At 35.1% G+C, this 144,179-nt stretch overlaps 1 pseudogene; it reads left to right on the forward strand.

Moving 5' to 3' along the window:
• Positions 1-50,673: 50,673 nt before the first annotated feature.
• LOC149543182 (uncharacterized) lies at positions 50,674-109,457 on the forward strand (annotated as a pseudogene).
• The last annotated feature ends 34,722 nt before the right edge of the window (positions 109,458-144,179 follow it).

Genomic DNA, 144,179 nt, shown 5'->3' on the forward strand with positions numbered 1-144,179 from the left:
CAAAAATTGCAAAAGTTGGTCAGGCAACTTTTTGAGCAACTTTGCAACTTTTGAGCAATTTTTTCTCTTGAAATCTTTTGGTCAAATGGGTTCATCTAGGATTATTTTAATACCCTAGTTAAGATTCCTAGGATTTATTAAGTAACCTAATACCTTATTTTCCCATCCTTAATAAATTTTAACCTATTCAATAACTTTTGGTTCATTGAGCAACTTTTGACCAACTTAGAACCTAATCGGCAATTTTGGCTTTTCCTAGAAATCCAAGACTGCTCTATTAGCTTGAGTTTGTCGAGTTTAGGCTAGGACCAACCTCATTTCATCCATAGTTTCTCTCTAATGGTATTGACTACACTAAACAAAAGCATCCCTAAGGGTCTCTAAGAACCATTGGTTTGTGATCTTTGATTGTGAATTTCTTTGAGCTCGTATAAGATATTGATGAATTATTAGGTGCTATAGGATCACGTTGTCCAGGACTACAATAACCTATCTTAGTTTTTAGAGATTTTACTTTATTTGGATTTGGAATCCATATCTCATCTATTGTCAAAAGTTGTAATATTGCTTAGTTAAAATGAGAAATGTTCTGTATATTTCAAACTGTCGGTCCTAGGATCAAATCGTCTACTCTGGTTGGTTGAGTTTAAGCTAGGACCAACCTCATTTTAGCTATAACATCTCTCTAACAGTATCAACAACACTAAATGGAAGTGTCCCTAAGGGTATCTAAGTATCATCGGGTTGCGATCTTTGAACGGGCATTTCTTTGAGCTTGTGCAAAGTATTGACAACCTATCAGGTGCTACAAGATCACATTATCTAGGCCTACAACAAACCATCTTAGTTTTTAGATATTTGACTTTATTGGGATTTTCTATCCATATCTCGCCTATTGCCAAAAGTTGCAATGTTGCTTAGTTAAAATAAGAAAGGTTATGTATATTTCAAATCATTGGTCCTAGGATTGAATCGTCTACTCTGTTAGCTCTAGTTGGTCAGGTTTAGCTTAGGACCAACCTCATTTCAGCAACAATGTCCTTCCAATGGTAGAAACAACACTGAATAGAAGCATCTCTAAGGGTATCTAAGAAACCATTGGGCTATGATCTTTGATCAGGCATTTCTCTAAGCTCGTGCAAGGTACTGACAAACTGTTAGGTGCTACAAGATCACGTTATCATGTGTTTGATTAATTATAAGAGAGTAAGTTGAAATACAAGTTTGTATGCACACATTGAGCATGTTTGATGGAAATCCAAGTTTAATGTATATCAAAATGAACAATATAGTATGTCATATCAATCATATAGTTACAAAAAGATGTTATGTCTCATTGGTACAATACAAAAGTCAAATACTGAAAAATGTCAAATGTGTACAATAGAAATGTCGAATGTGCACAATAAAAATATCAAATATATACAATACAAAAGTTGAATACTCGATAAATCTCAAATATGTACAATATAAATATCGAATGTGCACAATAAAAATATTGAATGTATACAATACAAAAGTTGAATATATTTCAATTTCATGTGATGACCATAACTAAATATGTATATCACTATCAATAACTATGACTATGCAGAACCATCAAAATTTAGCGTGTTTGATGCAGTTTGTGGCTTGCCAAGTGTCTGCAGAAGAAAAAGTAAAATACAATATCAAATATCTTGTCTATAAGTAATATGAAAATGACTAGAAATTGGGTTGTAAATTGTGGATAGTTGAGTTTCTCATTACCTCATTCCTTTGTCCCATAGTTGGACTAAATGATAGTGATAATGCGATCCTTTATCGATGGGTGGGACTCCTAACAAAATGATGAGGTAGAGTAATGATGGGAGACACAACTACTGATGGATCAATGCTCATAGGAGGCAAAAACACTGATGAATCTATGCTAGTACGAGGAACAACCTATATGATAAGCGAAAAAATGTTAGAATTATAGAGTGGCATTAGGGATTCCAAATAGAGTTAAAAAAATAAAAAGTAAACTGCATCCTGAGTAAGATCTCAAGTGCTAGTAGGAGGTACAACCATTGATGAATCAATGATGGTATGAGGAAAAACATATATGGTAATCAATAATTAAATGTTAGAATTGTAGAGTAGGCATTAAGGATTTCTTTCACATACACAAGCAGTCCAAATTGAGATCACAAAAGGGCTTCAACTAAGAGTCTAAATACATACCTCTAGCCTTTCTTGTGTTTGATTCCATCTTTGACATGTGAGATTCCTAACAAAATGAAATGGGAAAGGATTTTCATGAAGTCTCAAAGAGTCTTTTAATCATGTCCTTGTTTTGTGGATCTAGACGGGGGCTTGTATCATCCGAAGTTGTAACCCTATAATTTTAAAGGTAAAAGATAAATAACACATGTTAATAAGAAAAATTATTGATAATTATCATAAAACTAAAAAAAATATGTACTCATTTCTAAATGAAAATGTTTAATATGTATATAGAAAAAATGCATAATGTAACCTAAAATTTATGAGAAGGAAAATATGAAATTTTACCTCTTCCATTGTCTCAACATCAATAGTCTCAAGTGCATTCATCAACTCTACAAAAATAAATTGTTTTCTACATATATTCAACAAACAAGTCAACACATATTCATCAATATTGAGTACACACACACACACACACACATTCATTCATAATAAATTTCAAAACATAAACTTGACTTCTATTTAATACCTTTTTTTGTTTCGGTATTCTTGTTGATTTCTTTCCCTTTCCTCTAGACCTTAAGTTATGTGGAGTACCCTAAAGAAGAACCAAATATAACATAAGAGGAATCAATCTGACACATCATGAGTTCAAGTAAAATATTAAACTTGATAGGTGTGCAAGCTCTAATATAACATAGCTTTCAAGGCCAAAGTTAATGATAGAAAGCGTGGCATCATAAAATTGAGTAATTTTAGCCCCGAAAAGCCCTATAAAATAGTAAAGAGTATTATTATAAATATGAGATAATGTTGTAAATTGAAAGAAGACACAATAACAACAAGAAGATAATAGGAGGGCAAGAATCCAAAAGGACTTGAAGGATGATACAAGGCCTAGAAATCGAAAACAACGAGACTAAGAAAGAAAAGAGAGATGTGAATGAACTTTTGGCATCTTGTCAAGAGAGAATAGTGGAGATTCATGATCTCCACACTCCTACAAGATAGCCTATCTGATATGGAGGTTCTTTGATGTAGATGGGTATATGGAGGAAGAACTCATGAGGTTCATTAGGAGTTTGCATATGCTAGGAGCAAGATATGTGGATGGAAATTGGATGGATTTAATGAATTTGGGAGGGTTTCAATGATGGTAGGAAATGGAAAGGTATTATTGTACTTTTAAGAATACCAATTAAGAAAAAATATTTCAAATCCAATGTATTATTGTATTTTTAATAATATTTAAAAAACTTTACCTTAGGTGTTCTTTCTCCTAGCCTTGCACCTCTAGTGGAATGAGTACTATGTGGTGTTTGCATACCACTTGCTGCACCCTGCATTGCATATTGTTTGAACATATCAATCTAAAGTTATCTATAAAATTAAAAAATTATTTACTTTTAAAATATTTAGGTGATTAAATAATATCATGTCAAAACTCATGAGGTTCATTAGATGGGTTTTGGGTAATGCTAGGAGCAAGAGATGTGGATGGGAATTGGACGGATTTGATGAATGGGAGGGTTTCAATGATGGTAGGAGATGGGAGAAGGTCTATAAGTAGGTTTTTAGTGTCATACCAATTAAGAAACAATATTTTAAAGCCAATGTATTATTGTACTTTTAAGAATATTTATAAACTTTACCTTGGGTGTTCTTTCTCCTAGCCTCACACCTCTAGCAGAATGAGTACTCTGTGGTGATCTCATAATGCTTGCTGCACCTTGCATTGCATATTGTTCACATATCAATCTAGAGTGAGATATAAAAAAAATTAATTTTAATTTTTTACTTTTACAATATTTAGGTGATTAAATAATATCATGTCAAAAATCAAACAAACAAACTTGTGTCTCCTGTCCACCGAAGACCATCACCATCAAATCATATATGAGTGTGAAATCCCCACCTTTTTATGAATAAAAAGTATGCCCATAATGTACACATGGATGAGATGACACTCCATCTTGAGATGCCTCTATATCTATCCCATCACACATGTGCTGATAGCTAAAACAAAAATGTTGATTGGGTCCTAAAGATTATTAATGATGCATGTGATGATGATATAGGTGGCACAAGTGAGATGACACTGGTGGTGCAGGTGACATGTGTAGAGATAACACTGGTGGTGCAAATGATGGTAATGGATCTGTCATAGGTTGCAATGACCAAGGTGCCATAGGTGATGATGATGGAGTTGTCTAATGCTATGATGACTCTGGTGCCATGGGTGGTAATGATGGAGTTGTCTAATGCTATGATGACTCTGGTGCCATGGGTGATAATGATGGAGTTGTCTCATGTTGTGATGACCCTAAAGGTGCATCCAATGATGGTTGGGTGCCATAGGTGAAGGAAAAACACCTAGTTATGATCCATGCTAAATGATAACATCTGTCAATGATGCAACCACATGAAGAGTCTATAAATCAATAGACTCCTTCACAATTGATGGGAGCACAACATGTGGCATAGTTTTTCATGATGTAAATCTCCTATCATGTTGTGGTACCACCCTATGAGCCCTAGGTCTATCCTACATAGAGCCTCTCCCTCTACCCTAGGACTGACAGATGTCAAAGTAATTTGGTTTCTCACCAAGGATGAACTCACAATATAGTTTTTTCAAAAGTTATTGAGGCATCATTATTACATGGTGGTAGGTCAAATACTGTATACCATGTATCCCAAAAACATGATCTCATCCTAGCATGATTGAACCAAGGGTAAGTGCACCAAGTTGTGGTGTCCAAAGGGGGTATAAGTGGACACCTTTTTTCTAAAATCAGTAATTTTTGAACTTCAACAAGAATTTGAAGATAGTTATGCTCAAAATTTTAAGATACGACAAAAAAAAAGTAGTAGTCCTTTGAATCTAGTTTCTAAACTACTATTTTTTTCAAAATGGTTTAGTTTTAGGTATCAAAAAATGGGGCCACAAAAAGTGATACTATTTATTCAGAAAAAACATAACACAGTACAAATTGTGGCCCCCCTAAATTTTGAACTTTTTTTTTTAATTCTTTAAACGCTTTGGTCAAAATTTACCTAACACTGTGTAGTTTATCCCAAATTTTTTGAGTAATTTTATAATGTGTATTTTTTTAATGAATTTTTTAATTGGACACATCCCAAAAATGTGAAATATTTGTGTGCTCCCCATAGAAATAATTGAAAACTAATCTAAAATCAAAGTTTTTATTTTAAAAGTGTGTAGAATGGAGTCTAGTTTCTAAAAAACTTAATTGTTGTGAAATTTGATGAACGAGATAAAATTTACAACCCAATTAGTACATGTTGGTTTTTGAAAAAATATGAACATACATTTAAAAGAAATTATAGTTGAAAGGCTTGAAATAGTTCAAATAAAAAATAAATTATATGGTTATATAGCTAACACAAAGACCTACAATGTCATGTAACCTAATTTTATTGATGCTCAACCGCGAGGAAACTTGAAGGAGAGCACACAAGAAAAATCAATCATTTTTTAATGTTTGTAGGAAAATAGATCTCAAACTAGTTTAGAGACTCCAAACTTTTGGGTTGGATCCCCAAGGAAAAACCAAGCCTTAGGCTTAGTAGAATACAAATATTTGAATAGTGCATGCATGCTATAGCGGGCACGCACAATAGAAAGCTTTTAAAAATTTGGGTCTTAATAGCATGAATGCTCTTTAGTGCGCACACACTATTAAGATCTAAATTTCAATAGAAAGGGAAGGAGAGAGGCAGAGAGGGTAGAGAATGAGAGAAATTAGAAGATGGGAAGAGAGTAGGAGGTAGGATAGGGAGAGAGGGAGGGAGGAAGAGAGAGATATATATATATATATATATATATATATATATATATATATATAGAGAGAGAGAGAGAGAGAGAGAGAGAGAGAGAGAGTAGGGGATCAGAGAAGGTCGGATAAGGAGAGAGGAACAAAGAGAGAAAGAGAAAGAGAGAGTAGGGGATGGGAGAGAAAGAGAGAGAAAAAGTAGGGGATGGGAGAGAGAGAGAGAGTAGGAGATGGGAGAGGGAGGGAGGGACGGAGGGAGAGAGGGAGAGAGAGAGAGAGAGAGAGTAGTAGGGAATGGGAGAGAAAGAGAGAGAGAGAGTAGGGAGATAGAGAGAGAGGGAGGGATAGGAGTGTGTGTGTGTGTGTGTGTGTGTGTGTGTGAGAGAGAGAGAGAGAGAGAGAGAGAGAGTAGGGGATGAGAGAGAGAGTAGAGGGTGGCAGAGAGAGTAGGGGATGGGGGAGAGAGAGAGAGAGAGAGAGTCAAGAGGGAGAGGGAGAGAGAGAGAGTAGGGGGTGGGAGAGAGAGAGAGAGTAGGGGATGGGGGAGAGAGAGAGAGAGTGTGTGAGAGAGAGTGGGTAGTGGGAGAGGGAGTGGGAGAGGAAGAGCAAGAGAGAGTGAAAGAGAGAGGAGATGGGAGAGAGAGAGATAGAGAGAGTAGGGGATGGGAGAGAGAGTGAGAGAGAGAGAGAAAGTAGGGGCTATGAGAGAGAGAGAGTGGGTAGTGAGAGAGGGAGTGGAAGAGGGAGAGGGAGAGAGAGAGGGGATGGGAGAGAGAGTGAGGGTGGGAGAGAGAGAGAGAGTAGGGGATGGGAGAGAGAGTAGGGGTGGGAGAATGAGAGAGAGAGAGTAGGAGATGGGTGAGAGAGAGTGAGAGAGAGTAGAGGTGGTAGGAGAGCGAGTGGGAGAGTGAAAGTGAGAGAGGAGAAGGGGATGGGTGTGTGTGTGTGTGTGTGTGTATGTGAGAGAGAAAGAGAGAAAGTAGGGGATGGGAGAGGGGAGAGAAAGAGCAAGAGAGTAGGGTATGAGAGAGAGAGAGAGAGAGAGAGAGAGAGAGAGAGAGAGAGAGAGAGAGGAAGTGTGAGAGAGAGAGTATGGGGTGGCAGATAGAGTAGGGGATGGGAGAGAGTAGAGAGGGAGAGAGAGCGGGGGAGAGAGGATGGGTGTGTGTGTGAGAGAGAGAGTAGGGTATAGGAGGGAGGGAGAGAGAGGGGGAGGATGGGAGTGTGTGTGTGTGTGTGTGTGTGTGTGTGTGTGTGTGTGTGTGAAAGAGAGAGTAGGGGATGAGAGAGTGTGTGTAAGAGAGAGTAGGTAGTAGGAGAGGGAGTGGGAGAGTGAGAGAGAGAGGGATGAGAGTGTGTGTAAGAGAGAGTAGGGGATGGGAGAGAGTGTGAGAGTGTGACAAAGAGAGAGTAGGGGGTGGTAGAGAGACTAGGGGATGGGAGAGAGAGAGAGGGAGTGAGAGTGAGAGAGAGTGTGTGTAAGAGAGAGTAGGAAGTGGGAGGAGTAGGAGAGTGAGAGAGAGGGGGATGAGAGTGTGTGTACAAGAAAGTAGGGGATGGGAAAGAGTCTAAGAGTGTGAAAAAGAGAGAGTAGGGGGTGCCAGAGAGAGAGTAGGGGGTGGTAGAGAGAGAGTAGGGGATGGGAGAGAGAGGGAGAGAGTGAGAGTGAGAGAGAGAGTGAGAGAGAGAGAGCATAGGCAGTGGGAGAGGGAGTGGGAGAGGGAGGGAAAGTGAGAGAGAAAGAGTAGGTAGTGAGAGAGGGGGTGGGAGAGAAAGAGTGAGAGAGATTAGGGGATGGGAGAGAGAGTGAGAGAAAGATTAGGTGGTGGGAGAGGAAGTGGGAGAGGGAGAGCGAGAGAGAGTAGGGGAGAGAGTAGGTAGTGGGAGGGGGAGTGGGAGAGGGAGATAGATAGAGGGAGAGATAGCTCGAGAGAGAGAGAGAGAGAGAGAGAGTAGGGGATAGAGTGTGAGAGAGAGTAGGTGGTGGGAGATGGAGTGAGAGAGGGAGAGGGAGAGAGAGGGGATGGGAGTGTGTGTAAGATAGAGAGAGTGAGAGAGAGAGAGAGAGTGAGTAGGAGGTAGGAGAGGGAGTGGGAGAGGGAGAGCAAGAGAGAGGGGGGATGGGAGTGTTTGTAAGAGAGAGAGAGAGTAGGGAATGGGAGAGAGAGAGAGAGTGAGAGAGAGTAGGTGGTGGGAGAGGGAGTGGGAGAGGGAGTGGGAGAGGGATAGAGAGAGGGAGAGAGAGAGAGAGGAGATGGGAGTGTGTGTTTGTGAGAGAGAGAGAGAGTAGGGGATGGGAGAGGAGGGAGAGAGTGAGAGAGGGAGTAGCTTGAGAGAGAGAGTAGAGGATGGGAGAGAGAGAGAGATTGAGAGAGAAAGGAGATGGGAGAATGAGAGAGAGTGGGGGATGGGAGAGAGAGTGAGAGAGAGAGAGTAGGCAGTGGGAGAGGAAGAGTGAGAGAGAGTAGGGGATGGGAGAGAGTGAGAGAGAGAGAGTAGGTAGTGGGAGAGGGAGAGCAAGAGGTAGATTGAGAGAGAGAGTAGGGGATGGGGAGAGAGAGTGAGAGAGAGTAGGTGGTGGGAGATGGAGTGGGAGAGGGAGATAGATAGAGAGAGAGTAGGGGATGGAAGAGAGAGAAATTGAGAGAGAGAGAGTAGGGGATGGAAGAGATAAATTGAGAGAGAGAGAGTAGGGGGTGGGAGAATGAGAGGGAGTGAGAGAGAGAGTAGGTAGTGGGAGAAGGAGAGTGAGAGAGAGAGTAGGGGATGGGAGAGAGAGAGTGAGAGAGAGAGTAGGCAGTGGGATAGGAAGAGTGAGAGAGAGAGAGAGAGTAGGGCAGGGAAGAGAGAGTGAGAGAGAGTAGGTGGTGGGAGAGAGAGTAGGGGATGGGAGAGGAGAGAGAGAGAGAGAAAGAGTATGGGATGGGAGAGGAGAGAGTGAGTGAGAGAGAGAGAGAGAGAGAGAGAGAGAGAGAGAGAGAGAGTAGGGAGAGAGAGAGAGAGAGTAAGGGATGGGGGATTGGAAGAATATAAAGGTGATGAGAAACCCTAAACCAAGAGTTAGTGAAAGTAATTGTATGGCTAAAGTTCAAAACATAAGATTGTATGCAGCAATCTTTAAGGAAAAATCACTTTCATGATTGGTTTCTTGTGAATAGAGTGGAGTTTTGTGTAAATTTTCAATGCATCATTGTTTAAATTCTTATAGTTTTGGTAGTGTTTTATAAAATTATTTTCAAATAGTACAGTGTATTCCACTATGGTAAAACCATGAAACCTTTGAATATTGAAGTGTAGACCCCATTTTGTTTGTACAGAAGTGTAGGGCCCTTGGATGCATGTGCAACAATTTTTTTGAGCTTGTCCTAGGTGAATACAACAATATCTAGCTAGGAGTGGACAACATCAAATTGGCTCTAGAATGTAGAGGATTTGGTTTTAAACTAAGCCCTTTGGAGGGATTGAAGAGGAGTATTAGAAGGTCTTATTTTGTGAAGGATAAGTTTTGACAAGCTAGGTAAGGTGTTTAAAATGTGAGGACATCAGGGAACCCTCAAAACCCTCAAAAAGCCTCAATTTTAGCATAATTGATATACAACTTTTTGGTGGCTCAAGACCCCAAAAATCCTTTAGGTTTGATCATTGGAAACAATTTTTATTATTACCATATTTTATGAAACCTTAAGGAAAATTTGGTAAAAGCCCTAGAAATCTACAAGGAGACCTAATTGGGGCTCCTCTGGTAGCCATGTTTATGAAGGAGCTATTCAATCAGGTATCAATCCAACTTGACTATCACTTTGATCATGTGGAATAGGTTGTAAAACCTCTATAAAACTCCTCACAATCCCTATTAGAGTTTTTGTTGGTGAAAAACCATAAATGACCCTTATAAGCTTGTAGATAGTTGGTTGTTAGAGAGAAAACTTGCAACACTAAGGAGCTTGAATTCTTGACTTGGTGGGTAGGTCTGGGTAGGTTGGGGGATCATTTATTGTGAAGGAATCCTAAAGACCATTAGAGGTGTCAGACGAACACTTAGATCAAGTTGAGGATTAGGAGCATAGACTAGCTAGTCTATCCCAAGCTTCCCCATCACATGCCCAGCTTGAGTATCGTAGCTTCCCAAGTCCTATAAATGCAAGGCCATTGATGAATATGCATTTCTAATTGAAACATATATGGTGCTAGAATGAAGTGTGTGACCAAATTCTTTTCTTACTAATGAGCCAATTTGAGGATTCACTTCACATTGGTCTGTGGATAATTCTATAGCACTTGTTACTTCTCTATCTTAAAAAAAAAAATCTATGTAATTGTGCACTCTTTCCCAATAGTTGTAGGTTTTGTCTCTTCATCCTAAGCAATTGGAATACCCTAGATGGAACCAAGATAACCACTTTCTTCTAAAATGTCCTTTTCTCTCAAATTAATCTCTCTATTAAGAAGGTTTTCTATATCTTCCTCTATATATTTACTAGATGTAGCTGCAATTTCTCTGTATATATTCCTCTATCTATTAAGCTTTCCTCCATAGGAATGAGAAGGCATGGGGATTCAAGCCACCTATTGGTCACTACATTAAAAAGCTAGTCACTAGATTTTACTTGTGGGACTTGGAAAAGGTTCCAAACTATTAAAAAACAACTAAAAGCACCTAATCCTAGGCTATCTTAAACAAAAACTCAAAAAGACCCAATTTTTCCTAATTAGCAACTTTTTCTCATATCTTACACAAAGAGGCCTAGGCATACATATATTACTCATATCTCTCTCACCATGTGTCATGGGATCAAACTATCTATTCTATTAGCTTCGAGTGGCTAGGTAAACCCTAGCCCCAAGCTTCTCCCATCTAGTTGAGTGCTCAAACATTCTTGGGCACTCTGAACCAAATCGTCCCTAAGAGTCACTAAATGCCATAAGATAGAAATCTTTGATAGGGCATATCTCAAAGCTTGTGCAAGATACGTATGTGATTCTAAGTGCTATAGGACTATGTTGCAAAGACCTACAATAACCTCTCTCACTTTTTAGAGATCTTATTATGTTTTAATTTTGCGACCCCATTTCAAGTGATTTTGAAACTTGTAGTGTTGCCTAGTACAAAGTAGCCAACTATCAAATCTCCCACAACTTTCCTCATGGGATTGAACTATCTATTTTGTTAGCTCTAGGTGGCTAGTTAAACCCTAGCCCCAAGCTCCTCCCATCCCATTGAGTTCTTGAACATTCTCAAGCATGCTAAACCAAATTGTCCTTAAGAGTCACTAAATGCCATAGGGCAACAATCTTTGATGAGGCATATTTAGGAGCTTGTGTGAGGTATGAATGCAATTCTAGGTGCTATAGGACTATGTTGTAGATACCTAAAATAACCTCTCTCTCTCTTTTTGGATATCTTATTTCATTTTAATTTTGTGACCCCATCTTGGGTGATGTTGAAACTTTGAGTGTTGGTTAGTACAAAGTTGTCAACTGTTGAATCTCTCTCACCTTTCATTGTGGGATCAAACTATCTATTTCATTAGCTTTGGGTGGTTAGGTAAACCCTAGCCTCAAGCTCCTCCTATCTCATTGAGTACTCGAACGTTCTTGGGTATGCCGAATCGACTCATCCCTAAGAGTCACTAAATGCCATAGGGAAGTGATCTTTGATGGGATATATCTCAAAGCTTGTGTGAGATATGGATATCATTCTAGGTGCTATAGAACTATATTTTAGAGACCTACAATAACCTCTCTCATTTTTTGGAGATCTTATTCCATTTTGATTTTGTGACCCCATTTCAGGTGATACTGAAACTTGTAGTGTTGGCCAGTACAAAGTTGTCAATTGTCAAATCTTCCTCACCATTCCTCATGGGATAAAATAGTATATTATGTTAGCTTGAGGTGGCTGGGTAAACCCTAGCCCCAAGCTCCTCCCATCCTATTAAGCACTTAATCATTCTTGGGCATGCCGACCTGAATCGTCCCTAAGAGTTACTAAATGTCATAGGGCAGTGATCTTTGATGGGGCATGTCTCAAAGCTCGTGTGATGTATGGATGCGATTCTAGGTGCTATAGGACCATGTTGTGGAGACCTATAATAATTTCCCTCACTTTTTGGAGATCTTATTTTTTTTTGATTTTGTGACCACATCTCTAGTGATGTTGAAACTTTAGTGTTGGCTGATACAAAGTTGCCAACTATCGAATCTCTCTCACCTTTTGTCATGGGATCAAAATGTCTATTCTATTAGCTCTGAGTGGCCAAGTAAACCCTAGCCATAAGCTCCTCCCATCCCGTTGAGTGCTCAAACATTCTTGGGCATGCTGAACTAAATTGTCCCTAAGAGTCACTAAATGCCATAGGGTACAATATTTGACAAGCTATATCTCGAAGCTTGTGCAAGGTATGGATGTAATTTTAGATGCTATAAGACCATATCGCAGAGACCTACAATAACCTATCTCAGGTGATTCTAAAAATTGTAGTGTTGGCTAGTACTATTGGTGTAAATAAGTACTTACTATTTACACTTGCTTGAGTTTACTTAGGTTAATGCATATTTTTTATTATTTATTTATTAGCCATCTAAGAGTATGCGTAATCTTGTGAGTTGTCATGTTGACAACATAGGAGTTCACACCTCTTTTATGCACATGGTGTCTACAACACAGGAGTTAGCACACTAATTAAGCACATGGTGTCTACAAACTTCCCATTCTTATCCACTCATCTAGAATGATGGATAAGGCATGTCATGATGTTTATCTTATCTCTTGGTTCTTTCTAGAGACATTCTAGGTGCTTCCTAAGAGGCCTTTATATATAGGCACTCCTAGTGTGTTTGCATATCAGACACTAAACAGAGTAATATATTAGGACATACTATGATTAATTGATCATATCCATTTTTGGCCTATAGTTGTGCTTATGTTTGACTTCTTAGTTCTGGTAAATTTTTCCCTTAGGCAAATTCTTACATGGTATCAGAGCTATACCAAATTCTTACATAGTATCAGAGCTTAGAGATTTTCTCATCACATAGCCATTCGAGATCATTGTTGCTTCAACACCTCAGCCCAACTCTAGAGTCCTGCAAAAATTGGGAGTGTCTAGAGCTAGATCTAACCTTGCCATTGCATCTGGAATGTTGATTAACTGAAAATTGACTATAAGGCTACCTACCCTAGGCCAAAGTTGATTGTGAGGCAATTTTTTTTGCAAACCGATTCCCGAAGGACCAATTTGCAACATTTGTATGATCATTTCAAGTTTTGTACATTTAATTTTTAGGTCTACATTTTTTTCATATGCATCTCTGCTTTTTTTTGGATCTACATTATTTTTCAAAAAATTTCTAGCCATAGGGCCATAGGAGAGATTTTTTCCAAGTGAAGATTGGAGCTTGCTGGTGCAAATCAGATATTTGCATCACATTTAGAAGGTCCAAAAACCCCCAAATCAGATTTTGTTTCATTCAAATTGGACATCCGAGGCAAAATCTATAGCCGTTTGATTTTTAGAGGTGCGACAACGATTCAGAAAAAAAAACAGTAGCAATGATTTTCAAACAATGATATCTCCCTCATACAGACTCCTTTTTTCATGAATTTTTTTTTTGTTTTGGGGTAGGATTTCATGATTTACACATTGGTGTAGGAAGTTTGACATCTCTATTCCTAAATTTTTTGCAATTCACAAATCCCAAATTTTTCCATTTAAAATGCTCCATATGGGCTCATCTGGACACATTATTAGGTTCCATTTTTTTTTGAAAGTGCATTTTTTTGTCTACTTTCTAGATATACAATTAGATTATAGATTCTATGGATAAAAATATTGCTTTCATAAATAGGCCCTAAATTGGCAAGTGGTTATAGGGTGCCCAAATCATTCATTAGGGGGGGGTTCTTTGATTCTTTGGAGGTTACATTGATTAGTCCATCATGGAAGAGGTAGATTTGATTTATTTAACCCCAGACAACTATCAAGAATAGAGTCAACTTGTTGTTTGATATCTCAATCAGCACAATGCACTGCCCTATGCATTAGATCTTGAGTATAATCCTGACCAGAGTCAAATCATTTAGTGTACTCTCTTTCTCTTTATGGTTGATGAAATTTTGGATACAATGTCCAACATTAAGTCATCTAATCCATATGTTACATGGATGTATCTTTGGGAGCACTATGGAGATCCAACCATTCCTTCATTCCTAGAAAATCTTCTACCTCCAATTGCAACTAACTCCTCTTCAGATGAGATCACACCTCCAACTCCTGTTGCTCCTACTAATTCTATGATAGCCATTGATGCTTCAGATTTAGTGTAGCAAGACCCTTTATGTCTTCCTACTCTACCTTCATGTGACAACCTCCTTCTCACCTTTGTAGGCCTATTCGTGGAGTCTCACATTGAAGATATGGGAGACATTATTGATGACATTCTTCTTCTTTGTGAGGTGAATTCTATTGCCACAATGATAGATTCATGTACTTCAGCACTACAGGGTACACATGGTCTTCCAGGTGATGACTTCTTACCAAAAATTGTAGCTCTATTCTTGGAGTCACACACAACATATATGGAAGACTTCTTTGATAATCTATCACATCTCTTTGCTGAGGTTAATTCTTCTACAGTTGTTGTGAAGGCCCACTCTAACCCTCAAGTCCATTCTCTACATGATCAATCCTTCTAGGTTGGAATTTTTGTGAATTCTTATGTACATCATCTATAGGAGGTCTCTTTCACATTTGAGAAGATAGTTGGTTTCTTGAAGTAAGTTCTACATCATTCCTTATTCGATCTACACTTCTCTTCAGTAGTTTTGGAGGAAGCCATCATCAGTATTGATACCCTGACCTTTGAATAGGTTTTAGTGACATCGATCATCATTGAGATTCCTTCTCCATCTAGGGGATGCATCTCATAGGTACCCTTGCATTCATTTCTTCCAAAGGGGAGAAACATCATTCAAAGGCCATGGATCAACTTCTACATTGAAGCATTTTTCACTAATTGGCACACTACTTTTAGGGTGGGGGACACTACCTTGTCTCCTTCTTCTCCTTTTTAGGGGGACATTTTCCTCTTAGGAGGTTTTGTCTTTCTCCTTTTTCTCATTTTTATATACTTGATGTATGTTGTAATGGGGGGGGGGTCTGTATTACTCCATCCATCCATGCATCCCTATTTATCTCTCTTTTTGGGGGAGATTTTTTCCCATGAGGTTTTCCCTCTTTCCCTTCTTTATGAGAGATTTTCATCTTTATTATGTAAATGGGTACCTAACATGGCCTAGTAGCCAGGACCCATTATGCACTTCATCCTAGTTTTCGTAAGCTTAAGAGCATTCCCTTAAGTTGGACTTGAGGGGGGTGTTGGTGTAAATAAGTACTTACTATTTACACTTACTTAAGTTTACTTAGGTTAATGCATATTTATTATTATTTATTTATTAGTCATCTAGGAGTATGCATACTCTTGTGAGTTGTCATGTTGACAACATAGGAGTCCACACCTCTTTTATGCACATGGTGTCTACAACATAGGAGTTAGCACACTAATTAAACACATGGTGTCTACAATCTTCTCATTCTTATCCCCTCATCTAGAATGATGGATAAGGAATGTGTTTAGTTTTCATGATTCTTATCTTATCTCTTGGTTCCTTCTAGAGACATTCTACGTGCTTCCTGAGAGGCTTTTATAAACAAGCACTTCTAGTGTGTTTGCACATTAGATATTGAGTAGAGAAATGTATTAGGACATACTCTGATTAATTGATCATATCCATTTTTTGCCTACAGTTGTGCTTGTGTTTGAGTTCTTAGTTTTTGGGTGAATTTTTTCCTTAGGAAAATTCTTACATGGTATCATAGCTATAACAAATTCTTACAAGTACAAAGTTGCCAACTATCAAATCTCTCTCACCATTCCTTATGGGATTAAATTGTCAATTTTGTTAGCTCCAAGTGGTAGAGTAAATCCTAGCCCCAAGCTCCTCCCATCTTGTTGAGCACTCAAACATTCTTGTGCATGTCAAACTAAATTGTCCCTAAGAGTCACTAAATGCCATAGGGAAACAATCCTTGACGGGGCATATCTTGAAGCTCATGTGAGTTATGGATGTGATTCTAGGTGGTATAGGACCATGTTGTGGAGACCTACAATAACCTCTCTTACTTTTTGGAGATCTTATTCTATTTTGATTTTGTGACCCCATCTCAAGTAATGCTAAAACTTATAGTGTTGGCTAGTACAAAGTTGCCAACTATCAAATCTCTCTCACCTTTCATCATCGGATCAAACTGTTTATTCTATTAGCTCTAGGTGTATAAGTAAACCCTAGCCCCAAGCTCCTCTTTTCTTTTTGAGCACTCAAACTTTCTTGGACATGCCAAACCAAATCATTCCTAAGAGTCACTAAATGCCATAGGGCAGCGATCTTTGACGGGGCATATCTCAGAGCTCATGTGAGATACGGATGCAATTCTAGGTGCTACAGGACCATGTTGAGGAGACCTCCAATAACCTCTCTCAATTTTTTGAGATCTTATTGGGTAAGTGCACCAAGTTGTGGTGCCAAAAAGATGACACCCATTTTTTTTCTAACTTTCAATAGTGCGTATGCGCTATAGCGTGTAGGTGCTATAGTGCGTATGCACTTTTAAAAAATCCAAATTATTATAAATGGGCTACAAACCCCCAGACCATTTATTTTTTCCTTATTTTCCAACTTCCTCTCCTCACAGCATGTACACAAATTTAGGAAATTGAAGATTTTCGCCACCCGCCTCGTCAATATGCCTCCTTGTCATCAAAGTTCCAGATCATGATCACATTGTATGTTGTCTAACATTCTTTATGCATTATTTTATATATTTTTTGTATTGTTTTGTAAGTTTTTTTCAGTTTTTCTTTAAATTTATTTATTTATTTATATTGAAATTGATTTCTTATTAGGGAATGTGAATAATGAACTAGTAAATCCCCAACAAGATCAAAACCAAAACCCTCAACAAGATCCAAACCAAAACCCTCAAAAAGATGGGAATCAAAACCCTCCACAACAAAAATTCTGCAACCTACACCAATTGGAAGACCTCCTCCTGGCACACAAAAAAAACATAATAAATGAAATAGAAAGAGGCAAAAACAAATTAGAAGCACTCATTGGTAGCTTGAAAGCCTATGGACAAACCAATCCAATGAGAGCTCAATTGACATCCTCCCTCAAGTCCATTATAACCCATGTAGCTTCTATTAGTGGTCAATTAGATATTTGGTGGGTTAAGACGAATGAACAAAAAAATATTATGCAAAAAAATTATCATATCAAGATATAAAAAATAAAAGATATACCAAAAGGTAGAATTTATGAATTATTCAGAAAGCCTGGTTAACATATGCTATTAGAGAGACAACTAAATGGTTCCCCATCCATTGATGCATACACGATGATATTAGAAATAATTTTTTGGATAGATGGTGGATTTTTTTGATGCCCCTCCTTGCAATAATCATGATGTCCCAATTTATTTCTTAAAGAAATTGTATTGTGAGTTTTTCCTTGGGGACATCTCCAATTATTTTGGTATGTTAGAATCTAAGGGTAGAGGTGGGGGGTCATCATTTGACAGGTGGGGGCACATCGTGACCCTAATGTAGTTAGGGCACCTATGGTGAAGCCATAGGGTGAGCCTATGATTATTCCTTTAGTTGCGAAGGAACATGTAGAGGTCAGCACTCTAGGGACTATTAATGCTTTGACAAAGACCCTCATTCATTGCACAAGTTCATTAGTTGAGGAGGAGCCTTATGTGCGTCACAGTCACATGTGCACATGATGCGGATCCTTATGCACATTTGGTAGTCATCCTGCAAATGGTGTGGATGATGAACTAATCACTGATCAATTCTTGAATGAGACATTTGGTATTGACACATAGGTAAATTACAATTATAATAAACTAGTTTGATCACATTTCATATGTATAGTGTATGACTAATTAATTAGCATGTATTCAGGATTAGAGTGTTTGTGGCCCTGGTAGCAATCCCCCAACCCCATTTTTCGTCCTATTGACAAGTCCAGAAGTATGTATCGATTTAATAATTTTAATTAATACATATATTAAGTAATCATATTAAGGATTGACAAAAAAATTTATGCATGTGCATTAGTTCTCTATAGGACTGTCGATATTCACTATAGACTCTGAGCCTAGACGTGATATGAGCTTCATAGAGGTACATTTGTTTCATGTTAACTTAATTCATTTGATTATATTTTTTTCATGTTTCATGTTACATTTAGCATGTATTGTACAACATGCAACTCTTGACATCTGAGACTCCTCCTCATCTTCTACAGTCTGTTGATCATGGAGTGGCTACAACTATGGCTAGTGCATAGCCATTGACTGAGGTATGAAAGAATTTTCTTAGTTTTAGTTGTTGTTTATAAAAGTTGGTTTAAAAAATTCTAATGTTATTTATAAGTTACTATATTGATTGAATTATTGTAGGGTCTTGTTACACCTAATCATCTATGAGCCTTTGAGGTGGACTTGCAAAATGACTATATGATGGTAGTAAGAAAATAATTAATTTTGTGTGTACATATATTTGATTCTAATGTGTAATAATTATTGATTTATATCTACTTTGTTTGTATTAGCTCAAATTAGAGAAGAGCCTCAACAAGAGGATGAGTGAGTGTGTGAGGAAGACCCCATCATTTCCATCATCTCCCTCCACACAACGATCAAAGACCTCTAGAGATTTATTTCCTTCCCCTCGTGGGAAGGAGAAGATATAGTTGATAGACATACATGTATAGGCATCAACAGACATCTATGTTGGATTTTATGTCAGTGGACATATTTGATATAAATTTGATGTATATATGACATTTTATATTTGATGTATGACATTTATTTGATGCATGACATTATTAGGCTTATGACATTATTGGTTAATATATGATATGTTCATGTATGACATTATTGGTTATCATAATATATTATGTGTTTCTTAATGTATGACATTATTGGTTATCATTTTATATTATATGTTTGTTCATGTATGACATTATTGGTTATCATAATATATTATATGTTCCTTCATGTATGACATTATTGCTTAACATAATATATTATATGTTCATTCATGTATGACATTATTGGTTATCATAATATATTATATGTTTGTTCATGTATGACATTATTGATTATCATAATATATTATGAGGTTGCATGGGTACTTGTACCCACACCCTTGGTACTCATACCCACGTACCCCAAGTGTCGGGTACACATATCCCAAGTACTAGGTACTCGGTGGAGAAAATCACATCTAAGGACCTTGATTGAGATTTTAGATTTTTTTTTTTGGTTTTTTGTTTCTATATCAGCTCGTTGTTTATCAAGCTTAATTCAATACCTAATTAGTTCAAAACTTTGATAGAATATTGATTAACAATAAACTTTATCACTGTTTAGGCATAATTTTATCATTTCCAATATGTCATTGTGATATGATTTATGATCTTGTTCATGTTTAAAGTTTTCCTTCTCTGTTATTTGTTTATCAAGCTTAATTCAATACCTAATTAGTTTGAAACTTTAATACAATATTGATCAACAATAAACTTTATCAGTGTTAAAGATAGAAATTTATCATTTGAAATATGTCATTGTCATATGATTTATGATCTTCTTGTTCATGTTTAAACCTGCCTTCTATGTTATGCATCTAAACATTTATCATAAATTATTATTACAAACATATAACAGATCTAAAAGTGAAAACAATACATTACATTTGTAAACTTTATCACTGTTCTTGATTTGAAAAATCATTATCATGACACATAAATTCAAGTTTGCTATAAATATAAAAGTATAATTAAAAATAAAGTTTGACATATCCAAGTACCCCCGTCCCCTATTATAAAAAATAGTTGTACCCGTACATGTACCCATACTTGTACCCTAAGTACCCTAAGTACCATCATCCCTTTGCAACCTTATATGTTATATGTGGATCTTGGTGTTTTCTGTACACCTATGTGGTCTATAGGATCTCTTTCTACTTAGAACATCCCCTAACCCTGCCCAACCTTCTCACTAGGTTAACTAATCCAAACTTGCAACATCACTCCCTTACTCTTCTAGGAATAGTATCCCTCCAAAGGTTTTATAGGTATACTAGGGTACCATAGTACTCCCAAGTCCAACCAAGGTTTTCATGATGTCCTAAGGTTTTATTGGAACACTTGTATTATGCTTGAATGGATAAAAACAATGGGTTTGTACCCAATTCCAAGATTTCTTCACAAAAGGGCTACAAGGAGAGCCTCCACCTAGATTTCTAGGGCCAATAGCTCTTTTGTCTTAGAGTTTCAAAACCTCTAGCCTTAAGAACAATTAATACATAGGACCCATGCTCAAGGATTTTTAGGGTCTCAGGGTGCGTACAGGTCATACAACAAAAATAGCAAAATTGAAGGTTTAGTAGGGTTTTCTTGGCTGTCTACTATCCCACTTTTAAGACACCTTCCACACTTCATCAAGACTCCTCCTCCACAAGTTAGAAACTCCCCATACCCCTCTTCAATACCTTGGAAGGGAAAGTCTTCATTCTTCAAGCTTTTCTCTCGAGAGCTCTTTCTTTGTTGACAATCCCTTGTTAGGCATTTCCTAGCTCGCCTAGGGCTTGGTCAAAGAATTATTTGCACTCACTTTCAAGGACCTTTCTTGCATAATATAATATATTAGGGTCTATAGCCTTGAAATCCAGAAGACCATGGAATTTTCATGGTGGAGACAAGACTTACAACCCTTTCATGATAAACAACTCCAAAACTGGTAGTAGAAAGGTATCTTTGAAGAATTTTCAAAACCTTTCAAAACTTGATCACAAACTATAACTAATGCATAGAAAATGGAAAAAAAACAATAAGACTGTGTGCTGAAAAAATGTACAAATTGCTGGAAGCCTAAGGAATCAAGCTAAATTAAAAATAAATTCTCAAAAGCAACCAGCAAACCGAAATTCCAACCACCTCTAATACTCAACAAGGGTAGCTATCTATAGCCATTGTTGGTGTATCCTTGATGGAGGATATGTTTGGTATGCTCTCACAAACACAACAATAAGTAAATCCTTTGTGTGGAAGTGCAAATGTGAGTGTGAGTGCAAAGATGAATGTGCAATATGATCCTAGATTATATGAAAAGGAGAATACTTTCAAGATATGAATATAGAGGAAGTCACACTCAAAGGTATTCGATGAAATTATGAAAACTATCTAGAGATGCAAGCTATAACTAAATGGAACTAAAACTAGAATGTAAACTAAATATGCAAGATGTAAGCTATAACTAGAATGAAAGCTAAACTAGAATGTAAAATTAAATATGCATGCACCACAAAAACTAAAATGCAATACAAAATGTAAATCTTATCAACTATCAAATCACTAAAATGTAGCCTATGAACTCCATATGAAACGTACCTATAATGCAAGCTCTCAATGTGGTGACTCTAGACTCAACGCGACGGCGTATCGATGCAATCCAATAATCCTCTATATGCCATGCCTGAGACAAGGCTTCTATTTAAAGACTCTCAAGAAACATCTAGAGGGTGTCTAGAAGATAAGGATAAGGATAAGGATAAGGATTAAGCACCTTATCTCCTTATCTCATACCCTTGGTTGGGAGGATAAAATGATGAGGTGGCACATGTGCGTAGAAAGTTCTCAAGTTGTAGACACCATGTGCTTAAAAAGAAATGCAAAACCCTTATGATGACAACTCATAAGAGTACACATACTCTTAGGCTCATAGATTAGGATTTAAATTAAATTAAATAAAATTTAATTTAATTTAGGTCTAGAAGAAATTAATAGGATATGGAGGATAAAATAAATAAATTTTATTTAAAAAAAAGGAATAAATGGAGAATCATGTGTTAAATTAAATTTAGCACATTAAGGCTAAGAAGTATTTAAATTAAATTTAAATACTTGGGCCAAAAGTGAACCTATTTAATTAAAATAATTTTAATTAAATAAGTAGAAGAATGTGACTATTATTAATTAAATTAATAAAGTCATTCGGGACAATTTTTAGTATATACAAAGACAACTACAACATGCAACAAAATGATAATAGCCACCTGATTTGCCTCCAAACAAGATTAAAAACTAGTAAAATCTATGCTAAAATAGTCACAATCTATTGCATACATTCCAATAATACAAATTCGCACAAGAAATGAGTTGCCAATCCTTGATTAGGGTTCCTCCAAGAATAAATAGGTTGATTCTTGGGTTAGAGATAGGTTTTAGGGCTTTTTCAAAGCTTCTTTACAAAGTACATGAAAATATTATAATTATGTTGAAACCCAATATTGGTTTTCATGAAAAGAAAGAATATATTCTTAGTCAGTTAAATATTCTTGCTTGGTAGTCTAGGAGATCTCAAGAAGATTAGCATAGAGCTACTAGAGTTATCAAGGAGGAAGAAGATATAGATGATGTTCTTAGACAACTACAACAACAAAGATAAAGACAAAAATGAATAATCTTTGGAAACCAAGAATCCCAAATATCGTAGTCTGTAAGCCATTGTTGGGAGAATTGGAGTTTGTATTCTCTAAACAATACAGTAGATCTCAAAAAAGGGAATAGACAATTTGATCCCATGACGAAAGGTGAGAGAGATTTGGTAGTTGGCAACTTTGTACTGGCCAACACTACAAGTTTCAACATCACTCGAGATGGCATTGAAAATCAAAACATAGTAAGATCTTCAAAAAGTGAGAGAGGTTATTGTAGGTCTCTGCATCATAGTCTTATAGGACCTAGAAAAGCATCCATACCTTGCACGAGCTCTGAGATATTCCCCATCAAAGATTGCTGCCCTATGGCATTTAATGACCATTAGGGATGTTTTGATTTGGCATTCTTGAGAATGTTTGAGCACTTAACGAGATGAGACAAGCTTGGGGATAAGGTTTTCCCAGCCACCTGGAGCTAATGGAACACACAGTTCGATCTCATGATGAAAGGTGAGAGAGATTTAGCAGTCGAAAACTTTGTACTAGCCAACACTACAAGTTTCAGAATCACCCAAGATGGTGTCACAAAATCAAAATGGAGTAAGATCTCCAAAAAGTGAGAGAGGTTATTGTAGGTCTCTACAACATAGTCCTATGGGACATTTAATTACACCCATATCTTGCACGAGCTCCAAGATATGCCTCATCAAAGATCTCTGCCTTGTGGCATTTAGTGACCCTTAGAGACATTTCGATTCGGCATGCTCGAGAATGTTCGAGCACTCAACAGGATGTGACAAGCTTGGGGCTAGGGTTTACTTGGTCACTTAGAGCTAGCGAAATAGACAGTTTGATCCCACAATGAATGGTGAGGGAGATTTGGTAATTGACAACTTTGTATTGGCCAAAACTACAAATTTTAGCATCACCCAAGATGGTGTTGCAAAATCAAAATGGAGTAAGATCTGTAAAAAGTGAAAGAGGTTATTTTAGGTCTCCACAACATAGTCCTATAGAACCTAGAATCATATCCATACCTTGCACAAGCTCTGAGATATGCCCTATCAAAGATTATTTCCTATGACATTTAGTGACCCTTTGGGATGTTTCAATTTGGCATGCCCAAGAATGTTTGAGCGCTCAATAGGATGGAATGAGCTTGAGGCTAGGGTTTACCATGCCACCCAGAGCTAACAAAATAGATAGTTTGATCCCATGATGAACAATGAGGGAGATTTGGTAGTTGGAAACTTTGTACTGACCAACACTACAAGTTTCAACATCACCCAAGATGGCATCACAAAATCAAAATGGAGTAAGATCTCTAAAAAGCGATAGACGCTATTGTAGGTCTTCACAACACAGTCCTATAGGACCTAAAATTGCATCCATACATTGCACAAGCTCTGAGATATGCCCCGTCAAAGATCACTTTCCTATGGCATTTAGTGACCCTTAGGGATGTTTTGGTTCGACATGCCTGAGAACATTTGAGCGCTCAACAGGATAGGATGAGCTTGGGGTTAGAGTTTACCTAGCCACTCAGAGCTAACGAAAAAGACAATTCGATCCCATGATGAACGGTGAGGGAGATTTGGTAGTTGAAAACTTTGTACTAGCCAATGCTACAAGTTTTAGCATCACCTGAGGTGGCATCACAAAATCAAAATAGAGTAAGATCTCCAAAAATTGAGAGAATGTATTGTAGGTCTCTACAACACATTCCTATAGGAACTAGAATCACATCCATACCTCACACAAGCTCTGAGATATGCACCATCAAAGATCACTGCCCTATGGCATTTAGTGACCCTTAGGGACATTTTAGTTCAGTGTGCTTGAGAATGTTCGAGCGCCCAACAGGATGGGACGAGCTTGGGGCTAGGGTTTACCTGACCACTTAGAGTTAATAGAAGAGATAGTTTGATCCCACAATGAATAATGAGGGAGATTTAGCAATTGGCAACCTTGTACTAGCCAACACTACAAGTTTCAGCATCACCTGAGATGGTCTTGCAAAATCAAAATGGAGTAAGTTCTCTAAAAAGTGAGAGAATTTATTATAGGTATCTGCAACACAGTTCTATAGGACCTAGAATTGCATCCATACCTCATACAAGCTCTGAGATATGCCTCGTAAAAGATTGCTGCCCTATGGCATTTAATGACCCTTAGGGACATTTCATTTTGGCATGCCCAAGAACATTCGAGCACTCAATGGGATAAGAAAAGCTTGGGGCTAGGGTTTACCTAGCCACCCAAAGCTAACAAAATAGACAGTTTGATCCCACAATAAATGGTGAGGAAAATTTGAGAGTTGGCAACTTTGTACTAGCCAACACTATAAGTTTCAACATCACCCGAGATGGTTTCGCAAAATTAAAATAGAGTTAGATCTCCAAAAAAGAGAGAGGTTATTGTAGGTCTCCATGACACGGTCCTATAGGACCTAGAAGCACGTCCATATCTCGCACAAGCTCTGAGATATGTGTCGTCAAAGATCACTGCCCTATGGCATTTAGTGACCCTTAGGGATGTTTCAATTTGGCATGCCCAAGAACATTTGAGTGCTCAATAGGATGGGATGAGCTTGGAGCTAAGGTTTACCCAACCACCTAGAGCTAACGGATCAGACAGTTCAATCCCATGACCCTTTTTCCACTAAGTTGCAAATTTGAGCAACTTTTACAACTTTAAACAATGCAATTTTACACAAAAAAATGCAATTTTTATATTTTTCACTTGATTTCACTTATACAACTTGGAAAAGTTTTGGCAACACTAAAATAACTTATTTTGAAATGCTCAGCCCTTCACCAATTCTCAAACTCTTGCCGTTCACAAATCAACACACTACAAGAGGTCAAATCCTTCATGGTACTTGACCTAGGGCTTTATTGAAAAAATCACAAAACACATCCTATAATATTGAAACCATAGAATCTTTAAAAATACCCTACTAACTACCATTTCCCAAGTGGGCATGAAATTTCAACCAAGGAAATTGCAGTTAGAGGCCCATTTTTGCTGTGTGCACCAAAATAATATCCTAAAAACCTAGTTTCACTAAAAATGCAATAACGTGAGTTAGAAATCACATAGAATGATGAGACTAGAAGAAAAAGAAATCTGATTCAAAGCTCTATCTCAAAAATCTATCACTTATGGTCTAAAATTTTGTACATTTTGTTCAACGTGCAAACTACAGTCAAAATGACTGGAAAACTAAATTTCTTTCTTTGCAACTTCTTCCAATCCATATATTAATGCCCTCTAGAATCAAAACAACCACTTGGGACTCTTGATTAAAATTCCAAAAATCCATTCCACCCTTCACCTGGGTCATTACAACAAGTTTGAGAGTTTTACACCAATTTCTCTTCAAAATCGGACTGAACAAATCATGATGTTCAGCCTAAGGTCTAGAAGAAATAATAGTAAACCAACTTTTCTACCCCTAAAACTCTGCCATATGTAAGAATATACCCCTAAATTTCTTCCCACCAAATGGCATCAAGATCCCACTATTGGATTGCAAGTTAGAGGGCCATAAGTGCAATCTAGTAAATTTACAGGCTTACCAAGGCAACCCTTAGTAAAATGGCAATATCTAACACAAATGAATAGGTCAAAACCTCAAACCAAATAAAAATAAAAGATACTTCAAATATATATCCAACCATATCAAATTTTCACATGTTCCAATCCATACACGTCTGTACAACAACAAAACACAAGAAAAATGATAGAAAATCAAATTTTTGCTTTAAAAGACATCAAATCCATACAACCACCACACACTGAGTCTTGTAGGATCATCTCATACATATATGCTTCCATTTCAATGGTTATAACTAAATTTAAAATGGTGGTTGTAACGTACACTTGATTTTTCAACAAAATTGCAAAGTTGTCAGCATTTTTGCAATTTTGTTTTGACAACTTTTACAATTTTTTGCAATTTTTGACATCTTAACTCCTAAACACCTAAAACTTAATCCAATGACCCTAAGGACCTTTATAACCTTCTAAGAAACATGAAAACCCTTTTTTCCTTGAAAAATCACCTATATTGCTGACTTTTGACCCCTTGGTTCAATTTGGCACTCTGGCTTATAATTTCACCTAGATTCTAATTCACCTTACATTTTGGGTCTTATTAAATCATTTTGAAACCTTGTTCCTAATTCACAACTAGGATGACACCTATCTATTTTTCTTGGTGCCCTGCACCAATGATCATCCAACTGGACAAGTTTGGAGTGCTTGGGTGCATGAAAATGCATTAAATTTGATGTCATAGGTATAGTAGCAGGAGATGTACTAAAAGGAGGCCATGGTTTTATGTAAAATAGTCAAATTAATCATCATAAACATGGTGTAAGATCAACTAACAAGTCTTGGAAGTTATTTTTTGGTCAGATTTGAAGAGGCCCTAGTTTTTTACCTTGTTCAATGAGGGTTTCATAAATTGCACATATAGAGAGTTGATGGGTTCAATCCAATTGAATAATCCTCACTTTAGAATCATATTAAGATACTTTACCAAATTGTATTATTGAGAAATAATTATTTCATATAGTTTCTTTGTGAATGGAAGGATTTTTATGCCTAAAAAGTGGTCCATAGTGTAACAATAGAGACTTGGTCCAAAATAACCATACCTCATCTTTAGATATATAAAGAAGTCAAATAGGTATCCTAATCTTCAATTTATTGTCTTGATGTTATGAAAAAATGTGGAGAAAAATGCAAGAGGACAACATTTTATGCTTAACAAGTGGCCCATAGTGTAACAACAGAAACTTGTTCCAAAATAACCATAACTCATCTTTTAATATGTTATAGAGAAGCCAAATGGGTATCCTAATCTTCAATTTATTTTCTTAATGTTATAGAAAAATGTGAAGAAAAATGCAAGAGGACAATATTTTATGCCTAAAAAGTGGCCCATAGTGTAATTGTCATCGAATGATAGTTGTTCCAAGCCTCTAAAACTTCAAATTTATTCTTGGTTAGTTAGAACAACCTATACTTGGTGTTTCTAAGTTTTGGTCTATACTAGTAAGTTAGTAGGGTGTTGACTTGTCCATCTTTCTTAGCATAACTTTTATTGCTCTTTTTATATTATTTTTGCTTGCTTCACAAGTTTTGTACATAGGACATTTACCCATGACTTAAACAACTTTAGACAAGTTATTTTTTCTCTTTTTACATCATCACTTTATAAAAGTAGAAATATTACTAACCTAGTTTGAAAATAAAGTTTATTCTAGTTATCCTCTTGAATTATTGTATCTTCTTTCATGCCAGTAGTTACAACTACATATAAGATTTGCCAAGGAAAGTGGCCTAAGGCTATCTTTGACATATCACCTAGAAGAGAGTTAGAATTTTTGGGTTTTAATCCATTTTCTATTACCTTTAGTGTGTATACACCCTCTTTATCTAGATTTGAAAATATTGTCTCATTGACATTATCTAGGGAGGAGTATGAAAAGAGGATCAACAAACTCTTATCTAAGATGGTAGACAAATGGTTACAGCGTACAGAATGAGGAAAAATAGTCTATATGGAAGAAGCATGACAATTTTCTCAAGGAATTACCAATTAAATTTCTAGATATTTTTCACTTTCACCCCAAAGGTTGAATTTTTTAAGTATGAAAAATATGATGGTAGTGGAGATCCTCATGATCACATTAGAGATTTTTGTGCACTAAGTATGAAATTCTTACATGAACTCACTTATCTCATAAGTCTTTTTTCTAGAAGTCTTAGTGGGCAAGGTAAGGAATGGTTCACAAAATTTTGTCCTCCACTTATGTCATTTGATAAAATGGAAAAAGGTATTTCCAACATTATTCCTACAGTATTCAATATGCGATCACTATGCTAGACTTATGAAACATTGAACAACACCAAAGAAAATATTCTATTTCCTTTCTTCAGTGATGGAGGAAAGCTTTATTAATGATATCCTTGAGGCAAATCCCTGAAGCTGAAAAGATTGATATATTTATCAACAACCTTGTGCCTTGATTGTAGCATGAACTTAGGAAACAACTATTTTCCAATTCCTTACAAATTGAGGATGTCTAAGTTAAAAAGGATGAACTCAATTGGTAAAGGACAAGACTAGAAAAACAACGAGTAAAACAACAATAATGTAAAGGGTAAATTGTACTCATGGAACAAGAAAAAGAATGTGGTAAATGATGGTATAGTGGACACACCCAAACCTAAGGAGCCTAATGTGATCAACTTGACCAATGACATTCAAACTACAAAACAATATGCTTCTCCAAGAATATTGACTCAAACAAATCTAATGACTCTTGTAGAGGTAAAGCATCATGGGTTTCCAAATCTAAGCACACCTGTGCACCTCTAAGAGACTCACTTGAACTGGTGTTGAATACTTTGATATCAAATAAGATCATTACACTACCATATAACTATAAACCTTATGAACCTGAAGTTAAGCCTAATTTTGGAATGACAAACACTATTGCATCTATGATAGGAATAAGGGTCAAAAGACTAAAAATTATGGTGTAGAGTACCTATCTTTCATTGATCAATATGTTTGTAACAAGGTCAGGGGATATATCTCATGATCGCCCTATGACCCATCCATTTTGTTAAGGACACAAGACCCATTGGTGTGTTTATAAACCTTGGGCATCATTTGGTCCTAATGAATGATATGTTAATAATTTCATATTTTTCTAAGTGTTTTTTAGGGGTTTGGAAGCCTAACAAGGTTTCTAAGTGTTAATCAAGATTAAATGCATCATTTCTTGCTATAGAGGCAAAAGTTGTCAGCAACTTTTACAATTTGCTAAGCAACTTTTTGGTTTAGGAGTCCCAACTACTAACACCATTTTATGGTTGAGTGAAATGGTTAGAAACAACCTATTTAGGCTTGAAACAATAAAAAATGCATAAAGAGGGAAGATCCAATTATAAACTTACTTTTAAATCAATAAAATATACATGTTTCAATGCAGTTTTTTGACATTTTTCAAGTATAGTACGAAAGAATAAGGGGTGGATGATGACCTTTCAGATCTAAAAGTTGATGCTAAGTGTCTCAAGTCTTTTGGTAGTGGTTTGAAGTTTTTATACTTTTTCTTTCAAAAGTAATCGAATTTATAACCTTATTGGTCTGAGAAACCCTCAATTGCAGGGTTTTGGCATTCAAATGGCCCTAACTTGCTGATCCACTAGTGAAATTTCTTCTCCACTTGTATGAGTAAAGTTAGGGATGTGTACTATAAGATTTTTATAGTTTTGAAATAGGAATTGAAGACACTAAATTTTGGGAGCAAGCCTTAGGTCAAATATCACCATGTATTTGACTAGTTTTAAGGAGACCAGATTAGATAAAGAGATGGAGAGACTTTGAAGACTCGGTGATCAAACAAATTGTCCTTTTTTGAGTTAGTAGAACACCCTAGAAGTGGATTTTTTGTTCTATGCATCCATTCCTAACCTCTTGCTTTGAAACCCATAGCTAACCTAGTTAATTAGGCTTGTGGACTTAGTCAGGGTTATGATATGCTGAAGTGAAGTCAATCTTTTCAACTTTTGGATTTGAGAGAACTTGAAAAAGGGTATATGAAAGTATGATTTGTTCCTTAATTCTTTTAAGAAGTTTTGAAGTTAGTGGAAAAAATTAGGGATTGGAGACCTAATAGGATTCTAGGTCCTTCCTTGCAATTTGTGTTGTGGGTTGTTGGGAGTGCAACTAGTGGTGGATTTTTCTTAGTTGGGTTCTAAATATATAGTTTCTAGCCTTTGTTGGAATTTGTGAGGCCTAGAACTATAAAATTCCTATTTTACCCAAATTAAGGGAACTTTTCCTTAAAGGCTTGATTTGGGTCAAATTTTTTTGTGTCATACGTGTGTATGGCGAGTCTTAAAACCCTCATAGCGACTCCTTGTAGAGGTATACACTTGTTGAAGTGAAACAAATCAATTGTTCAATCCTTTGAACATCTTGAGTGCTAGTTTTGGGGTTGGGTCTTAAGGTTGTGCTTCCATTTTTGCACTCTGCATCAAATTATATGAAACTTAAATACCTCATTAAAGATCTCATTAATGATAAGAAATTTGGGGTGGATGAAATCATTAATAATACTAATCATAAGGTTTTCAATGAACCTAGGTACCCAAGCACGAACAAGAAGAAATTTTTAGGAAGAAAAATAGGATGCAAAGATCAACTACATATGATTGAGCCAACTTGTGAGAACATAAACATGATTAGGTCTAAAGGGAAAAAGGAATGCTACAAATCAAACATTGATGAACCACCTATGATTATCCTTAAGGGTGTGGATTTTTCCACATAATCACAACCTTACAATCTTGAGACTAAGAGCGAACAAACATAACAACATATGGTCATCCTTAAAGGATTTGACCCTCGAACCCATACATATGCTAAAAACTTGAATCTTGTGACTAGGAGTGAACCAAAGATCATACACTTTGGTCTTACTACTTCCAAATAGACAACATCTAAAAAATTTATAAGATGGGTTTTATAAGTTTATGATTCAAAAATAAATTTGTTTTGGAGTTTATCTAAAATAATTACAGATGACAAAACAAATAAAAGATAAAAGCATGTTAGTCATAATATCATTATTAGTAACAATATTCCAAATGCAAAGAATTATTTGTTTGAGCTTCTAGCAATGATCAAGTGGCTTAATGAATGGCTTGATAAGTCTTGGAAACTTTTCCCATTATATCCTTGCTTTCACTAGTTTCAAGTTTTTGGTTACATGCACACAATCATGACTTTACATCACAAGCATTCACATTCTAAGAATTTTCATGTTCTTTCATTACATTTTGATCTAAACAACAAATTCTAAATTTTCACTTATTCAAATGACTAATCTGAAAATGTGTCCTATTAAAGAATCTAATATAAATTCAAATAATGTATCTAGATTCAAAACAAATTGAAACATAAAATCTATGATTTAAACTTATCTCATTACTTACACATAATAACAATACCCACCTTGTCATATGGACATTCTTGGGGGAGAGGTTGCAACATTATATTTGGATCCAATTGATCACTCTTTCTCTCTCCCTCTCTCCCTATTCCATCTAATGAACCAATTGGATCTGCTCTACATTTTAATGTCTCAAGTATTGCCTCATGGTCTGACTTGCAAACTTTTCAAAGAATCTTATTATGTGGTTTTCTACCATATTTTATCAAGTGGACATTTGTTGCAACAACAAGGTGTGAATAATGAAGAATTTTTTTCTCTATTTGTCAATCCTCAAATAACCACAAGTTAGGGTCCTTTATAGATAATTGTCCACTGTACCAATATGGTACTCTAAACCTTCACCATCTAAAACTAAGTGATCTAGTTTTTGTTTGGCTTGGACACAATGACAAATAATAATCTGTCCCTTCTTCATTGTCTTCAAGTGCAATAAAATAAAAAACATGGCCTGTAGTGACAAATGTATAAAATGTGGTAATTAATTTAGAAAATACTTAAGTAAAAGTTATAAAGTTACATATTGAAATTACAAAGATATATTAATATATATATTACTAGGTTGCACTAGATCAAATAAGCAGTCAAAGTCAATAGACGAATCCATCTCTACCATTTTCAATGCTTGTGGAGGACAATAGGTGTCAATTGGGTCCAAAAATTGTATATCCCATTGGTCCACCCATTTAGTTGACTCAGATTCATCCTAATTTTTCTCAACACATGATGGATAATAGCATGCCATTTTTTGTGTGTGGATACTTCATGAACCTGCATCAGAGCTTCTAAAAGAGTGCAAGTTATTGGATCATGTTAGTGTGCAACAATTCTCATATGGTGCAATGTTAGTATTATCTATCAACCAAAAGAATCTACGAACCATAGACTCACCTTCCTTACTTGGACCCATTGTAGTGTTATACCACTAGATGATGGATTTTACATTTGTCAATTTTGCTTCATCTTTGTACTTTAGTTCTTCATGAGCTAAGGCTCTTTTGACGCATGCACCTATACCATCATGCTCTCCCTTTCCATGACCAACCTCTGTGAAATTTCACATATGTTGAATTCTACACAACCTGTGCATCTTGCTCAACCAATATAACTCTCGTGCATTCTTGAATTGAGATGTGCAATTATCTAACAAAATAATGTGCTAATGAAATGTTATGCCCCTATTAGCCAAATCTCTATAAAATAGTTGAAAACAACCATGTACAAACTCTGTAGAATGTGATCGATCATCACTGATGTAAAAATGGTACTCCTTCAAAATCTTCCAATCATCATCTATACTTGTAGGTGAATGCATGAATGTTATGTAAATAAATATGGAAACCTATTGAGAAGTATAATACTTTTCTTGCACCTCATTTTGTGGTTGTAGTGTGTAGTTCTCTGCGAAGTCTACAATTGAAATAATGATATCCAATGAAAATGTATCCTTACACAACTTGAATTGTAAATCCAACTATCGAGTTCTATGTGTATGCCTTACATACTCGTAAATAATCTTTTCATGAAAAATCTTCATGAACTCCTACACTAGAATCTTTTCAATGACTAAATCACATATTTTACCATGTTTCCCATCTTTTAAAGCATATGTTACTATCTTAAATTTTTCGTAATCTACTATTTCATTTCCAATTGCATGTGTATTATCCATATGTTCACAAGTTGATAAAAGTTGCAAAAAATTACAAAATAAGCATGTACCATCCAAGCATGATGTCTTGTAAAATTTTTGGTTGTCCCCTATTTCACATAAAATGTTAGATATGAATTCCCTTAAAGATCTTTGTGTTCATTCATGTCACAATCCTGCAAAACAAACTTAGAATGCAAACACACACATATATGCCTAAAAATATCAAAATGGTTAGAAAATTCAATATGTATCCTACAATAACAAGTTGTGCATGTGTGATTTATCTTCACATAAGAAGGTTTACCCATCTCAAAAAATCTTTGACTTATTCAAATTTTAAGATACATACCAATAAATTTTGCAAAAAATTGTGCCTAAGTTGAGTCCAAAAAATGTTTCCCATGTGGGTCATGATTTGGTTGCCAATCCTCCTTCTTACAACATCTCTTTGATTAGGGGAAACATGTGTGTTATTTTTCCAAAATTCTTTAATCAATAATTTCAAAGCTTCACTAATTTCTTTATCTTTTCATGGTAGTCTACTGTTAAATGTCCATAACTCATTTTTTGTTGGATCTTCCAATCTCTCACACTTTAGCATGGCTCTCCTTAGAGTACCTCTACCAATTTTCAATGTTTTGCTTGTGATGTAGGAGCATCCAGAGTTATAAGGGCAATCTTGTGTCACCCAAAAAAATATATACCTAGACATAGTTTCTATTTCATGTGTTTTCATTTCTGGATACCCATTTGGGTCAAATAAAGGTTCCAACTCTCACAATTCCACTATTAATGTTTTGGGTTAAAGTTTTTAAGCACCTTGGGATACATGTAAATGTTAGAAAAATAGGACTATGTAATTGAACCATAATTATGGTGAGTTAGAAGGTGTAAATTGGAGTGATGATTAAAATTGTAATTTAGAATATTCCAAAAAAAGAATTAGGTCAAAAAGCTACACGGTTTGAAAGTTATCACAATTTTTCAATTTTTGGAGACTTCCTAAGAATGCTTCAATGTCAAGTTTGGGGCACTAAATGACCTTGTACAGGCTTGAAAAATGGGGGATGAGTAAAGCTGGTCCATAGGGCTATAGAGCACTCTGAGAGCTTTTCAAAAATGTAAACGGTTCATCAACCAGAGCTATGGTTCAAAAGTTAAGCCCCTCAAAAGTTCGGCTACCATTTTTGGATTCTACTAATTTTGCACAAACTTCTAAAGTGACTTTTGGAGCCTTCCATTTTGGCGGTGGATGCCAACCAGACCTTTCTAGAATGTATTCCTAATCCTTAACCCTTTGGGATCTATTTAAGAACATTTCTAGCATTGTAAAAGGCAGTTTGAAGTGGAGTTTGAGAGGAGGTACTGGGGGAATAAATTATCTTCATATTTATACCATTGTAAGCCCATAGGGCATGTTTTGGAGTCTATTTTCTCTGCACTAAGTGTATTGACATATTTTTATAGCTAATAAAGTTTTTCCTTTCCTGTTGTGTCCATTCTGTACTTGGGTTGTGTCTCCATCAACTTGTCTTTCTTATGAGTCGAGCTTTCTTCATTTGGGTACTTACTATTGTCGATATAAGTACTCTTCTTGTGATATTACTATCTTTGGTGTGTGATTTAGCACCCACTTTTTCATAAGCACTCATTAGATTCTTTACAATATTTTTTTCATTTGAATCATCCATCTGTCTTAGCCCAAGAATCTTCATGATAGGCCTAAATTTCAAATTCCACATCATTTCAACAAATAATTGGCATTGACTTGTAATATTTAATTCTTTAAAGAATAATCTTCATTTAACTTTTCTTTGACAAGTATGCTTTCTAATCTTGTCAGGTATTGATTTCAAAATGTTATTATCAATATAAATCAAATATTTTGGTCTTCTAAAATGAATTCTAGAAGGTGTTATAATATCTTCCATTCCCTCAACATTTTGAACATCAACATAAGGTTGAATGTTTTGCATACCTTGAACCAAAGATGATGTGCCTTGGCCATAAGATGCAAAAGATGGAATAATCTCCTACTTGATATGTTGATGTTGTGCCTTCAACATGACATGATAGAGTGTGTACATCATCAAATCTACAAATTAGTCTCTTCAACATGAGAGGATGATATGACTCCAACATTGGAAGATGGTCTAGCTTCACAATTCAATTGTCTTCTTGAGTGTAACAGTCTCATTCGTTCTCTTTGTCTATCCAATTCTTCCTCTTTATTTCTTTGTATCGATGGTTCTTGATCCTCTTTGAAAGTCAATTTTTCATTATTACTTTGCAATTTTCTTTGTTCACATAGTAGTTTCATTTTATCTCTTTTAATTGCCAAATCTCTCTCCCTAACTTTATTTGTTTGAGTTTTTGGTTTCTTCCTTGGCATGATGATGATTTCTACATGTCAAATTATTCAAACATCTAAATTACTTACAATTTGTAAATTACAAATCATTCAAATACATATAAAAATTACAATTATTTCAATGAATACATAATATATATCAAACAACTTACCAAATTTCTAACCATTTCCAAATAACAATTCATTCGAACATACAAATTTCAATGAATCCACTATATATTAAACAACATGTCAAATTATAATCAAATTTGTCTCTATATATCAACAAACAATATTTAAAAATGACTGCACTAATATTTTCTATAGAAAGAATATTCAAAAAGTCAATCCAATGATTGAATTTGGTGTTTTCTGGCTTCAAAAAGTCTTCAAATAGTGTTTGCTAACTTCCAACAACTTGAAATCCATGTTTTCTGTTGAAACAATAGAATGCAGAAAAGACAAAAAGCAAAATATGGATGAAAAGGGACCCAAAATTTCTTTGTGACCATTTTTTGGTGATTTCACATAGTGCTTACACACTATAGCATGTATGCACTATAATGTGCATACACACTATAGGGTGTATGCGCTATGTCAAAAAAAATCTCTCCCTATCCCACCATCCCCTATCCCCTACTCTCTCTCTCCCTACTCTCTCTCCTCTCCCCATCCCCTACTCTCTCTCTCTCCCTCTCCCATCACCTACTCTCTCTCACTCTCTCTCCCATCCCCTACTCTCTCACTCTATCCTCTCCCATCCCCTACTCTCTCTCAGTCTCTCTCTCTTCTCTCCCATCCCCTACCCTCTCTCACTCTCTCCCCTCTTCCATCCCCTACTCTTTCTCACTCTCCCTCTCCCACTGCCTAATCTATTTCACCCTCTCTCCTCTCCCATCCCCTACTCTCTTTGTCTCACACACTCCCATCCCCCCTCTTTCTCTCTCTGGATACTCTCTCTCCCCTCTCCCATCCCCTACTCTCTCTCTCTCTCACTCTCCCTCTCCCACTGCCTACTCTCTCTCTCCCATCCCCTACTCTCTCTCACCCTCTCTCCTTTTCCATCCCATACTCTCTCTATCTCTCTCTCACACACACTCCCATCCCCCTCTCTCTCTCCCTCTCCCACCACCTACTCTCTCTATCTCTCTCTCACTCTCCCTCTCCTACTCCCTCTCTCATTGCCTACTCTCTCTCACTCTCTCTCTCTCTCTCTCAAGTCTCCCATTCCCTACTCTCTAGATCTCTCACACACACTTCCATCCCCCCTCTCTCTCTCCCTCTTTACTCTCTCTCCCACCCTACTCTCACTCTCTCTCTCCCACTTCCTACACTCTCTCCCATCCCCTACTCACACTCTCTCTCCCATCTCATTCTCTCTGTGTCACCCCCTACTCTCTCACACTCTCTCCCATCCCCTACTCTCTCTTACACACACTCCCATCCCCCCCCTTTCTCTCTCCCTCTCCTACTCCCTCTCCCACCAAATACTCTCTCTTCCTCTCCCACTCCCTCTCCCACCACCTACTCTCTATCTCCCATCCTCTACTCTCTCTATCTCCCATCTCCCATCCCCTACTCTCTCTCTTTCATAGACACACACTCCCATCCCCCCTCTCTCTCCTCTCCCATCCCCTACTCTCTATATATCTCACACACACTCTCATCCCCCCTCACTCTCTCTCCCTCTCCCACTCCCTCTCCCACTACCTACTATATCTCTCTCACTCTCTCCCATCCCCTACTCTCACTCTCTCTCTCATCACCTACTCTCTCTCGCACTCTCTCCCATCCCCTAATTTCACTCTCTCTCTCCCATCTTGTACTCTCTCTATCACCCCCTACTCTCTCTCACACTCTCTCCCATCCCCTACTCCCTCTCTCTCTCTTACACACATTCTCATTCCCCCTCTCTCTCTCCCCCCTCTTCCATCTCCTACTCTCTCTCTTTCACAAACACACACTCCCATCCCCCCTCTCTCTCTCCTCTCCCATCCCCTGCTCTTTAGATCTCTCACACACACTCCCATCCCCCCTCTCTCTCTCCCTCTCCCACTCCCTCTCCCACCGCCTAATCTCTCTCTCTCTCTCTCTCTCTCTCTCTCTCTCTCTCTCTCTCTCTCTCTCTCTCCCTCCCTACTCTAGTCTCTCTCCCATCCCCTACTCTAACTCTCTCTCTCCCATCCCCTACTCTCTCACACTCTCTCCCATCCCTTGCTCTCACTCTCTCCCTCCCATCCCGTACTCTCTTTGCCACCCCCTACTCTCTCTCACACTTTCACTCTCTCTCTTTTACACACATTCCCATTCCCCCTTTCTCTCCCTCTCCCACTCCCTCTCCCACCACCTACTCTCTCCCCCATCCCCTACTCTCTCTCTCTCTCTATCTCCCATCCCTTACTCTCTCTCTTTCACACACTCACACACTCCCATCTCCCCCACTCTCTCCTCTCCCATCCCCTACTCTCTAGATCTCTCACACACACTCCCATCCCCCCTTCTCTCTCTCCCTCTCCCACTCCCTCTCCCACTGTCTACCGTCTCTCTCTCTCACTCTCTCCCATCCCCTACTCTCTCTCTCTCTCTCTCTCCCCCATCCCCTACTCTCTCTGCCACCCCTACTCTCTCACACTCTCTCTCATCCCCTACTCTCTCTCTTACACACACTCCCATCCCCCTCTCTCTCCCTCTCCCATCGCCTGCTCTCTCTCTCTCCCATCCCCTACTATCTCTATCTTTTTCTCCCCTTTCCCATCCCCTACTCTCTCTCTCACTCTCCTTCTTTACTCTCTCTTTGCCACTCCCTACTCTCACATTTTTACACTCTCTCCCATCCCCTACTCTCTCTTTCTTACGCACATTTCCATCCCCCCTCTCTCTCCCTCTCCCATTCCCTCTCCCATCGCCTACTCTCTCTCTCCCCCCTCTCCCATTCCCTACTTTGTCTCTTTCACACACATTCACTCCTATCCTCCTCTCTCTCTCACTCTCCCTCTCCCACTCTATCTCCCACTGCCTACTCTCTCTCCCTCATCCCCTACTCTCAATCGCTCTCTCACATCTTGTACTCTCTCTCTCTCCCCCCACCCCCTACTCTCAATCTCTCTCTCCCATCTTGTACTCTCTCTCTACCATCCCTACTCTCTCTCACACTTCCTCTCTCTCCCATCCCCTACTCTCTGTCTCTCTCTATCTCTCTCTCTCTCTTTGTCTCTCTCTCTCTCTCTCCCCCCATCCCCTACTCTCTCTCTTTCAAACACCCACACAATCCCATCCCCCCCTCTCCCTCTCCCACTCCCTCCCCCACTACCTACTGTGTCTCTCTCACTCTCTCCCTCTCTACTCTCTCCCCCATCCCCTACTCTCTCTCACACTCTCACACTCTCTCCCATTCCCTACTCTCTCTCACGCACACTCCCATCCTCCTCTCTCTCTCTCTCTCCCTCTCTCTCTCTCTCTCTCCCTCTCTTGGTCCCTCTCCCATTGCCTACTCTCTCTCAGCCATCCCCTACTCTCAATCTCTCTCTCCCATTCTGTACTCTCTCTATGACCCCTACTCACTCTCTCCCATCCCCTATTCTCAATCTCTCTCTCCCATCCTGTACTCTCTCTTTGTCACCCCTACTCTCTCTCTCAATTTCTCTCTCTCCCATCCTATACTCTCTCTACCACCCCTACTCTCTCTCACTTCCTCTCTCTCCCATCCCCTACTCTCACTCTCCCCTCTCCCATCCCCCCCCCCCCCCTCTCTCTCTCTCACACACACACACACACACACACACATCCCCCCCTGTCTCTCTCACTCTTGCTTTGCATCTCTTCTTCCCTTTCTATGCACTATTTAGGTCTCAATAGTGTGTGTATGTTATAGTGCGCACACACTATTGAGACCAAATTTAAAAAGTTTTAAATAGCACATGGGCACTATAGTGCGCACGTGCTATAGGGTGTATGTGCTATTCAAAACTTTGCATTCTACCAAGCCTAAGGCTAGGTTTTGCCTTGGGGATCCAACCCAAAGGTTTGGAGTCTATAAACTGGTTTGGGACGTGTTTTGTTACAAACATACAAAAAATGATTGATTTTTCTTGTGTGCTCTCCTTCAAGATTTTTCATGGTTGAGCATCGATAAGATCAGGTTACATGACATTGTAGGTCTCTATGTTATCTATATAACCATATAATTTATTTTTTATTTGAATAATTTCAAGCCTTTCATCTATAATTTCTTTTGAATGTATGTCCATTTTTTTTGTCAAAAATCAACATGTACTAATTGGACTGTAGATTTTAGCTCCTTCATCGAATTTTGCAACAACTTAGTTTTTTAGAAATTAGACTCCATTCTACACACTTTGAAAAAAGAAGTTTTGATTTTAGATTAGTTTTCAATCATTTCTAGGGGGAGCACATATATATTTCACATTTTTGGGATGTGTCTAGTTTAAAAAAATCATTTAAAAAAATACACATTATAAAATTACCTAAAAATTTTGGGATAAACTACATAGTGTTAAGTAACTTTTGACCAAGCAATTAAATAATTTCAAAAAAAAGTTAAAATTTTTGGGGGGCCACACTTTGTACTTGTTATATTTTTTTGGAATAAATAGTACCACTTTCTGTAGCCCCCTTTTTTAAAGACCTAAAATTAAACCATTTTGAAAAAAAATTAGTAGTTTAGAAACCAGATTCAAAGAACTACTACTTTTGTTTTTGTCATATCTCAAAATTTTGAGTGTAACTATCTTCAAATTCTTGCTGAAGTTCAAAAATTGTTGATTTCGGAAAAAAGGTGTACACTTATACCCCCCTTTTGGCACCAGAACTTGGTGCACTTACCCATTAACCTTGTAACAAATCAAACCAACTGGTAATTGGTTGGAATGGATGTCAAATGATGAAAATACCTTCTATGAATTTAGAGGAGGCATAAGGTGTTGGTGATTATTAAGTTTTTTTTATATGGCAATGAATCACTACTAATGTTAAACTTGTATATAGGATCGTTGAGTTATTGTCAAATATCATTACTTCCTATTTGGAACAACAAACTCATACTTTTTTAGAATGAAACACCACTTTAGTTGCATATTATCACTAAATGGAGTTAGTGGAAGATATTAAGGATCTTCTTGGTTGTCTTAATATCCATTTCATGGGTTTGAAAAAAATCACTTCTCTTTGTGAAGAGTTGTCTAGAAATCAGCAAATTACATCTTGTTGCAAAGAAAATACAATCATAAGATGTTGGAAGATTGTTTTCACTCATAGGATGTTGAAGAATCTCTTGGAAGGATGGAATAGATGAAAGAATGAAGTTTGTGAGATAGTTATTAGGTGTTCTTTGAAGTGTCTAAGGTGTTAGTTTGAAGTAAGAAGTTGATTATGATCCATTTCTCAAATTTTCTCATTTTTTCCTTATTGCTTCCCAAGTCTTGAATAGAGAAAGTGATCAAGTAGTTTTGTGAAGTTGGGTAGAAGTTTTCTCAATGTTGTAACCAAGTTGGAAAGAGTCTTTGAAGACACTTAGGAAGGTGGGAAAGGTAGTTTTCCTTAAAAGTGTTCTTACTAGGAATCCACTAGCTTTTGGTGTGAGCACTCTGCATCATTTTGGATGCAAATTATATTAAAATGAAATACATGTTCAATGTACTTAAAATGTAAACAAGAATAACAAAATATATATTATGATAACCAATAATGTCATACATGAACGAACATATAATATATTATGATAACCAATAATTTCATACATAAACAAACATATAATATATTATGATTACCAATAATGTCATACATGAACAAACATATCATATATTAACCAATAATATCATAAGTCTAATAATATCATGCATCAAATATATGCCATACATCAAATATAAAATGTCATATATACATCAAATGTATATTGAATACGTCCACTAATATAAAATCCAACATATATGTCCACTAATTCCTAAACATGTCTGTCTATCAACTATATCTTTTCCTTCCCATGAGGGGAATGAAATAAATCCCTAGAGGTATTCAGTTGTCACGTGGAGGGAGATAATAGGGATGATGGGTTCTCACATGCTCACTCGTCCTCTTGTTTAGGCTCTTCTCTAACTTGAGCCAATACAAACAAAGTAGATATGAATCAATAATTATTATACATTGAAATCAAATAAATGTATATAAAATTAATTATTTTCTTACCGCCATCAAATAGTCACTTTGTATGTCCACCTCAAAAGCTCACAGACGATCAGGTGTAATAAGGCCCTACAACAATCCAATCAATATAATCACTTATAAATAACATTTTAAATTTCAATACTAACTATTATAAACAACAACTAAAACCAAGAAAATTCTTTCATACCTCAGTCAACGGCTCTGAACTAGCCATTGCTATAGCAACTCCATGATCGATGGATTGACAAAGATGAGGAGGAGTCTCAGATGTCAAAAACTACATCTCATATAATATAATTTACATGTAACATGAAACATGGAACAAATATAATCAATTGAATTAAATTAAGATGAAACAAATGTACCTCTACAAAGCTCATATCATGCCTAGGCTCAGAGTCCCTTGTGAATGTCGACGGTCCAATAGAGAATTGATGCACATGCATAATTCTTTTTTGTCAATCTTTCATATGATTACTTAATAAATATGTATTAATTTAAATGATTAAATTGATACATACCTCTCGACTTGTCGATGGGACAAAAAATGGGGCCGGAGAATCTGTACTAGGGCTAGCAACACTCTTACCCTAAATTTTGAACAATTGCAATACATGCTAATTAATTAATCATTCACTATACATGGGTATGTGCAGGATCATGGTGTGCCAAACTATGGCGTTAAGTGGCAGTGAAAAACCAGCAAATCAGGGTTATGTCAACTTGACACATAATTTTAAAGTGGTTATGGACTTTATATCAAAAATTTGTAAGAAAATAATCTGTAGGAAATTGAATGTAGTTTCTAAACTACTAGGCTTTATCTAGAGAGAAAAAAATTGATTGGTCAAAAGTTTAGATTTTAATGCAGTACTACAAAAATTTCAAGGCAAAAATAAAAAGTAGGTGTATGTTTGACCGCCTTAATCAAAATCAAATGATAATATTTTTTAATATAATTATAGATATAAAAAGTAGACTCATGCCCAGATGTGACACATATTTTTGAGTATTTTTATTCCAATTAAATAATTAAATATGAATTTTCTACTAAAACTTTTTCGAAAAAGAAAACTCCCATGTCTAACCAACTTAACTAATAGAAAATTTTACCAAATTTATTTTATTTTTTATTTTTCTTATACTAGACAAAGCATAGAATGTGACACAACTTTTGGATTTAATAAATGTTATACCATTTGAAAGTTATAGCTCTTTTTCAATCAGTATGTCAATCAACACTTTACAATAATCTTCATTGAAAATTAACTAATAAATACTTATCAAACTTAGAATTTGACAACAATTATATCAATGGAAGCTCGAGAGTGATCTAAAAAAAATATTTTCGTTTCATTGAATTTCAATGAAAATAACATTGTCAGATAGCTACCCAAAGTCTGAGTGTCAATGAAACCCTTCTCAAACACATTTCTTGGGTTGATTGATTAGGCTTGGTAAATACTAAGCCTAATCGGATATCCAATCACGTTCAAAAATTTTCCACACCAATTTGGAGGGAAATTTGAGAGGGGTGATTTTTTTCAATTTTAAATTTGGAGGGAGGGAAATTTGAGAGGAAATAAATTTAAGAGGGAAACTTTAGATTATTTTAGAGGGAAATTTATTTCAGGAAAGTGTGGACATTGATATTATTATTATATATTATTATAATTATTATTATATTATAGTAATATGTATGATTATTATTACTAAATATAATATAGTTATAAATATAATTATTTTTATTATAACTAAATATAATATAATAATATATATGATATATTATTATTATTAAATATATATAGTAATATTATATGACTAAATTATTATATATAATAATATATATGGTTATTATTATTATTAAATCTATAATCTGGTAACATATATGATTATTATTGTTATATAATCTAATAATATATTATTATTATATTAAAATATACAATATTATATAATTATTAAATATAATATTGTCATAAAATGCATCATTTTGACACATTTCATGACAACATATGTGCCTAGGTGTCCTAGGGGTCCTAGGGATATACATTATCATAGAATGTGTCGAAAGGGGTCATAGGTCATCCTATGACCCCCTTCAACCCATCTAAACTACTCTAATATGTCCCTAGGGGTCCTAGGTCCCTAGGGACATATGTCATCATTGAATATGTCGAAAGGACCCATATAAATGACTCTAATATGTCCCTAGGGGTCTTAGGACCCCTAGGGACATATGTCATCATGGAATGTGTCGAAAGGGGTCATAGGTCATCCTATGACCCCCTTCGACTCATATAAATGACTCTAATATGTCCCTAGGGGTCTTAGGACCCCTAGGGACATATGTCGTCATGGAATGTCTCAAAAGGGATCATAGGTCATCCTGTGACCCCCTTCGACCCATATAAATGATTCTAATATGTCCTTAGGGGTCCTAGGACCCCTAGGGACATATGTCATCATGTAATGTGTCGAAAGGGGTCATAGGTCATCCTGTGACCCCCTTGACCCATATAAACAATTCTAATATCTCCCTAGGGGTCCTAGGACCCCTATGGACATATGTCGTCATGGAATGTGTTGAAAGGGGTCATAGGTCATCTTGTGACCCCCTTGACCCATATAAATGATTCTAATATGTCCCTAGGGGTCCTAAGACCCCTATGGACATATGTCGTCATGGAATGTGTCGAAAGGGGTCATATGACTTGTGACACCCTTCAACCCATATAAACGATTCTAATATGTCCCTAGGGGTCCAAGGACCCCTAGGGACATATGTCATCATGGAATGTTTTGAAAGGGGTCATAGGTCATATTGTGGCCTCCTTGACCCATATAAACGATTCTAATATGTCCCTAGGGGTCCTAGGACCCCTATGGACATATGTCATCATGGAATGTGTCAAAAGGGGTCATAGGTCATCATGTGACCCCCTTGACCCATATAAATGATTCTAATATGTCCCTAGGGGTCCTAGGACCCCTATGGACATATGTCGTCATGGAATGTGTCGAAAGGGGTTATATGACCTGTGACCCCCTTCAACCCATATAAATGATTCTAATATGTCCCTAGGGATCCTAGGACCCCTATGAAAATATGTCATCATGGAATATGTCGAAAGGGGTCATAGGCCATCCTGTGACCCCCTTGGACCCATATAAATGATTCTAATAGAACTCCTATGGACATATGTCGTCATGGAATGTGTCAAAAGGGGTCATAGGTCATCCTGTGACCCCCTTTGATGCATATAAATGATTCTAATGTGTCTCTAGGGGTCCTAGGACCCCTAAAGAAATATGTCATCATGGAATGTGTCGAAAGGTGTCATAGGTCATCTTGTGACCCCCTTCGACCCATATAAATGATTCTAATATGTCCCTAGGGGTCTTAGGACCCCTATGGACATATGTTGTCATGGAATGTGTCAAAAGGGGTCATAGGTCATCCTATGGCCCCTTTCGACCCATATAAACAATAGACATATGTCATCATGAAATGTGTCGAAAGAGGGTCATAGGTCATCCTATGGCCCCTTTCGACCCATATAAATGATTATAATATGTCCTTAGGGGTTCTAGGACCACTAGGGACATATGTCATCATGGAATGTGTTGAAAGGGGTCATAGGTCATCTTGTGACCCCCTTCAACCCATATAAATGATTCTAATATGTGTCTAGGGGTCGTAGGACCCCTAGGGACATATGTCATCATGGAATGTGTTGAAAGGGGTCATAGGTCATTCTATGACCCCCTTCAACCCATATAAATGATTTTAATATGTCTCTAGGTGTAGTAGGACCCCTAGAGACATATGTCGTCATGGAATGTGTCGAAAGATATCGTAGGCAATCCTATGGCCCCTTTCGACCCATATAAACAATTGTAATATGTCCCTAAGGGTCCTAGGACCCCTAGAGACATATGTCATCATGGAATGTGTCGAAAGGGGTCATAGGTCATTCTATGGCCCCTTTTGACCCATATACACTATTGTAATATGTCCCTGGGGGTCCTAGGGCCTGTAGAGACTTATGTTGTAATAAAATGTGTCGAAAGGGGTCATAGGTCATCCTATGACCCCTTTCGACCCATATAAACTATTATAATATGTCCCTAGGGGTCCTAGGACCCCTAAAGACATATGTTGTAATAAAATGTGCCGAAAGGGGTCATAGGTCATCATATGGCCCATTTTGACCCATATAAATGATTCTAATAATAATAACAATATTATATGTTGTTATAGTAACAAATAAAAATAATATAGTAAAAATATAATAATATAGTAAAAATAATAATAATATAATATAAAAATCATATATATATATATATTTATTAATATATATATTATATTTATATAGATAATAATAATAATAATAACATAATATATTATTATATATTAATAACATATATAATATATTACGTTATTATATTTAATAATAATATAAGTAAAAATAATAATATAATAATATAATAATACATTATAAGGTAATACATAACTCATAACTCATATATTTTTGTAAGTCATAACTCATTACTCACTAATAATGAATAGCAATTTGTTTTTCCCTCCAATATTTGGGTGGCAATATCGGATATTCGATTTCAAATCGAATAATAAATCTGAAATCGGATATCCGATATCAAATTGGATATGTGATAAGGCTTGGGCATTACTTTCTAGGTTTGGTACCTAGATAGGTGAAAAAAAGTCAGAGCGGATTTTGAAATGCTTTTAGACATTTTCAAACTCTGTTTTTTTCACATCGCCACTTTTTGGCACACCATGATCCTGCATATACCCACATACAAAATGTGATCAAATTAGTTTATTATAATTGTAATTTACCTGTGTGTCAATGCCAAATGTGTCACTTAGGAACTCATCAGTGACTAGCCTATCATCCATACTACCTCCAACATGACTTCCAAATGTGCATAAGGATCCACATGATGTGCACATGTGACCCAATGCATAGAAGACTCCTCCTCGACTAATGAACTGGTGCAATGAATGAGGGTCTGCATCAAAGCATTGATAGTCCCTATAGTGTTGGTCTCTACGTGTTCCTTCACAACTGAAAGAATAATCACATGCTTACCCTGTGGCTTAACAACAGGTGCCCTAACTACATTAGGGTCACGACGTACCCCTGGCCTCTTAAATGATGAACCCCCACCTCTACCTTGAGATTCTAATATATCAAAATAATTGGGGATCTCCCCAACAATAAATTCATAATACAATTTCTTTAAAAAATACATTGGATCCTCATGATTATTGTAGGGAGGGGCATCAAAGACCATCCACCATCTATCTCAAAAGTTATTTCTAATACCATCATGTATGCACCAATGGATGGGGAACCTTGTAGTTGCATGTTTGACAATATCTTATTCTCCAAGCTTTTTAAACAATGCACAAATGCTACCTTTTGCTATTCAATTTTTTTACATCTTGATATGATAATTTGTTTGCATAATATTTTCTTTGTTCATCCCTCTTAACATGCCAAATATCCAACTGGCCACTAACATAAGCTACATGGGTCATAATGGACTCAAAGGAGGATGTCAATTGTGCACTCATCAGATTGGTTTGTTCACAAGCTTTCAACCTACCAATGAGTGCTTCTAATTCATTTTTCCCTCTTTCTATTTCATTCATTATGTTGTCTTGAGTGCCAGGAGGAGGTCTTCCAATTGGTGGAGGTTGCAGAATTTTTTGCTCTTTTTGTGGAGGGTCTTGATTTTCATCTTGTGGAGGGTTTTGATTTGGATCTTTTGGAAGATTTTCATTTTGATTTTATTGATCCAGCTGGGAATTTGGTAGTTTATTATTCACATTTCCTGATAAGAAACCAATTGCAATCTAAATAAATAAACAAATTTAAAGAAAAATTGAAAAAAACCTACAAAACAATGTAAAAACTTACAAAACAATGCAAACACAAGAGTTGAAAACATACTACATGATCCCAATCCTGATATTTGGCAACGAGGAGGCGGGTGACAAAAAATTTCAATTTTTATAATTTGCATGCGTGCTATTCAGGAGAAATAATGCAAAACCCAAAAATAATAAAATGGGTCGTGGGTTTGCAGCACATATATAAAAAAAAAATAGTTTTCCAAAGCACATACATGTGGTAGCGTGCAGACACTTTGAAAATTTTTTTAAAAAAAAACTATGTGTCATGTTTTTGGCACCACAACTTGGTACACATACCCCCAATGAATAGGAAAAAAATTTGTTGTGTGTAATAGGGAGTTGTCGGATGTAAGATCGATGAAAAGAGAACATATAGTACCTTTTTTTATGTCTTTATCTTTACTTATTGATATGATAACCCATCAACATAAAATGCATGACAGTTATCCCTCCATGTACCCCATTTCATAACCTCCCTAAACACATCATTTGTATTTTGGGCCATTTGTTCAAGTGCATTCGCTAGGGTTGAGTGGTGAGAAAGTGTAGATGAATCCAACCTATTGACCATTTGGGTAATGTTAGCACTATTTTGTGAGAGGTGGTTTATGAGGTCATCTTGTGTAGTAGTTAAATGATGTAATTGTATGCACAAAGGGTTTATAGGAGGCAGTGGTTGTTGAATGGGAACATTGAGTGGAGGGCTTTGTGGTTCTATCACTATGGGTGGAGGGTTTTGTGGTTGTGTCACAACGGGTGGAGTGTTTTGTGGTTGTGTCGTGATAGGTGGAGGGTTTGGTTGTGTAGGAGGTGATCTTTCTTCTCTCCCTTGTTTTGTTGGATTCCTTGATGCATCATATTAAAAAAAATTTAAAACAATTAAAAAACTTATAAATTACAAAATCAAATTACAAAATTTGATTAAAAATACATAAACAATGAATAGAATGAAGAATTACCTTGTTTGTGAGGCACCATGGGTGGAGATGCAATCAAAAATTATTTTTTATGCTAAACTCGATCAGGTTTTAGCACTCTCCTCTGCAATTCACACTACCGCTATCATTTGAGGGTATAAAAATGCTCTCAAACATGGACAACTGTCACAATATATACTTTACAAAACCCGATCGAGTTATTAACTTAGATAATTCAAAAAATCTGACTAGATTTTACAAAACTTGTTCGGATTTTTAAAAGTAGAATGGCCAGGCTTGGATACCAAGTCTGGTCGACATTTCACTTTTAAATAACCCGATGGTGTTTTAAAAAAACTCGATTGGATTATTGAAAATTTTACTCTTTTTTTTGGGAGTGTCCACTTTTTTGTACACTATCTTGGTGCACTTACCCACTTACCCATGTATGTATGTGTATATATATATGTATGTATGTATGTATGTATGTATGTACACACATGCACACACACACACACACTCCTTAATACTTTTTTAGCTTCTTTATACATACATACAGATATATAAGTATGAATTTAGTGATCCTTCAAAATATGGCCCAAGCAATGCATTTTTATCATTGTGGCCTAAATTAATTGGGGTGTTAATGACTTATGTATATTTTTAAAAGATAAAGGAGCCATATGCCCCTATGTTTGCTAATCCATTCACCTCTTTGCTACCTTCCTGATATATGTGATTATATTTTATGGTTTTGAAATAAGAGAGGAGATTAAGAGGCCTTTCTAATCTAGAAAAATTAAGAGCCAATTAAGAGTTGAATGAGTTCTTACAACATTAATCTTATTTGTTATACTCTAGTCTTATTTGTCTACCTTGGCTATCAAAGTTAAGTGTAAGTTTGCTTCTAAATAATTTTGAAATGGATGGTAAATCTATTTGGGCTTGTTTTTTGAATTTTAGATTTTTTATTTAAAAAAAATATTATTTCTATTTAGGTAGATTTGTTAGCTAAAAATAAGGGAAAGGAGCATACATTAGTTTTGGAAATATAGAATTATGAATTCCACGCTTTTTGAAACAATGTAATATTTTGCTATGGGCGAAATTTTTGCTATGAGCAAATTCATTATGATGGGACTATCCTACTTTTCCCAAAAATTAAAAAGTTATAATCATTGCACTATTTTTGCTATAGTTTAAATCATTACACCTACTTTAAATTGCTTTTGCTATGGGCGAAATCATTGCACTAAAAGTGCAAGTGCTGATAAAAGACTTACATGTAAATGGTAACAAAGAAATGCAATCGTAAAAGTGAAAACACGATTGTTTTTTCGCTTGTTTTTGAAGTCAATTAAATTTATTCGGGCACAGTAAACCGTCGTTTTACTCCCTTGTAAAAAGTTGCGACTTCACATAAATTCTGCAATTTTTTCGCGAAGTTGTGACATTTTCTGCGTTCGTATGAAAGTCTTATAAGACTTGTTATGGTCTGAAATATTCCTTAGTGTGTGAGAAATTAGATTTGAAGAGTGTAAAAAATTCAAGAAGGTAGTGACACAGATTAGATTGTTGGTAGGAAAGTTTCGCTTCACCAAGTCTTACAAGACTTATTATATTTCTAGAATTTTCCTTTACTCATGAGAAATTATATTTGAATCATATAAAATGGAAGAAGACGTTGACAGAAATTAGATTGCTCTATACTGGTGGACAGTTTGGCTTTCGCAAGTCTTGCAAGTCTTGTTATGGTCCGAACTTTTCTTTTACGAGTCAGAAATTAGATTCGAATAGTATAGAAGTTTAAAAAGACATTGACACAGATTAGATTTGAATTGGTATGCAGGACGCTGATTGAGGCAAATTGACGGACTTTAGCAGTCTGATCTTAATGTGCAGCACAAAAATTTGGTTTGCTATAAACGCGCTCTGCTTTCCCACGTCTATTTATTCCTCCACCATTTCAATCTTATTCTCATCGATTGACCTCTGTGTTGCCCCTGCCTAACTGTTGCTTGCTCTACCATGGCCGCTCTTTTCTCATTACTTTATCCAAATCTTTCCATTTTCTTAATCTCTGCTCTTCCTCATTCTCGAAGCAATCTCTCTCTTCAACAAGATATTCTGCTGCGATTCAAAGCTGCTGTTTCCAGCAACGGCACTTCTTCTCTGCCCGACTGGACTCCCCTTCACCCCGTCTGCAATTGGACTGGCATCTCCTGCCACTCCTCTTCTTCTCACTCCGTCCGTGCCATCCACTTGACCCAAATGAATTTACACGGCACCATCTCTCCTGCCCTCGGTAATCTCTCCTCTCTTCGCTCCCTCAACCTCTCACAAAATCACCTCACTGGTTCCATTCCTCCCCAACTCGGCCAATTACGGATACTCTGGCTTGAGCATAATCAATTACGAGGAACCATTCCCCACTCTCTCTCCGCTTGCCGCTGTCTCTATTTTCTGGCACTCTCCTACAACCAACTCCATGGCAGCATTCCGCCTGATCTGAGTCTTCTCACAAGTTTGAAGTACCTCTACCTGGGCGTTAACAATCTCATGGGTACCATTCCGCCCTCTTTCAAAAATCTCTCCGCCCTAGTTGAATTGGAATTGGGCCATAATGAGTTGTCGGGCAGCATTCATCCTGAATTGAGCATGCTCACCGCACTAGATTATCTTAATATAGCGCAAAATCAGCTTAGCGGAAACATACGAAACTGCTTGGGAAATTGTTCCCGTCTCCAAGGACCTTACTTGGAATACAACCATCTCGGTGGAACGGTTCCAGTCGTTGGCCTTCTAACCCGGCTCTACCTACACACCAATCAACTTGTTAGCGACAGCAGTAACACATTGGCTTTTCTCATTGCTCTCACCCAGGCCTGTGTGGCCCCAAAAATTATTCATTGCCTCCATGCCCAACTCACACCCCCAAAAAACATTCCCCACTTAAGAAAATAGTGACATCAGTTGTTGGATCCATTGGATTTATATTATGCTTCTTCATTCTAGCAATGCTATGGAAACATAAATTTGCTGGGCAGCTAGTCCTTCCCTCGAGCTTCAGCTTTGAGCGTATCGGCTACCCAAAATTTTCTTATCAAGATCTTGTCATTTCAACATCTGGATTTGATGAGTCCACCTTGCTTGGAGTGGGTAATTTTGGATCTGTCTTCAAAGGTATATTGACCGATGGTAAGATCATTGCCATCAAGACACTTAATTTTCAAAATGAAGAAGCTCTAAAGAGTTTTAAGAGAGAGTGCAAATTGTTGGGGAGGATTCGGCATCGTAATCTCATCACAATCATAAGTGCATTTTTCTACCCTTGCTTAAAAGGTTTGGTTCTTCAGTTCGCACCTAATGGGAGTCTGGAAAAACATTTGCACCCTGATAGGGATGATCAAGGCTCTTGTAAATTGGGATTGAGAGAATGCTTGAACATTGCTATAGATTTAGCCCATGCAATGGAATATTTACATCATGACTGTCCTCTACAAATTGTGCACTGTGATTTAAAATCCAACAATGTGCTCTTGGATGCCACCATGACAGCTATTGTCACTGATTTTGGTGTAGCCCATTTAGCTACTACCAATTCTGTAGATTCATTGAGTACAACAACATTTGGACTCAAAGGATCCATCGGCTATATTGCTCCAAGTAACATTTTTTGAGTTATCTTTATATTAGCATCATTATCTACTTAATTATCTTTTTATGAATTTAATGAATAAAATGGAATGCAGAGTATGGATTGGGTGGGAATGTTTCTACAAAGGGAGATGCTTATAGCTATGGAATTGATGGGGTACACTCTAATACATCTAACAAAGGTATGTTCTGATACCACTTGATGGGGTCAAGCCAAGTAACAGAATGGACACAACAAGAAAGGAAAAAATTTTATTAACTATGTAAATATGCTAATACATATAATACAAAGACCAAAACATGCCCTAAGGGCTTACAACAGTATAAATCTGGAGATAATTTATTCTTTTAGTACCTCCTCTCAAACTCCACTCCGAACTGCCTTTTACAATGCCAGAAATGTTCTTAAATAGACCGCGAAGGGTTAAGGATTAGGAATACATTTTAGAAAGTTCTAATTGGCATCCACCGACCAAATAGAAGGCTCCAGAAGTCACATTAGAAGTCGGCACAAAATTAAAAAAATTCAGAACCAGTAATCGAACTTTCAGGAGGCATAACTTTTGAACCGTAGCTCCAATTGACGAACCGTTTACATTTTTGCAAAGCGCTCGAAGCACTCTATAGCCCTATGGACCAACTTCGCTCGTTTTCCATTTTTCGGCCCTGTACAAAGTCATTTAATGCCCCTAACCTAACTTTGAAGCATTCTTAGGAGGTCTCCAGAAATCGAAAAACTACAATAACTTTCAAACCGTGGGGCCTTTTGACCTGATTCTTTTTCTGGAATGCTCTAAATTACAATTATATTCATCCAGCCAATTTACACCCTCTAATTTAACAAAATTATGGCTCAATTATATACTCCTATTTTTTCGACATTTACACATATTCCAAGGTGTTCAAATACTCTAACCTAGAACACTAATAGTGGAACTGTGAGAGTTGGAACTTTTATTTGACTCAAATGGGTATCAAAAAATAAAAACACATGAAACATAAACTAAGTCTAAATACATTTTTTGGGTGACACAGGATTGCCCTTATACCTCTGGATGCTCCTGCATCAGAAATTCTAATTTTAGAGATGTTTACAAGGAGGAGACCTAGTGATGACATGTTTGTGGGAGACTTGAACCCACAAAAGTGGGTGAGGTTGGCTTGTTCAGAGAGATTGGTAGATATTGTAGACAGTGAACTACTGAAAGATGCGAATGAAAATGTGGGAGACAATAGATGTCTTCTTTCTTTCATTCAAGTTGGTTTGCTTTGCAGTGCTGAAACACCAAGAGAGCGACCTTCCATGAGAGGTGTAGCAAATGCCTTGTAAAGGCTGAGGACATCTTCGATGGGAGGGGAAACTGCTTCCAATTTAACGGCTCCCATATCAGAACTCTTGGAGAGTACCAACTGTGTCGGAACAACAGCATCTGACAGTCAAAGTAGTTCATTTTCGATGTTCATAGCTTCCAAACTAGTTTTGCTATTTCGTGTTTGATAGTTTCGTCTTCCACCACAAGCTATAGTATTGTTTTCTGTCAAATCCATTTCTTAAGCTGTAATCCTACAAGCTTGTAAGTAGATCCAATTCATGTGTTTTCTTTGAAGTAGTTTGGGAAATTATGATGTTGTCAACCAGCACTCTCTCACGACTTACATTCATGTTTTTTTAATGGATGTAGCTACTATTTCTTATGGAACTGTTTCATATTACTGTTGTGATGCTTTTCTAATTGTTCATGAACTGTTACCTATTTCAGCTTCTTGTCTCAACTACTCATTTCATGTGTCTCCGTCTCAACTACTCATTTTCATATATCTTTGTTTCAACTACTTAATGAATTGTCTCTTTTAGCTATTTGCATTGTCTGCACACTTGTCCCAGATTCAAATTGGGGCGCAGGGATTCAAATTGTCTATATATCAGAGCCCAAGTTTCAACATTGGGAGCTCTGGGTATATTGGAATGCCACTAGTTGTTAACTAGTTGAACAAAATGAAAACTTTAAACTATCATGTGTATCTCTTTCAAACTGAAAACTTGAAAACTAGGTGAACTGAAACAGAACTTGAAACAGTTACTTGCATATTTTTCATACTTCAACACTTAGCTTTCAAAACTGAAAGTTCTACTTAAACCTAAACGAGGGCAAAACTGAAAATTGAAACTTATTCTAGTTGCAAAACATGTATCATTCTATCTATGTTGTAAGTTAGTATACCTTTGTTTATTTTTGTGTGCATTAAGTTGCTCTTGTTTAGAATGTATTAGTGGATATATTTCAGTAGTTGTTAAAGGAATGATGTTGGATCGATATGGTTTTCGGTTTACCATTAAACCAGAATCATATTGCTCTAAGGGTGTTGTAATATCTTCAGTGGAATCATGTCTCCCTACAGAGGAAAGAGTTCTATGGGACTCGCATAGTGAGTATCTTGAGTTGTCATCTTGTAGGCTTCCAGGAGTAAGCCTAATCCTAGGGGGGGTGGATGTAGTGCCTGCCCCTAGTTCGCATTTTGTTATCGTTGCTGAACTCTTTTAGAGCTAGTTTTATGTTGTTGGTTAGCAGCATTCTTTCGAGATTACTAGATATTGTGCTATGGATTCAGTTTATTATGTGATGAGATCACTTAGACTTTATATTTCATGTATGCATGATGATTACTACATTGCTTTCAGTTAATAATGATGATTAGTTAGACGATTTATTATCATATGTGTTTTATTATGGATACTTACCCCATACTTGCATGTGTATGGTGTGCGTGTTTTCTTTGCGTATGGCATGTCTGATGTGGTCAAGGAAGGGAGTCGTAGTCACCTGCTAGTCGGGATCTACACGATGCACCACTTTCTGCCATTGCCTGTTTAGTTTAGTATATATTGTGCTTGTACGTGCATGGTTTTTATGCAGGTTGCAGGTACCGGGTATCGACTTCCCTAAATTGTTAGGATGAGCGTACCCTATCACACTATCTCAATGATAAGAGAGGGGAGAAAAATTCTCAAGTCCAAATCCCAACCCTTTTAAGCCATTTGTTCTAATTGGAAAATTAGGACAAGTATCTGAGTTGAGTACCCTCCGAATACGTTGGATAACGTAATTCGTGATATTAACCCTTGGTTTGATTTTGTATTTATTTTGGCTATGATGGGTTTTCATATTTCTACCTTATGAGTCTTTGATTTATTTTCTATTAATTAAGCCTAATTAAAAGATTTAATTAATGGTTTAATTTAAATGGAAAATTAATATGATATTTTAATATTTATTTTATTTAATTAATTGAGAAATTAATTAAATAAAATAATTAAATTTGAAGATAAAATAATTAAATGTGAAAATAAAAAGTTAAAAGTTTAAATTCGGAATGTGACAATATTTATTTTAATAATAATATATTTGGAGTTCATTTTTAAATAAATGACTAAATAATATTATTATTAAAGCTAATAAATATTTTAGCAATTAAGTTTTGGAAAATGAAATTTAAAAGTGGAAAATATATTTAAATTATTAAAAGATTCTAAATTTCATGTGCTTAAAATATAAATATATTAAGATTGCAAAGTGGAATTATTAAAGTTTGTGCATGAGATTTAATAAATAAATAAATTAAATTGGGAAGAGTAAATTAAATATTATATTTAATTAATGTGCATTATTTTTAATGTTTGCTCACATAGGAGTTTGCACTCTAAGAATGCACTAGTTGTCTACACTTAGAAGTTAGCATTTTTATTTGAGCACATGGTGTCTACAACCTTAAGACTTATCTAGAAGGTTGGAGAAGGCTCATGCTTGGTTGTCATGCTTATCTTCTAGTTGTTTCTAGAGACACTCTAGATGCATCTTAGAGGCCTTTAAATTGAGGCTCTCCTAGTGTGTTTGGACAAGCAAAAAATAAAATGAAAGCTGAAGTAGAAGCTTAATGAAAGCTACAAGCTACAAGCTCATATTCTTCTTCATGCTCATATGCTTCTATATGCTTCTATGCACCTTCTAGCATTTTTAGTCACTTGGAAATTTTCGGTTACCTTGGATCTTGGAGGGATTGCGAATGATGGAGAAGGAAAGGATTTTCTATGAACTTCTGAGGCATGGTGGATTAGCATCAGTGTCTAGGTGCACTCGTGATAATCTCACACTCTATTTGCACTATTTCCCTACTTGTCTACATCATGTCTATTTTACGTGTCTGAATACTCTTGAGTTAGAATCTACAATTAAATTGGAATCTAGATATTTTATTTGGTTAAGAAGAAAGTACTAGAAAACTCTAGATCCAATCAAAGAGACAATAGATCTAAACGGGTTTGGGTTCGAATTAGAATTAAATTGAGAAAGATGATTTCAAATCTGTAGTTAAACCTATTGGATGGATTGATGGATACATTTCGAAAATAATTATTTAAAAAGGAAAAATTCTTGTGTATAAAGGCCCTTTAGATCTAAGTATATAATTTCTTTTGTAAATCTACATATATATAAAAATATTTATATATATTTTTAAATATAGTGATAATTGATAACAAATTTTGTATATATATATATATATATATATATGTTATATATATATATATATATATATATATATATATATATATATATATATATATATATATATATATATATATATATATATGTTATATATATATACATATATAAATATACATACATATATGTATATACATATATATATACATATATACATATATATATATACATATATACATATATTTATATATTCGTGAAAGTCGAAATAAGAAACTTTAATTACAAATCTGTATTTGCAAATCGCATAATTTAAAATGCGATGGAAAAACTTTAGTTAGAATCCGAACGCATTTATTAAGAAAATGTTATAATACTAATGGTTTTGGGAGGGGCGGATATATCTACCCCTGCCCGCACCTACCTTAATTTAATGGCACCGGCGATCGCCTGTACCCACTGACGCAGGTACTGTGATTGCCATCGCAGGCCCTACGTCAGGGGGGCAGGGCCGCACGGCCTGCATGATGCGGTAGCGATTTAAAAATTGCCTCTCCTTTTATATATCGCAGGTATGGATTGTGGTCATCACAATCATCGGTACATGCAGGGGGTGGCCGGTTGGTATAAATTTGTAATAAGGGGTATGCATCATTTGATTGAAGTTGATATATGATATTGACATTATGTTTATTTAAAACATATATGTTATTATTATATATAGATTTTGATAATAGTTTTAATAATCAGTAATGTATTAATATTTGTGTAATATTAACAATAAGATTTATTAGTGTGTGTGCATTAGTTATAAATAATTAATTTGTTTAAAATGATTGGCCTTGATGAATCATTCTTTAAAAAAAAAATTAATGATAATAATAAATGATCTAAAAGTAATAACAATAGCTTGTCAATTAAAAAGATATTAACTTAATTAAACTTAGTTTAATTAAGGTTAATCGTTAGAGAGTGTGATAAATCGAAGGTTTAGAATTATGCAATTACTGTTTTGACAACATTGGATTCATTAGAATTGCTAGTTGATTGTTGAAGAGCAATGGATAATTTATTTGTTGGAAATCGAATTAAATGGGAACTAATTCAATGATTTAAATAAGTAAATAATTATCTTTTGACTACTTTAGAAAATTGTTTTAAATGGAGATATAAATTCTAAGTTGACTTGAAAATTAAACGTAGAATTTTATACACTTGGAATACACTTGAAACAAAATCAAAACCTCAATTGATTCAACTGTACTGTAACGCCCCGCCAAGGGATCCAAAAGAATTAACCTAAAGTTTCACTAAGCTTGTTAAACATTTTTTTTTTTTTAAAGTAAGAAAGTATGACAAACACATCAAACACATAGTAGCAGAAGCAACACCATGAAATCATCGACAAACATACATTGTAAGTTACATTTCTTAAAGATCCCAAGACGTTGAGTCACGTTTAAATTTAATTAATTCTAAGTCTAACAACTATCACATACATATGAAAGAATAATAAAAAACTCCAATGTCCATAATATACATTTGTTCCGAATGCTCCTTGGCAAATTAATTCGGAATGCTCAATCATCCACTGTACATGTCATAGGGTATGAAAGGCTTAAAAGAATATACATATGTAAAGATCAAGATACAACATCCTCAAATCCATGATACAAAGTAGAGTAAAAATATATGAAACTATTCACCATACATGATACATCCATACATCCATAATGATAAAACATCTATCATAAAATCTAACCATCCATCATAATAATCCAAGAACATAGTGAAGGTAAATGCCAATCACGAAATCTCCAGCCACGGTGCCCACGGAACAGATCTCAATGGTAAGAGTAAAAGCACTACCACCCGACCACGTGGAACCTAAATGGTCCACTCCCACTGCGCTGAGGAGATAGTCTCAAGTCCCAAATAGGATAACAAAACCTATAATCATAAATACTCTCTAAGTCCAGGAAATTCTATAAGTATGCTAACTCAAGGGTTCCTAAAAAGATCGACATCTAAATCCAGAGGTACTACAAGACACGTAGGAAACCTAATATGCAAGCGGGAAAGTGTCATCGCAAAAGTCATGTAGAAGTTACCCGAGCAATCCCTTAGGAATCCCGGGTCCCTACTGATCCTGCGGCCACTAGTATCCTCTCGTACTGACGAGGCATACTATGGAATGCAAAGTCGTAACCAAGCATTCTCTCTACCCCATCCTAGTCTGTATTAGCACTCATGGCATGGGAGAGAACATACAATTATCTTGTTAGGTTCATTTTCTCTCATTTAGTGTAAATGTTTTCACTTATTAAAAATGACTTACAATGGGTTTCTCAAGGCAGCCTCTTAGGGCTCCAACCCCCATTGCAAGCCACTTCCCGACTCTACACATAGATAACCTACCCTAGCTCATGAACTCGTAAATCAAAGAATCATAATAAAACCACCTCAGTCCTATACGAGCAACTAAAAAACATCATAAAAAGATAATCCACAAAATTACATCAGTTCTTCATGAGCAACAGATAACATCAAATAGTAATCATGTAATCACGACAGTTCTCTATCAGCAACTGAAGGCATCAATGATAAGTCACAAAATCCAATGGTTCTCTAATGAGCAACCAGAAAGTAATACAAGTATAACTGATCGAGACTCAGAAATGGTTAAGTTAGGTATTCTCAAATACATACACCTCAGCTTCACACAAGGAAACTGGAAAGCAACAACAAACAGTAACACAATCATGTCATAGAGCACTTCATCACATTACCATGGTCAGGTTAAGAAAGATCGAGACCAAATCATCATGACATCACATTCACAACCCCCGAGCCTCTGGTAACAACCTAAACTGGTCAACGCTAAACCAAGCCCAAAACATTCAAAGTACAAAGACAACATCAAAGTCTCAGGGATTGGATCTGAAAGTATATTGTTTGAGTTAAGGTAAGGTTTATGTTTCAGTTTAATGTCAAATTCAAGTAACTAGGTTTTCTCAACTACCCTTTACGATTATCCCTTTCTATAATAACTTTCATTAAATCAATATCCAAATTTATAATTTAGTCAAATAAAATTCATTATTAATTAACTTTATTAAACTAATTTTTAATTAAATTAATCAATAATCATTTGATCTAATTACTTATTTTAATCTAACCATTAATTGTTAATTTATTAATATTTAAGCAAAATTATTAATAAATTAAAATTTACAAACTATGTCTATGTATTTAATATTTATTTATTAAATATTAATAAAGTTTAAACCATTATAAAATTAAATATATTATAATTTTATTATTTAAAAATTCTAAATAAATAAAATTTGTTTTAATAAATTAAAAATTATATAAAAAAAAAAAAAATGAAATCGAAATCGAAATTTTATATATATTTTTTTATATTCAAAAACGTTTATAGCCCGTCGGCTTGGCCGCAGACCTGCGGTCGCAGGGCCTGCGGCGGCAGGTACCTACGACGCAGGTACTGTCGACCTGCAACAGTGGGGGGCGGGTACGAGGTGATTCCCTCCCCCCCCACTATATATTATTATATATTTTTTTTTATATATATATATTTTATTTTATTTTAATATAAATAAAATAAGTTTTATTTTAAAAATTAATTTTGTTTAATTTTTAATAAAAATAATTTCTTCCAAAGGATAAATATGTAATATATAAATATATATATTTATATATATATTTATTTTTTTATTTTTTTATCTAGAACTTTTCAATTTAAAAAAAATCAAAACCCCTACTAAATTAAATGTTAATTTCTAAATCAAGAAAACAAGAGTTCTAATAATTCATCCCGTCTCCATGGATACAGAAATTATTGAAGAGCAATTAATAAATTCACAATATTGAACTGTTAAAACTTTCATCACAGAGAATTTAGATCTACAAACCCCAGACACGAAGAAGACAAGAAGGGATAATTGCATATTTAATGGATAGTCAAAACACAAGACCCTACCTGATCTTGATGCTATTGTGCAATCTCTAGGAACTGTATGCGAATTCGCTCCTCTCAATAACCTTCCCCTCGAAGACTTTCTTCATATCAGCCTTCTGAAATTTGCTTCCAAAAATTGTCTCCCAAAAATTCCTGTCCAAATTCGTCTCCCTAAAAAATGAACCCCCAAAGTTGTGATAAGCAATTTCTCCTCAATTCGGGGCACTAATTGTGCATTTACCCGAGAAGACTCTTTGCACAACTCAATTAACTCCAATTTAACTTTTATTATCTTTTCTTATTCTTTTGCATTCAACTTTCATGCACATTAAGTTGAATTATTAAATAACTTTATTTAAAATTTCACTTGACTTCTATTCTTAATTGATTTATTACTTTAAATCTTATGTGTACTTTTCAGAAATTAAAATAACATTATTAATTTTTATAATTTAATCTTTTAATTTAATTCTTAAATTTTAACTCATGTTTAGATCATGCGATCTAGAATTCTTAATAAATTAATATCTTTCACCTTTTAATTTATTTTAGAACTTAATTGATAACATATTTAATTAATTTAAATAACAATAATATTTAGCATTTATTTAAAAATGAACTCCAAATATATTATTATTAAATTAAATAAATATTATCCTGTTCTAAATATATCTTGAACTTTAACCTCCAACTTTAATTCTTTTATTTAATTAATTAATTAATTAAATATAAAGATATCATAATAATTCTTTATTAAATTAAATCATTAATTAGTCTTTTTAATTAGACTTAATTAATAGAAAATACACCAAGGACTCATAAAGCAACATACGAAAATCCATCATAGAAAAATACATACCAAATCAAACAAAAGGGTTATAATCACAAAATTACATCATTTGATGCATTCGGAGGGTACTTAACTCAGATACTTGTCCTAATTATCAATTAGGACAATTGGCTAAAGGGTTTAGGATTTGGACTTAAGAGTTTATCTCCCCTCTCTTACCATTGAGACAGTGCGATAGGGTACGCTCATCCTGACAATTCAGGGAAGTCGATACCCGGTACCTGCAACCTGCATAAAATCCACGCATGTACAAACACAATATTCTAAGCTAAACAGACAATGGCAGGAAGTGGTGCATCGTGTAGATCCCGACTAGCAGGTGACTACGACTCCCTTCCTTAACCATATCAGAAACACCATACATAAATAAAACAACACGCACACCATACACATGCAGTATGGGGTAAGTATCCATAAGAAGCACATGAAATATTAAGCCATCTAACTAATCATCATCGATAACTGAAACCATTGAATAATCATCATACATGCATGAAATATAGAGTACCAAGTAATCTCATCATATAATAAACTGAGTGTAAACATCATCTGATAATCTCTAAAATAATAATACTACTCATCAAATATAAATTGGCCTAAAAGAGTTTGGCAATCATATTATAATGTAGCTCGAAAATGTAAACTAGGGGCAGGCACTACATCCACCCCCCCTAGACTTAGGCTTACTCCTGGAAGCCTATAAACAAATAGGGATATAAATCCTGTAATCTAGATGCATCCTCCCATGTAGCTGAAGAGTCATCAGTAAGGTCCCATTGGACCCTTACCTGCGCTATGGTTCGACCCCTGAGGGTCAACTCCCGTTGCTCCAGAATACGTATTGGCTCCAAAGCCAGCTACCCGTCCTCTACCTGCAATGCATTCCAATCAAGAATATGTACAACATCAGGAATATACTGTCTAAGTACTGAAACATGGAAAACATCATGAATGCGAGCAAGGTTGGGCGGTAAAGCAAGACGATAGGCAACTGGACCAATCCTCTCAAGAATATCGAATGGTCCCACAAAGCGAGGTGCTAGCTTCGAGCCCTTTCCATAACGGATCGGACTCTTCCGCGGACGCACTCTCAAGAAAACCTTCTCTCCCACAGCAAACTGCTTATCTGACCTATGTGCATCAGCATACTTCTTCTGCCTATCCTGTGCCGTTGTCAAGTGCTCTCGGATACGCACCACCTGTTGCTCCATGTCACGAAGCATCTCTGGGCCCAACAGGATGCGATCCTCAAGGCTATCCCAACTCAAAGGTGTACGACAAGGGCGTCCATATAAGGCTTGGAAAGGTGCCATGCCAATAGAACTATGATACCCGTTGTTGTAAGCAAACTCCACTAGGTAGAGATAGTCCTCCCAATGAGTCTGCCTATCCATCACGTACATCCTCAACATATCTTCGAGAACCTGATTCACTCTCTCTGTCTGCCCATCTGTCTCTGGGTGATATGCTAAACTGAAGTTCAACTGCGCTCCAAGATCATGCTGTAGTGATGTCCAAAATGCAGAAGTGAAAACATGATCCCTATCCGAAATGATCTTTCAGGGAATACCATGTAGTCTCACAATGTCACGCATGAAGAAATTAGCTACTGAAGCTGCAGTGTAGGAAGACCTGATTGGTGCAAAATGTGCCACCTTGGTCAACCGGTCAATGGTGACCATGATAGCATCATGACGACGAAGAGTCATAGGTAATCCTACTATGAAATCCATAGAGATGATGTCCCACTTCCATGAAGGAACGAGATTCGGTTGCAAAAGTCCTGCCGGATGTTGGTGTTCTGCCTTGACTCTCTGACACTCAAGACATCTAGCCACAAAATCAGCAATGTCGCGCTTCATCCCAGACCAATAGAATAAACGTCACAAATCTGCATGCATCTTCTTGACACCTAGATGTGCCGAGTAAGGTGCACGATGGGCTTCTGATAGGATCAATATGCGAAGCTCATCCAGTAGCAGCACATAGATCCTTCCTAAATGTCTCAAAAGGCCATCTGACTCTAGGACATAGCTTGAAAACTTACCCTCCAAGGGTCTCCCTGAATTGATCTCACTGCACACCTCCAGATACCATGAATCAGTGGGGAGTGCCTAAAGTATCTGACACCTCAAATCGACACTAAGAGTCATAGATGATATCACATGTTTCCTGCGACTCAAAGCATCAGCTACAACATTCTCCTTCCCCTGGATATACTTTACCTCAAAGTCATACTCGCACAAAAACTCCATCCAACGCCTTTGCCTAGCATTCAGATTAGGCTGCGTGAATATATACTGAAGACTATGATAATCGCTATGTAGTTCAAATTTGTGTCCCAACAAGAAATGTCTCCATCTCACTAAGGCATGAACTATTGCTGCTAACTCAAGGTCATGTGTAGGATAATTCAACTCATGATCCTTGAGTTTGTGTGACTCATATGCAATCACTCGACCATTCTGCATTAGAATTGCTCCAATACCCTTAAGGGAAGCATCTGTACACACCATGAAATCACCTTCTGGATCAGGTATTGCTAAGATCGGTGCACTGGTCAGAAGCTCTTTGAGTTTCTGAAATGCTTCTACACACTTTTCTGTCCAAAGAAACTTCTTTCCTTTCCTCTGAAGGGAGGTAATAGGGTGTGCTATTCTGGAGAAGTTTTGAACAAATCTGCGATAATACCCAGCTAGACCCATGAAACTACGAATCTCTAACACAGTAGTGGGTGCAGGCCAATCTACTATTGCCTGGATCTTCACAGAGTCTACAGAGATACCTTCGCCTGAAATAACGTGTCCCAAATACTATATCTTTGATTGAAAGAAATCACACTTTGCCGCATTGGCATACAGTTGATTATCTCTCAAGCACTGCAAAACTAAACTCAAATGTTCCTCATGTTCCTTTTGGGACCTAGAATATATCAGAATATCATCGAGGAACACAAGAACAAATCTATCAAGATAGGAACGGAACACCCCATTCATTAAGCACATGAAAACTGATGGAGCGTTCGTCAGCCCAAAGGGTACCACTGTGAACTCATAATGCCCGTAGCGAGTTCGGAAGGTGGTCTTATGAATATCAGCCTCCTTGATGCGAAGTTGATGGTATCCTGACTTAAGATCAATCTTAGAGAACACTGTAGCCCCCTTGATCTGATCAAATAAATCGTCAATCCTTGGTAAAGGATACCTGTTCTTTATTGTCACCTTATTTAGCTGTCTATAATCAATGCAAAGGTGAAAAGAACCATCCTTCTTCTTCATGAAGAGCACTGGAGCTCCCCATGGTGATACACTAGGTCGAATACTACCCTTGGCCAAAAGTTCCTCTAACTGCAAACGCAACTCGCTTAGCTCTTGAGTGGTCATACGGTAAGGAGCTCTAGAGATAGGTTCCGCTCTTGGAGTGAGCTCGATGCTAAAATCAATGTCTCTCTTCAGAGGCATGCCTAGAATCTCACTCGGAAAGACATCAGCATACTCCTGTAAAATAGGGTGATCTAGGGTCTTCCTTGTAGAGTCTTCCTCATCAAGCTCATTTACCGTAACGGCAAATACCTGACATCCCTTACGAAAGCTTCGCTTTAGTTGCATAGCAGAGATCATCCATAGGGATATAGGCCTCGGTATCTCCAAAATCTCAACATCCTTCCCTTGGTCATCCTGACACATAATGGTCTTCTTTCTGCAGTCTATACTAGCCCTATGAGAGCCAAGCCAATCCATACCTAAGACCACATCGTAGGAGCCAAGAGGAATAACTCAAAAATTGACTGAAGTCTCAAACCCTCCTATGCTAAGTCCACACTTATGAACTACAGAATCTGTGGAAACTTTAGCACCTGAGGCTAGTTCCACTTGCCAACCATGATCTTGCTTAACCGAATCCAGCTTACACTTGTCAACTAGAGATGGAGAAATGAAAGAATCTGTAGCACCTGAATCAAATAATACAGAGAGAGGTGTACCTCGGATAGCTCCTGTAGTCTCAACTACTGTCCCCTGATGATCTGCCTGACGGTGATCCACCGCTACAAATACTCTATGAGAACCACTTGCATTTCCGACTGTAGGCTCAGATGCTGCTGGCCTGGGTCCTGAATATTGAGATGCTCGCTGTGGGCAGTATGCTGCAATATGACCAATCTGTCCACACGAATAACATCCCGTGCCTCTGCCAGATCCTCTCCCTATAGGTGGTGCATTCGACCGCTGGTGGCTACCCCTGCTAGCAAAAGACTGGTTGCTCTGTGCAGGCCGAGATTGCTGATTCTGTCTATTACGTTGAGCATTGCGATTGATCCTAGAGTTGGATCCACCGCCACCACTCTGTGCCTGAGGGTAAAATCCCTTATGCTGCTGAGGCTGCTGCTGAGAATGCTGCTGAGAATACTGATTCCTCCTAGGGAAGGGAGGCTTCCTGATTCCACCGGAATTGTGGTTGCCCTTAGATCCTGCTATAGTAGGCACTCCCACAAATCCTCCTTGCCCAAAGTTGACACTCTGCTCTACCAGGATAGCTCGATGTACCGCATCCTTGAGGGTCTTAGGCTCAAATACCTTAACACCCTCAATAAAACGGTTGTTCAAGACTCGGATGAAATGTTGTGCCAACTGTGCTGGGTTGTCACTGAATCCCGAAAAAGGCATGAGCTCATAGAACTTGCGCTCATACTCTACAACGGTCATAGTGAACTGTCTCAGGTTATGGAACTCATCTGCTCTATGCTGCTTCCATTCCTCTAGTAGGAATCGCTCATGAAAACTCTCCAAGAAAATCTCCCAAGTGACACTACCCATGTCAATGCCCAACTTCTTCTCCTCAATAGTCCACCAGGTGGCCCCAAATAACTCTAGATTGGTAATGGCAAACCTCGCTTTGACATTACTGTCAAAGTCCTGCATAGCAAAAATCCTGTCAAGGGCAATAAGCCACTGCTCAGCTACATACCCAGAACCTTGCCCATTAAAGGGCTTAATCTTGGACCTCTGAAGATCCTTCATCTGAGAAGATACTATGAATCTATGTCGATCCCTCTGAGGACTCCTAGATCTGCGTCTATGCTCATGTCCAACCTGGTGTGCTCTATCCTACTCAAGAACAGGAGGTAAGCGATCAATAAGGGTTCGCATCATTTGCCTTAGATCAACCTCCTCAGAGTCGGCATGTCCCTCTTCGTGGTTCTCTTCCTGATGCTCACTGACATGCTCTTCCCTATTCTCTTCCTGAATGGGGCTCTCATGGATAGACTCATGAACACTAACATCTCTGCCTCGTCCACAGCCTCTGCCACAGCCAAGGCTACGGCCCCTAACGGAAGATCTCGTCCCAGATACCATCCTACAATAATATCCAAGACACAAGATGCTAAAATAACCATGAAACATACTACTGAAATACATAGATAAAAGACACATGTTTTGCAACCAAGATATTTTCAGTTTTCAGTTTACCTATAATTTCAGTTTAAGTTTAATTTCAGTTTTGAAGTTTTGAGTGTTGAAGTATGAATAAAATAGGTAACTAATAGTTTATATATTGTTTCAGTTCAACTAGTTTCAAGTTTCAGTTTAAGGTTTGCATTTTTATTCAACTAGTTAACACTAGTGGCATTCCAATATACCCAGAGCTCCCAATGTAGAAACTCGGGCTCTGATACTAGATGTAACACCCCGCCAAGGGATCCAAAAGAATTAACCTAAAGTTTCACTAAGCTTGTTAAACATTTTTTTTTTTTTAAAAGTAAGAAAGTATGACAAACACATCAAACACATAGTAGCGGAAGCAACACCATGAAATCATCGACAAACATACATTGTAAGTTACATTTCTTAAAGATCCCAAGACGTTGAGTCACATTTAAATTTAATTAATTCTAAGTCTAACAACTATCACATACATATGAAAGAATAATAAAAAACTCCAATGTCCATAATATACATTTGTTCCGAATGCTCCTTGGCAAATTAATTCGGAATGCTCAATCATCCACTGTACATGTCACAGGGTATGAAAGGCTTAAAAGAATATACATATGTAAAGATCAAGATACAACATCCTCAAATCCATGATACAAAGTATAGTAAAAATATATGAAACTATTCACCATACATGATACATCCATACATCCATAATGATAAAACATCTATCATAAAATCTAACCATCCATCATAATAATCCAAGAACATGGTGAAGGTAAATGCCAATCATGAAATCTCCAGCCACGGTGCCCACGGAACGGATCTCAATGGTAAGAGTAAAAGCACTACCATCCGACCGCGTGGAACCTAAATGGTCCACTCCCACCGCGCTGAGGAGATAGTCTCAAGTCCCAAATAGGATAACAAAACCTATAATCATAAATACTCTCTAAGTCCAGGAAATTCTATAAGTATGCTAACTCAAGGGTTCCTAAAAAGATCGACATCTAAATCCAGAGGTACTACAAGACACGTAGGAAACCTAATATGCAAGCGGGAAAGTGTCATCGCAAAATTCATGTAGAAGTTACTCGAGCAATCCCTTAGGAATCCCGGGTCCCTACTAATCCTTCGGCCACTAGTATCCTCTCGTACTGACGAGGCATACTATGGAATGCAAGGTCGTAACCAAGCATTCTCTCTACCCCATCCTAGTCTGTATTAGCACTCATGGCATGGGAGAGAACATACAATTATCTTGTTAGGTTCATTTTCTCTCATTTAGTGTAAATGTTTTCACTTATTAAAAACGACTTACAATGGGTTTCTCAAGGCAGCCTCTTAGGGCTCCGACCCCCATTGCAAGCCACTTCCCGACTCTACACATAGATAACCTACCCTAGCTCATGAACTCGTAAATCAAAGAATCATAATAAAACCACCTCAGTCCTATACGAGCAACTAATAAACATCATAAAAAGATAATCCACAAAATTACATCAGTTCTTCATGAGCAACAGATAACATCAAATAGTAATCATGTAATCACGACAGTTCTCTATCAGCAACTGAAGGCATCAATGATAAGTCACAAAATCCAATGGTTCTCTAATGAGCAACCAGAAAGTAATACAAGTATAACTGATTGAGACTCAGAAATGGTTAAGTTAGGTATTCTCAAATACATACACCTCAGCTTCACACAAGGAAACTAGAAAGCAACAACAAACAGTAACACAATCATGTCATAGAGCACTTCATCACATTACCATGGTCAGGTTAAGAAAGATCGAGACCAAATCATCATGACATCACATTCACAACCCCCGAGCCTCTGGTAACAACCTAAACTGGTCAACGCTAAACCAAGCCCAAAACATTCAAAGTACAAAGACAACATCAAAGTCTCAGGGATTGGATCTGAAAGTATATTGTTTGAGTTAAGGTAAGGTTTATGTTTCAGTTTAATGTCAAATTCAAGTAACTAGGTTTTCTCAACTACCCTTTACGATTATCCCTTTCTATAATAACTTTCATTAAATCAATATCCAAATTTATAATTTAGTCAAATAAAATTCATTATTAATTAACTTTATTAAACTAATTTTTAATTAAATTAATCAATAATCATTTGATCTAATTACTTATTTTAATCTAACCATTAATTGTTAATTTATTAATATTTAAGCAAAATTATTAATAAATTAAAATTTACAAACTATGTCTATGTATTTAATATTTATTTATTAAATATTAATAAAGTTTAAACCATTATAAAATTAAATATATTATAATTTTATTATTTAAAAATTCTAAATACATAAAAATTTTTTTAATAAATTAAAAATTATATAAATAAAAAAAAACGAAATCGAAATCAAAATTTTATATTTTTTTTTTATATTCAAAAACGTTTATAGCCCGTCGGCTTGGCCGCAGTCCTGCGGTCGCAGGGCCTGCGACGGCAGGTACTCTGTACCTGTCGTCGCAGTACCTGCGACGCAGGTACTGTCGACCTGCGACAGTGGGGGGCGGGTACGGGGTGATTCCCTCCCCCCCCCACTATATATTATTATATTTTTTTTTTATATATATATTTTTTATTTTATTTTAATATAAATAAAATAAGTTTTATTTTAAAAATTAATTTTGTTTAATTTTTAATAAAAACAATTTCTTCCAAAGGATAAATATGTAATATATAAATATATATATTTATATATATATTTATTTTTTTATTTTTTTATCTAGAACTTTTCAATTTAAAAAAAATCAAAACCCCTACTAAATTAAATGTTAATTTCTAAATCAAGAAAACAAGGGTTCTAATAATTCATCCCATCTCCATGGATACAAAAATTATTGAAGAGCAATTAATAAATTCACAATATTGAACTGTTAAAACTTTCATCACAGAGAATTTAGATCTACAAACCCCAGACACGAAGAAGACAGGAAGGGATAATTACATATTTAATGGATAGTCAAAACACAAGACCCTACCTGATCCTGATGCTATTGTGCAATCTCCAGGAACTGTATGCGAATTCGGTCCTCTCAATAACCTTCCCCTCGAAGACTTTCTTCGTATCAGCCTTCTGAAATTTGCTTCCAAAAATTGTCTCCCAAAAATTCCCGTCCAAATTCGTCTCCCTCAAAAATGAACCCCCAAAGTTGTGATAAGCAATTTCTCCTCAATTCGGGGCACTAATTGTGCATTTACCCGAGAAGACTCTTTGCACAACTCAGTTAACTCCAATTTAAATTTTATTATCTTTTCTTATTCTTTTGCATTCAACTTTCATGCACATTAAGTTGAATTATTAAATAACTTTATTTAAAATTTCACTTGACTTCTATTCTTAATTGATTTATTACTTTAAATCTTATGTGTACTTTTAAAAAATTAAAATAACATTATTAATTTTTATAATTTAATCTTTTAATTTAATTCTTAAATTTTAACTCACGTTTAGATCATGCGATCTAGAATTCTTAATAAATTAATATCTTTCAACTTTTAATTTATTTTAGAACTTAATTGATAACATATTTAATTAATTTAAATAACAATAATATTTAGCATTTATTTAAAAATGAACTCCAAATATATTATTATTAAATTAAATAAATATTATCCTATTCTAAATATATCTTGAACTTTAACCTCCAACTTTAATTCTTTTATTTAATTAATTAATTAATTAAATATAAAGATATCATAATAATTCTTTATTAAATTAAATCATTAATTAGTCTTTTTAATTAGACTTAATTAATAGAAAATACACCAAGGACTCATAAAGCAACATACGAAAATCCATCATAGAAAAATACATACCAAATCAAACAAAAGGGTTATAATCACAAAATTACATCATTTGATGCATTCAGAGGGTACTTAACTCAGATACTTGTCCTAATTATCAATTAGGACAATTGGCTAAAGGGTTTAGGATTCGGACTTAAGAGTTTATCTCCCCTCTCTTACCATTGAGACAGTGCGATAGGGTACGCTCATCCTGACAATTCAGGGAAGTCGATACCCGGTACCTGCAACCTGCATAAAATTCACGCATGTACAAACACAATATTCTAAGCTAAACAGACAATGGCAGGAAGTAGTGCATCGTGTAGATCCCGACTAGCAGGTGACTACGACTCCCTTCCTTAACCATATCAGAAACACCATACATAAATAAAACAACACGCACACCATACACATGCAGTATGAGGTAAGTATCCATAAGAAGCACATGAAATATTAAGCCATCTAACTAATCATCATCGATAACTGAAACCATTGAATAATCATCATACATGCATGAAATATAGAGTACCAAGTAATCTCATCATATAATAAACTGAGTGTAAACATTATCTGATAATCTCTAAAATAATAATACTACTCATCAAACATAAATTGGCCTAAAAGAGTTTGGCAATCATATTATAATGTAGCTCGAAAATATAAACTAGGGGCAGGCACTACATGTACATACGAAATAATTATAGGTGGAAGAGATATTGGGTTCACTTAATTTATTAATTTGAATATTAAGGGATTAGAAGATGGTTAATTTTAATATTAACGTGTATTAAAAATATATGTAGAGATGGTAATTTATATTGAGACTTAAATGATATTTGGTTAAGATTTAATTGGCAAAGAGTCATTACAAGTATTAATAGATTGGAGTATAGTTGAATTTAATCAACTGATATTTATTGAGTTGCTAATATAGTTACATTACTAGTTAAGTCATGTGATAGTATCTTAATCGAAATGACTTTCGATAATATGAATTTGTTAAGGAAATAATTCGTATTTAGAGTGACGAATGTGATCATTATAGATTTATTGATAAGAATCTCAATATAGCTTGTTATTAACTATTAACAAGTTATTATTATTGAACTATTAATATGATTATTTGTGTACTGAATTATAGTTGTCTTTTGACTTACAAATTATAGTTAGTTATTAGTCAACTTATATTAATTGGAACGTTGCTATGGATATGTAATTATTGATTAAATTAATTAATTAGAGTTAATTGGATTTAATTAATAATTAAGTTACGTTATAAGAGAGTTATTTGATATAATTATTTTAATGAGATTGTGGATTATCTATATTGAAGTTGATAAGTTTTATGACTTGAATTATGACCTTAGATATTTTACTAGTGAGACTTAGTAATATTTAATTGAGAACTATTATAATGTTAATAGGTCAAGGACGGTGCACCTATGTTATTTGATTGGTTAAACTGATCATTCTAATAAAGTTATAATCTTCCTATTTAAAGATTGAAAACTGGCTCTTTTATAATATAACGAATAATGATCCTTGATTTATGTTGAAAGTTGAAGTAACATTATAGGAGAGTTAATCAATTAATAATATGGATCTTGGTCAAATTAAGAGAAAAATTTAATCAAAGGTCAATAATGATCAGTTTAATGAGTAAATAATTATCCTTAAGTTATTCTTAGGATAATGCTATCGGGGAACAATTGGGTTGACTTGTAGGTCAAATAATGAAACTTAGACATTTGAAGTATACTTGAAAATGGAAACTGAAACCCCTACACTTGAAAATGGAAAAAGAAACTCTACACATTATTCAACTATGTGATTTTAGTAAACCAGAACATGTGTTTGCATCGTGTATTCTATATGCTTCTTGTTTTGGGTTTTGGGTTGACTAGTGTTGACCAGTCCTAGGTTGTTACCAGAGGCTCGGGGGTTATGAGATGTGATGGCATGTTGATTTTATTTGGTCTCGATCTTTATAAGCCCAACCATGGTTATGTGATCGTATGCTCTATGAAATGTTTGTATTTGTTCATCAGTCTTCATGTGTGAAGCTGAGATGTATGTGTATGAGACACTTGAGCTAATCATTTTTGAGTCATCGATCAGTTATCCTTGGATTGTTTTCTAGTCGCCATGATGGGACTATGATGTGGATTTATTTCTTGATGATGTCATGTTGTGACATGTTTGACTCAACCATTTTGGAGTCTTCGATCAGTATGATTTTGAGATATTCTTGGTTTCTTGTTGAGAACCAATGGATGTGATGATTTATTTTGGTTATTGAGAACCAATGGATACTTATGATTATCAGTGATGCCTTCAGTTGCCAATAGAGAACTGTTGTGGTCATGATTTTCTATGGATATTGCTCATGGAGATTTGATGCTTTTATGCTTATTTGATGATTTTATCATGGATATTTGATGATTCTGATTGTGGATATTTGATGAATCTTTTTATGGATTATCTTTTGGTTTTCTTCACAGTCGCTTGTATAGGACTGTGGTGATTTATGATTCCATGAGCATTAGGGTAGGTAATCTACTTGTAGTGTCGGGAAGTGGCTTGCAATGGGGGCCGGGGCCCTAAGTGGCTGCCAGGATAACTCATTGTAAGTTTGGTTAATAAGTGATAACATTTACACACTAAATGGAGATTAAATGAACCTAAAAAGATAATTGTTTTGGTTCTCGCCCATGCCTTGAGCGCTTGTACAGGCTAGGATGGGAGTAGTGAGACGCATGGTTGCGACCTTGCATTCCATAGTATGCCTTGTTAGTATGAAAGGATACTAGTGGCCGCATGAGATCTGTATGGACCCATGGAGTTTAGCTAACTGCCAGGGTAATTTGTACGAGATAAATGCGATGAAACTTTTCCGCTTGCAGAGTAGGTTTCCTACGTGTCATTGTGTGCCTCTAGGAATTAGATGTCGTTTTTGTGTGTGATGGAACCTTTGAATTAGTATACTTTTAGGATTCCTGGACTTAAAGAGATTTATGCTTTATGGTTTTGATATCCTGTTTGGGACTTGAGATTATCTCCTCGGCATGGTGGGAGTGGACCACTTAGGTTCCACGCGGTCGGGTGGTAGTGTTTTATCACTCTTATCATTTGAGATCCGTCTGGAACACCATGACTGATGCTTTCTTGGTTGGTATTTATCTTCATTCTGTTTTTGGATCATTATGATAGATGATATACCTTATGATGGATGTATTTATTGGTATGTTTCTTATATTGATGGTTTGCATATGTTAGATGATGGTATCCTATGCTTTGCTTTGCATGTTAGTAGGATGTTTTTAGGAGTGATATTCCTACTATGTTATAGCCGATGATCTCTTCGGTGTTTTGGAATGTTACGCACAGAGGGATGGCTAGGATCCATGATGGTCTAATGATGCTATTAACGGTTGGGAGGAACCGTGCACTTAGTTATTTATGTTGGTGATATATGGGTATCTCTTATGATGGATGTTTATATCTTTTGCGATGATGTATCATGTATTGTTTATGGTTTTATTTACTTTTAATTGCATCATGGATTAGTATTGGATGATGATGTTCTTTATTTACATGGATGTTTATTCTTTTAAGCTTTTTCATACCTTGTAACATGTACAGTGGATGATTGAGCAATCTAAAATGTAGTTACTAAAAGGACACTGGTATATGGATTAAGAACATTGGATGTATCCTTGTTATTTCATTGTTAAGGATGTTATGTTAGATGAATAAGTATGATTAGAAGTAATTCAACGTTAAGGGATCTTTAAAGAATGTAATCTGTTATGTTATGTTATATTTACTTTCATTTGATTTGCTACTATTGCTTCCGCAAATGTTGTGTATGGTTTTACTTTCATGTTTTAAAAAAAAAAAATTGTTTGACAAACTTAGTGAAATTCTTTGGATCCCTTGGCGGGGCATTACACTCACTGTACACTTGTCTATTATTAGAAATGCATACTTTGACAGCGAAATTTCCCATTTTATGATTGCAAAATGCCTTCGCAAGTGGTACTTACCCTGGCCTGACATGATTCCATAACATTCTGCAATGATGATTTCCTTTTCATTGGGATGAATAGTGTTGAAGAAATCTAAATGTGTATTTTTTTGGAAACCATAAATGCAAGTTTGTAATGAAAGGAGCTCTGATGTTGCAATGTAATTCAACAGGTTTTCTCGTTCTGTTGATAATCAGCTTGACTGATGAAAGCTTATGGCTGGGATTATGAGTATTTTTTGTCTTTTGATTTATTAACTAGGGCTATGAACTCAATCCTTTTGGAAGATCTGCCAAAGATTTAACTGGATGTTTCCATGAAATTGCCCAAATCATTAGTGATGAAGCTGGCTTCTTTTCCCGTGCATGTTTCAAAATCTAATTTGTGAAAGCATTAGTTACCATGTTTGGAAAAGCCTCTGCATTTATTAGGGTTTCAAGTTAATGGGTTGCAGACAAATGAACAGAGCAAAGCCAAAATCCTTGTCAATAAAGCTTATTAGACCATTTTTGGTAAGCAAGATCTTGATAAACCCTGCATCTATTATATTCTTTTGTTTCAAAATCATGCAACACTTTTGATTTTGTTTTTCTGAAATCCCTCAGTATTTTTATGGCTCACCTAAATACCGCTACTTACTTCGCTTCCTAGTTATATCCATGTCTCTACTCTTTTTGTTGATTTTGGCTGTCCCTTGCATCAGCTTTCAAAATGCCATATAGTCCCTTTTGGTATTTGGATAATTTCTAAATACCAATTTCATTTCTTCCATTCTCCAACACAAACAACTATATACCGATAATGCCCGGTTTAACTTGCTAAATCCAATTTAACGAAATTTGTTCTGGTATTGGTTTGATGGTTCACTTAACTGATTCTGTTCCAACCATTATCCAAAAGTATTCTGTTTCCTTTTCATCATTCTGAATGATGGAACAAAATACTTTGTGGGAGCTGCTTTACTGTCAAAATATTTGGGGGTTTTTGTTTTTGTCACTCTTGTTCTGTTTTATAATGTTCAACTGAATCCTTTGCGACACCTAAGGTTGTGTTTCTCGCAGATATTGTTCTGTTAACTATGGTTGAGTAGAGGCTCGCTTTATTAATTCTCAGATACAAGAACTCTTATTTCCATCTCTGCTCACGCCCCTTGGCTTTGGCTTTTTCAGTAACAGTATTTATTCTAACATCTTGTGACGGACATTTTGATGATAAAATAAGTATGATGCATGTTTGAGGCTTTGGCTATGGAGGGGTCAAATGCATCTCTATGACTAACTCTTAAATAAATTTATGTAAAGAAATGCTGATACATATCCACTACAAAATAATTATAATTTAATTTATTAAATTTAAAATTATTTATATTTCTTTATCTCTATTTATTTATTTTTTTACTAACTTAATCTTTTTATTTTAATTTTTTTTTAAATGGATGATTTTAAATATTATAATTCAAATGAATATTTTATATGATATTTATTAAATTATTTTTAAACGTATATTCTATTTATAATAAGATTTAAACTTTTGACATGTAGATGTTTGTCAAGTTTAATCTAGAAGAACAAAAGTTAACATCACACCATCCCACTCTCACATTTTGCCATTGTAGAATGCCTATTGACATTAACTAATTTGTTTGTATTTTTTAATAAATTAAAATTCATAAAATTAGTATATGTATTTTTAAATGTTTAAATTAATTAATAAAAGTGCATTTTGACAGTGGAAGTCCTAAACAACAATGTAGTAACATAAAAAAATTTACAATCTTCATTATCAAAAAATATTTACAGGAGTAAAATGTGCTTTGCCATCGCTAGATCGTCTTAAAGATACTTTGAAGCTACGTATTTGTGAGTTCTAATTTTAACGGATGGTTAGGGAAGTAACCCCTGTGCCAGATTTATAAAATTAAATTTAGAATCTCATTAAGATGTTGAATCGATGTAATTATAGAATCTTCAATAAACGAAACTAAAATTGAAATCCTAGACAGAAAAATTAAATTGAAGGGAAGTTCAACCCACGAACAAAAATTAGAATCCAAATTGTTATGACCTACACACAAAACAAAACTATATTGGTTGTTCAACCTAGTAAATCCAGGCTACTAATTGAAGAATTTGTATTTACATCAATTAAGAATAAAAGAAAGATTAATTTTGTTAAGTGAATGTTGTAACTGAGCTACTAGACATGTAGGCAAAATTGGGAAACACAAAAGCAGCCAGTGAACTATTTGAAATAAAAATAGAAATAGAAATAGAAATACACAGAAAGAATCAGAGGAGATATGATGACAGAGTTGGAAGAAATAGAAAAAATATGTAGTATGTAAATAACATTGATTTTGTAAATAAGTCATAATATCAAAGTACTATAGATACATACAAACATTACATATACATACCACATTTTGAATTTTAATCATAATAACAATTCTCAAATAAGTTTCTTGAGTTTTGTTGCCCATAAATCAAAATTGCCTCAATTCCTACCTTTTTGAGCTATGATTATTCTCGGAATAAGCCTCATTATAAGCATTAAAATGGTCGCTTTCTCTCAAAGCTTTTGAGAAATTTTGCCTTTCGAATCCTCTAGCTAATCACCAGCTCCATCCAGCACTTCAAATTTTTAAAATCTGGTCCTTGAGTCAAAAGTTCTCACAGGTTAATGGAAGGAACCAAAATACGTATTTTCAAGTTGATCATTAACCATTAACCTCTAAAAAGGTTAAGATTAATTGTCAAAACACGTATTTCACTTTGAAAGCTTAACCATTAACCTCTCCATCAAAAGGTTAAGCTAAGTTTGCAAAATTAACCTTTTAAAAAAAGGTTAACATTTGGGAGTCAAAACACGTATTCCGAAGCAAATCATTAACCATTAACCTTTTTAAAAAAAAGGTTAATGTTCAAGTCCAAAATACGTGTTTCTAAGACGGTTATTAACCTTTCAAATGATAAAGTGAAGGAAATGAAAGGTAGAGACAATGAGTAAAATACGAAGACAAAAAAAAGAGCATCCAAGTTCACCAAGTTCTTGATTCTCTTACTACTAATATATTGAGAAATTTTCCCTCTGTGAAATTGTTGATTAGAAGATACTCAAAGAATTTTCAAATAGTTACTACCTATCATCTAATAGATGTGTAAAATCAAAATCCAAAACCATTAGATCATATACAGATCAACTCGTGGATACCATTCTTTTCATTTTGTATGCACATGGAAGGACCATCTTCTGATGAGCAGTGAACAGGTTGGTGAAGAGGAACTTCATGCCCAACATTTCTCACTGTGGTGAATGTGAGCCCTTCAGATACTTCACTTTGCCCACCAATGGTCTGATTATTTGTGTACCATGGATACCAAGGAGTTTTAACATGGAGTTTGAGATGAGATAAAGAGAATCTGGTTGCTATCACTGGAACTACAACATCGGTATCACCATTGAAAACCCAAATTTTGAGGCCTCTTTTGATGAGCTCTTTGTAAATGGGAAGCATTGAGAATTGTGAATCATTCCAATTGTTGAAAAGAACATTACTGCAATTAGTCTAACTGTAAGGAATGCCAGTGGTATTAGCATAAAGAGCTTCTTGCACATCTCTACGATTGTAATATATTAATGCATAATTTTTAGTGCAAGGATCTTACCCAGCTTTCCTTTCTTAGCATGCAAATTGTTTGATATCGTTCCCTTGGATATGCACAAATTGGGTTTGTTGATGAAGGCATCAAAATGTTTCAGCAAATGCAGTTGGCAGGTGTGAAGATGAATGCATCAATTTTTGCTAGCATTCTCCTAGCATATGCCAAAACTGAAGTATTGAATCAAGGTATGAAGTTGCACAAGGCAATAATCGAAGGTGGATTTTTATCATATGTGGTGGTTGTGACTGTGCTTATAGATATGTATGGAAAGTGTGGAAGGGTTCAAAAGGTGCACAAATTGTTTAACAAAATGTGTGAACAAAATGTGGTCACATGGAATTCAATGATAGCAAGATATACACAAAATAAGCTTGCCAAAAAATTATTGAAGCTATTTAATCAAATGCAACTGGAAGGTGTAAAGCCAAATTCTTTAACCTTTGTCAGCATTCTTTCATCTTGTGCTAAAATTGGAACTCCAGAACAAAGTAGATAGATCCACACAAAGATAGTCCAATATGGAATTCTATAAGATGTTGTAATCATGATTGTGATAATAAATGCTTATGCAAAATGTGGAAATATACAGAAGGCATATGAATTGTTTGACAAAATGCCTCAAAAAAATGTGGTTTCATGGATAACCAAAGGCATAACACATGATCTATTTTGACTAAGTAATTCAATGCTCTTGCATGCGGCTTCCAACAAAGAACATTGGTATTCGCCATAGTTAAGGCATATTAACCATTTGATAAAATGTTTGTGCATCATCCCAATCATAGACAAAGAATGTGAAGTGTTTGACCATCCTCCCTTCATCTTCTAGCTCGAACGCATGGAGATCAATGACAGTTGCAAACAAAAATAAGGCACGTGAACTGTTTGGCGTATTGCTCTCATAGCTCCAACCGATAGCATTAAGTGATTTTCAATTTTGCAACCTTCTTAAAATGGGAGTGTGAAATATAAGTGGATGTTCCATGAAGAACATGGGAGGTGATGTGTGTGGCATGAATAGGACAGTGCCTTGAAACCAAGATGAAGTTGTAACAACCTCAAAGACATTTGGCTTGTTTGATCAAATGCATTGAAGGCCATATTATCACTGTCTGAAAGAATGACTCAGAGATTCATAAATTTTATGAAGAATTCCTCTCAAGAATTTCTGATGATGGAAGAGTTGAATTAATGCTTGTGCAAAGAAGATAGTGCCAACTCTCTTGGGTTCGAAGTGCTGAGAAAATGCCAACTATTTCTTCTAACAATGTTCTGTATTTTGCAAATTTGAAGGCATAATCCCAATTGAACTAGAAAGTTCATGGTCTTACATAGTGGGAACTCATCTCACTAAAGAAGAGGGATCCTCTTGTACATGCCATTTTTGATAACGCCAATACCTTATCCTTTATGCAATGTAATGACTTTAATTCTTCATCTTTGTAATCAGTGACTTGTGTCATTCTAGGGTTAATTTTAGTGAGGTTAATTAACCTTACCAAAATTACATATTTTGGAGGTACTTATTAACCACAAAGAGGTAGTTCTTAACCTCTATGACTATATAAGGAGTCATTTTTGGCTTTGTAAGGGACTTTTTGGACTTTAGAAAAAGGGAACACTATGCTAACATTTTGATTGTAAGATAATATTTGGAAAGTGTGAACAAATTTTATCTTTGTAATTGAAAATTCCTCTTAGGTTCTTGGTGCAAGAAAATAAAGGAATGTACAATTTGAGTTCTCTTCTTCCAAATCTAAATTATTAGAAATGTTGATTCTCTTTGTAGTGAGCATTCTCAAGGTATTGTGTAGATGTTTATGAATCTTTGGATTAGCATTGTGCTAGTAATAGTTCTCAAGCGCAGATCTTGATTTTTGTTATTAGCGTTTTAAAGCTAGTCCAAGAAAGATTTGATGTCGTGTGGTGCATTTGTCATCAATGGATTTCTTTTGATATTTTAAATTTTTATTTCATCTTTATTTGAAAAGATTCAAAAAAATTATATCATACGAGGGAGCTACCCCTCTAAATGCAGAGGAAGGCCACATATAAAGGGCCTATCCAACTATTGTGAACAAATTGTCACGTACACTCTTTTGGCCCATTTTTACAATGACAAATCTCTTTACCAACAAGTATCAAGAACATATTGATTGTCAAAAAACCATAAACAATATATTGATCCTCATATGACCAATTATTATCACAAAATACTCTCAAGGAATGAACATACAAGCATATGCACTCAATTCTGAGAACAAATTCGACAAAAGTGATCATGATGATAACATTTCACATCACTATGTAAACAAAAATATATATGGAACATCAAATAATTCAAGCCCATGGCTAGCCCTAAGCCAAACCTAGGTTACCTATGCTTACAAAAAACATGTACCAAACATCTGACATAAATATCACTTTGTTTAGTAATCATTCAAGATTTAAACATAACTAATAATTTAAATTTATTCCAATTGTTTAGATACAAATTCTAGATCAACATCAAGAATATATATACTAATACACACTAGCATAAAATATCATCTACATAGAATAAATTAAAAAGACCAAGAATAAATTTAAAGAATTTTTATATTAAGTAAATTGAAAAATAATTTATATAAAATAGGATTAAAAACTAGATAAATCCATATATAAGATAATTTAAAAATCTATTTACATAATATAATTTAAAAAATCATTCAAATTAACTTGAAAAAATATTTGTATAAAATTAATTAAAAACACACACACACATATCTATATATTGAATTTAATAAAAAATTAAATTAATTGAAAAATATATTTATTTTATATTGAATATAAAATTGAAAAATATTCCTCCACCAAATGAGTCAAGAAGGGGAATTGAATTATAAAAATAATTATATAAAATAACAAATCACAAATTTGATACCATTTACTTTTTTCATAAATTTAATATTTATGCACTAGAAAAATTTAAAAGTCACAACTTTGTACCTTTAAGAATACATTTATGAGCATGCCGAAAATTTATTAATTAAAGTATTAGAAAATGAATTTTCTCCTTACTAAAAATAGTGGGAACCAATAAGAAGGTAAATAAATGTTATTATTTCAAAAATTTAAATATATGAAATTAACAAACTATAATACACACTAATAAACTTTTTAAATTGGTGAATTGATAAGAAAAACTACATCTAATGGATGCAATAGTATCCTATTAAACTTTTCATTCACAACAATTTGTTTCTTATTGAAGCATTAGACATTTTTACTATAAAAAATTTTTTATTAGAGGACTTGGATGGGATTATAGTCTTAAAATGCTCTTTTATATAGATGTGGACTTATATTATCAGGTCAATAGTCTTTTATGACTTGGAAAAAATATATTGATAACATCAAGAATTTGTGACTTTTTATTATATGTAAACTAAGAAAGATTAAAAAGAATTAATATAAACTTCAATCATAAATTATAAATTGAATATATGTGAAAAAGGTAGAGTAGAAAGTAGAATGAAATTATTAATGTGAATATGTGAAATTGAAGTCCTGTTGACATAATTTTGAAGACTTGAAAAGTTTGTTTACCTCATTCTAGACATCAATCCCCCAATGAAACCTGAACTGTAGATACATAATCATCAAACGATTGATATATAACCGTAGATACATAATCATCAAATGATTGATATATAACGAATCTCGTGGAAAAAGAGGGAAACTTCAAAAAATAGTTTCAAAGCCCCAGTGAAACTTCATGAAATCAAAGGGAAAGAAATAATTAGGGCATGGAAAGTAGAAGACAGCCCTCAGAATATTATCCATGTAACTAGCATCGATGATGGCTCATAGCAGAATGCTAGCAAACATGACCCCCTCCAAATCCCATGAAAGTAAGTAGGGAAGGAAGATCAAGGAGAGGGATGACAGATCATCCATGGCAAGAAAGTAACAAAGTCACCAAATTCGAAGAAAGTAAAGAAGAAAGACTCAAGTAGGTCTTTGCGTTATGATCAACATCAATATTATAAAATTAAATATGACAACTTGCAAGAAGTTAGTTGTTCCAATATTACAATGAACATTTGAGGCATTTGGATGAAGTACTCAGAATTATGGAGTCACAATCACTATTTTCCAAGAGATCTAAATGTGAGTTTGGAATGACACAGATATTGTATCTGGGACATAATCAGTGCTCAAGGGGTTCATGTGCACCAAGAAAAGATTCAAGCCATCTTCGATTGGCCGCCTCCCAAGACTCTCTCTAATCTTTGTGGATTCCTTGGATTGTACTGTTATTATAGAAGTTTCATGAAGGGGTTCTCACAACTTAGTGCACCACTAATAGACCTGACAAAAAAAGGATCTTTTCATTGGGATATGAAGGCACAACACACTTTTGACAAGTTGAAATAAGTCATGAGTTCATGACCGGCATTGGCACTGCCCGATTTTAATTCGCCCTTTATCTTGGAGTGTAATGCTTTAAGAGAAGGTATTGAGGTGTTGTTGATGCAAAATTGTCACCCCATTGCATTCGACAGTCAAAAAATCTCAAAAGCAGAATGACTGTACTTCATCTATGATAAAGAGATGCTTGCAATCATGCATGCACTAACAAATTTTTGGCAATATCTTGTTGGAGCAAAATTTGTGGTGTGAACAGATCACAATAGCCTGAGATATTTTTTAGAGCAAAAAGATTGAAATGAATGACAATAGAAGTGGGTGAGAAAAATCCAATCTTTTCACTTTGATATTGAGTATGTGAAGGAAAAAATAATGTAGTGGATGATGCTCTATCAAGAAGGCCTGCAATATGCCTGTTGTTTGAAATTTCAGCAGATTAGAAGGAACACCTATTGGTTGAATACTCCAAGAACATATTTTCTTGCCAGTTGATGGATGGTTAAGTATAAGATGATAGGTATTAGGTGGTAGATGATATCATCTACTACAAGGGCAAGATTTGTCTGGTGCCTGAATCCAAAATGAAGGAAAGAATTTTGAAGGAGATGCATGATTCATTGTTGGATGGACATCCAGGATACTTGAAAACCTATAGGCAAATCTGAGAATGTTTTTGCATGGAAGGGCCTCAAGAATGATGTCTTACAATATGTACGGGAATGCTCTAGCTATCAACAAAAAAAATCTAAGCACATCCTACTTGTGGGACTTCTCCAACCATTGCCAAACCCTAATCAAAAGTGGAAATGCATTTCAATGGATTTAATCACTAGGCTGCCCAAAGTTCAAGGGAAGGATTGCATTTTTGTTGTGGTTAACAGTTTGACCAAGTATGCCCATTTCTTTTCTATTTCCACTAGGTACCAAGCATCACAAGTGGTCGAGTTGTTCTTCCATAAGGTTTTTCGTTTACATGGTCTCCCATGAAATATAGTAAGTGATAGAGATAGTCATTTTCTTAGCATTTTTTGGATGGAGTTATTTAGGCTGGTAGGAAAAAAGTTATCACCAAGTATGAGCTATCATCCACAGTCAGATGAATAGACAAAGATTGTGAACAAATGGTTGGAGGGCTACCTGAGGAATTGTGTTTCAGTGCAACAAAAGGCATGGGTGCATTACTTGCATCTGGGTGAGCATTGTTAGAACACTACCTATCAAATGTCAATAGGCATGCCACCCTTCAAAGCATTGTATGGTTATGAACTTTCATCATTCATGGATTTGGTATTGAGAGACACTCGTGCACCGAGGGCTAAAGATTGGCTACAAGAGAGTTTAGATATCATGAGATCTCTCAAGGAAAATCAACAAAGGGCTCAAAGTCAACAAAAGATATTTGCAGATCGACATTGAATTAAGAGAAGTTTTGAGGTGGGTGATTTGGTATACCTTCAACTTCAACCATATAAACAATCGTCCCTAAATTTGTTTGGTAAGGAGAAACTAAAACCACGCTTCTATTGACCATACAAAGTGGTTCGAAAGGTAAGAGAAGTTTCCTACAAATTGGAGCTTCTTAAAAGGAGTCGAATTCACAATGTTTTTCACATGTCATGCCTGAAGAAGGCTATTTTTCAATATGTGATAATGTTGAAGGAATTGCCTCCCATTCATAAAGAAGGGAGATTAATTTTAGAGCTAGTAGAGATCATAGATGTTAGGTAGAAGAAGCTCAAATCCCATACCATTAAGGAGTTTCTTGTACGATGGAAGGATCTTCCTATCAAGGATGCCACCTAGGAAGGTGAGAAAATTCTAGAGCATCCAAGTTTGCAATTGCTTGACGACAAGCAATTTTTGGGCACGAAGGACTGTAATGTTCCCAATATTATTAAATAATAATATTTTGTTACATGGCCGAGAATCAATGTTTTTAATCTCTCGAGCCCACTCTTTATTTTTGTTCAATAGTTATCAGCTTATTGCCATTTTCTAATCCTTCAAGAAGTTTCCCTAAAGCCCTTTATAAATCCTTCTTGTAGGTTTTTTTAGGTATGCATTTTCGATTATTTTCTTTGTACTACGAATTCCTGTTGGGGTTCTTGTTGTCACCATTTTAGAAGTGAAAGACATTCCCTATTTTTTTTTTTTTGGTTTCGGTGGGATTTAGCCTCACCTTATTCCATTGTTGTAACACTTCGCTTAGATCTGGCAAGTTAGAGCACCATCATATTGTGAATATTCATTGTGTTTAATTTGATCTACTCTCTTGTCTTGTGTAATTCCATTTACTAGTTATCTACATTTAATATCATTATTTTTTCACACTATCTTTTGGTTTGCAATCACTCTCCATATATCGTCATATGCATTATTGTCATCCATTCCCTATCCACAACAATACACCATACAAATGCAGTCCTAAGCTCATTATATGGCCCTCACATCTGCAACCATACAGCTAATACTACTCCACTATACGGCTTCCATTCTCTTGTACGAAAATCTTGAACACCTTCCCACCATACAACCACACACCTCCCCTTGTACAACCTTCTTGCTCCCCACCATATGGCCACACATGCATCCCTTTTGTATGACCTTGTTTCTCCCCACCATACGGATCCACAACCACCGTACAGACTCTCTTGCTACTGTACAGACTCTCATGGGAAAATTACATTTTACTTGAGCTGAAATGTATCATGATCATTTTTATAATTTTATTTTCATTTTATAAAATGTAATTTCATAAATGGCATCTAGATCCATCCAAAGTGCAAAAGACATAAAAATTAGTGAGGCAAGTGCATCTGATTATGAGCCTAAGGCCGAAGCAAGTGATCATGGGGCTAATGTAGATGGTCAATCTGAAGAAGAGCCTCCTTATGTTGCACCAAGGGTGCCTTCTATTGATTTCCCTTTACATATTTTGACAAAGTATGCTAGGGGTCCTTATGATCCAAAGTCCCCTCTAAAACCGTTTGCTACAAAAATTACATGTCCTACACCTTCAGGTGGTGGCACACATAAATGGAAGTGTAATATATGTGGCGTAAAATGGTTTGGCAGAATTACAAGAGTTAATTCACACCTTCTCTTTTGGAGTAGCTATGGCATGAACTCATGCATATTCTTGTCAAATTCTGAGAATGTGAAATATAGAATTGAAGTGCACAAACTCTAGGGCATTGCTGATGATAGTGATGTTCCAATGCCTAGATCTTTGTCTGCTAGACAATATGTAGAGCAGTTACAGTGGCAAGATACATCTATTTATATCTTGCATTAGAGATTAGGGACTATATCACCTACACCAACAATTTTGAGACATCCCGAAAAGATGATTCCGAAGAAGAAAAAAATTTGGGATTAGGGCTTTCAAGCATTGAAGGGTTTCTAAGGAAACAAAACCAAAGACACGTGGATATTAAATTCAAAGTTGTTTAAAATCAATTTTTGTATTTCCAATGTGTATAATTATGCCTTGATCCATTTCTATCTTGAGCATGAATCCTAACATTCAATGATGTACATGTTGCCAAAATCAATAGATGAGATTGGTCAAATTGCCTAGTTGAATTGTCTCCACACCTACCCTCTTCTTGGTGTAAATGCAACTTGAAATTTTTTCTGATGTTGGTTTGATGATTCAATCAACTAATTCTTATGAAAACACAATCCAAAAATATCTCGTTGCCTTCTATTGATTATGAACAATGGAACAGAGGACTTTGGAGCTACTTTACCATTACTGTCAAAGTATTTGGGTTTTTTTTTTCATTCTTATCAATTTTGTTTTGGTTTTTTAATGTTGAAATGAGTCATTTGTGACACCTAAGTTTGTGTTTACTATGGTTGAGTAGAGACTCGTTTTATTAATTCTCAGATAGAAGAACTCTTATTTCAATCTCTACTTAGAGCCCTAGGGTTTGGCTTTTTCAGTTATTGTATTTATTCTAACATTTTTTAACAAAAATTTTTGATGACAAAAGTAGGAAGATGCATGTTCTATGGATATATTTTCTATTTTAATTGGCCAAAGATCCAGCATAACAATTGATTTTCTTTGATTATGTTCCTACCCCGAGAATATCATTCTTAATCTCAAGAATTTTTCTATTCGAAGTATGAATTTTCAATAGTCTTCAAGCTCAAATTCTATTTTCTCTAGGTTCAAAATACAAGACCAACATAAGCTAAATTATAACACTAATTAGACTATTTTGTATTCGTAGTTCAACTAGAAAATCTTGATGTGTCATAAGGATTTCTTTTCTAACTTCGCATACACAATTCACATAGCAAACTTTCAGGGATTTCCATGGCGGCATGGAATGCCCAAATCCTGAGCAAAATATTTTCTCTCCACCCATTCCAGAATGTAATGTTCTTGAATCATCACCAAGAAACTATGGCAGAAAGCTTTGGACAATCTTCATCATCAACCAATTTTAATAGGAGTGGATTCTGCTTTGCCATCACCAGACCATCTTGAAGATACTCTGTAGCTATTTTAGATGTTTATAATTTCCAAACTAGTTTTACTACTTCATGTTTGATAGCTTTTTCTTCCACCACAAGCTATATAGTATTGTTTCTTGTCAATTCCATTTCTTAAACTGTAATTCTCCACGCTTGTAAGTAGATCCAATTCATGTGTTTTCTTTAAAGTAGTTTGGGAAACTATTATGTTGCCAATTACTATTCTCTCATAGTTGGTGAGTGTCGAGCTTATCTTCATGTTTTTTTTTAGGGATGTACTATTTCTTATGGAGTTGTTTCATATTACTCTTGTCTAAACTACTTCTTTCATGTATCTTTGTCTCAATTACTATATTGACACTATAGCTATTATATACCATCTATTCATGTTTCAGTTGTTGTAATTTTTTCTACTATTTCTTAAAGTTATATGTGAATTCCATTTTGCTATTTTCAATATTAAATAATATGATATTGTCAACACATGCTTATTGACAATGTGTGCAAATCAAGAGGACTCTACACTGAACGGTTGGACAATGTTTTGGTAAGGCAATTACTTTGGAGTTAGTTTCATACCATAAGGTGCTTGTAAACATGATAAAACTACTCTATGGCTTGTGTAACACCATGTTCTTTTTGATGTCCTATGGGACTGATTCGAATATAGTGCACTTAAGATATGATATAGGTTCCCCTTTTAACAATCCACCCCACCATGGTTGCCAAAAGTAATGACTAACTAGAAAGTTATAAGCATTAAGACATTGTAATCCTTTTGCCCACTTTATATCACAAAGCCTTATTTATTTCATATATTCTCTTCCACCCCATCTTCCTAACCTCCACAACACTTCATATTTAATAACTAGTTCATACTACTACCCCTACATTTGAAAGACTATTTCACTGCATGTGAAAAAATTTCTGACATTACACATTGACTACTCTTTTAAGTGCATGTTATACTACATCTTGATGAGGAGATAACAAGAATAAAGCCTATAATAGCTTCACAATGGGATGGAAAGAAGAAATTGAAGAAGACTACAGGAAAAACATCAAATACCAACAACACCTTGCAGGTTACATCTATTCATTCATGACAAGAACATAGGGATGTTGCCTTACCAAACACATGTTTCTTTAAATTGTAGCTCGTTCCTACAAATGACCATGGAGAAAGTATTGTACATTCCTCCTACCCACTCTCCACCACACTTAGGCCACTTCACATGGTGTTCATGTGAGCAAGAGATATTTTTGCCCAAATTAACTCCCAGAGATTCTTGTGTGAGTTTGGCTTCCTACAACAATAACTTCTACACAAAAAAAAATGTCACTACTATTTTATTCAGAAACCAATAACTATGATATGCATCTCTAATCAATTTGTAGTGTCAAAAAAATATAAAATAAGTAATAGGAAACCACCATAATGTTATTTATTTCATCTATTCAAGGTAGAGCACAAATAATTTTACAATATCTCGGCCTTCTTTCCATACAAAAGAAAATCAAATCCCTCTCCCTAGCGATTGATTTTAGAGAGAATATATAAACAATTACAAACAGTTAAAAATTATTTTTGGCAACCACTAGACCCATAAAGGTTTTGTTTAATCCTTTACTAAGTGATAACAAACATCAAAATATGCCCTAAAAAATCAATCATTTACTAAGTGATAAGAAATTATTAAAATATGCCCTAAAATATTAAAATATAGGTGAAATGGCTACATTTGGAGGCAATGCCACTTTGTAAGTATTTTCTCCATACTTTTCTAGAATTTTACACGGTCCAATCTTCTTCTTCATCAACTTCATATGGCTACCTTGAGGTAACTGATCTCTATTCAGGTGTACCATAACCAGATTCCTGACTTGGAACTGCACATTCCTTCTCTTCAAGTCTACCTTAGCCTTTACCTTCAGGTTATTTTGTTGCAGAGTTTTCCTCACATGCTCTAGCACTTCCACCATTGCTTAAGAAAACTCTTCTACGTGTCCACTCCTTTTCTCCAAATCATCCACATTCCTGAGTTCCAAAACTCCCCTTGGATGTCTCCCATAAATAACTTCAAAAGGAATCATGTCTATGCTATGATTCACTGAGTCATTGTATGCAAACTCTACCTAAGGTATGATGGCATCTCAAATACCTCCATGTTCTTGTGTCAAACATCTCAAAAGGTTTCCCAAGAATCTATTAACCACCTTAGTTTGACCATCTATTTGAGGATAATAAGATAAACTAAAAGATAAATTTGTGCCCAAATTCTTCCATAGGGTCCTCCAAAAGTGACCCACAAACTTGATGTCCCTATCAAATACAATGCTCAATGGAAAACCATGAATACAAACTATTTCTTTAAAGAGCAATCTTGCAATATAACTAGCATCATTAGTGGTTTTACATGGAATAAAGTGAGCCATTTTACTGAATCTATCAACAACCACAAATATGTTGTCATAACATGTCTTTGTCCTTATTAATCCCATCACAAAATCCATACTAAAACACTCCCAAAGTCTATTCGGTATGGGTAAAGGCTGATAAAGTCCAACATTTTTTTACACTCCCTTTGCCCTTTGACATACAAGACAACCTTCCACAAACTTCCTAATGTCTGTTTGCATCTTAGGCCAATAATAAAATCTTTTTGCCAATTCCAATGTCTTGTTGAGTCCAAAATGACCACTAAGACCTCCACAATGTTTTTCTTTAATGACATTCTCCCGCATAGAACATTTGGGAATACATAGTTGGCTACCTTTAAATAACAATCCATCTTGCACAATTAATTCAGAAAAAATAGAATGAAAACTATCTTCCAACTTAATGCAAACCTCATATGCTTCATTGAAATCTCCATCTTCCACATACATTCCCTTTAATGCATCTACACCCATGCTTTGGAGTTGTACTTCTTGCACTGTTAGCACTCTCCTACTAAGTGGATCAGCCACTTTATTGGCTTGTCCCTTCTTATGCTTGATTGTGAAGGTATAAGCCTACAAACTCTCAACCCATTTCATGTGCCTATGGTTGAGTTTTTCCTGTCCATTCAAGAAACTAAGAGCATGGTTGTTAGTATACATAACAAACTCCTTAGGAAACAAATAGTGCCTCCATTTTTTTAATGCCTAGACCATGGCATACAATTCCAAATCATAAGAAGAATATTTCTTCTTTGACTCATTTAGCTTCTCATTGAAAAATGCAACAGGTTTGCCTTTTTGACTAAGAAAAACCCCTATTGCAAAGCCACTAGCATCACATTCTATTGTAAAAACTTTATTAAAATTTGGTAAAACAAGAATAGGATGCTTGGCTACCTTTTGTTTGAGTTTCTCAAAACCCTTATTTTCTGCATTATTCCATTCAAACTTCATTTTACCTCCTCCTTTGATGGTGTCTAAAATTGGTACACAAATTTTGTTGAAGTTCCTTTTGAACTTCCTGTAGAATGTGGCCAAACCATGGAAAATTCAAACCTCTCCAACAACCCTTGGTGTTGGCCAATTAATGATGGCCTCCACTTTAGATGGATCCATTTTCAGATCTCCCTTGGATATCACAAATCCAAGATAAACCAACTCTTGTTTCAAAAACTCACACTTCTCCAAGTTTATCATCAACTTTTGTTCCTATAGCCTTTGAAAAACCAACTTCAAATGCTACAAATGCTCTTCCTTATTCCTTCTATACACCAAAATTTCATCAAGGTAGACAACAACAAACTTCCTGATGAAGTCCTGCAAAACTTCATTCATTAGTTGCATAAATGTACTAGGAGCATTAGATAAACCAAATGGCATAACCAACCATTTATACAACCCTTCATTAGTTCTAAAGTCTATCTTCCATTCATACCCCTCTCGTATCCTTATTTGATGATACCCACTTTTGAGATCTATTTTAGAAAAATATGAAGCTCCCCCCAAACAATCCAAAAAATCTTCTATTCTATTCTAGGAATAGGAAATTTATAACTTATAGTTATCCTATTAATGGCCCTAGAATCGGTACACAACCACCACTTACCATCCTTCTTTGGAGCAAGAACCAAGGGTACGACACATGGGCTAAGACTTTTCCTTATCAACCCCTTGTCAAGAAACTCTTGTATTTTCCTAGCAATCTCTTCATTTTGGTGCGGTGTCATCTTATATGTTGTCTTGTTGGGTAGCACTACTCCAGGAATAAGATAAATCTAGTGACTTATGTCTCTTATTGATGATAGAGACTCAAGCATTACCTTAGCAATGTTGTCTTAATACTGGTTCAACAACTCTTCAACTTCTTTTGGGCCTATTGTTCTAAGAAGTTGAAGTTATAAATATGAAGAATACATTTTGGTGATGACATGGCTAAGTTTGATCATCATAATGACATGTGTATGAAAATTTATTTAAGTTGCAAGGCGGAAGATTAATGTTATCGCTAAGTGTAACATGTTCCTATAATAATTAATTGAGAAGGTTTAACAACTGACTCAAGGAATTATTTTATGGATTCCATATAAAGGAAGGACATTTTCCTTTATCATGAGTATGTATGAAAAGTGATTGTAAGTAGCACGAAGAGTGGAATGCAAAGTTGAGCAGAGCAAAGTGAAGGTGAAGAAATCTTCATTGTCAAGGTTTTATTGTTTGATCCAAAGTTGGAAGCTTGGATCTGAGGTTCATGAATTGGTCTATAAGGTCTGACAACAATTGGTCTAGTTGACAGGATAGGGGAAAGGAATTAAATTATAGTACATACAATTATTCTAAAAGGAATAGTTGAGAGATCAATTAGATAGTGAGTTCGGTGATCTTGCCCCAGAAGTTGTTTGGACAATGGGTCCTTTTGTCTCCTTACAACTCCTAACAAGGTTGGCACAACTCCTAACAGGGTTGGAATCTTCTAGAAAGGATTCAAAGTCTCCTATCAGGGACTATATGTACTAAATATTGTAATAGATTCCTAACAGGGTCAATCCTCTAACAAAGAATATTTGTATTAGTACATCATCTTGTGGGCATCATTCCCATTGAGGTTATCCCTCTTATCAAGGGTTTCCCTAGTTAACATATCTGGTGTAATTGTGTATGTGCATCTTTGTATGGCTTTTGTTTACTTTGGTTGAATGGTTAAGTTTATTTAAGGTGAATAAATGTTTTAGTTATTGGATAATTGATTCAGCAACCCCCCCCCCCCCCCCCACTTATCTTGGTGGACTATTATTTCTAACAATTGGTATCAAAGCATCAAGTTCTTGAAGACAAAGTTTAACAACTTTGGGAGATCCATGGTGAACATGTTTAGGAAATTTATTCCTACATCTGACAGAGGAAATTTTGACCCTCGGATGATGAAAATTCTTGGCTAGTTATCATATTTTTTATAAAGAGTAGAGCATTGAGTTTTCTAATCCAAAATCTTTCTATTGTATGCAAAAAAATAGAAGGACAAGCAAAGATAGATCTAGATCTGAAGAAGACATAAAGATGAAGGAAGGTATTGATCTAAGTTTATAAAAAGAGAGCTAGAAGGTATAAAAAAATTGTCTGTTGGACATGTAAATAATTTGGTCATTTTTCATCTAGATGTCCCAAGAGATTAAGAAAAACTAGAAAGAGTTTACTTTTTGATAAAGTTAAAGAATTTAGAGCAAGTATGAAAAGATCCTTGAGATACTTTGATAATAAGTCTAGATTGGTTAAGGAAGAGAAAGCAATAGAAGAAACAGTTTTGGAGACCATTATGGAGAATGCAAATGTGAGATTTGATGAGAAATTTAGGATACAAGAAAGAATACTTGATTACAATTTAGATTATGAGAATGTTGTTACTAAAAAAAGGAATGATGAAGTATTCTTTGAGACTAATAATGATTTGTAGAATGAAGGAGAGCCAAGGAAAGAACAAAGCTTGAAACTTTCAATAGAGCTAAGAGTTAAGATAGCAACTCTTACTTTAGGTAAGAATATGACAAAGAATTATCAACCTGAGCAGATCATTAGAAGCAGAGATAAAGGTGTGATGACAAGAAGTAAAATTAATGAAGAACTATGTTTGATATCTCAAGTTGAACCTAAGAATAAAAATGAAGCATGTAAAGATGACTATTGGAAAGAAGCTATGAAATAGGAATTGGATCAGATAGTAAAGAATGAGACATGGGAATTAGTTCCCAAACTAGCATACAAGGATGTGATAGGAACTAAATGGGTATTCAGAAACAAGTTGAATGAGCAAAGTGAAGTTGTAAGGAAAAAAGAAAGATTAGTATGTAAAGGTTACTCATAGCAAGAAGGAATAGACTATGATGATACCTATGCTCATGTGGCAAGAATAGAAGCAGTAAGGTTATTTTTAGCATATGCAGCATATAAAAAATTCAAAATATATTAGATGGATGTCAAGTCAACATTTCTGAATGGAGAATTTGAAGAAAAAGTGTACATAGAACAGCCTAAAGGTTTTCCTTTGATAGATGACAAGGACATAATATGCAAACTGAAGAAAGCATTTTATGGCTTGAAGCAAGCACCCAGGACCTGGTATGCAAGGTTGGACAAGCATTTGACAAAGCTTGGATATAGCAAAGGTATGGCAGATAGTAATCTCTATTGGAAAGAAATTCATGATGGATTGATGATTTTGGTAATATTTGTTGATGATATCATATTTTGAGGAAATGATGATGAAAGTGACAAGTTTGTAGAAGAAATGAAGAAGGAATTTGAAATGAGCATGATAGGAGAGATGAAATATTTTCTAGGAATACAAATTATGCAAGATAAAGAAGGAATCTTTATTTCTTAGACTAAGTATTTGAAAGATTTACTGAAAAGGTTTGGTTTGGAAACATGTAAACCTATTGGAAGACTTATGGTAACTAGACATAAGTTATCTATAAAGGATGAGACACCTATTGTTGAGCAAAAGAAGTACAGATCTATGATCAAAGGATTGCAATATCTGACTCACACAAGGCCATATATTTCAAATGCAGTTGGAATTGTTGCAAGATTTCAAGATGATCCTAGAGAAGCACACTATGTAGTAGTCAAATGGATATTTAGACACTTGAAAGGAACATCTTAGTTCAGATTGTGGTATGAAAGATCTAATGATTTCACTTTTTGTGCTTATATTGATGCTAATTGGATAGGTAGTATGGATGACAGAAAGAGCACCAGTGATGAAGCCTTCTTTCTTGGAGGAAGATTGGTTTCTTGGCTAAGCAAGAAGTGGGAATGTACCTCACAAAGTATAGTAGAAGTAGAATATGTTGCAATAGCAAACAATTGTAATCAATTTATTTGGATGAAAAAAATGTTGAAGGATATAAGGATAGAATTTAGTGAACAAGTGTTGTCATACATTGTGACAACACAAGCACTGTAAATATGTTTAAGAATCTAGTATTGCATTCTAAGACTAAGCACATTTCTATCAATTATCACATGTTCGAAGAAAAAGTTCCACAAAAAGAAATTAGATTGGAGTATGTGAGCACTAAAGAGCAGATTGTAGATATGTTCACTAAACCTCTTCCCAAAGAGACTTTTGAGTATTTGTGAGGTATGCTAGGGGTTATGCTCCTTCCTACATTAGAGTATATGGTGAAAGAGTGCATCAATCCAGTGTAATAGAGCACTATTGTTTGTATGGATTAAATGTTGATGCTTCCTATATGGGGGAGTATCTGTGATGGATAGAGTTATCTAGAACTCTTGTTGGATGTTGTTTTTGAATAGTGTCTTTGGACACTTGAGCTAGTCAGAAATAGTTGTTGTAGGGATTGTTGGTTGCTAAAAGTTTTGACATTGATCTCAATAGGGGATAAGTTTAGCATGAAAAATATGTTGGTGAAGTTTAGCAAAATAGGTTGGAAAAGTACAACATGGGAGAATGATTGATAAAGAGGATTTGAAAAGAAAAGATTAACAATCTTTTGCAGTTAGTATTCTTAGAACTATATGTTTTTATCTATGTTGTCATCAATGCCAAAGGAAAATATTGTTGAAAGAATTAACGTTGATGATATTCCTATTGGGGAGTATTGTGGAAATATGATTTATTCATTATCATTATGATATGTTACATTCATGACTATGTTTGTCGTTGATGTCAACATAACAGTTTTATGTGGTATATGATAGAAGAACAATAGACAAGTTGGTATGGATAGAAAGTTGAGCATTTTCACTAAGTAAGGTTAAAGGGAGATCATACTATGTGTCTAGTATATGTAGCTAACCTCAAAAGCATAAGATATTAAGTCTAGAAGAAGTTATGCAAGTTTTGGTGATGGTTGTTTTGAGATATAGTTTACAGAAGATGTTCTAGTAAACTTGTTATATCTCTTAGTAGATTTGTTATTCTCAGAAGCTGAAGTTATAGATATGAAGAAGACATGTTGGTGATAACTTAGCTAATTTAGCTTGTCATAATGAGATGTGTACAAAAATTTATTTAAGTTGCAAGGAAAAAAATTAATATTATCACTAAGTGTAACGTGTTCTTAATGTGGTCTCATAATAATTAATTGAGAAGGTTTAACAGTTGACTCAGGGAATTATTTTATGGATTTGATATAAAGGAAGGACATTTTTCTTTATCATAAGTATGCATGAAAAGGGATTGTAAGCAGCATGAAGAGCGAAATGTGAAGTTGAGCAAAGCAGAGAAAAAATGAAGAAATCTTCGTTGCCGAAGTTTTATTATGTGATCCAAAGTTGGATATTTGGATCCAATGTTTGTGACCTGGTCTACAAGGTCTAATAGTGATTGGTCTAGTTGACAGGACAGAGGAAAGGAGTAAAAATACAGTACATACAATTATTCTGAAAGGAATAGTTGGGAGATCAGTTAGACAGTGAGTTCGATGATCTTGCCCCAGAAGTTTTTTGGATAGTGGATCCTTCTATCTTCTTACAACTCCTAAAAGGGTTGGAATCTTCTAACAAGGATTCAAAGTCTCCTAATAGGGACTCATATGTACTAAATGTTGTAATAGACTCCTAATGGGGTCCATCCTCTAACAAGGAATATTTATATTAGTATATCATCTTGTGGGCACCATTCCCACTAGGTTTTTCCCTTTGATCAAGGGTTTCCCTAGTTAACATATTTGGTGTAATTGTGTATGTGCATCTTTGTATGGTTCTTGTATACTTTGGTTGAATGGTTAAGTTTATTTAAGGTGAATAAATGTTTTAATTATTGGATAACTAATTCAACCACACACACCCTACCCCCACCCTCCCTAATTATGTTGGTGGACTATTGCTTCTAATATGAGCATGTGTGAAAAGAGCCCTTATTAGAGAGGAATTAAAGTACAAAGGTTGAGCAATATTAGAAAATGTTGAAACAATTGTCAAATGGTGCAATTCTATGATGGAACCAGGTAATACAAGTAAGTCTATGGTTTCTAGATATTTTTGGTTGATTCATGAACCTAACATTGAAAATTTGCAAGACTATTGTACACTTACAGGATCAAGTGAGATGCATTCATTTTGAAGTTCAAATGCAATGTCACTAGCTATTCATACTAGAAAGCTTGCATGATTCTGCTCTTCATGTGTGCATCATTTATGAGATGAATGTGAATAGAAAGAGTGGTTTGACCAATGGTCTTGTAGACCTTTGCATCCAATTGATTCATATCAACTTCCTACAACACTACAACGCAACCAAGTTGAAGCATCAATAGATTTTGAGCATGTATCTAACCTAGTTGAACCAGGTACTAAGTTATCAATTTAATAATTGGTTAAAATAGATTACTTTCAATTTTCCCATTAACTTATCCTTCTATATAATGCAACTCATGTGTATGTAGTTATTGCATATCACAATAATGATGAAGGAACAAATTACTTTCTATGTCAGTGTATTGAGCCCAAAAAGAAACTGATAGCTACAGTCATTGATGGTGAGGATATTGAGTACCCAATAGGATTTGTCGTTGTGATAGGCACATGGCTTAGAAGGTAGTATATATTTTTCCCTTCCCATGAAGATCTCTTTAAGTCAATTTTTCGTGTATAATGTATCAATTCTGACTTTAAATTGTCTTTACAATTAAATGTAGGCACACTATCAAGAAATCTACCATGTGGTTATTTGAGGATTTTGAGACACACAAACATATTCTTCATTACTCTAAACTTATTGTTGCAAAAAATATTCAATTGATATCATATCATAGTAGGCCTCTTAACAAGAAGTTGTGGAAGGTACATGAATCTGATCATGAGGCAATACATGATACAATAAGGGTTAGATCTTATCCAAAAGGTTCCCTTAATTGATTGTGTGCTATATAGCTAAATCATTCTATATATGGTAGAATAATTTTGAAAATTTTGTATATATGTTATGTGAAATGTTGCAACTTCATAGTGATGTACATATGTAGATGCCAAATTTTGTATAAAGAAAAGAAAAGACATGTAACATGTGCATATTTGTATGCCATATTTTGTATAAAAATCTGATAAGAGATGTCACATGTGCATATTTACATGCCAAATTTTGTATATAAAAAAGGGAAGACATGTAACATATATATTTTGTGGGTTTGATGATATCTTTAAAAAAAAAAATTATCTTCAACTTATATGGATTTAGATGGTTGTCCTCTTGTATTTTTCTTCCACATTTCCAAAATATAGGAAAAATAAATTATAGATTTGGATACCCATTTGGCTTCTCTACAACATATGAAAAGCTTAGATAGGGTTTTTTTGGACCATGTTCTTGTTTTCACACTATGCCACCCCTTTTTAGGCTTAAAATATTCCTCTGATTGGCACAAGGCATAGTGATGATTCATCATGAGATCAATAGGGTCCATGAAGAGTTAGAGTTAGGTTTTTACCATAGGTAAGGTTTGTATTAAGTTTGAGATGATAGGAAGGTCATTTGACCAAATTGGTGAAACATTCCAAAAAAATGTAAAAGTTGCATTGTGCAACTTTGCAACTTTCAAAAGTTGCTTGAGCAACTTTTGGCAAGGAAGTTGCAAAGCATTGAAAAGGAGTCCTAAGGGTGACTAACCACCCAACCACCCTATATAAAGCATGAGGAGATAATTTTTTTTATAATAGTACAAAAATTTGTTAAAAAGTTGCAAAGTGCAAATTTATCAAAAGTGCAATTTTTGCAAATTCTTGCAAAAGTTGTTAAGAATGCACAACCAAGTGCAAAAGTTGGTTGGGCAATGATCAAATGACCTGGAGGAGTGTATATGTGTTGGATATCATGATGCAGATGCTATTTATGACCAAACCTCCATTTGCAACTTTTTGCAAAAATTGCAAAAATTGGTCAAGAACCTTTTTGAGCAACTTTGCAACTTTTGAGCAATTTTTGCTCTTGAAATCTTTTGGTCAAATGGGTCCATCTAGGATTATTCTAAGACCCTAGTTAAGATTCCTAGGATGTATTAAGTAACCTAATACCTTAGTCAACCTCATCCCTATTAAATTTTAACCTACTTAGCAACTTTTGGCTCATTGAGCAACTTTTGACCAACTTATGACCTAATCAACAAATTTGGCTTTTCCTAGAAATCCACAACTACCCTGTTAGCTTGGGTTTGTTGGATTTATGCTAGGACCAACCTCATTTCAGCACGACGTCCCTCTGATGGCATCAAACACACTAAACGGAAGTGTCCCTAACGATCTCTAAGCACCATCAAGTTGCAATCTTTGATCGTGAATTTCTCTGAGCTCGTATGGGGTATTGATGAACTATTAGGTGCAACAAGATCACATTTTCTAGGCCTACAACAATGTATCTTATTTTTTAGATGTTTGAATTATTTTTTATTTGGCATTTGTATCTCGCCTATTGCCAAAAGTTGCACTATTGCTTAGTTAAAATGAGAAGGGTTGTGTATATTTCAAACTGTTGGTCCTAGGATCAAATTGTCTACTCTGGTTGGTTGGGTTTAGGCTAGGACCAACCTCATTTCAGCCACAACGTCCCCTTGACGGTATTAACCACACTGAATGGAAGCATCTCTAAGGGTATCTAAGCACTATCAGATTGTGATCTTTGATAAGGCATTTCTCTGAGCTCATACAAGGTATTGACAAACTATCAAGTGCTACGAGATTACATTATCTAGGCCTACAACAACCTATCTCAATTTTTAGAGATTTGACTTTGTTGGAATTTGGTATTCATATCTTGTCTATTGCCAAAAGTTGCAATGTTGCTCAGTTAAAATGAGCAAGTTTATGTATATTTCAAATTGTTGGTCCTAGGATCGAATTGTTTACTCTCTTAGCTCTAGTTGGTCAGGTTTAGCCTAGGACCAACCTCTTTTTAGCCACAACATCCCTCCAATGGTAGCAACCACACTTAAAAAAAATGTCCCTAAGGGTATCTAAGAAACGATCAAGCTATAATATTTGATCAGGCATTTCTCTGAGCTTGTGCAAGGTATTGACAAACTATCAAGTGGTATAGGATCACGTTATCATGTGTTTGATTGTTACAAGAAAGTAAGTTGAAATACAAGTTTGTATGCACACATTGAACACGTTGAATGGAAATCCAAGTTTAATGAATATCAAAATGAACAATATATTATGTCATATCAATCATATAATTACAAAAAGATGTTATGTCTCATTGGTACAATACAAAAGTTGAATACCCACAAATGTCAAATGTGTACAATAGAAATGTTGAATGTGCACAATACAAATATCGAATATATACAATACAAAAGTTGAATACCTAACAAATCTCAAATTTGTACAATATAAATGTCGAATGTGCACAATACAAATATCAAATGTATACAATACAAAAGTTGAATATATGCCAATGTCATGTGGTGACCAAAACTACATATTTATATCACTATCAATATCTATGACTATGCAAAATCATCAAAGTTGAGCCTCTTTGATCTAGTTTGTGGCTTGCCACGTGTTTGCAGAAGAAAAATTAAAATACACTATCAAATATCTTATCTATAAGTATGAAAATGACTAGAAATTGGGTTCTAAATTGTGGATAGTTGAGTTGTTCATTACCTCATCCCTTTGTCCCACAATTGGACTAAATGATACCAGTAATGGGCTCCATCGTCAATGGGTGGGACTCCTAACAAAATGATGTGAGGTAGGGTAACAGTGGGAGACACAACTACTGATGAATCAATGCTCACAGCAGGCACAACCACTGATGAATCAGTGCTAGTATGAGGAACAATCTGTATGATAAGCAATAAAATTTTAGCATTATAGAGTGCCATTAGGGATTCCAAATAGAGTAAAAAAATTTAAAAATGTATTGTGTCCTGAGCTAGAACTCACTTGCTAGCAAGAGGTACAACCATTGATGAATCAATGATGGTATGAGGAAAAACCTAATGGTAAGTGATAAAATGTTAGAATTGTAGAGTAGGCATTAAGGATTTCTTTCACATATACAAGCAATCCAAATTGAGATCACAAAAGGGCTTCAACTAACACTCTAAATACATAGCTCTAGTCTTTGTTGTGTTTGACCCTATCTTTGATACTTGGGATTCCTAGCAAAATGAAATGGTAAAGGATTCGCATGAAGTCTCAAAGAGTGTTGTAATAGGTAAAAGATAAATAACACATATTAATAGGACAAATTGTTGATAATTATTATAAAACTGAAAAAAAATGTACTCATTTATAAATGCAACTGTTTAATATGTATATAGAACAAAGGCATAATATTACCTAAAATTTATGAGAAAGCAAATATGAAATTTTACCTCTTCCATTGCCTCAACATCGGCACTCTCAAGTGCATTCATCAACTCTACAAAAATAAATTGTTACTAGATATATTCAACAAACAAGTCAACACGTATTCATCAATATTGAGTACATTTATATACATTCATTCATAATAAATTTCAAAATATTAACTTGACTTCTATTTAATACCTTTTTTTGTTTAGTGTTCTTGTTGATTCCTTTCCCTTTCCTTTAGACCTTGAGCTATGTGGAGTACAATGAAGAATAAACAAATATAACATAAGAGGAATGAATATGACACATCATGAGTTTGACTCAAATCGTAAACTTGATAGGTGTGCAAGCTATGATATCACATAGCTCTCAAGGCCAAAGTTAATGGCATAAATCATGACATCATCAATTTAAAAATTTTAGCTCCCGACAAGCCCTATAAAATAGTAAAGAGTATTGTTATAAATATGAGATAATATTATAAATGGAAAGAAGACACAATAACAACAAGGAGATCATAGGAGGGCAAGAAGCCAAAAGGACTTGAAGGATGATATTGGAAGGATAGTACAAGGCTTAGAAATTGAAAACAAAGAGACCAAAAAGGAAAAGAGAGATGTGAATCAATTTTTGGCACCTTGTCAAGAAAGAGAAGTGGAGATTCATGATCTCCACACTCCTACAAGACACCCTATGTGATATGGAGGTTCTTCGATGCGGAATGAGTATATGGAGGATGAACTCATGAGGTTCATTAGATGGAGTTCAAGTATGCCAGGAGCAAGATATGTGGATGGGAATTGGATGGATTTGATGAATTTTGAAGGGTTTCAATGATGGTAGGAAATGGAAAGGTATTATTGTACTTTTAAGAATACCAAAATTAAGAAACAACATTTCAAATCCAATGTATTATTGTACTTTTATTCTTACTCCTAGCCTTGCACCTCTAGCAAAACAAGTACTATGTGATGTTCTCGTACCACTTGTTGCACCCTCCATTGCATATTACTTGAACATATCAATCTAAAGTGCTCTATAAAATTTAAAAAGTATTTACTTTTACGATATTTGGGTGATTAAATAATATCATTTCAAAACTCATGAGGTTCATTAGATGGGGTTTGGGTAATGCTAGGAGCAAGAGATGTGGATGGTAATTGGATGGATTTGATGAATGAGAGGGTTTCAATGATGGTAGGAGATGGGAGAGGATCTATAAGCAGTTTGTTAGTGTCATACCAATTAAGAAACAATATTTTAAAACCAATGTATTATTGTACTTTTAAGAATATTTAATTTTTTTTACCTCAGGTGTTCTTTCTCCTAGCCTCACACCTCTAGCAGAATGATTACTTTGTGGTGTTCTCATAATGCTTGTTGCACCCTATATTGCATATTTTTCACATATCAATCTAGAGTAGTCTATAAATTTTTTATTTATTTTTTACTTTTACGATATTTAGGTGATTAAATAATATCATGTCAAAACTCAAACAAACAAACTTGTGCCCCTTGTCCACCAAAGACCATCACCATCAAATCATATGTGAGTGTGAAATCCCCACCTATGTATGAATAATAAAAATGCCCACAATGTACACATGGATGAGATGACACTCCATCTTGAGACACCTCCATATCTATCCCATCACACATGTGCTGACAGCTAAAACCCAAATGTTGATTGGGCCTCGAAGATTATAATGATGCATGTGATGATGATGTAGGTGGCAAAAGTGAGGATGAAACTGGTAGTGCAGCTGACACAAAAAAAGATGACACTAGTGGTGCAGGTGACATAGGTGGAGATGACACTAGTGATACAGGTGATGTTGATGGAGCTATCATAGGCTGTGATGACCATAGTGCCATAGGTGATGATGATGGAGTTGTCGCATGCTATGATGACCCTAGAACCATAGGTGATGATGATGGAGTTATCTCATGTTGTGATGTCCCTAAAGATGTATCTAATGATGGTAGGGGTGCCATAGGTGAAGGAAAACCACCTAACTGTGAGCCACGTTGAATGATAACATCTGTCAATGATGCAGCCACATGAAGAGTCTATAAATCAATAGACTCCTTTATAATTGATGGGATCACAACATGAGGCATAGTTTTTCATGATGTATGCCTCCTCTCATGTTGTGGTACCACCCTATGAACCCCAAGTCTATCCTGTACAAAGCCTCTCCCTCTACCCTGGAACTGACGGATGTTAAAGTAATTTGGCTTCTCGCCAAGGATGAACTCACAATATAGATTTCTCAAAAAATATTGAGGCACCTCATAATTATTACATGGTGGTACATCAAATACCATATACCACCTATCCCAAAAATATGATCTCATCCTAGCATGAGTGCACCAATGAATAGAAAAAGTTTTGGTTGTGTGTAATAGGGAGTTGCCAAATATACAATCGGTGAAAAGAGAACATATAATACCTTTCCTTATGTCTTTATCTTTACTTGTTGATATGATAACCCATCGGCATAAAATGCATGACACAGGTCTATCCCTCTATGTACCCCATTTCGTAACCACCCTAGACACCTCATTTGCATTTTGAGCCATTTGTTCAAGTGTATTCGCTAGGTTTCAGTGGTGAGAAAGTGTAGATGACCGCAACCTATTGAGTATTTGGGTAATGTTAGCACTATTTTGTGAGAGGTGGTTTATGAGGTCCTCTTATGTAGTAGTTAAATGATGTAATTGTGTGCGCAGAGGGTTTAGGAAGTGATGGTTGTTGAACAGGAACAACGAGTGGAGGGTTTTGTGGTTGTGTCACTATGGGTGGAGGGTTTTGTGGTTGTGTCACAATGGATGGAATGTTTTGTGGTTGTGTCATAACCAGTGGAGGGTTTGGTTATGTAGGAGGTGGTCTTTCTTCTCTCCCTTGTTTTCTTGGATTCCTTGATGCATCTATATTAAAAATAAAAATAAACAATTACAAAACTTATAAATTAAAAATTTGGTAAAAAATACATAAATGATGAATAGAATGAAGAATTACCTTGTTTTTAAGGCACCATGGTTGGAGATGAAATCAAAAATCATTTTTTATGCTAAACCTGATTGGGTTTTGGTGCTTTCCTCTACAATTCATGCTACTGTTGTCGTTTGAGGGTATAAAAATGCCCTCAAACACAAACAACAGTCACAATATATTCTTTACAAAACTCGATCGAGTTATTAACTTGGATAATTCAAAAAACTCGACCGGATTTTACAAAACCTATTAGATTTTTTTTAAGTATAATTAGGTTATTGAAAATTTCACTTTTTTTGGAGGGTGTCCACTTTTTTGTACATTATCTTGGTGCACTTACCCACTTACCCATATATATGTACATATGTTTGTGTGTGTGTGTGTGTGTGTGTGTGTGTGTGTGTGTGTGTGTGTGTGTGTGTGTGTGTGTACACACACACACACACACATGTACATATATATGTATACATATACATATATGTACATATATGTATATGTATACATATATATGTACATATATGTGTGTGTGTGTGTGTATATATATATATATATATGTACACACACACATATATGTACATATATATATATACATATATGTATACATATATACATATATATATACATATATGTACATATATATATATATATATATATATATATATATGTATATATATATATGTATATATATATATGTACATATATATATATGTACATATATATATATATATGTATATATATATATGTACATATATATATATACATATATATATATACATATATATATATATATATGTACATATATATATATATATATATATATATATATATATATATATATATATATACATATATGTACATTTATGTATATGTATACATATATATGTATATATACATACATATGTATTTATATATATATAGATATGTATGTATGTATACATATACATACATACATACATATATATATATATATATATATATGTATGTATGTATATATGTATATGTATATATATATACATATATGTATGTATGTATATATGTATGTACATATATGTATATATATGTACACACACACACTCCTTAATACTTTTTAATCTATTTTGTTCATACATACATAGAGATATATATGAGTATGAATTTAGTGATCCTTTAAAATATGGCCCAAGCAATGCATTTTTATCATAGTGACCTAAATTAATTGGGGTGTTAATGACTTATGTACATTTTTTAAAGATGAAGGAGCCATGTGCCCCTAGGTTTGCTAATCCATATGCCTCTTTTCTACCTTCATGAAATATGTGATTATATTTTATGGTTTTGAAATAAGAGAGGAGATTAAGAGGCCTTTTTGATCTAGAAAAATTAAGAGTCAATTAAGAGTTGAACAAGTCCTTACAACATTAATCTTATTTGTATATTCTAGTCTTATTTGTCTACCTTGGCTACCAAAGTTAAGTGTAAGTTTGCTTCTAAATAATTTTGAAATGGATGATAAATCTGTTTGGGCTTGATTTTTGAATTTTAGATTTTTATTTTAAAAAATGATTATTTCTATTTAGGTAGATTTGTTAGCTAAAAATAAGGGAAAGGAGCATACATTAATTTTGGAAATCAATCTCTTTGGAAATATTGAATAATGAAGTTCATTGTTAATGTGGAAATAGTTTGTGTTGTCCTAGATGAGATTTCTTGAGAGACACAAACTATTGTAATGTACATGTTCATAGAGATAAACTTGTTTTGAAGTCTTAATGTATCTTTTATAGTTTGGAAAAATACATTATGAGAGATATTTATTTGAATAACTTATAGGTTTAAAAGCTTTTTGGTTTTCAATATTTCTCAAAATTATAATTAGTTGAGGTATATATGTTTCCAAAAATAAAATAAAATAGATTTTAGAAGTCATGAAAAAAGTTTTTTCTGCTCTCTAATGTTATACATTGTAGGAAAGAGGGCCTAGTACATGCTCACCTTACCTATGCACTTCTCAAAATTCTATGTTGATATTCCACATTACTCTCAATTTTTATAGCAATTTACTTTTCAATTCTCCTACTTTAAAACTAAATTTCAAATGGTCAAAATGATATCGCATAAGCTTGCATTTTTCTGAAGATGTCCAAAATAGTATAAGCAGAATAAATCCATAGTATACAGTATATAGAATGAAAGTAAATCAGTCATCTTGTAACAAAAGAGTTGGTATTGTGTTCTAAAGTTCTTATGATGTTGAAAAAAGTTTTAATCCAACTCTGTAGCATTTGAATTTGGAAAGAGCAATTTTTTTTTTTCAAGATGATGAGTATCCCGCGTAAATTAAGGCGTAATTCTAACCCTAAACCAATCAACTTCAAATAGCAATCTTAAGCTAATCTTTACCTCAACTTTGCAATGACAAACAATAAATATAATATAATTTTAGTAAATATCATTTATCAATAACATAAAATTAAAGATAATAAAGATAATAAGTCAAATTATTGAAAAAGAACAAATTTTAATTTTTCAATCAATTTGCATGACATGATTTTTAAATCATATAAATTTTAAATACCTATAATTTTATTTAAAAACTATGTATTTAAACACATCCACTAACTGTCAGAATTTAACATCTACTAACTACAAGCCGCACTTACCTCCCCAAAACTTTCTTTCGGGGCGGAAGGACTTTTTGACAGTCCCTCTCCATTTAGTCAACGGTCACTATGACCGCTGACTGTGACTCACATTGAAAGACTGATTTTTTATTGTTAAACATGTTCACTGCTTTCGCTAATCTATTTATTCACTCTACGAATTCCACACTTTTTAAAACAATGTAATATTTGTTATGGGCGAAATTTTTGCTACGATGGGACTATCGTTGCACCTACTTTAAATTACTTTTGCTATGGGCGAAATCAGTGCAAGTGCTAATAAAAGACTTACATGTAAATGGTAACAAAGAGAAATGCAATCGTAAAAGTGAAAACACGATTGTTTTTTCACTTGCTTTTGAAGTCAATTAAATTTATTCGGTCACAGTAAACCGTCGTTTTACTCCCTTCTAAAAAGTTCGGGACTTCACATAAATTCTGAAATTTTTTCGCAAAGTTGTGACATTTTCTGCGTTCGTATGAAAGTCTTATAAGACTTGTTATGGTCTGAAATTTAGGAGGTGGAGCCACCTTGCTGAAATACGCAGAGAAATGTTCGAAAACGTTGAGAAATAATTTGCGCTGAACACGTAACCTCTCATACCACTCAACTTCCACCATGACAGATTTTTCATAATACAATATTATTTTTAGGCATTAATCATTATTCTATCTGGAATTGAAAGGTTCCGTCAGTTGGAACGGTTGTATTTGGAAGGGAACCAATTAGAAGGAAGCATTCCCAGCGAGATAGGCCAAATGCAACATCTGGGACTCTTAAGTCTTTCCCACAACCAGTTATCTGGAAAAATACCAGATTCTCTTTGTAACCTCCAGCAGCTAAGACGTCTTTATCTACATGACAACAATGCATCAGGGGGGATCCCTGTTAGTTTGGAGGGATGTCAGAAGTTGGAGGAACTTGACTTATCTCACAATAAACTAGGGGGAAGAATATCGAGGGAAGTCATTGCCAGCCTTAAAAGCCTACAATTCTACCTCGATCTTTCATGGAATTCTCTGCAAGGGTCGTTGCCACAGGAAATGAGTAGCATTGTAATGGCTCAAGACATTGATATATCTGGGAATCAACTCACTGGGCTCATTCCAGTTTCACTTGGAGACTGCGCAGCATTAGAGCACCTCAATCTGTCCCACAACTCCTTTGTAGGTTCAATACCACATTCACTTTCCAAATTAAAAAATCTCCAAGCGATGGATGATTCCAGAAGTGGGCTTGTTTCCAAATAGAACTGTTGTAGCATTGCTTATGGGGAACCCAAGGCTGTGTGGCCCCAAAAATTACTCATTGCCTCCATGCCCAACTCACACCCACCAAAAACATTCCCCGCTTAAGAAAATAGTGACATCAGTTGTTGGATCCATTGGATTTATATTATGCTTCTTCATTCTAGCAATGCTATGGAAACATAAATTTGCTGGGCAGCTAGTCCTTCCCTCGAGCTTCAGCTTTGAGCGTATTGGCTACCCAAAATTCTCTTATAAAGATCTTGTCATTTCAACATCTGGATTTGATGAGTCCACCTTGCTTGGAGTGGGTAATTTTGGATCTGTCTTCAAAGGTATATTGAGCGATGGTAAGATCATTGCCATCAAGACTCGTAATTTTCAAAGTGAAGAAGCTCTAAAGAGTTTTAAGAGGGAGTGCAAATTGTTAGGGAGGATTCGGCATCGTAATCTCATCACCATCATAAGTGCATTTTTTTATCCTGACTTAAAAGGTTTGGTTCTTCAGTTTGCACCTAATGGGAGTCTGGAAAAACATTTGCACCTTGATAGGGATGATCAAGTCTCTTGTAAATTGGGATTGAGAGAGTGCTTGAACATTGCTATAGATGTAGCCCATGCAATGGAATATTTACATCATGACTGTCCTCTACAAATTGTGCATTGTGATTTAAAACCCAACAATGTGCTCTTGGATGCCACCATGACAGCCCTTGTCACTGATTTTGGTATAGCCCGTTTAACTACAACAAATTCTGTAGATTCACTGAGTACAACAACATCTGGACTCAAAGGATCCATCGACTATATTGCTCCAGGTAACATTTTTTTTGAATTATCTTGATATTGGCATCATTGTCTACTTTATTATCTGTGTTATGAATTTAATCAATAATATTGATTGCAGAGTATGGATTGGGTGGGAATGTTTCTACAAAGGGAGATGTCTATAGTTTTGGAATTCTAATATTAGAGATGGTTACAAGGAGGAGACCAAGTGATGACATGTTTGTGGGAGACATGAATCTACAAAAGTGGGTGAGGTTGGCTTGTCCAGAGAGACTGCTAGATATTGTTGATAGCGAACTGCTGAAAGATGTGAATGAAAATGTGGAAGACAAAAGATGTCTTCTTTCTTTTATTCAAGTTGGTTTGCTTTGCAGTGCTGAAACACCACAAGAGCGACCTTCCATGAGAGGTGTAGCAAATGGCTTGGAGAGGCTGAGGACATCTTTGATGGGAGGGGGAACTGCCTCCAATTTAACAGCTACCATATCAGAACTCCTAGTCAGTACCAACTGCGCAGGAGCAGCTGCATCTGACACTCAAAGTAGTTCATTTTAGATGTTTAAAACTTCCAAACTAGTTGAACTACTAAACTGTAATTCTGGAAGCTTGTAAGCAGATCCAATTCATGTGTTTTCTTTAAAGTAGTTTGCAAAAGTATGATGTTGTCAATTGGCACTCTCTCAGGGCTGGGGAATGCGAAGCTTTGTATTCATGTACTTACTGTCTTTTAGCTTCTCGTCTCAACTACTCATTTCATGTATCTGTCTCAACTAGGTGCCTCTATTTGTATCTCTGTTTCAATTACTGTATTCATGGCCTCTTTAACTCTAGCTATTGGATATATCAAATCATGTTCCAGCTGCTGTAGTTTTTGTACTTATTTTTCTCAGTTAAATGCAATTTTACTTTTTATCAATACATACATGTTGAAAACTTCCAAATTATAGAAAATACTGTCTCCTTTCATTCTCAAATATTCAGTGCTCTCCAAGCTCAAAATACATAACAACAAAATTATAATAGTAATTAATATTATTTCTAAGTATAATGTTTATACTTGTAGGAAATAGATTCCAACTTAAACTATTGTATATAAATATTATATTTATACTTATATATGCGTACTTTAAAGTATAGCCTCTATGCTTCGCTCCCAAATGTGATTTTTACATACATTTGGTTTGCATCATCTCAACTGTCGCAGATTCAAATCGGGGCGCAGGGACTTGAATGCTATATTATAGGGAAAGCTTTTGTCTGCGCAAAATTGCAGAATACATACTTTGACAGCGAAATTTCCCACTTTATGATTGCAAAAACCCGTCACAAGTGTACTTGGCATTCCATAACATCCGGCAATGCTGATTTGGATAAACAGTGTTGAAAAAATCTAAATGTGTAACTTCTCTGGAAACCTTGACTGCAATTTTGTAATGCAAAGAGCTCTGATGTTGTAATCCAACAAGCTTTCTCATTCTGTTGATAATCAGCTTGACTGATGAGAATTTATGGCTGGGATTATGAGTATTTTCCGTCTTATGATTTATTAGCTAGGGCTATGGACTATTTTTGTTGTGAAAGATCTGCCAAAGATTTGACCGAGCGTTTCCTTGAGATTACCTAAACCTCGCTCAAATGTGATGAAGCTGACCGATTTTCCTGTGCAGATAAATGTTTCAATATCTAATTTGGGAGCATTAGTGACCATGTTTAGCCACCTTAGACTGGAGAAATACGATTATGGGACTTGCAGTTGAAGAATTGCATCTCTTCTTTTTACACTCTGCCTTTCATTGCTTGTACTGATCAGCTTTGTAGAGTTTATATTGTGCATCAAATTTGAAATTCCCATTAACTGGTTGGCATTGGAACACTTTTCATATTTTTTTAGACACTGCTATCCTCCCTACAAAATGCACTTTGATCAAATTTCAAAAAATCTAAAGCATAGTGATTTTTTTTTGAAATTTTCAGCATTTGATCTTCATGATCTACTTATAATTGAAAACAACAAAAAATTTAAGAAAAATTGACTGGAAAATAATTATGTTTGACTTTTTGTATCTGTAGTGCAGTTTGTCTGGACATTAGCCAGTCCCTTTTTTTAATCCCTGAGAAAAATTAGTCAAGTTTCAAAGTTTAAAAATTTGTTCATTTTTTAAATACATTTGTAATCATTAATTTCTTTTTTCTATTAACTATTTTCAAATTTATTCAAAGTTTTTTATTTTTCTAATTCAAAAAATTAGTAAAAGTTGGGAAAGAAAAATATTTTGATTCTAGAATTTCAATCCAACTTTAAAACATGGTTTAGAAATATTTGTGTAGCACATGACATATTCACTTATCATTTTCTCCTCAAACTCAAAGCTAATACTTTTGTTTTAATTTTTTCCATGTTTACCTTCTAGAATTGGGATTGAAGTTTTTGATACCTAAAATCAATTTGGACCAAGAAATTGAGAAGTGATAAGCATCGAACCCTATTTTTGCCATCATTTTCATATCATCTTGACCAAACCAACATATTCAAGATCAAACAAACATTCACACATTGGAATAAAATTATCTGCAAGCTACAATGTGAGAATTTTTTGCTAGAACAAGAGGATACTTATGGATTGTAACATGACCATTGCTTCCATCCAAAGTATTTTCTATGAAGAAGAACAAAATCTATCAAAGTTTAGACTTAATGGATTAATGGTGCTAACTAACATTATTTTATATTCTTAATGATGTCCATGGTCCAGTCATTTTTGCTTCATCTTCATGAATAGTCATCTACATAAAGTGAACAAGATCTTAGGAAAGCATTAAACAATAAAAACATAAATATTATGGCAAGATAAATTGTCCTTGCAAATGATTTATGGCTACATTATCAAATTTATAGTTAGATCATTAGAACCAACATGTCTCATTTAACTTAACACTAGCCATCAAAATGTAACAATATTAATTCTCATTCTCCTGCAATTTCTGCATCTGCTCTTGCTTGTAACTTTGGTGCATGAGTTCCCCACCCTCAAGGGAATGGAGCCTCCCCACCTTCCTATCAGATCTAGTGCAGGCCTATCCAAACCTGCTTCTAGTCCTCTCTGCTAAAACCCTTAATGCCCATGAGGAGTCTTGTTCTGCTTGGGACCCCAACCCTACTGAGTCAATTGATGCCCTTGATGATATGGCCTATATGGGTCCCCTCCCTCCCAGGGGTCCCATGAAGGTGGGTCTCAAGAGTGTTCATTCCCTGAAGCCAAACTGAAAGGAGGTTGTTTTTGGATCCAAGATTTATGTGGATTCTAGGGAGCAACCTAACATGATTTCGAGTTCAACAGGATTGGAGATTTCACTATCGGACTCAGTGGTTGATTCAATGTCCTTTGGACTCTCTTTGAGCCTAGTTGGAAAGAAAAAATATTTCCAACCTAATATGGACATGGTTAGGAAACGGTGCTTTTCTAGATGGATGTTGGTCTGATCGATGACTGTCTCTACAATGGCTGGATCCCTCTTCCTGTTAGCTTCACAGCTGAAGCAAACCAAAACACTATCTTGGTGGGCACTTGGCACTATGGTAAACACTTGTTGATGCTCACTAGATGGAAACTAGGATTTTGCTCTAGTCTTGACCTATTTAGGTTGGCATCTGTTTGGGTCAGATTTCCAAGGCTCTCTCTTGAATTCTAGGATAAGAGAGTTTTTAGGTGGATTGGAGACTCTTTTGGATACTTCATTAAGGTTGACCCAACAACCAGTTCCAAGACCAAACTGGGCTTTACAAGATTATGTGTGAATGTGGGGATGACAAAACCCCTGTTGATCGTTGTGACTTTGAAATCAAGATGGGGTGTTTGGTCACAACCTATACCTTATGAGAATGCAATACCCTTTTTGCCAAAACTGCAATATGTTTGGCCACCTAGTTGTGGAGTGCAAATGCAATTAGAAGCTTAAGGAAAAAGTCTCCTCACCTAGAGTTATTATGGTGGAATGCTCGAAGACTACAGAAACAAAGGATCGAGACAACATAGAGCCTCCTAAGACCATGGAGAAGGGGATGGAAGTATGAACCATGGTGAAGGGGATGGAGAGGACCCTTGAGGTGTAGGATAATACTAACCTTGATGATAAGGAGATTTTTGTTAGCACCCCTATGATGGAGGGTGGAGTAGCTCATAAACTTGGGGAAGGGGAGATTGCCACATTACAGACTAAGTTGGTCACATAACAAATGGGGGGGGGGAAATGAATAGTTTTTTGAATCTTTTGGATGAGGGTAGGAATTCCCAGCCCTCAAACCTTGCAATATCTCCTCAGGGAAGGGGAGTGGGTCACCTAATATGAATGTTATCCTAGTGGTTTTCCTCCTTGGTATTATTGCAATTCATTCCCCTAACCAGACCTGGGAAAATGGTTGCAACCTGAAAACTGATGCTGGATGGACCATCCCCAAAAGAAAATTAAAGGGTGCAAGCAAAGCTGACATTGGAACGGTTGTGAAAGTGGGGAGACCCCTAATCGAGAACCTACAATAGAAGGAGACAATTAGAGATAGAGCATAGGGTAAACAAAAGACCCTAGATGAGATCCTAACATAGAGAAGAAGAAGAATATATCTTGGAATGTGAAAGGGCTTAATAGTCCCAAGAAACAATATGAAGCTAAAAAAAAGATCATAAAATTGCAAATGGACATGATTCTTTCGTAGGAAGTAAAAATGATGGCACATGCGTTCTTTAAATTGGTAGATTATGTTTGGCTAGGAGTGAAATGCTTGTATAGCATTGCAATGGGTCCTTCAGGAGGCATTATGACTCTTTGGAATCTTGATAATGTCATGGGTAGAGAGATCCTCCTAAATCCCCATTTTATGGTTGTTAGCTTTGTTTCTAAAACTCGTAAATGAAACCTGTTTAATTTCTATGCTCCCAATACTAGAAATGGGCAGCTTTCTATTTGGGAAGAGGCAACAAAGGTTTTTGACTCAATAAGGCATGATAACATGTTGTGTATGGAAGACTTTAACACCCCCTATACCCCTCAAATAAAATGGGTAGTTTGGAGGACTTCTCTGAGAGTATGTATGACCTAGCGAACTTCCTAGGATGGAATGATCTTATTGATATTGATCTTTAGGGAACCCCTTTTACCTAGTCAAACAAAAGACTAGGAAATAACCAGATACAAGTTAGGCTTGATCATGTTCTAATCTTGGCAGGTTGGGACATTCTCCTACATATCTCCTTAATGGCATACCCAAGGACCATCTTTGACCACTCTATGTTGTTCTTCTCTTGGAAGCAGAACCAAAAAAGTAGAGAAGACCCTTTAGGTATGAGATAATGTGACACTCACACCTACATTTCAAAGATTGCATTGCTCGATGGTGGAACACCCCAATCCAATGTTTGACTATGTTCTCTATTGCTAGGAAATTAGAAAGTGTATATAAGGAGGTCAAAGGGTGGAGTAAATCTTCATTTGGTAATATCTTTTAGGAAAAGAAGTTGGCTGAGAAGAATATAGAGTCACTCTAAGCCAGTTTGGCTTATGCCAACTCATCTCAAGAAGACCAACAGAAGGAAAAGGAATGTTGAGCTTAGTGGAAAATTTTGTTAGACTAGGAGCAAGTTCTATGGAAGCATCGATCAAGGGTCCAATAGCTGGAGGAGGGTGACAAGAACACAATTTTCTTCCATAGATCGATGTCAAAGAGAAAAAAAGAGGAACACCATTAACCTTCTACGGGTATTTGTGGACAAGAGATTTTAGAGGAGGCTGGGATGGAGGACTGAGTTTCTAAATATTTTCAAGAGATCTACAATGCTCCTCCAAACCAAATCGATATTAACACTCAAGATAATATTTTAAAGATTATGAACTTGATTGTTGATGAGATGAATAATGACCTGGTTCGAGAGATCACAAAGGAGGAAGTGAGAAAAGTTGTGTTTTCCAAGAACTAGTATAAAGCCCCTAGGCCAGATGAGTTTCCCCTTGTGTTTTGTAAGGAGTTTTGGAACTTTGTCAAGTATGATGTTTCTCATGCTACTTGGGACATTGTGAGAATAGGCAAGTTGTTGAAGGAACTTAACCATACCTTTATTGTGTTAGTACCAAAAATGCATGAATCAAGACATCTAGTGGAATTTAGACCCATAAGCCTCTGTAACACTATTTCTAAGATCCTCTCTAAGGTCATGGCTAACTGCATCAAGCCCCTACTTGATAAGTTCATAGGTCCCTACTATTAAAAAATGTAATGCAAACTAGGTGATTGAGAGGGGGGAGGGGGGTTTGAATTAGGAATCACTTAAACTTCTTTCACTTAATCCACTTTGATAACTTGTCTCGTCTACTTGCATAAAAGAAAGATAAAGCAATAGAGTAACAACACCATAACACAATATTTGGTAACCTAGAAGCCCTCCAAGTAGAAGGTAAAACTAGGGTGGGGATGATACCCACAATGCTTCACTTCTCCAATAATAAAGTTGGTATGTGAAGTTTTACAATTGATCACTTATGGTGATCTACTCGATTAAGCGTAAGAAAGACTATTAGGTCCACCTTGTGAATGGATTTATACAATACAATTAAGTATGTACTCTGTTAAAAGTTTCTACAAAGGACTGTTAGGTCTACCCTATTAAGGGATTTGAGATTGATGCACTTGTTAGGATGAATCAATGGATTGATCTATGAAATGCAAATCTGATTGCTGATGAAAATCCTTTAAAGTAAATTGATCACTTGACTATGATAGATGAGTCTCTTCCTTTCCTTTGTTGCTTGTAGCCTTCTAGATATTCTTCTATTCCATATTTGCTTCTATACAATGTTCTTCAACTCATACATCTCTTTTTTGGATAACCAAAATACCTTGTACTTATATCCATCCAAATAATTCCATCATAGGTTGGCTACAACATAAATTGTTTCGAAAAAAATCAAGTCGGCTCAATATTGTAATTCAGGTCTAATGACTTACTTGGGTGATACTAAAGACACCTAGGCACCATTGTTACCTTGGCTAACTTTGGCACTTAGTTGATACTGGATGCTTGGTTCATACTGATCACTCGGTAGACACTTCTAACTTGGTTCATATTGCTTTTCCAGCTTGATTATCATCTTGGAACAAAACTTCTTTGCTGACTCAATTGACATTGAAGCTCAATAGATACAGTCAACTCCGTTGGTGCTACAACTTGGTGGGAACTATCAACTCAGTTGGCACTGCAACTTGGTTGACACTTCTTACTTCCTACAAGGTTAACATTGATAGCTTGGTTCCTTTATGAGATTAGTTAACTTGGTAACTTGGTTGTTATTGACTTTTCATTATGACCAAGTGTTTTGACACTAATTAAAAATATATCTTGCCATGAAATTAACAATCTCCCCCTTTGGCATTAGTGACAAAACCACTTCTCATTCACAAGATATGAAGTTACAACTGTTAGTCTTAGAATGGTTTTGACATTTGAGTTCCAACACACTTAACCACTTTCTACATTGGAGCCGAGCACACTATGTATGCCAAGCCACAACATGTGTCGAGTTAGGAAATCCAATAGGTGTCGAGTGAAGATCAAGTGCTAAGTGACTTCAAGTGTCGAGCATGATACAAGTGCCGAGTAATATTTAGGTGTCGAGTCACAAACGATGTCGAGAAAAATAGAAATGCAACAGAAATCGAGTAAGCCAATTTGTTATATGTGTCGAGCATCAGGAATCAGTAAGTGCCAAGTAACACAAAATGTACATATGAGTTTGTAACTTCACTAATTCAGATGTCAACCATTTGCATGGCCAACATATGATGAATCTCAAAGGATTTAAGTGATAAGATCGAATCTTTTCTATTTCATATGCAATCTACATGCAGCCAATAAGAAAAATGGAGAAGACATGCAACCAATAATAAAAGTGCAAAGAATGAGTGGGAAACAAAGATTCAATATGGATCGTAGATCCACATCTAACCCTAATTCTTAGAATGTCTTTATAAGGAAGATGAAATCTAATTGAATTAAAGAGGAAAAAAAAGGGTGTATGGGAAATTATACTGGAGTTTAGAGTAAAGAGTAAAAAGACTTAGAGGAAGAGAGAAATAGTTAAATATTCAGTTGATCAAAACAAAGCAAGGGATACAAATGAGTATCAGATCTCAGAGGATCAAGATCAGAGTAAGCAGATCAAGTTCTTGTATTCAGCAATCAAAAGATTGTAAGCTATCAGGTTTATTATACCTAATACTCTCTAGCAATTGTATTAGAAAGGAAACCCTATGGTGATAGGTTAGCTTAATAGCTATTTTGTAGATCCTTTAAATAGGTGATTAAATCCTTTAACCAAGTCACTATTGACATAGTGTAAAGCCTTTAATAGGGCAGACCTTTAACAAGGAAGACCATCAAAAGTGATCAAACATTATCGCTGCAGTGATTTTGTGGGTTTCATCCCCACCCTAGTTTTACCTTCTTATTCTTGGAGGGTTTCTGGGTTACCAAAATCTCAAGTGTTATGTGGTGGTACATGTTTGTTTTTCATGGTTGTTTGATATGTTTATATGCATGCAATCTATTTTAAGTTAAAAGTTTTAAAGGATAAAGTCCAATACTTCTGATTCACCCCCCCCCCTCAAAAGAATTCTTTCTATTTGAATATTCCAACAATTGGTATCAGAGCCTAGTTCTCTCAAGAAGAAGCGTAACAGCTTGGAGGAAAAGATCTAAAGATGGAAGTTTCCAAATTTGGAAAGATCATTGAGAACCAGGTGATAGATGTGCATCTCACTCTACATAAGGTAGAAGAAGCTAGAGTGGAATTAAGAAAATCCTTGAAAAGAAGGAAAGAGATAGCCATAGCTGAAAATGATATAAACTACAGGGAGATTGATACCACACAAGTGTTTGCCAATGGAGACACTAAAGAGTTTGATTTAGCAATAGCAAAACTGATGGAGAAAAAAAAAGTTCAAGCAGAAGAGATAAGATCTCTCAAGATGGAACATGAATCATAGGCCATAATGTTATGTGAAATCATTGAACAAAAGAAAAGAGCAGTTGAGGATAAGTCATGATGGAAGATGACAAAAGGAATCTTGCAAATAAACTTGAAGAAAAATGTACTGAATTAACAAGGATCTCAAACATGCAGATGGATACACTTGCCCAAATGATGAACCTTCATCATGAACTCAATATGAAAGATATTGAGATCTCTACTTTGAAGATGTAGAATGAACAACGATAGAATGAATTGAATAGAGAAAAATAAATAGTAGAGAATCTCAACAAGTCAAGTGAAGCCATCAAGTACTTTGAACAATTCATGAAATTCCCAAGATCAGCCCATGATACATTAGGACTTGGATACAACAGCACTGAAGTTGGAGAATCATCAAAGAGTGTTGAGCAAAGAAGTGACAAAGGTAAGGATTCTAAACCCACTTATCATTACTGTAATTAAAAGGGGCATACTACTAATATTTGTAGGAGTAGAAGAATCAATCAGCCAAACACACCCAAAAGCATGACTTACTATCACAAGTGCAACATGCAAGGACATATGACACAAGATTGCAGATCCAAAGCCACAAGGACACAAAGACTTGATGCACATTGTCATAATTGTAAGAAGTATGGACATAGAGAATTTGAATGTAGATCAAAGCCTATGTGGACATCGAATCAACCAACAAAAACAAAAGAAAACCACTACTATTGGGATTATAACACCAGGTATAGCTATCATTATTGTCAGGAATATGGACATATCCCTGAAAACTGCATAAGAACACATTTCAAGGGGAACTATAAAAGATGGTTGAACCAAACCACATGTTTCAGTTGCTTGAAAATTGGTCATATTAGTAGAAACTATCCTACAAGGTCCAAAGCACCAAAAACTAAATCCAACAAAGGAAAAGAAAAGATTGATGTCGAGAAAATAAGAAGACAAATGAATAAGACTTGGAAGAAGAAAGATGAGTGCAACACATCAAGTGGAGGGATCACTTCACCCAATGGGTCAAGTGATCACACTTCATCAAACTAAGCATAAGAGAGGTGTATGGGATTGATATACAAAGTTACATCATACATCAGTCCCAAGACAAAGAAGTATTGAAAAGAAGAAATAAGCATAAGAAAAGATGCCAAGACATAATATGAAGATTCTCAATAAGTTGTCAAATTGTCCTCAGATGCTACCTAAATCCCTAATACATGTTGAGTTCCTAACAACGATCGAGTTGATAACTGATGCTGAGTTAAATAACTCCAATGGAAGCCAAGTGAAGTGGAAATGTAGTGCAAGCCAAGTAATGTTAAAATCCTTTAGAAGCTGAGTGGGCAGTTGAGCATTTAATTCGATGGAAATAGGTTATATTATCACGATTTTAATCATTTATCTTCATCGAGAACGAGAAGTAAAGAACAGAAAGAGAGCAGAGCAACTTCATAGTAGAGAATCTAGTATTCCAAGTAGATTCCAACCTCTTACATTGCATTTTCATCGATCTTGAGGTATTTTCATTCGTGTTGAGCTATGCAATTTCATATTTCTATGTAAAGGAAACCCTAGTTTGCACAAATGTCTTCGAGTTCTAAGAAAACCTATGACAAAGAGTCATTTGAAGTCTAGCTAGTATCTAATGAGGTTAGGCAACCTAATTTTTGTCCCATCCCTGAAGTTGCATACAAGAACAATCCCGTCAGAGCCCTTTCTCACATACCCCCAAAAGTTGTAATGGTTCAAGACGTAAGAAGATGCTATAATTGTAAGATAGGAGCCATAGGAGATATGGAAATAAGAGAAGCCTATGAGAAGTTGTGCATAGATGGAGTTTTGAAAGATGAATACAAAATTGCTGAAAGGAAGGGTTTAACACGAGTTTTGAGTTTTCCCACCGTATTTAAGATAGAATGGATCAAACTTGTGTTAAACAGAATTCATGATGGTAGTTTGTGGCTAGAAGATGTTCCCATCAAGATCATGAAAAGAATCATTCATAGGGTAACTGGATATCCTACCCTAGATCGGTACAAGACCTTGAGAAGTGAATCCAAGGAGGTTATTGAGAAAAACACAAGTGCCCAGTGGAATAAAAGAGGAATGACAATTCACACCATTCAAGATCCTCTCGTTGAATTTGTTGTTAGAGTTATTTTCCATAAATTCTATCAATCTAGTAGGCTCAACAGTGTGCCTCATATTGCAGTAGATGTAGGCTACAAATTGGTGAAAAAGGATCATACTTATGATCTTGCATAACTGCAACTTCAACAAATTAATGAAAACCTAGCAGTTATAAGAAGGACAAAGGGTGCCTAATGCAAATTTGGTGCAATTCTGGTTTGTGTATTCTTTTATGGTCATAATGAATTTCCCTCTTTTGGAAAAGTTACATGGAGAAATGATAGAACTATCATAGCCCAAATTAATGAATATATAGAACAAATGGGAGACAATTTTGACACACTGATGACAAGCTATTTTGAGGATTTCAAGAAATCCATGAAGCAAAGGGTAAGAATACCAGTTTCCTTAGTGGAAAGACATACTAATGATATATGCTTCTTAGTTGATATTGATTTCACCTATATCCAAGCAGCAGTTCAAAGGGTGAGATGGCTAAGGCCATTTGGTTATGAGATCAACATAGATGAAGCATCTACAACAATAATTGTATTATTGGCAAAAGAGACAGACAAGAGTGCCCCGCACTTTGGTACTTATGATGTGGTAAGGTCAAAGATGAATATGGAGTTAAAGACTGCCTCCATAATGAAGAAGAAAGATAAATTGGTGAAGAAAATTAAGAAGAAATTTGGTGAAGGAATTGAGGCTGAAGCAGAAGAAGAAGAAGATGATGATGACAATGATGATGATGATGAGGATGAACAAGAGCAAGGCCAAATGGAATTGAATCAATGCCTAGGTGAAGACAAGGAGGAAGGTGTTGAGGAAGAAGAAGCCGAGTTAGCACCAACCCAAGCCGAACCAAAGAAAAGAAAGGCAATAGTACAGCTTCCAACCTAGCCCAAAATAAAGAAGGGTACAAGCCAAGCCAAAAATACCAATTACAAGGACTACCACAAGGGCATCTTCATAAAAAGCCAAGGAACAAATCAAAAAGAACAAGAAGGCTATTGAACAGACTGGTGAAGTGTTGAGAAAAAGAAGAAAATATGTAGCACAACCAGATTCTGATGAGGAGGAAAGAATAGATTCGGAAGATATTAGCCAATTCAGAGTGGTAAGTCATCCTCCAAAATCAGCCTTAGATAAAATTTGTGAAAATATTAAGAATGTAGATTTTACTGATTTGAAAAGCATTGACTTCAACAAGCTCAGTAAAGAAGAGAAAAACAAAATAGAAGAATCAGTATATGTCATGATGGTTGAATTCAAGACTATACCTCTAGAGCTAGACAATACCATGCCTAGAGAATTATATGAGATAATTGAAAACAAATGGCATCATTGTTTAAAAATTGAAAAGGAGATAAGAGAATCTACCTTAGCACAGGTGATGCTTGACCTCACAAGAGGTCAAATAACAAAGGCTAATAAGAAACATAGTGGCAATTTCACACCAAAGCATAGAGCCTTTGATATCTTACAAAACAAGACTGAAAATGTTGTTAGTAAGTCAAAAAAAAATATGGAAGTTGATATATGGCTTGACTACTGTCAAAGATGGAGAAGAAGATCCCCTTGAAGGACAAAACATAGAACATGAAGAGCCTAGTGAGAAAGAGGAGGAAGAAGTAAAGAATACAGAAAAAGGAGAAAAAGAGAAGAAGGAAGAAGAAAAGAAAGAAGAAGAAGAGAAGAAGGAAGAAGAAAAGAAAGAAGAAAAAGAGAAGAAGGGAGAAGAAAAGAAAGATGGAGAGGAGAAAGAAACAGAGGAGGAGGAGACACAAAAGCAATATGTAACGACAATAGCTGAGCAGAAGCAGCAACAAGACCAAAGTGTGCAAGACACACAATTGCCACCTTCTAGCCCTCCTCATGTACTCATCACACCTGAAAATACTATAATTGTATAGGATGTTCCTAACACTTCTGCTCAAAAATTCAATCCTTTAACTGCAGAGGATCTCAAAAGAATCCTTGACCAATCCACACAACAAACAAAATTATGTACAAATCCAGTATTGGTCAGTGTGGATGAATTATAAAAATTAGTAGAAGACATTGTTAGAGATAAGGTGAATCCACAAGAACCACCTTCCATCATATCTATAGCTACTAGTGGTCAACTTCAAATGCAAACAATTGTTTCATCAGGAATAGTTGACACCATAGTATAGAAGCCGAGTGTAGCTAGAGACAAAGAAGTAGAACAAATAGGACAGATTATTACATCTAATCCTATAGCACAAACACAAGGTGCACTTCCTAAAATTTCTATAATTGATCAAGGTAGTACACAGGAGAAGTAAGTAGAGGAAACCCCTAAAGAGTAGGAGGCAATACAAACATTGATAAATTTTCCTACCTCAAGAACTCCTTCAAAACAGCCAAGCAATGATGCAATGCCACTGCAAATATTGGCAACAGGGTCAAGTACTACAAAGTTGCAAGGGTACTTCACTATGGAGACCCTAAATTAGATGTGGAGATAGTCATACCAAGTTATGACTCAAAAAAATAAGCATTGATCAAATCAATGAGGTGCAGGAAGCATTGAATAGAAGAAAGAGGCAGGAGATACTTAGGAAGGAGTATAAACAAAAGCAAACATTACATGAGATTAAGGACATTTTTATGGATGCCTTCAGTTTGCAGTCACCAAATGAGTCAAAGCATATAATGGAGCAATTATTAGATATTGTTGACCAGGTGACAAATGAAGACCAAGAAATAAATGTAAAACTTATGGAATGGTCTGAAAGGAAATTTCAAGGGAAAGTAAATGAGAAAATATCTAGTGGAATTGCACTTTCCCAGGTTGAACTGGCAAAAATGATTGACAAAGTGAAAAAGGTAGTTGAGAATATATTCTCATTGTACACAAAGCTATGTAACTTTTCATACTTCACACAGGAGAGAAGCCAAAGAATAATGAGCCTGGAGAGGAATCTGAAGATTTCAAGCATGCAATTACCCAAAGATCTAGCTCATAGTGAGAAGTATTTTAATCAAACACTTCACATCTAGAAAGAAGTATTTGTGTTGATAGCAGAAGAGGCCACCATCAAGGCCAAATTGATACAACTCCAATCCTCCATTACCCCACATTTGGAAGTACTCCATAAAGAACAAGTCTATGCTGAAACTATTCTCAAGAAAGATCCTAATCTTTCTACTTTAGATGGACTTGTTCACCTTACTATAGAGATTTCCATCCAACACAAGTCATTGGAAATTGCTTTGCATAATTGGGATGTAGTTCTCAGGATGATTATGGAGGTAAATAGTACATATTTGGAAAAATATGGTCTTAACCCTTAGCACTCTTTGACATAAGTGTCAAAAGGGGGAGTATATTATAAGATGAATGGGGGAGACAAGATAGATGAATGGGGGAGACAAGATAAAAGGGGAGCATGATATACAGCATAAAAAATTTGGTTACCAAGAAAGCACAGATAATGGCACAATCAACTCAGGGGGAGTTACAATAATTTTGAGGTATATATTGTAAGTTACAAAATTTTGATCAAGTTTTTAAAACCTCTATATTTATATTGAGCATATTAGTAAATGTACTCATAAGGTCAAATTAATAATGCTTAGTTAAGAGTTTTTGTCACTCATGTCAAAGGGGGAGATTGTTAGTCTCAAAATGGTTTTGACATTTGAGTGCCAACACACTTAACCACTTTCTACATTGGAGCAGCACACTATGTATGTCGAGCCACAACATGTGCCAAGTCAGGAAATCCAATAGCTGCTGAGTGATCTTCAGGTGCTGAGTGAAGATCAAGTGCCGAGTGACTTCAGGTGCTGAGTAATGTTTAGGTGTCGAGTCACAGACGATGCCGAGCAAAACATAAATGCAACAAGAATCGAGTAAGCCAAATTTTTATATGTGTCGAGCATCAGGAATTAGTAAGTGTTGAGTAACATAGAATGCACATATGAGTTTGTAACTTCACTAATTCAGATGTCAACCATTTTCATGGCTGACATATAACGAATCTCGAAGGATTTAAGTGATAAGATCAAATCTTTTCTATTTCTTATGCAATCTACATGCAGCCAATAAGAAAAATGGAGAAGACATGCAACCAATAATAAAAGTGCAAGGAATGAGAGGGAAACAAAGATTCAATATGGATCGTAGATCCACATCTAAACCTGTCTTCAAATGTCGTTATAAGGAAGAAAAAATCTCATTGAATTAAAGAGGAAAAAAAAGGTTGTATGGATAATTATACTGGAGTTTAGAGTAAAGAGTAAAAAGACTTAGAGGAAGAGAGCAGCAGTTAAATATTCAGTTGATCAAAACAAAGCAAGGGATACAAATGAGTATCAGATCTTAGAGGATCAAGATCAGAGTAAGCAGATCAAGTGCCTGTATTCAACAATCAAAGGATTGTAAGCTATCAAGTTTATTATACCTAATACTCTCTAGCAATTGTATTAGAAAGGAAACCCTATGGTGATAGGTTAGCTTAATAGCTATTTTGTAGATCTTTTAAATAGGTGATTAAATCCTTTAACAAGGTAACACTTCATGTAAAGTGTTTATAAATCCTTTAACTAGGTCACTATTGACACAGTGTAAAGCCTTTAATAGGGCAGACCATCAGAAGTGGTCAAACATCATTGCTATAGTGATTTTGTGGGTATCATCCCCACCCCAATTTTACCTTCTTATTCTTGGAGGGTTTCTAGGTTACCAAAATCTCAAGTGCTATGTGGTGGTACATGTTTGTTTTTCATAGTTGTTTGATATGTTTATATGCATGCAATCTACTTTAAGTTAAAAGTTTTAAAGGATAAAGTCCAATACTTCTGATTCACACCCCCCCCCCTCCTCAGAAGAATTCTTTCTATTTGAATATTCCAACAACAACTTCTTCAGTCAAACTCCCCCTTTAAGTATTCTTTTTTCTATAGCTCAGTTTGAATTGAAGACTCCTCAACTCGGTTTAAACTGAAAACTCTACTTTTTGTTTATTTATTTTTACATATCTTTCTTGATGTACATATTTTCACCTTCCTATATGTAGCTCCCTTCACATTTATATAAATACATACATATACTTCATTTATATACTTTCGCCCTTTGTATTCTTTCCCCCTTGTTTTTGTTACAAATGCCAAAATAAATTTACATGGTTATGCCAAAATGAAAAAGAAAATCATGATGTATCTTCAAAATCATAGACAAAGTCTTATCCCAATTATCTTGTATCACCTTCAAAATGTGTAGATCAATTTGAAACTTTGCTGATAACTCATACTTGTGATCTACAACTGACAAATTTGTATCCTTGACTAGTGTCATTACATGATCCATTCTCTTCTACATAATGTCCATGTGGGGAAGTATCATACTTTGAATATCAACCAATGTTTCCCTTATTATGGCCTCCTCCCTTAGAAGTTCTACTTGAAGATCCATCAAAAATCTACTTTTTGAAAAATGATTAGAACTAGAGATTGGATTAAGTACCAATTGATTTTCACTATCCTTTGAGTTCATATCAATCTTGGCCAGTTTCTCTTTTATTTCCTTGGTAAAGTTTGTAGAATCACTCAACTTTACAAATGAAGATACAACATTATTTACAAAAATTTCTAGTGCAAAAAATTAAAGTAGATAATTCTATTTGATCAATTTCTATCTTCTTTGCTACCTTTTCTAGCACTTTGTTCTCAAACTTGCTTTCAACTTTCATAAGAAGTTTGTCCTACCCATCAATGTCCTCATTGAACTTATGTACAATATCAATTAATTGATTAATGATAGGGTTTTTTCATTTACCTCTATAGATAGAGCATCCACAAATATTTCTTTGATGTCTTCCAAAAAATTCTTCTATATCTTTCATCCCTTAGCATTTGTTGCTTTTCTCTTTTCTTCCATAGCTCTCCCAAAATGTCCATTTCCTTAGTAAATAGATTGGATTGATCCCAATTTAGGATTACAATCTCTTCATCAAGATCTATGCCATCAACTATCTTCCCTTTTCCTTTTCTCTTGAAAATTGAAAAAGGAATTATCTATTCACCCTTGTCTATAGAGTCCTTCTCTTGATGTTGCTCGATTGAGACTAAGGGAGCTTGCTGCTCGGTTGAAGTTGTGGAGGCTAGATGCTTGCCTAAATCTTGGAAAAAGCTCAGTGAATGTGAAAAAAACTTCACTTCACTTCTTGGTTGAACTAGGTTAAAACGAATGGATTGTTGCTTAGGCGGAATGGTAGGAAGTGATGTTATTACCTCTACAATAATCTTCTCAAGATCAGAAGCTTCAACTATTTGAACCTCTAGTAGGTCTTCCTTTTCCTTAATATCATAAAATTTCTTCCACATATTTTTTGTGGACTACACAACATCTTCTATATTTTATTTGACAAAACTTGAAAAGTTTTAAGTCTAAGAGTTTTTTTGTTTTCATATTTGGACATTGCCTCCTTGATTTCTTTGTATGAGAGATTAGGAAAAAGACTCCTTAGAGTCTGCTCTCTAATATCCTTATGTGTTTTTGTTGCATTATCGCAATGATGTGAAAAAACCTTTAGTAGGTCTTCAAGAGCTTTCCCTTTAAGTTTAGAAGGGTCATATTTCCATATTTCCATCTTTTCAACTAATGCTTTCTCAATCTGGTTTAGCTCCTCTTTGCTTCTAGATTCATACTTGAAGTACTTAAATCTTGTCTTACCCTTTCCTTCCCTTATATTTTTTAGATATTTCTCAAAGGTAGGGGGTGCCTTCTTTAAATAAATAATTGTGGTGTTATCTTCATCTGCATCATCCTCATCCTCATCCTCTAGCCTTGGTTTCCTTGGCTTTGAGGCAGTAATCATAGGAGTAGACCTTGTTTTTCTCCTTGGTGGAGGATTTGATGGGGTATTCACATTATTCTTCATCATTTTCCTGTTTATCTTCCTTTACATCTTTCTCTTCAATATCATCAAGCTTTCCTTTAGTGAGAATAAGAGGTGAATTTGATTTTTCAAATTTCTCTAACCTCTTCTTTCCTTTCTTTGGAATTTGAGGGATCTAAATCTCTAGTGAGATTCTTGTCTTGGATTCTTCATATGTCCCAAAATAAGTAGCCTTGGGGTCCATAGGCTCATTGATGAGAGCCTATTTCATCAATATTTACCATATATGATAGAGGTTTTACACATGCTATCCTAGGTCTAACTGTGAGCATATGAACTATGTCTTAGTCAACCAAGAAGCATATATCATGCTCATAATCATCTACAAGTTGCTTAGGGATTAGCCTACTTTGCATCCTTTCCTTGAAGTTATCAAAGTAAGAATCCATGATGCTTTCAAAGCTCCCACCCATCTCATTTATGAATTCATTAATCTAATACAATACTGGGGTGTCTTTCAAACAACATTTAATTTTGAAGGAAATAATTTTTGAACATAAAAGAACAAACAGACTAAGAGTGAACCAATATTACATGAGTTATTCTTGGAGGCCTAAATGCTCTTCATGTTCTTTCTTAGCTAGATGCATTAAAGCTCAGTTAGGTCAAAAGATAGAATCTTCTTTACAACCTTATATGCCAGGCCCACTATCTCACATGGAATGTTGTTTGATGGCTTGAATTGTAGATTTTGTGTGCAATGATATGGATGTCAAACTTGATTTTAATGTTAGTCACAATGTTTAATTTCATGCCTCTATCATCCCATCTAGCTAGGGTTAACTTTTCCAATTCTATCCAACCTAGGGTTTTAGTAGCCTTAGACTTCTCCATCATTGGATACCCTATTATCTTGTGAATTGTCTTCTTTGTTATGGGATATGTCTTATCCAGCCATAATGACATGTTGTGGACTCAGCTTAGTATAAGCTTGATCCATTTGATTTGAAATTTTCTTAGCATGTGGATGATGTGGGTTAAACCCTTGACCTCCAAATGATTATGTTCTAGCTTCAACACATCATTACCATAAAATGCACCATATGCCTAAGCTAGCTCAAGATTCCCTAGTTCTTGAATAGAACAATGATAGAATAATCTTATATCATGAATGAGAAGTACCTTGGGAGGGATTGACGAGTGAGCCCCTTGCGGATCCTTCTCCTCAATAATCACTGGATAAAATTTGAATTTTGAAGGAATATAGTAAGAACTCTTCACCAACATTTTTAAACCCTTGAATTTTTCACTAGAAGATGCTGCCATACTACTCAGTTGATGAAGGACTTGAAGATGTTGACTTCACCTAAGATTTTCCTTCAACAAATTTTCTCTTAATTTCTTTGGGGGCTTGAGGAATGTTTTTCTCATAGAAAATTTTGAATTTGTGGTGAAAAATGAAACTATGAATTCTCCCTTTTTATAAAATTTTTAATTTTAGGGCCTCACTAATGCTCTATACCTTGGTAGGTGAACTATTCTTGTTTTGGTCTTGAATTCTTAGCTAATACTAACTAACCATGCTTAGTTGAGTTAGTGACTTGGTTGAGTCTACCCACACTTAGTTAGGTCTAAGGAGTAACTCAGTTAGGATTAACAACTTGGTTGGGCATAAAGAGTGACTTGATTAGAACTAACATCTTGATCAAGTATGGGACTTCCTTATGTCCAAGCACATATGTTATGTGATCTGGAATTTTGTGTTTGGATGACTGGAACTGATGTAGAATTGCCTTGGGTGTCAATAACCTCACTACTTTCACTTGAATTGGAGATTGCCTTACCCATTGTTACTTCATTTGAGTTCTGATATTATCAACCTTTAATTTCTTTTCATCTTCAACTTTACCTTTATTCATCCATTTCTTTTATAGATGACCATGTTCTTTGCATACATAACATCTTTTGGAAGGATCCCTCTTTCTGAAGTGAGTCCTCATGCAGTTGGCTCCAATGTGTCCATACTCTCCACATAAATAACATCTACACCAAGTGTTGTAATCACAACCAAATATTTCTTTAGCAAGTTGTTCAATAGTATTCTAATTCTTGGTTTTGCACTTTGAATATTTATGACCTTGCTTGTTGCATGTGAAACATTTTTCTTCAAACTTAGTTTTCTCTGTGCATTCACTTGCTCTATGTCTATGCTTATTAAAATTATAACATTTTCTATTCAACTTTGATTTTCCATTGCTCCAATAGTTGTTTGAAGTATGCCCTATCTTTCCACAGTGACTATATGTAAGTATTTAATTGTTTTGAGCTCCTTCCTATGATGAATCTCCTTGTTTAGTGTAGCCCAATCCTATTTTCCTTTTTTTCTATTCCAATATAGCTAAGCTAACTAATCCATGATTTCTTGTGATCTCATAATTCTTTCATTGGTTTCACTTTCTTCTCTAAGATCATTCATGACTCTTTCATTTTTTGTCCTTAGATTGATGACTTCTTGATTTGTATTATTCAGCTAATTTGCCATATCTTCCTGAAGTAGTGAAAGCTGGTGGATTTCATTATCTTTTTCTTCTAACATGGTGTTGAATAGTCTTATCTCTTTTTCTTCCATATTTTTTTCATTTTTAGCTTGGTCCATGACTTCACATATCCTGATTGAATGTACCTCCCACTCTCTTTTCAATTTTCTGACTTCTTCTTGTAGAATAAGGTTCCTTCCAAGTAGATCTTCTATAGTTGCATTTGTGTCATCTAAACTTCTCTCTATGAAAATATTTTCAATTCTTTCTTCTATATACATTTTGTCATTCATCTTTTCTGCCAATTCTTTTCTTCTTTTCATGGATTGAGAGAGTTGCTCCTTCATTTTCTTGATTTCTTCAATGGACACATGTAGATCCAAATTTTCATTCTCAATGGCTTGCTCCAGCTTGGATACTTCCATTATCTCTGATCTTTACTCTCAATCTACTAAACTTTCTAATAAGATAACTAGGCTCTAATACCAATTGTCGAAAATGTAATGCAAACTAGGTGACTAAGGGGGCAGGGGGGAGTGAATTAGGAACCACTTAAACTTCTTTCACTTAATCCACTTTGTTAAATTTTTTAATCTACTAGCATAAAAGAAACATAAAGTAGTAAAGTAACAACACCATAACACAATATTTGGTAACCCAGAAACCCTCCAAGTAGAAGGTAATGCTAGGGGGGGATGACACCCACAATGCTTCACTACTATAGTAATAAAGTTGATCTATTAAGAATTAGAATTGATCACTTTTGGTGATCTACTCAGTTAAGTGTAATAAAGACTGTTAGGTCCACCTTGTGAAAAGATTTATACAATATAATTAAGTATGTAATCTATTAGGAGTTTCTTCAAAGGACTATTAGGTCCACCCTGTTAGGGGATTTGAGAATGATGCACCTGTTAGGATGAATTAGTGGATTGATCTATGAAATGAAAATATGATTATTGATGAAGATCCTTTGAAGGAAATTGATCATCTAACTGTGACAGATGAGTCTCTTCCTTTCCTTAAGTTTCTTATAGCCCTCTAGATATTCTACTCTTCCATATTCACTTCTATACAATATTCTTCAACTCATACATCTCTATTTTGGATAACCAAAATACCTTATATCCATCCAAATATTTCTATCATAGGTCAGCTATAACATTAGTAGTTCTAAAAATAATTACCAAGTCATCTCTATACTGTAACTTGGGTCCAATGACTTACTCGGGCAATACTGAAGACAGTCAGGCACCATTATTACCTTGGCTAACTGTGGAACTTGGTCAATACTATATGCTTAGCTCATATTGATCACTTGGTAGACACTTTTTATTTAGTTCATACTCCTTTTCCAACATGATTATCATCTTGGAAAAAAACTACTCTGCTAACTATGTTCACACTGGAGCTCAATAGATATTGTCAACTTGGTTGACACTACATCTTGGTGGGAACTGTCAACTCGATGGACACTGCAACTTGGTTGAAACTTCTTACTTCTTACAAGGTTAACATTGATAGCTTTTTTCTTTTATGATCTCGATTAACACTTTAGCCTGGTAACTTAATTGCTATTGGCTTTTCATTATAAGTAAGTGTTTTGACACTAATTAACAATATATCTTTCCATGAGATTAATACCTACCATAATGGATTTGTCCTAGGAAGATAGATCCTTGACATGATTATTACCATCCATGAGGTCATCCACTCCATGGAGAAGTGTGGGAAACTAGGTATGGCTTTGAAACTTAACATTTCTAAGGCCTATGAAAAGGTAAAGAGGGAATTCTTGTTTTCTATTATGACCAAGTTAGGATTCAAAGAGAATTTTGTTAGGATAATCATGGCTATAGTTAATACAATCTAATTCTTAGTCATGTTGAATGGTCCCCCAAGTAGATCTTTTACTTCTTGTTAGGGTATTTGACAAGGAGTCATCATTGTGGCTAAGGTGTTGGGTAGAAACTTAAAGGCTTTGGTACAAGAAGGCAATATAAAAGGAATAAGACTTACCTCCTTGAGTCCTCTATAGGTGCTCCAATAACTTGTTGATGACACCTTCCTTTTTGGATTATCCTCAATCCATGAAGCAAGGTCTTGTAAGAACCTTCTTAATGAATATGAGAAGGCTTTGCACCAATATATACATTATCAAAAAAGAAAAGTGCATTTCTTTAATAAAGACAATGACCTAAGGAGAAAGGTAATTAGAACATCGGAATGTCAGAAGGTGATCTTACTAGACACCTATCTTGGCCTCCATCTCATGATTAAAGAGGTTACTTTTTAGTACTAGAATGGGCTGGTGGAATACACACAGAGAAAGTTAGTGGGATGGAAAGGCAAAATACTAAGTATTGCAGGGAAACTACAAATACTCTTGGCCTCTTTATAGGTTGTACCAGTGTACTTTTTCCCCTTTTTAAACTTATAGGTAGATATTTATTTGGTTGGGAATTGATGACAAGACCAAAATAAGCTTAGTGAGTTAGGAGAAATTCTATAAGCCTAAGTCTTTAGGGGGTCTTAACATTAGAAGTATTAGGCATTTGAATAAGGCCCTTCTGTCTAAGGTGGGGTGGAGAATATAAAACTCCTTGAGAAATTGGTGTAGTATTTTTAGGGCTAGTATATGAGGGGTGATTCATTTCATCATCATCTTTGGAGTAATGTTCTTCCCCTGGGATCAAAAATTTGGAAAATTGTCTTGCACACCCAAATTTTTTTGAAGAAAGGTACTCACTAGGTTTTAGGAATGGGACTGTCATTGACTTCTAGGAGGATCAATGGCTTTAGGATGGTCCCCTCATGTATACCAATTTTCAACCTCTAAGGTATTATTGTTCTAGACAATGTGGTACTTTGCTTCATAACTACATCACTCTTGTCAATAGATGGAAAAGACTTCATGATCAGGACAATCTGGGGAAAAGATTACTTATGTGGTTACAAAAAAAGATGAAAAATTATTGTATGACCACCACCCCTTTGGAAGATTCTTTGGTTTGGATACTAACCCCCTCACGTGAATTCATGGTGAAATCCCCTATAATTTTTGTATTGAGGGAGGAAAAGCTCTGAGAGAGTGGATAAATTTTTGGCATCCCTGGATCTGACCAAAGATTAATGTCTTTTGGTGAACAACTTCACCTGTGGCAATCATCACCATTGATAAGCTTCAAAAGAAAGGGTTCTAGTTGGCCAACTCTTGTGTCCTATGTTATAACATTCCAAAATCCATCTAACACCTCCTCATACATCATCCCTTTTTTGTAGAGGTACAAAGGGAGATTCTCTCTAAGTCGGGAGATTCAGTGGTGCTTCAATGAGGACCTCCATTAGTTTGTTAACTGGAACAAACCCTCTAATTAACCATACCTCAAAACCTTCTTGGAGAATCACCCCCCTCCTCCTATGTACCTTGGCATATTTGGAAGGAATAGAATAACTACATATTTTGAGACAAGGATTCTCCATGCTTAGTGGTGGTCAATTAACCGACAAAGCTCTTGAAGGAGTATAGTGGGATTTGGCATTGGAACACCCCCACCCCTCTCACCCCCTTGTGGGACCAAGATATGAAATGGGCTACTTCTTGGGACTTAGGCTTGAAGGTAGTGAGATTTGACAATTCTGAAGTTGATGCCAAACATAAAATAGTATGGTACCCCCTATGGTAGCATGGATGAAACTTAACTTTGATGGCTTGGCCATTATTGGAAGGATTGCGGCTGGTGGTGTTATTTGGGATAGTAGTGGTAAAATGGTGGTTTCCTATGCAAGGAACTGTGGAGGGGAGTCAAATAATGAAGTAGAAGCCTTGGCCCTATAGTGGGGGATGAGGATAGTGAAAGCTAGAAGAATTGAAAATTTTTCTATCGAGGGTGATTTTATGTTAATTATCAATGTTGTTAAGGGAGAAGGTTGTTGCAACTAGAAGATAAAGGCAACCATGAAGGAAATCTACACCCATTTTGATGGGCTTCATGAGGTCCACATGTTCCACATCTATAAAGAAGGTAATAGAGTGACAGATGACCTATCTAAAATAGGTCATAATGTCGAGGGAATAGAGGAGTGGGATGATGTTAACCAGACCCCACTATCCATGCCAAAGATGGTGGATAGTGAATGAATTCATTATTGTACAATATGAAGAAGTACAATATGTGGTATATCAATTTTGATCCTAGAGGGCAAACAAATCTATGAGTTGAGTGTTATAAATTTTGCAAGTTTTGGAAAGATTTTGTGATTATTTCCATTTGGGTTTCCTCTTTACAAGAATTTATTATTATGACGAGAGGACAATCCATGAGGATTGTGTCAGAGAGTTAAAGCTACCAAGGCCGATGGCAATTTTGAATAAAGATAATAGAAATTCCCTTGCATTTCACTCCACGCATAGAGATTACTACTGGCAACATTTAAAAATGATGGGAAAGGTATTGTTCATATGTGATAAAACTAGATGGATGTTGTAAATCATGACAAAGTCTTATCATATGATGGGAATAAATTGCTTCATTTTGTTCATTGTTTAGCACTAGAATTTTTGATAACATTGACTCTCAAGTTTTGTCCTACAACATGAGGATGTTGGTGCAAACTAAGGGGTTGGTGGTTGAACTTGGAGAAGGCAACATGGGTGCTAGCTCGAATCATGTTGAACTGGATTAGATTGAAGATTGTATTAGGGATACTGAGGTGACATGGGTCTATTTGTGTGAAGGTAGACTATTACCTTTCATGGAGTACATTGAAGGATGTGACAAGGATGTGTCCCTTCAATTTGTAAAAACTTGGACAAATAGCTAGGTGATTATAAATGGGGTGGTCTTTTGAGTGATAGAGGAGCTCATTGCTAAGGTGGGTGGTTTGGCTTTCAAGGGTGGAAGCTGCCAAAAATAGCCTAGATTTTTGGATGAAATGAGTCTGTGGAAATTATTTTAGCCTAAGGAGGAACCTATATTCATATGCGATGGCTTCTCTAGGGAAGACCTACCTAAATTGTGGGAAATTGTGTATTGTGCCATCATGCACTACATTACACTTGAAGACCAATTCTAGGTGTTGTATTATTACTACTTCTCTATTTTAAATCACTTTACAAACCATGACTTGATATCTTTCTTGCACCTTATTTTTCATTTGATGAAGGATAGTGTTTTTAATGTTAGCAAAAAGAGGGAGTAAGGGAAACCCTTTTATATCTCTATTAGGCCTTCATGTTTAAACTTTATAAGTTTAAACTTTCCCTCAACCCACCTCTTTTGATTAATCCCCTTGCCATCATGACTTCCCAAGTCTCCACTAACCCAAGCCCTAGGTCAGATTCAAACAAGGTGGATAAAAATTTGCCTATTACTAGAAAAAACATTAGCATTATTGGCTCCAATATGAATACTGGATAGAGAAATAAAGTTGCTAGGAGATCTAGTAAAAGGCTTAAAATGGAGAAATTTAAGACCCCTCCTAAGCATGATGTGAGTTTATAATCCACTAAGACCAAAATGAAATCCACCAAGAAGAGGAAGAAAGTCTTTCACCTTGGCTTTGAGAGTACAGATATTCCTAGTCCATCCCATGTTTTAGACACCATGGAAGATAATGCATCCCTTGGTAAGAGTTTGGAAGAAGATATCACCTCCCATATGAAGGAAGTTTCTAAGGGTGGGGGAAGAACGGGTGCCACATCCATGAACAAAATCAAAGAAAAGATAGGTTGGCTAGGCTAGAGAAGTTCATGCATGACCTGGCTAAGAAGTAGGAGGCCCTATGTAGGAAATTTGGAACCCTTGCTGAGTTTTCTAAGAAAGTCATGCATTCGATGGCCACCACAATGTATTTTCTTTAGGTAAAAAAGGAGGATAAAGATGTGGCAGAAGAAAGTGATACCACCTGCTCCCTCTATATCTTTATGGTAGATGATTGGCTCAAGACCTTGTTGGACAAGCTCATCAAGGAGGAGGAGGAAAAATTGGCCATAGAGGACCTATATGAGAAAGAGGGGAACTAGTCTTGTACCTTTTTTTCTTTTTCTTTTTATTATGATATGGTTACCTATGAATTTCATGCCTTGTGTGGTAATTTTGATTAAGGTGGATTTTAGTTAGCTTAATAGAAGCACCTGTAATTTATGTTGCTGGTATATTTTTTGGTATAGAATTTATAGTTTTATGGGATTTCATGTTTATATTGATACTACGAAGTACTTGGTTATGTTTTTGATCATTAAGAAATTTTTAATATCTAGAAAAGGTATTGATTAGATAATTGGGGTGTGACTATCGGTTGTTCTCCAGCCTACTATACTTTGGGGTTAGACCCCCTTTTTTGGTTGCTACCTAATACATCAAAAAGATAATACTAGCCTTTAATAATGTACATGGGTGATTTTTCCACAATGCCTTAGCTACATTATATTTTGATCATATATTACCAAAAATGTATTGTATCATAGACAACTTTGACACTTGCATCCCTTATTAGTTAGTAGGAAAAAATATATATATATTTTTAAATCTGAAATTTAAAAAAAACCTATCTAGGACAATGTACATATCCTTTGATGCAAAGTTTGTAAAAATTTTATGCATTGATCCTTATTTCATTTTGTGTGTTTATCCTTATCCCATTCTCTATGTTTATAATTTCAATGTACATTTAGACCTTCAAATTATTCTATGTGTTTTAAAATTAGATATCTATTTTGGAATCTCTTAAGGTCTAGATTTGTAGTTTCCAGATAAAATCTTTCAAAGATAACTAATGAAATATTGGAGCAGAATCTCAAATTATATTTTTGAAATAATACATTACTGAAAAGCCTTTGTTCTTTTCTCCCAACATTTATTTCTCCCATACATCTTACATAAATTATTTTTGCATCATCTTTACACTTGTTATAGATTCAAATTAGGGCACAAGGAATTCAATGAGATATTGTAGGAAAATCTTTTGTCTTTTAAGTGCACTACCTCCACAAGATTACAGAAAGCATTCTATGACGATGAAATTTTCCATTTTATGATTGAAAGTGTACTTGTTGGAATTTTAAATTATCTTTGTCTATCCTTGGAGTTTGAAATACACCTACTATGTCAGGAGAATAATGACAAGATTTGTAATCTCCATATTTCCCTTGACAGTGCAGCCCAAAAAGTCAAGAAATTAATGAGGTAGGTGATTTTGGAATTGGTTTTTTGTGGACACTAGAAAGACAAAAAAAGGAAATATTTTTCAATCTTATTCAGTTAGTTGCTAAGCATCAATGAAAAGGAAAGTTCATATTTTATTCTGTGTGTGTTGTAGATATTCTTATGACAAATGCATCTATGTATTTTCCTTGGTGAGCAGTGATTTCTCCAGGCATTTTGTGAGAGCTCTAAAAAGATCTAGTTTGTTAGTATGCATCTCCATAGTGATGGAAGTTTGATTTGTGAACAATGGTGTTAGTTTTAGATTTATTTTATGAAGTTATAGTTTGAAGAGTTTAGATTTTTAGATGTAAAAGTTTTTCTAGAATTTAATAGAAGAAAGCAAGAAAGTTTATTGGCCATTTCCAGCTCTTGTGTTTGTTTGTGTTGTCTCCATTTCCTTTATTTCATTGTGCAATTCATTTTTTTGGAAAAATAGAGTAGCGATCTCCATTCTTTCTCTTTCATTTGGGGATTTCATTTTCTTGACATGGTATTAAAGCTATTTATCCTTATATCCTTGTGAGTTTGGGCATTTTCTTTTTTGGGTATTGAAGTTTTTTTGTTGGAGACATGGTTGCAGATGAAGGAAAGAGTTGGCAGCGTCCACCTTCCTCTAATGGACAAAATTATGATACTTGGGAAAAGAAGATGAAAACCATTATGGTTCAAAATTATTTGTGTGAGTTTGTGGTTAATAGATTCAATGATGTGATAGACCCAAATCATTATACAGCTCTCAAAAATAACCAAAAGACTTAGTTGAAAGAGTTAAGGAGAAAAGATACAAAAGCATTAAGTTTGATTGAAGCAACCATGACAGAGATGATTTTTCCTAAGATAACATCTATCTATATAAGGGAAGCATGGGATATGCTTGAAACAAATTTAAAGGGACTGATAAAACCCATGTAGTGAAGCTACAGATGATTCAAACAAAGTTTGAGAATCTTCGATACAAAATTTTCTTTGATAACCTCAAAAAATAACTAGCTTGACAATAAAATAAACTTACATGCTGAATTTTATCAAATTGTCAATGACACACAATGATTCGCTCACTTTGTTGCTAAATTTGCCCTAATTGGTTTTGAATCACTTGTCCACTTTGATTCACTTGGTGAAGTGAAAATGAATGCCCAAATTTGATATATAGCTTCAATTTTTCCAATTAGGTTTCCAATAAATGCATTTGTACTCTAGTGGGTGCACAATAATTGTCTTATCCTTTCAAGCCTCTTTTCAAATACTCGGTCACTGTCACCTTTCTCGGTTACTACAATTTCTCTTGTCCAATACATTAGCTCGGTAGTTGTAAGTTCTTTATCTATATTGTAATGCTTGATCAATACAGACTGTATTATTGATGCTCAACACTTGATAGTAAGACATATTTCATTTTCCAATACTTCTTTTATATTTTTCCTAATGCATCTTGATTCATACTGATATGGAATTTTAACCATTTACTTATTAGGAATTAATGTATGATATTTCATTAAGTATACACTCCCTTGCATACCTTCCTTTGCTTAGTTATATGAGGTGTGATAACTTGATCCATTGGATTTGGTGATCTTAGCTTCTCTTTCCCCACTGCTTCCAGTTTCTTCTATCTCTTTCCATGTTTTCTTTATATCAACTTTCCCTTTATTGTTTCTATTCTTTGGTCATGTCATAGACTGGAAGTATCACTGGATGACCTTGGTGATCTCATCAATTCTTTAAAATATTTGATAGCTTCACTTGGTTTGTTCATTATTTCCAATATTCCTTTCTCTGATCTTAACTCATTTCTTAGTTGATCACTTTATAATCTCATATTTATGATCTCAATGTCCGTTCTGTTCAACTCTTGAATTGTAATTAACAATTAATTCATCATGTCCAACTAATTTTTTCTGAGCTTCTATACCTCAAATGATCTTTCTTCAAGTCTAGTAACCATTTATCTTTTGTCTTCCACAATCATGGCTTTGTCCTCTTCTTCTTTCTTCTTTTTTTTATTCACTTCACATAATATTACTAATTGCATTTATTGTTTTCTCTTAAGATCTTTGACTTCTTTGTTCAAAATGTTCTTCTTCTCTAGGATTTTCTATTGTTGCATTTTTTTCATCATTATTTCCACTATTAAGTAATCCTTGTGTATCAACTTGGATAGTGTATCATTTTGTTTAATTGTTATTTCTTTTCTTTTCTTTAAGGATTTCCTCAACTTTTCTTTTGCTCCTTCAAGTTATTGCAATATGATCTAGATTTCAGTCATCTAGTTCTCAATGACTTTTCCCATCTTGTATTCTTTCATCTTCAAGATCTAATCCTCTCAAGCTGTTAGAATTTTTCAAGAGAACTGTGATGTAATACCAAATTTTCTAAATCTTAATGGGAAACAAGATACTGGGGGGGGGGTGAGTGAATCAAGATATGTAATACTTTTACTAATAAAACAAGTCATACCTAATCTATCTTATATCTCAAATCTTATACCATATAAACATAAACATGTAATGTTGAAATGAAATCTATCTAGCATAACATCCATGAAAATTATCAATGCATAACTCAATGGTTTTGGTTATCTGGAAACACTTCAATATGAAGGTAAAACTGGGGTGGGGATGAAACCAGCAAATCTTCATTTTTGCAACAAAAAAGTTAACCTATTAGGGTTATAATTTTGATCATATATGATGATATACTCTATGAGGGGTCTACTCTATTAAAAGAATTTAAGACTATTAGGTTTTACCCTGTTAAAGGATTTTATAGTTATAATAAAGTAAGGACCCTATTAGGAGATTTGAAATAGGTCTATTAGAATCGTTTAGACTTATCCTTTGTTCACTCTATACTTAAGTCATTCGCTCCTTTACCTTACTTCTATTCACATATATTTTCCTCTTCTTCACATTGATTCTAGAGGAACCCTTCTTAAACAGATAACCCTCAAAAGTTCTGGATTAGGATCAATGATCCATATTTCATCCTTTTTTCATTTTCCGTTTTGAATTTCTAATTGGCTACTTTTCTTTCCCAGGGATTAATACCATATGAAAAAATGCATAATCTCCTCTATAATTGTCTCTTTGATCTTTAAATTTCATGTAGAGGTCAGCTAGAATGATTTACATAAGCTTTTGTGTAATTGCACACTCATATGTCAATAGTAGTTTAATCAAAACTTGAATGTTTCGATGCTCGGTCATAACTAATATTCATGTTTTCACTTAGCTTCTATAAACTCAACATATCATGTTCACTCAAAAATAACTAACTTTCTTCCTACTTGGTCTCAACTAAATTACTTGTCTTATATGCTTTCTTGGTCTCAATTAGGGTTCTTGGCAACCTTTGACTTGTTTGACATGCATTGGTAAATAAAGAAGTCCTTTTTGTAGCTTGGCCTTCTCTAGATGTCTTGTTTGTAGTGATGATCAACCAATTTACACTTACCTCCAACCTTGGTAACATTATTTGTTTATTTGGTAGGTTCTATAATATTTTATTTTTCCAAGATTGAGGACATGTTTATCAACTCCACCTTTAGTATTATCACTTAATCCTATAAAATAACATGGAAAATGAATCGGTGATGAGTCTCTTATTTGAAACTTGTTTTAAAGTGTTATTTCTTCCTACTTACTACATTTCCCCCTATTGGGTTCTATGTTTCTCTTATCACATTTTGTTAGAATTAACCTCAGATAGAAATAACAGTTACATGCAAATATAACCAATATCAAAAAATAATAGATCGCACATAAGAGAACACAAGACACCAAGATTTAACATGGTTCACCCAATCCCAAGGCTATGTCCACCAACAAAAAGTCCAATATTATTATTGTCCAATGATTACAACCTGATTAGAATTCGTAATCCCTTACAGCTCAATATCACTACAAGAACCAGTTTTTTTCATTACACCTTATGAAAATCCCTAACCCTAAGAATTTTTTTACGATATTTTTGGTGCTTACAAAATTAGGGCTAGAATAATAGAAAAATAGTAGTTGATGCCTTTTACAATATAAGGTCATTTTTGGCTTTGGGGGCGTTGCCTCCAAAAACCTTCATGGGGGTGTTGCCCCTTAACCCCACCTTGTATTGTGACAGGGAGCACACCTAAGATGCTACCTTAGGACCCGGTAGGAGCATTGCCCCTTGACCCCATCTTGGGGATGTTGCCCCCAAACCCCTATAGAAATAATATGGGGAGAAAACTATGCTTAATAAACCTTCGAGTTTGATTAGGCATTACATCACAACACCTTTATCATACAAATGTCATTGGTTCTATTACTTAAGCCTTTCATGATCTACTTATAATTGTGTATCATGTACTCTTTACCTACTTCCTATGGATTCATGTCTTTTTCTTCTCCTGATGTATTGTTATCAATTCCACTCACTATGCAGTGATTCCTTTTCCCACATGAGTCACTATGCTTCTTGTCTTTGTTGATCATCTTGTATCTAAGTTTCTTTGTGCTTTAGATTTAATTTCTCCTATGAACTCCAAAGAAATGTTGTAAGCTAGGTCACCAAAAGCATGGATTAATTTATCCATTGGTAAGATCATGACACATGAATTCATTGCTCCCTTGAATCTAGCCAAGAGAGTGGCATGAAGGTAATCCCCACATAGTCTTTCTATTTATTTATCCTTCACTTGGGTCTCTTTCTCTTTGTACTTTAAGAATAAGCTATAAAATTCATTCCTTGTTTCCCTTTCTTTCATTACCAGAAGCTATGTAAGACTAAGAGCAAGAAAAAGAGGCTTATATTGTCCCATCATTGCAAAATGTGCTATTAAACTACACATTACAATCCATCTCAAACCCACTACATCAAATTTATGAGTTCACTTCATGAATCGACTTGATGAAGAGCAACAACCTTTAGATTGTGGTGCTTGTGCAATGCTTGAAAAGAAAAGATGTGTACATGTACCTTTCAATATTCTACTGTATTGTCTTCCAATATAACATGTTGATTATATCTCAGTCCTTAAAATTCTTCTCTTTATTTTTGATATTATCAATTGAACATAGTTTGATGTCTACCTTCAATCCTATTTCATTCTATTTATTTACAGTCCCACTATGATACCATGTTGAGTTTTAGTAATCACTGCGAATGTATTTACATTGCTTATGGTATATGCTTTCTAAATGGTAACAGTTTATCTTTTATTAGATGAAATATGGATAGACATGTCCATTTCATGGGATACATCTATTCATTAGTATTTAATAGAATAATTCATCATTTAACACACACACACACACACACATAGTGATTTTAATAGAATAAAACTACACTAACATTAACACAATCTACCTCATAACTATACCCAATTCACTCGCCTTATTTTAAGAATCATATAAGAGAATATAAACCTATGTTAGGAACTTCCATTCACTCAATAGGTACAATTTACTAGTAGATATTACACTTTTTCTATTATGTATATTTTGGAAATACTTATCCTCATAGAACAAAGAAGAAAACTTAGAGTCATTGTTGTTTACCTTCCTGCAATACAAATAAACAAGTTAAGACTATAGTTCCTATAAATTGTATAATGATAGCACTAAATAAAAATCATAATGTTCTTCATTTGTATTCTTTAGGAGTATCACAAAAAAATTCACATGACTTGTCTATTTGTTAGTATTTAATATAATAGTTCAATATTTAACTCACACACACACACACACACACACACACACACACACACACACACACACATAGTGAGTTTTATCGAACTTAAAATGCACTAACTTTAAAATAATCCACCTCATAACTATACCCAATTCACTAAGAGAATATAAACCTCATTACTACATTTGGACCCAAATTTTGATGACAAGATGTCACAGTTGCAACATTTACTCATCACCCTAGCAATAGAATGATGAATTGTTTCCTATTGAATTGCCATTGGACTTCCCTTAGACTTTTTTTGTTTCAAATTTTGACAATGAGGGGATCCATCATAATGGCAATGACTAACACAATCATAACTTGGAAGAAAGAAAGGACATGAATTCATTTTGAAGAGGTTGCAATTGTGATAGTACATGTTCATAATTATGATGGTTTAAACTTCTAGACAATCATCGTAATTGTGATGTTAATGCAAAAACTACACTATCATGCCCACAATTTCAAGGAAAAAACACAACTCCAATTTTTTATTTATTTGTAATTATTTAATTAATTAGTTAATTTTATTTATTTATAGGTAAGTTTAAGAATTCATCAACTAACATATACAAGTTGTAAATAGGTTGATCACATATAGCCAAGTTGGGGTTAAGGTTTTAGTTAGTAGGGTTATCAAATACATCTACTCATAAACATATTGTTCCTGACATCTTTGGATCTGACTCATGCCTTTACAATTTTGTCATCTCAATTAGTAGTTTGATTGAATATCACTTCTAGTTATGACACTATCCAGTGATTCATTTCATTTTTTACTCTAGTATCACAACATAAGCAATTTGATGGAAGATCATATTTCATTTATTAGAGTTCAGGTTACACACAAGAGCTAGATAATAATGGATTTTAGAAGGGATGTATACCTATGAGACCTTATTATACAATTATCATTATAGAATATCAATTGTTTAATTTAAAAACCTATCCTTGTAGGTAAGTATTGCATCTATAAAGTATCGTGTAAGAACTTTCTAAAAACCTAGATTCACAATTGAATTATATTCAAATGGATGTACATAAATAAATAATTATCCATACTTACCATCGGACACTATATAGTTTCATTAGTGTGATGTAATGTATCCATAATGTTCAACTTGTACATCGAGATCACGACTTCTAGAAGAATAATATCTACATAAAGTTAAGAGATCTATATGATGATGTGACAATTAACAAATCAAGCTAAGGAATCCATTTACAAAATTATCAATAAGGTAAATTATCACTTACATCAAATATCTAATTATATTTATATGTATATATATAGGAACATCACATCTTCACAATTACAAATTTGACTATACTACATAATGGTGACTCGAATGGATTATTGTTGAGTATCGTAGCCCCTATTATAAGATGATAATTCCACTACTATGTATATCAGCTAATCCATGACCACCTTAGTACCAATCATTTTGATGTCAATTTTCACTTCTATCTACAATGCAAACTAATCTTAATAATACACGTACATACATGTATATTCACATCTATGATATTGCTCTATATAGTTCACTTCATCACATTTTACATTCCAATGTTAATACTAAATAATATTTATTATATGCCCATTAACTATTATCAATATCCATACTATCTTAGATACTATACTTCTACGACACCCTGACCCTTCTACTTTATTATTATATTATATCAAGGAAATTACAATTTACAAATTATCGAATAAATAACATCTTATCTATATATATATATATAATACTTAATATATCTATACTAACTAACATAGGCTAGATATATCATTATTTATAT

This window comes from Cupressus sempervirens, chromosome 8 (assembly GCF_028749045.1).
Source record: "Cupressus sempervirens isolate cs-2001-9-10 chromosome 8, ASM2874904v1, whole genome shotgun sequence".
NCBI lineage: Eukaryota > Viridiplantae > Streptophyta > Pinopsida > Cupressales > Cupressaceae > Cupressus > Cupressus sempervirens.